Below are 144,179 nucleotides of genomic sequence, written 5' to 3'. Positions count from 1 at the left end.
AGACATCATAGCTGGAGTCCACGTATTCAAACTTTATCTCAGCTACATTCAACATATTTCCTTCCTGGAAAAGGTTATCACACAATGTACTCATCACAACCTGAAACTGTAGCCATAAACTGGAAAAATAGGAGAGATATGCATATAAAGTAATGGGGACTATGACTTAGAAACCAGAAAGAAATGACGAAGTCAATGTCAATAGCGTAACATAGTACCGATATTGGAGTACAATTCATGCAATTCCAAAAAAAGAAAAGATACTGGGGATTTAAGGAACTCGTAATGATTGTGTCTAATCTGAACACTCGAATTAAAGCAATCAAATACAGTAGGTTTATACTTTCTTTAATACCGTACTGTATTTTTTTCTTTTTGGATTTTCATGTGTGCCGTTTGTTTTCCAGCACTCTGTATTCCCTGTATTCATTTTCTCTTTCTCCTTATTTCCTTGACTAGTTTATTTTATTTTCTATTTTCTTTCATAGATGGCGTTCCTTTATACGCCATTTTCTGTCGAACTTACTTCTTGATATCTGGAGCGAGTTTATTAGTTTAGCGATTCGGCTTTTGGTTGGTGGGCCTTGCTTTCTTTTTTGTCATTGGTTTATTTCATTCAAATATTTTTCTGTTATGTCGCGGTTGCCCGTTGACCAGGAGCGAGGTTGAGCGAGCAAGTTGGGAGCAGTCAGCTATGGAGACGGGAACGAGTTAGTCGCCAGCAGTGAGTGATGGGTGCTCGAACTAGGAAGTTGTGATGCAGTCTGTGGGAAAGTCGATTACAGCTCCGTGTTTGCGTGTTCCCGGGTATAATGGCCTGGAGTTGTAACTTCGATATGGGCAGACGGGGTCTGGTCCAGGGAATTGGAGTTGGTTCGACTACTGCCTGACAGCAAGGGTTTCTGAGGCTCATCCGGAAACTGGCCTGCTAGTGGCCACATCTTGGACTCAGGAATTTGTGAGGTTTTTGTATTTATTAATATCGTTTTGAAAATTTAATTCTCTTTCCTTTCTGACATTTATCTTTCTAGAGAATTCCACTGGCATTCGCTAGTTTTTGCTTATAGCTACCTTATTGTGATTCTATTGGTTTACGTTTGTATTGAGTTTCATTCTGTCTCTGTTGATAGCAGAATTGAGGGTACTTATACTTTATATGAAATTTTGTGGAAGACTGTTATTTTAATTTGTTACTTGTAATGGCGGATGTCAGTGAAGTTGGTATTGCATTGGCAAGTCAGTTTCCGGGATGCTAGAAGTATGTTAGTTAATTGATTCTTCCGTTTTTGGTTATATTAGCCAGTTTATTAATTTAGTTTGAGCGCTCCATTTCTCTACTTTTTATTTATCAATATTCAAGAGATCTTTGTATTTTTATTATATTTATATGAGGCGCATATAAGTAAGTTTCCCTATTTAAAAAAAAAAAGAACACACACTTTCACAAAAACATTTATTGGCAACAGGTACAGCAATGTTTCAGCTATTTTTCAACATAGCCACCATCAGAATTGAGACACTTGTCGTATTGTGGGATCAACTTTTGTATCCCTCTGTCATAGAACTCTGACGCCTGTGAATGGAACCAGCGTGTGACAGACGTCTTCAGCTCTTCGTCGTTGCCAAAAGGCTCACCGGAGGACAGGAATTTCTTGAGGTGCAAGAATACGTGAAATTCGCTGGGATGAAGATCAGACTGTAAGGTGGATGATCAAACAACTCCCAGCCAAATTCTATCAAAACAGCTGCTGTGCGCCGAGCTGTATGTGGACGAGCATTGTCATGGAGGAGCACAACACCTGCAGTAAGCATTCCACGCCTCTTGTTTTGAATGGCACGTCGCAATTTTCGCAGTGTTTCACAGTAACGGTCAGCGTTCACTGTTTCACCTCTTGGAAGGAAGTCAATGAGCAGAATGCCCTTCCTGTCTCAGAACACCGTGCACATCACTTTCCGTACCGACAGCATCTGTTTGAATTTCGTCCTGACCGCAGATCCACTATGCCGCCAATGCATTGACTGCTGCTTGGTTTCCGGGGTGAAGTGCGAAATCCAAGTCTCATCGCCCATTACGATCCTGTCGAGGAACTCGTCGCCGTCATCGTGATACCGTTGCAGAAATATCAGTGCTGCTCTTAAACGTTGAATTTTGTGTTCGGGTGTCAGGTTTCTCGGCACCCACCTGGCACACACTTTTTTGAACAGCAGGTGCTTAGTGACAATCTCATGCAACAAGGATCGCGATATCTGCGGAAAATGGCTGCTCAGCTCCGTAATCGTGAAGCGACGCGACGGTTCTCCATGATGCACTGCCGCACCAGCTCAACACGATCATCATTGATGAGGGACGGTCGCCCACTGCGCTCTTCATCATGGACACTTTGACAACCTTCGGAAAACTGCCTACACCAGCGACGCACCATCTGCTTACTCATGATATTCGGCCCATAGACCTGACAGAGCTGCCGATGAATTTCAATTGGCGCAATGCTTTGTGCATTAAAGAACTTTATCAACGACCGAACCTTGGAGGCGGCGGGAGAAGGAATAAGAGCTTCCATTTTGGACCACTGCTGCCATGCTACTGGCACCAGGCGGGACCTGTCCGGCTGGCATATAAATATCTACAAAGAAGATATGTTTGTATAAAACTCCAGCAATTACTGTAAACATTATTAAACTCACAGCCAATCATAATATGCTAAAGTAAGAAACTACGTAAAGATAAATTTTTTTAGTCCTATAGAATTATCTGTTATGATTACCATTGGTTATTAATGAAGAAAAAAATTCGCTCTGGAAATCGAACCCACATCTCCAATTCTACGCACTGGGCGCTCTAGCCACTGAGCTACGCCGAGACTCAATCCTCCACACCACCAGATCGAATTCATAAGAGATAATTCTGTTGGACTAAAAAATTAATCTTTACGTAGATCATTCGTCCAACAGTGCGTCATAGATCTGTTACGCATGCCAATTGACACGACTAATTACATTTACTTTCAAGAGGAAAAAATCGGGAAACTTACTTTCTGGATGCGCCTCGTAGATATATACACACTTACATCTATTGTTGTTTCTTGATATAGTCTATATTTGTTATTACCTGGTTTTTGTCAATAAATTTTGTCAGGTAAATATTTAATTCTTAAGTGTTAATTTCATTATCCTCTCACCCAATGAGATGATCAACCTGACCGAAATGGTTTACGGTGGGGGGAGCCAGGAGGGCCCCGTGCCATATGTATTTATGTTTACGCTTGCAAACTGAATTGTCGGCCTGAGTGACGCAGTCGGTGTGCTTAAATGCGGCAGGTTCATGTCAATAGATTTACTGGCATGTAAATGAACTCCAGCAGGACAAAATTCCGGCACACTGGTGATGCTGATATAACCTCGGCAGTTGTGAGCGTCGTTAAATAAAAAATAATTTACAATTTTTACAAACTGAATTAATCTGCTTTATGTTCAACATTGAAAGCTACATACAGATTGTGGGATCTATGGACTACAATAAATGAAATGAAAAATACATAACCCATATAGGACTCATTCATTACTATTGTGTGGGAAAAATCAAGGAACAATAAAATAGAGAATAGCGCGATATGTACAGCAGAAAAAACGACGGGGCACGAAGTTCATCCTACACTTTCGTTTCCACGGTACCACAAATAATGTCGGAGTGAACCTTTCTTACTCAAAAGTTACAATGTCTCTCTCTTGTACCTCGAACTTAAACATTTCACGTGAAATAGTACATTATGCAACGAGCCTATAATGCTAGTAATTAAGACGCGAGTATGTTTGTTTATGAAACGAGCGCAAGCGAGTTTCATAATTTTCATACGAGCATCTTAATTACCATTATAGGCAAGTTTCATACCACTCTTTATGCTCGATCATATTTCTAACTTGAAATTATTCATGAGTATTCATGTTTTGGTTATCTAAGTGGGGAGCGGAACTGACCTGAATTGTGAGATGTGCACAGACGCGAAAATATTGATTTTTTCCGAGGCACGAATGTGATTGACCTTGATATAATCTAGAGAATAACATGAAGATTATTCTTGATATAACCTGGAAAATGATTTAGAATTGAAAAACGAGATGACAAATTTAATTTACTTGAATATTATTTACAATTAACGCTAATTATTATAGTAACAGAATATAACCTTCTGCGACAGTATTGGATTTCCAGCCTCCGTGACTTTTCGCTAATTGTCTTTCGATTGCATATCCGAGAATAATCGATACTTGCGGTTTCATAATGGTACAATGGTGATTTCTCATTGGCTGAACAACTGAATTATAACGAATAGGTGTACTTTAATGAGGTGCATTAAAGGGCTACTATCAGGTGTATAATTACTACATTTCAGCATGGTCGAGCATAAAAACTATATCTGTATAAATATAAATGACAAAATCAGCAGAGAAAAGGAAAATGCTGAAATTTCTTCATCTTATTATTTTTTTGTTCACTTTAGGGTGCGATCTGTTGGCATTTTTTGTGATTAAAGATCAATACACGACTTTTTGGTTCTCGCTCTTCAACCAAATGAAAGACAAAGTTTACAACCAGAAAACTGTAAAAGTCAATTTAGAGGTTTATCACTATTTATTCCCAAGGTATTCATATAATTATGAGGACGTGAGAAGTAACAACATGGTCTCATAATCCAGATATTCAGCACTCAGATCTATCACCTACTAAGTTAATAAGTATAAATTAAGAAGAATGTGTGACGTAAAACATCTGACGTAATGGCAAATAATAGATGATGTAGGTTTGACGTACTCTCTTCAATATAATGTCTACGAGAATTTCATTTACTGGATAATAATTCATGCATGTTGTTAGATTTTGTTGTTACGCATTCAAATACATACTTCTGACATAAATAACTACCGGTAATGGCAAATAACTTCAGACTCACCTCTGTTAATGGCCATCTCTGGTCTGTATCATCACTCGTTTCTAACGGTTCCTGCTTGATCACGTCCATGACAATTGTAAGCAGAGTGAAGAATATAAATATCTACAAAGAAGATATGTTTGTATAAAACTCCAGCAGTTACTGTAAACATTATTAAACTCACAGCCAATCATAATATGCTAAAGTAAGAAACTACGTAAAGATAAATTTTTTTAGTCCTATAGAATTATCTGTTATGATTACCATTGGTTATTAATGAAGAAAAAAATTCGCTCTGGAAATCGAACCCACATCTCCAATTCTACGCACTGGGCGCTCTAGCCACTGAGCTACGCCGAGACTCAATCCTCCACACCACCAGATCGAATTCATAAGAGATAATTCTGTTGGACTAAAAAATTAATCTTTACGTAGATCATTCGTCCAACAGTGCATATATACTGTGGAGTCCCGGCCATCAAGTCACTCAAATGACTGCGCTCCTTGTGTATTGACTGTTGACTCAATATTATTATGTCAATATACAGGATGTTTCAAAAATACGGGGCATAATTTCTGGTATGTATTTCCCACATGTAGACAATCAAAATAGTTCATTACAACATGTCTCCGGAAATGCTTCATTTCCGAGTTATGGCCTTCACAACATTGAAATTCACCAGAACGTTTTTCTTTCCGCAGGTCGTTGTCATTACAGAAGATGTTCAAAATGTCCACCTCCTGCTTGAATACGATGTCTCATTGACCTGCGAACACGATCCCAAACTCCAGGAGTATTGCGTATGTCCTCAGAACCTGCCACAATTCTATTCCAAAGGGATTCCAAATCAGGCACCGGAGACGAATAAACCAATGATTTTAAATGGGCTCTCCTGGTACAAACGACGAGCCAGCGCAGCATTGCCGTCCACCTTACCGTACATGAAGTGTATCTCTGTCAGCTCTTGATTTGAATACATGTCGCACAGTCTAACGCCTACACAACACTGAATGTAACCTTCGCCTCGGAATGAACTGTCAGAGTGCCCTCTTAATGTCTCCTTTGACGGCAACGACCTGCGGAAAGAAAAACGTTCCGATGAATTTCAATGTTGTAAGGCCATAACTCGGAAATAAAGCATTTCCGGACACATGTTGTAATGAACTATTTTGATTGTCTACATGTGGGAAATACATACCTGAAATTATGCCCCGTATTTTTTAAACATTCTGCATATATGTCGAACATGGAGTAAGGTCAATAACCGAAAATACCAAAGGAGAAAGACTCGATCCGGTGCTGTGGATTGAGCCTCGGCGCAGCTTAGTGGTTAGGGCCTCCAGTGCGTAAAACTGGGGACCCGGGTTCGATCCCCGGCGTTGGAGCGAATTTTTTTTGTCCATTAATAAAGTAAGAAAGATTAACTGCATACAGCAAGAATAGGAAAGTTGTTTAAAATAAGGAAAGTGAAAAGAGTCTGATAATTAGGTAAGGTATACTTAAGGTTCCGACTCATTTTCCAAATCTCTGTTTCACAAATCATTGTGTCTACTGTACGTACTAAGGAAACAGAATTGTAAACAAATAGACTATTACTCATAGCCAGAAAAGATGATAATGATGATGACTGTTTTTACAGTAATAATAATAATAATAATAATAATAATAATAATAATAATAATAATAATAATAATAATAATAATTCATAATTATGCATATTGCAATACACACAGGCACAGGCCTTTTTTTCTTTTTTTACAATTCTCCATAAAAGCTACACTGATGCTGCACGTTCTCCTAGCCCAGGAAGCATTTGGGCGATCGATCGGGAAAAGTGGATTCTTTACTAGATGTCACTTACACCTATTCCTCCAGAACTGTAATCTCTCTTACCTTTTTTTTCAACTCTCTTTGATCTTATATTCCTTTCTCTCTTTTTTCTTGTTTCTTTTCTGTGTGATGTCTTGTGATCAGAAGGTACTATTACATAGAACTTTTCGATAAATTTTTGACTTCAGGTAGACCTGAACCAGAAATCCTTGGATCTACAGTTTGAAATGTTGCTAGGGAGCTATCGTAAGATATGCTTGTAAGACTTCAAAAGATATTGGCAGGGCTATGTATTTTGACGTCGGCTGAAGAAGTGCTGAGAAAATGACTTAAGTACCTTGCGCTAGTTTCTCCTAACCAAAGGATGTTCAGAAGAAAAGACAAGGAACTTATGATTGCTGTGGCGGAGATGCAATGCTAGTAATTCGTCTTGGACCTCCAGACAACGTGAATGTGGAAATAGTAGATTGTGTAAATAATAACCACAGAAACACCATTTCATAGCGCTTTAGTAAAACTTGTGGCTTTGACTTGCATTTCCAAGTTTTGTGCCGAACATTTCGTCTCTAAGTTTTCTTCCGAAAAAATACGGTAACGGTATTACTCTTCATAAGTAATGTAGGCTAAATGCTGAACATCAAGTATGCCGTGATAGTCTCTGTTTTGCCTCTCTAAAATCTATGCTCATTGTTGAGTATTAAAATGACTCGATCTTTCATCATTAATGACATTTCCACAAACACAGGTCTTCCTTAAAGCCTTCAGGAAATCTATCGACATTGTGAGGAGGAAAACTTTACTTTTCACTGATGTTCACTGGACTAGGCTTGTTTTCTTATAATTATATCGTCCCTAAATCCATTTTATTTATAAACTTGTTTTTTTTTTTTTCACAAATATTTACGGTAATCTATGATTACTGAATCAACAGGTTTAGAAACGACTTGCGGTAAATGGATATAACGTTCCATAAACATCCTATATGGTGTAATTTTGTCATTGTTTTTAAATTACGGTTTAACGACGCTCGCAACGGCAGACCTTAAATCAACGTCGCCGGTATGCCGGAATTTTGTTCCGCAGTTCTTTTACAAGCCAGTAAATCTATTGACATGAGCCTCGAACCCGTAACCTCGAGCACAGAAGGCCAGCGCTATACCGACCGCGCTACCCAGGTCGACTTTTAATGCACTGTAGAGGTGTACCAGTAACTTGCTTACAGATTAATTAAATATAATAACATTACAATCACTTTTTATTATTATTGCAGTAGGTTTAATTTCCTGCAGAATAGATGCTTTTGTTCTTCTGTCAAGCCATATTACTTTTAGCATCCTCCTCCATGACCACTTATAAAAAGCATCAATTGTTCTCCTGTCTGCAATTTTTAGTGTCCAACTTTCTCACCCATACAATAATATTGGAAAGATCATCGCCTGGATTAGCTTCATTTTGGTTCTGATTGATATTTCTGAATCATTTACATAAATTTACTACATTTCTTCATTGCTACTTTCCCTAGAATTATTCATCTTTTTTATTTCTTCCGTGCAACTGCTTACTTTTGATATTCTTACGCCCACAAAATTAATTTTATCCGCCACTTTCAAATCTTCAGCATTATCTTTATCAATTTATCCTGTTCAGTAGCCATGAACGAAGTCTTCTGGATGTTTAGCTTGAGTCCTGCTTTGTTGCCCTTTCTTATTTCCTGCAACGAATGTGGTATCATCAGCGTATATATAAATTAATTAATTGGCAGGAAATTAAACCTAGTTGCTCTCTGGGCGCTATAGTCATAAAGTTCAAGCTGTCATATTTCGGACACATAGTGAGAATTATCAGTGATTGAGAAGTCTAACAACTCACTAAAACTGTTGGGAGTAGAACAATGAAACCCTTACAATTTATTTCTAACATTCTTATAAGTAATCTGATGGAAGGGTTTTCAAAAAAAGCAATATCTTATAATTCTATGAATTTTTTTTCTCATATATGTAAATTTTTTACCTCACTTTTTGCTAGATTTTTTCAAGAAATCTGCTTTAAAAACCATTATTTTTAAAGTCCCCCGTGTCAATTTATCCTACAATACCAACTAAATACACACAGAAAATTTGAAATAAATCTAACCACTAGACTGAAGGATGCATAGAACAGAGAAAAATTCTCTCCGGTACCGTGACTCAAACCCGGATTTTCAGCTCTACGTGCTCACACTGTATCCACTAAGCCACACCGGAATAAATGAATCTCCATTGTAAAAATTATGGGACCATGAATGACACGTGAGCAAAAAATTAATAAGAACCAGGAATTGTTACAAAGTAACGTAGCTAGAGATCTGAAAGCAGAGGAGAAATGATGAGATAAGACAGGGTTTGGTGACGTGTGACTTAAGCATGTGAAATGAACCAAACAGAATAAGATATGAAGATGTGTTGGAAAGAGAGAGTGAAGAAAGAATTATGCTGAAACTGATCAGGAAGAGACTGACTGAGAAGAAAGTGTCTACTGAAGGATGCACTGGAAGGAATGATGAACGGGAGAAGAGATCAGAGCAGAAGAAGATATCAGATGATAACTACATAAAGATATATAGATCATATGTGGAGACAGAGGAGAAGGCAGAAAATAGGAAAGATTGGAAATGCTGGGTTTGTAGTGAAAGAGCTGCCATTTGGCAGAACATTATGAATTTATGTATGTACGTATGTAGCTATGTATAGCATGATATCAAAAACAAATAAAATTTTAATTCGAAGTGAAACACTTTAAATATATATTCAATCATTTGATTTTAGTCGAATATAATTACAGTTCATAATGGAATGTTCATGTCCATAAAAACATTTTCTTCATGGGTCATTCCATGTCAATTCAGCCAAAAATCTTTCAAAATATCAGCTACCATGTCAGATCATCTTCAAATTCTGTTAACATGTTTGCTTAATTCAGTTATGAACATTTATTTACGTGCTGTACCATTTCTTTGTTATAGCTCCATGAAATTATAAAAGTGCATGTCAGAAGCAGAATGTATAAAGAAACTCCTTAATAAACATTTGAAAAATGTCTGTAGAAATTGAATATTAACTGCACATAGAGACATGATTCTTGCGTTGAAACGTTTGTTGGTTATGAAGATTTAGAAATTATTATTCATGTAAAGTTATAAATATTAGTGTTTTTTATATATGAGGCGTTCATTCCAATACCTACTAATAAATCCATTTTTTTTTTAAATTGAGTTTTCATTCTATCTAAATTCAGTATGAAGTATTGCATGCCCTAATGCAATAAACATGTTCCAAAACCTGCTAAAATATCAGTTTTAATTTACAATACACTTCCAGTTCCAATAACCACTTTGCTTCGAGAGATCTTGAATGCACGTTTTATTTCAATAAATACATTATACTGACATCAAAAAACTCATATTGTGAAAATCTCCAAAACAAAATAAAGTAAGAATAAAGGCTCCAGCCTTCATCCTTCACTTGTTAAGTCTACTTTTGTTTCACTTTGTACTCATTGATATGACATGAAATTCAGGAGGCTGTAGCTTACAAATGCAACCAAATAATCTGAAATTTTGCCAGAGTTCTATACTAGTACACAAAAATCTCATGACTAAATATCATATCGGTGACATGCCCAGGTTGAACTGACACAGCATGGGCCGCTGATAATTTATAAGTTCCAGATACCGTACATAATACTGCTCATGTTCGTCTCGTCAAAACTGCCGTTCATCACATAACACATAGTTAAACCATTTAAGTTTGCTGTATTTTGAGTCTGAAATGTGTTATAAAATGGAGTGGAGGGTTGATTTTAGATACATGAGGGCCTCTGAAGAGAGAAATAACAATACAATTATTGATAAATACAAAGTCAATGGAAATGAATATGAACAGGAACACAACCTATTATTCCGACTGGATACTATCAGTTTCAATAGTATAAATCGTTACAGCACAGGTCTAGAAAATGAGTGAATAGTACTACGTATTTAAGGTTCGAGTCTCCGACAATCTAATTTTTTAAATTACAAATTTTCCCATCATGTATCTCGAGATTTATGTGGCGATGTTTCTTACATTATATGTCCGAACTCTAAGAAACCCCTTCTCTCCCAATCAGTGCTCCTGTCTGCAAATAAAACGGTCTGTCTAGACATTATTCCTGAATATGACAGACCTGCAACAGCTCGGTCAATAAATCACTGCTCTGGTTCAAATACGTTATTGTGCACGAGAGTAGCCTATGATTGGAGTCCCGTGGACTGCATGCTGTGCAGGATGAGAGCAAGTGGTTTGTGGTCGAGGTACTAGTCCCTACTACTACAGGCTTTTTTATTTGTATTACCTTATTTATTTTATATACGTCCGGTTTTTTACGAAGTGAAATAACTATAATTTTTAAATAACTTTAAAGGGAAAAATTGCTCCGCGATCCGGTTTCGAACCCGGGACTTTTGGTTAAGTGCGCCAACGGTCTACCAATTAGTCACACAGTAGAATGTGCACTCAATGTTGGGTTCTTTGTAGTCTATCAAACCACTTAAGGTACGTGGATATAAAGGAAAGAATTGGCCCGGAGTTCGGTACAGTTACTGGATAGCTCAGTGGTAGAGCGTTAGCGCGCTTAGTCAAAGGTCCTGGGTTCAATACCCGGTCCCAGAACAATTTTTTCGTTTAAAACTATTTAAGTTATTTACAGGAAGCCAGATTTGCACAATTATTATTTTTGTTTATTCCGAACAAGTCTCGCCTATTAACAGAGCACAGCCGATGGGCAATAATATTTTTTACAACACAGATATAACGAAATTTATTAAGAAAGATCGGTCAATGTTACTTATGTCCCGCTCACTATAGAGACATAGGCCAATTTTACACATATTTAGTATAACTTGTTGCTTCTTTGACAGGTTAGGTTTGGTTAGTTTAGGTTTTTGTTATAGCCTACCTTGCATATACGATTATATCGCAACATTGGCAGTGATAAAAGTGAAATATTCGTTCAGTGGGCGTTGGATACTCTACATTCACCGAAACATCATTAAACATTTAAAATAAACTAATTAAAATGTAAAATAAAAATAATTTAAGTGCACAAGAAAACGAGCTCATAATCTGGCATGGAAAACAGGCGCACATACACTTCGTAAGGTTCATTATATTGTAGACGATTTTCAATAAATAAATATCAAAGCAATGTCTCCAACTGCAGCTAGTCGAAACGTGTGAACTGCACGGCAGAACTCTGTATTGCTAACGACCAAGAGTCGGCCCATTCCTTTTGATGCGAAGTGAACAAGGAAAATTTTTTATTTTTTTCAGAACTACACTAGAATTTAGAGAAATCACTTGATGAGTTCCTCCTGTATGGATAAGATTATCATATTTCTATTGAATTTCAAACAAAATTAAAATTACCATAAATATCGCACGTACTACTCGACATGGTGACGTAAATGAATTTTGAGAGTGCTTGAAGTGGAATACGTCTCACCACAGACATCGCATTTGAATGGCTTGTCCCCGGTATGATTGCGAATATGCCTTTTCATAGATGCGGACTGAGTGAAACTTTTTCCACAAACATCGCATTTGAAAGGCTTCTCCCCTGTGTGATATCGTACATGCCTCTTCAGAGACGAAGCCTCGGAGAAATCTTTACCACAAGTAATGCATTTGAATGCCTTTTCTCCTGTGTGGTGACGTTTATGTCGTTTAAGAGTATCAGGTACGAAAAAGCTCATTTCACAAACATCACACTTATGCAACTTCTCACCCGTGTGATTGTGTTTATGCCTTTTGAGGGACGCAGATTGTGAAAACCTCATATCACACACATCGCATCTAAATGGTTTTTCGCCTCTGTGTATGCGTGTGTGTCTTTTCAGGGAGGTCGAAATTGAGAAACACTTGCCACAGACTTCACATTTATAAGGTTTCTCGCCGGTGTGATGTCTTTGATGTATTTTCAGATTTCCAGACACTGAAAAACATCTTCCGCAACTATTGCATTTGAATGGTTTTTCGCCGGTATGTTGCCTTTCATGAATTGTGAGACTTTTCAAAGCTGGATAGCGCTTACCACAAATATCGCATTTAAATGGTTTTTCGCCTGAATGGGTAAGCATATGTCTTTTTAGAGAAGATGACTGTGTAAAAATTTTAGTACAGAGATTACATTTGAATGGTTTTTCCCCTGTATGCAAACGTATGTGGTTCACAAGATGTCCCGATTCTTTGAAACAATTGCCACAAACGTCGCATTTGAATGGCTTCTCGCCCGTATGTTTACGTATATGCCTTTGGAGTGCAGGTAGATGAGGGAAAGACGTACTACAGAAATCACATTTGAATGGTTTCTGAACTGCCTGCTGCCCTACATTGTGACTAAGGTTTCCCAGCTGTGAAAATGAATTCTGACAAAAATCACATCCGAATTCCTTACCCCCATTCAGTTCCTTTTCATCGGTTTTTACATTTCCAGATTCTGAGGAACATTTACCACAGGCATCGCATTTAAATGGCATTTTGGCTGTATGAGTGCGAATATGACGACTCAGACTTCCGGGGGTAGATAAAGATTTGCCACAAGTATTGCATTTGAATGAATTATCCTTCTTGTATACCCTAGATGTTATGGCCGAGGTGTTATTTTTTGAAAACATACTGTTAACAATCAACATGTTGCAATCATTTTCACTGACAATTTGCTCTGCACACATGTTTTCAGGGTTTAGAACAATATTTTCGCGGTCTTCAAACACCGTATCATGAGACTCACTCAAGACATCGGTGTGATTGGCATCTGCAATACTGAAATGAAAAGATTTCGTAAATAACAATAATCAATTATATTAAATTTGCAACTTTATCATAATAGATATAATTTTAATCAAAAGATAAAAATAGATTGATCTTTGAACGGCAATGGTTTATTATTATTGTTATTATAGAGCCCGGATGTTTAGGCATTTGTAACAGTTAAGATAGGCAGGCAAAAAAGGCAATAAAACGTAAACAAAAATAGCACAATAATCATTGGAAAAAGCATTTGACATTTTAAAATGTCATAATATATTTTAGCAATAAATTTAAATTATATCAACATAAGTCACATATTTACTTCGTAGGTGACACATGTTGACTTATAAAATACTTTTTTTTTCCTGATTAACTGTCTTTTCACAAATCTTGCATAACAAAACTGTTCCATAGGTTGAAAACACATGGGCACCAAATTCACTAACGTAAGCATGAAGTTTACTTTTCAATGGTTTACTGAATTTGGGCATTCTAGCTAACAGATCTTATACCTTCTGTCACCCGACAATAACTGACTGTTCCTCAGTCAAATTTCTTTCTCCTACAATAATAAACACGTGTAGCACAAAATTGTAACAGTAATATTTGAAAATACGAAAGTAAACAATTGGAAATGCTACATGACAACATCTATGAGAACGAGCTTAATATTTAAAATTATAAAGCTGATTGTTGGTGTCGTGAAGACATGACGATATTATATTTGTAACTGTGGATTGTCGATTATTATTCATATTACACCAACAGTACTAAAGCACGATTATTAGCAGATTAAGAACCGAAATAAATTACTTTTATTTACTATTGTTAGTAAAGTTAGTCATTGTTTCAAATCTTTAAATTTCATACACATTACATTACAATTAATTAGAAAATTGCAAATAAACAAGAAATATTGCTTTGAAAAGGCAAAATAAAAATTGGCCCTATCACTTTGATTTATTCAAAATCATATTTATATCTATGCAAATAATGATTTACTTCCACCCAGTAAAAAAGGCATTTTGCCAAACATCCAGGCTCTAGTTATTATGATCTGCTGATAAAAACAACACTTATGAACTACAGAGTGATCATTTTATCACCTCACTGCTGCCACTACAAGCCACTGCGGCCAGCTTTAGAATTAACTCGAACTACAATGATGGGCAAATACGAACGAGCTAGTCTTATCTGAAAGTCCGGTTCTAAAGATAACAACGCCTTGGTGTCTGCTGATGCAAGTACCGGTAATCTGTTACATATGCTTATGCTAGGGTGAAACCGTAAAATGATCTCTCTGTATAAGAGAGTAGACTCACACACTAAACACACCTCTGAGTTAAGTCTTCATCATTATCTGTCTTTTCTTCCAAATTCATCTCATCCTTGATCACGTTGACATGACACGATTGTTCCTGCAGAATAAGAATCAATATAGCCCTGACAGAGTACCTGCACAATGATTGCAAATTCCTGATATGAGAACTACATCAAATTTGAACGAAATATTGAAAGCTACAATAGTCCCGTCGCTCTAATTTCCGGCAGCCAATCGCAGGTCAGCTACATTTAAACGTGTGCGTCTTGTGATTCGCTGATGAAGACGTTATTCATTTCTTAAGGCTCGATAAATACTTAATATAATCGCCCGCCATTTTGGCTCTTTCGATGGCGTTCGCAGAAAGCACACGAAGACGTTATTTGCCGCTCAATTATTTGCTGAATTACAGTGCGTTTGATTTATTATCATAGGAGCTACGACATGATAATGTTTAACGGTGTGGCAAATAGATTCCTCGTATGGTAGCTCGGCAACGAAAGAACAAAAATGGCGAACGATACTGTCTATTTAGACTTTATAGAGCCTTCACTTCCTAAGACGTAAGAAAAGCGGAGGAGTCACGCCGGGAATAACAGCGTCGCGACTATAGTATGATTCTCAACTCGTGAATATGTATGTTAAAGCTATCATTTTTATTGATAAGAATTTCGTCCACATTAATACATATGTTGTTGTTTTCTAATGCCAGGCGTTTGACAATAAAGTCATTTGACCTCTTGCACTCCAATATTTTTCAAAGATATTATCATGACCAGCCACTGAAGCACAGATTTTGAGGTGTTCCGAATCCATTTCTTGGTTTGAGTTGCACAATGGGCAGTTAGGGGACTGATATATTCCAATTCTATGCAGATGTTTGGCCAAACAATCATGGCCTGTTGCCAATTTAAATGCAGCTACAGACGATTTTCGTGGTAAATCGGGAATTAACTGTGGATTATGATGCAGAGTTCCATTTTTTCCCTTGAGATTGTGTTAACAAATTTTGTTTGTTGAAGTCGAAGTATGTGACCATTCCTATGAATGGCGTGGCTCAGTCGGTTAAGGCACTTGCCCATCAGTCTGCAGTTGCGCTCGGGCGCGGGTTCGATCCCCGCTTGAGCTGATTACCTGGTTGGTTTTTTTCCGAGGTTTTCCCCAACCGTAAGGTGAATGCTAGGTAATCTATGGCGAATCCTCGTTCTCATCGCGCCAAATACCATCTCGCTATCACCAATCTCATCGACGCTAAATAACCTAGTAGTTGATACAGAATCGTTAAATAACCAACTAAAAAAAAACTGGTGCTTGAATTCAAGCAATCGCTCTAACGTTGACAACAGATCTGGTACTAAAAGACAAATAACGTAATGTACAGAAGTAATTACTGTTTATATTTCAGAGTTATATTTTTCATTTTTTAGATTTTAGTTTTATAGTTACTTTAACTTCGATTGCCTGTCTGGAGCGGTACATTATTTCGGACACATTAGATTGCCTCCAACTATTGGCCATCCCACTTCTTCAATGCCATCTAGTCCACCATTACAATTAGCAATCTTGTGAAACATTATCTGCATATTTTGTAGTGGAAATGGGAAAAATCCAACTTTTGCATTTTAAATAGCTAGATTCTTAGTTATTTTATGATCGAGGAAACCACTAGGACCATGATCACATTCCACAGTTCCCAGATTTGAACCTGGGAACTCTTGAATGCAAGTCCAATGTTTCACCACTCAGCCATCTTGCTGAGTAGATTAATAATGGGTAGTTTCCTAGAAAAGGTAACACAGATTAAATCCAAACTGAGCATTCCTAACACGAGAGAAAATTTACTTATAAGAGAAAATCCATTGGAATTATTGCAACCTACCTTCAGTTTGGAATTAACAGAGGAAATAAGTAAATCAGACACACCAAAAGAAATACAAAAACTTCTAGCACTGGAAACGATCAATACTAGATACCCTACAGAAGAATAGCTACACATATATACCGATGGATCCACCACAGAAAACCTTACTGGAGCTGGAGTTACATGTACACATTTTTCCTTTTATCATTCTGTTGGCAGAGAGACAACAAATTATGATGGTGAAATAGAGGCTATACACATTGCTCTCCGACAATTATTAAATCTTCCCTTGAATAAATATAACAAGACAGTAATTCTTTCAGATTCTAAAGCTGCAATTCAGGGAATATGTTCAAATGCTACAAAGAAGTCAACAAAAATAAGAGAATGCTACAAAATGTTAACACAACTCCAAAAAGTTAATAAGATTGTCCGTCTCCAATGGATTCCAGCACACTGTGGAGTCATGGGGAATGAAACCGCAGACACACTTGCCAAGAAAGGCACAACAATAAAACAAAAATCTAAATTTAATTTCTCATATTCCTCAATAAAACGCTTGATCACTACAAAATTTTCTCATTCATACCTACAAGAAATAGAATCAAATGCTAAAGACAAAAAATGGATTACACTACTTTCCAACCAAGATATAGTCCCCCAGAGACCAAGGAAAACAGCAGTTGCAGCCTTCAGACTATTGACAAATCATGACTGTCTAGCAAGTCATCTCTACAGAATAGGTATCTCAGCTTCACCCATATGTGTCCTGTGTAACGATCCAGCAGAAATGAATGAAGGCCACTTGAAGACCTGTGAAGCATTAAGATCAGAAGAAACTACAGTTCAAAAGTATTGGAAAGCACGACTGCTAATGGCTTCATTGCCAAATGCAAGGCACTAGACAACAACAACAACATTGCAAAGATCATGAACTACTGAGATTTATTAACTGGGAGCACATAGGTTGTTCAATATTTATCATTTCGTGTTTACACATCTTGTTAACCAATCCAAAATGTATTTCTGTGACTATAAAAAGGACTAGCTCTGCTCACTGTAAAGTTTAAAAGTCATATTGAGTTCAGATAAGTTTATGAATAATAATATCAGATAATTACTTTTTTTTATTTTCAGTCAATCACTTATCAGGTTAAGATGGCAGAAGTAGATTCTGTTACATCAATTACCACGGCGAATAGACAGAGAATTTCTTTCACATCCATTTTACTACAGTCTTCCAACATATTGAACTTGTAATGAATAAGCCTTAGCCTTCAGTTTTACATAATAATAATTTTTCAAACTATTTAATTTTACAACTCTGGCACATTGCCTTCCATTTTAATATCACTCAATAAAATAATTGTATTCCAATGGATACCATCCCATTGTGGAATCCTGGGAAACGAGAATGCGGGTGCTTTAGCAAAGAAGGGCAGCACTGCTACTTACAGACCTGTTACTAAATCTACGTATTACTCTGTGAAGAGATTTATTAAATCTACATACTTAGACTTGAACAAACAAAATTTGATAACACAATCTCAAGGGAAAAAATGGAACTCTTTGCATCAAAATCCACAGTTAATTCCTGATTTACCACGAAAATCGTCTGTAGCTGCATTTAGATTGGCAACAGGCCATGATTGTTTGGCCAAACACCTGCATAGAATTGGAATATATCAGTCCCCTAACTGCCCATTGTGCAACTCAAACCAAGAAATGGATTCGGAACACCTCAAAATCTGTGCTTCAGTGGCTGGCCATGATAATATCTTTGAAAAACAATGGAGTGCAAGAGGTCAAATGACTTTATTGTCAAACGCCTGGCATTAGAAAACAACAACAACAATATACTGTATAAATTATAACTACATTTACTGGAAGATTTTCTATCTGAATGTTATTTTCATACCATGTACGCCATTTAACCACTTTAAGAAAATTAAGCAAGGTTAAACTTTTTACTCGTGTTTTATCTTTATATTTTTCACCTACGTTCAAATGTACTTGTTTGTTAGTAAACTATCACCTGAAGATGACTTGAAAACTAAGTCGAAAATATTCGTGATGTATATTAATATTTGTAACTTTATGTAATAGAATCTACTTCTGCCATCTTAACATGGTAAGTGATTGACTGAAAATAAAAAACTAATTATCTGATATTATCACTGTAAAGTATTTAAAACATCTTGAAGAAGAAAGAAAGAGATTAATAACATATACAGACGTGGACAAATTATTAACAAAACTGACGATTTTTATGATAATTCTGTTTACAAAATTTGACTTTTCAATTTCGACTACCGTACAGTTGACAATTTTGCATATTTCTATCATTACAGCAGACAGAAATATACAAAAATGTCAACTGTAGTTTAAATTGAAGAGTTAAATTTTGTAAAAATATATAATAAAAATCTTCAATTTTGCTAATAATTTGTAAATTAGCAAAAATGTCAACTACAGTCTGAATTGAAGAGTCAAATTTTGTAAAAATATATAATAAAAATCTTCAATTTTGCTAATAATTTGTAAATTAGCAAAAATGTCAACTACAGTCTAAATTGAAGAGTCAAATTTCGTAAAAATATATAATAAAAATCTTCAATTTTGCTAATAATTTGTAAATTAGCAAAAATGTCAACTACAGTCTGAATTGAAGAGTCAAATTTTGTAAAAATATATAATAAAAATCTTCAGTTTTGCTAATAATTTGTAAATTAGCAAAAATGTCAACTACAGTCTAAATTGAAGAGTCAAATTTTGTAAAAATATATAATAAAAATCTTCAATTTTGCTAATAATTTGTAAATTAGCAAAAATGTCAACTACAGTCTAAATTGAAGAGTCAAATTTTTGTAAAAATATATAATAAAAATCTTCAATTTTGCTAATAATTTGTAAATTAGCAAAAATGTCAATTACAGTCTAAATTGAAGAGTCAAATTTTGTAAAAATATATATATATAATAAAAATCTTCAATTTTGCTAATAATTTGTAAATTAGCAAAAATGTCAACTACAGTTTAAATTGAAGAGTCAAATTTTGTAAAATATATAATAAAAATCTTCAGTTTTGCTAATAATTTGTAAATTAGCAAAAATGTCAACTACAGTCTAAATTGAAGAGTTAAATTTTGTAAAATATATAATAAAAATCTTCAGTTTTGCTAATAATTTGTAAATACGCGAAAATATCAAATGTAGTCCTAATTGAAGAGTTAAATTTTCTAAAAATATACAATATAAATCTTCAATTTTGCTAATAATTTGGAAATACGCAAAAATGTCAACTGTAGTCTAAATTGAAGAATCATATTTTGTAAAAATATATTAAAAAATCTTTAATTTTGCTAATAATTTGTCCACGCCTGTAGATGGGAGCAGAGTAAGAGGAACATAAGAAACTAGACAAACATTAGGAAATTGGTGAGCAAATAGTAAGTACAGCAGAAGGAGTGCGAGTTCGAACCTCAACAGCTGAATAATGGCACAGTATAATAAACCATCTCCACTTCACTCACCTCAGCTTCACACTTCCTTACAGGAAGCATAATTGACTCTGGAGGCTCTAGTTTGACCTCTGATATTAAATCATAGCTGGGGTCCAAATACTCCACTTTTATTCCAGTCACAGGCGGGTTCAGTACAGTCCCTTCCTGCAAAATGTACGGTTGTAATATACGATATCCATAATTTGTTCATGATAGTTATCATTCAGCATGTTTTGCTATTAGATCTATGCAAAAGATAGTAAATATCAATAACTTAAAAATAGTATACTTTGCATACTTTCACTCGGTAATGAGTTTTGGAATAATATTCTGGGGAAATTCTACAGATAGTAACAGTATATTTCTATTGCAAAAAAGAGTAATTAGAATAATGGTAGGTGCCAAATCTAGGGAATCGTGTAGGACTATTTTCAAAAAACTACAAATAATGCCCATGGCTTGTCAGTATATCTCTTCCTCGTATGTAATCGTGAAAACTTTGTAACTAATTCAACAGTTCATAGCATAAATACAAGTCAAAAAAATTACTTTCATACTCCATCGGCAAGTCTATCGTGCTATCAAAAAGGAGTGCGTTATATGGCAGTAAATTTTTTTAATAGCCTCCATATCGATATAAAAAATGAAACTCAAAAAATAAAATTATTTAGGGCCAAATTAAAGAAGTACCTAATTTCTCACGCCTTCTATTCTGTAGGTGAATTCACGACATTCAATAACACTTCATGAAATTGATACTAAAACTTTGTGTTGTGCTAGTAGACTATATTGTAAATTCCGTCTGTATATATTTCATCTAGACTGTGACTATAAATTAAGATTTTATAATAGTATTAAGTTTTTTGACTTGTTCCATATTCTAGCTGTAAGCATGTATGAATGCCATGGAATGTTAATAAATACAATACAATACAATACAATACAATCCGTTCATTTCTTGTATTAGTGCATACACTCAGATGACAACGAAGAAGACAATAGTAATAACAACAATAATAAATGATATAGCAGAATGTATTATTGAGAGGACAAGTAAACAACTGTTTCTGAGGCATAGACAATAATTAACAATTTACGAACTGATATATTGCACACTCTAAATACTTGAGAATACCTGGTAGGCCTAAATGTTATTATTGTTATTTTATCGATCTGTATGTGAGTATTGCCAAGCTTGTATTAAATTTTTACAGTTACTCATCTATTGGGTATTCATCTGTTTCGTGTCCTTTCTGAAAGCACACTACTGAATATTATCACAGTCTAGTATATACAGTCACGAAGCTTGAGTTTTGAGGGTGCTAGGAACAATAGACTGTGCAGGGACTATTTCGCATTGTTTGTAATGAGGCGATAGTAGTGATCCTAGTGGTTAGCAACTATCTATGGATGCATATTTATTACGTATTGAGCTTCGTGACTGTATATACTAGACTGTGATATTATTTTGTTTTAAATATATTCCAACTCTCCCATGGATTATAATAAACTCTTCCAAGTATGTTATGTATAAACGCGATTTCCAATGGGCTGTGCATTTTATTGGAGAGGCATATGGCATCAGCATTTTCAGGCAAATGAAATCGAATTTCCATTCCACAGAATACTTTCATTGTTTGTATCGAATTTCAACGTTACACGTCAAAATTAAGAATATGCAAGAATGTTTGGTGTTTACTCTCAATACTGATAGTTGTCTTTCAGTTTACCTCAAGTGACACAGACTTCTTCTCTCCAATATCTGTGTGATCACTTGTGTATGTGCCAAGAGGGTCAACATTGGGTTCCATCTTAATGACGTCCATCATAACTGAAAGATTAAAACCAAAGACATATTTATTACTGTAACGTTACTAGTTGTTCATAAATGTCTGCATACAGTGGGAGCAAAAGTTTGTCATACAATTTACTGAATTTTAAAAACTTATTTGCAACTAAATAATACAGAGTGTTCCAGCAATAGGTAGGCCTACCGATTAATTCTTTGGCCGCTTAGCGGCATGGTGCTTAAGCGACCGCCAGCAACCGGGCCTTAAACTCACGGTGCTTCACCGAATTAAAACTTACATGGACACTTACTAACCGTAACAGCTTGTTACGAATCCCTATAATAAGCCTCGGAATAGGACTGATTCTCTGGCACGACCACAGCAAAGGAATATAATATTAAAATGGATTTGAGGGAGGTGGGATATGATGATAGAGACTGGATTAATCTTGCACAGGATAGGGACCGATGGCGGGCTTATGTGAGGACGGCAATGAACCTTCGGGTTCCTTGAAAGCCATTTGTAAGTAAGTAATACGTTGTATTTAACATTAATTATTATCAATCTTCTTAATGTATCCAGCTGTTTGCTGACAACATAAAGTCCACTATAGTCCACTGTAGTCTATTCAGTTGTTGTTTTTCACGAGAAATGAGGGTATTTTGATCGGTGTTCATTATAGATGTCTGTTGCTAGTAGCCAGAGCTGGGGTGTAGTCAATATATACTGCAGGGCTGTGTCTTCTGCAACCGGTATTGATAAGTTTAATTTACTTCTTTTGTGGTTTATGGATGGACAGTATAGAAGAATGTGTTCCAGATCTTCATCATGATTATTACACCACAGACAAGTAGGATTATCAGAAATGTGAAATCTGTGTAGGTACAATTGAGTGACAATGTGACCTGTTCTGGCTCTTGTTAAAATGTTTGAACATGTCTGGGCAAGTTTTTGGGGAAAATTTTAGAACACGGACTGCACCTACCAAATTATGTCTTAAAATACTAAAAAGAGCAGATTTGTTTGCGTTCGTCGAATGCGCATCATTATATTTACGAAAAGGCACTTTTTAGTGCCAATAATCTATTTTGTGTGCACAAGGTTGGAATTTTGAAGTAAGATGGAACGGGTGCAGTCCGTGTTCTGGTAAAAGGTAAAGGTAAAGGTATCCCCGTAACATGCCATGAAGGCACTTGGGGGGCATGGAGGTAGAGCCCCATGCTTTCCATGACCTCGGCACTAGAATGAGGTGGTGTGGTCGGCACCACGCTCTGACCGCCTTTTACCCCCGGGAAAGACCCGGTACTCAATTTTATAGGAGGCTGAGTGAACCTCGGGGCCGTTCTGAAAGTTTGGCAACGAGAAAAAATCCTGTATCCAAAATATTTCAATCATTTTTGAGACGGTAACATATGGTGAAAATGGAAGTTTCGAAAAAATTGTCCAAAAGCAGTCATCAATCTCCATAATTACCGATTTATATAAACATTTGTGTGATATTTTATAATAATTATTACTTCAATATAGTCTTAATTGTGTAAAACATTAGGTCTATGTTACTATTGCGATTATACCTAAGAGACAAACCATTTCCGCAGGAAGAATATAAATGATAAAACTAGAACATGTAGAATAATATAAAAAGTTCTCTATACCTGTATCCAGACGTGAAATGGTAAACGTTTCATCAGCACAGCTTCGAAAGTGTTATAATGTGGGCTTTAATAAAAAGTATATTCACAGTGTGCATAATGCAAAAGAAACAGGAAGGCCGTGATATCATGCATTGTTTACTCGATTCTGAATGCTAAACGAATCTGTAATATCTCATTCATCTTAGTACAAAATTTAATGCAACTGGAACACCGTAATCTGCCGTCTTAGCTCTGTTGATACCATAGTTTCTTCCCATTTAAGTATTCCGTGATTCGAATCCCGCGGCAGGTTCTGAAAGCACAGAATAGCGATAGGAGAACTTATCCCCACTCTCGCCGCTATTTATCTTCCTTCGCAGGACTTGGTATAGAAAATAATACGTCCTTTGTCTTGTTGTGGGTGACCCTGTGCCGTGGTGACGACATGAACAGGGAGACCCTCAATGTATACTGCATACGATTGTACCAAAGGAAGGAAGACCGCGAAATCATTTATTAACCATCGCAATGTTAAAAGACGCGTTATATAATCTTTAAGTTTGGGAGCAATAGTTTTCTAGCGCAAGAAAATCATACAGGCTAGAGGTGCGTTTCCACTTAGCGGAATCGAAACGAAAAGTCTTCTGCCACTCACATCTAGTGGAATCGAACAGAACAGTAGCCTACTTTTGTGCTTTGTCATATAAAAGAGCATAATTCTACACAAGATTTATCTATTTATCTTCGTTCATATTGCATTGTGATTTTTGTATACGTACTATTTCAGCAATGAGTGGCCGGTTAGCTCAGTTGTTAGAGCAGCTGGCTACGGACGGGAAGGTCCGGGGTTCGATCCCGAGTGGTGATGGGATTTTTCTCGTTGCCAAACTTTCAGAACGGCCCCGAGGTTTACTCAGCCTCCTATAAAATTGAGTACCGGGTCTTTCCCGGGGGTAAAAGGCGGTCAGAGCGTGGTGCCGACCATATCACCTAATTCTAGTGCCGAGGTCATGGAAAGCATGAGGCTCTACCTCCATGTCCCCCCCCCCCTTCAAGTGCCTTCATGTCGTGAGACGGGAATACTTTTACCTTTCACTATTTCAGCAATAACTTTCAATAGTAAACAAATTAAGCCGGCAAGAATGAATGCAGTTTATTTGTTTTTTCACGAGGGCTTCACGAGAACTTAAGATCATACCCGAAACTAAAAATTCTATTCCGGCAGTGGAATTAATATTCTAGCTCATGAATTCTGTTCTGTTCGATTCGATTCGACGCGCCACTTTCTGCTATCTTCCATTTAAATACAATGTGGAGAGAAATTCTATTCGATTCGATTCCGCTAAGTGGGAGCGGGCCTTAACAAGAAATTCTGCGAAAAGAGTTACATGCCTAAAAGTGAAGTTTCAACATACCATTACCCATTTACAATACCTGACATGAAAATATTCAGATCCTATATGAAAATAAATCATGGTTTGTGCATGCTGTTATTAAATCTCGTTACGTATTTTATTCCCACAAAATATTATTGACAGATGTGTAACCATTAAAACCAACGCCAATTGAAAACTATCAATAAGACGCTCAACATCTGGAAGAATTATATGGATATATTGTAGAACCTACCGAAAAACTAGCATACGCTTGCGGAAATACAGAAAAAACAAAACATAAGAAATATTTACAGCAAAAGAAACTAATAAGCGGTGTTGTTTACGAACTCATGGCAAAGGTGTGGTTCTTTATAAAGAGTGTCCCTTTTGCAAACAGATGGTTGAAAACACAAAAAGGGCACTGCAGTGAGAAAAACTTTGGCCCATGTCCTGGGCTATTGTCCACGTGGTGAACTTCTGCGCAATACAAGACACCATGACATAAGAAGTAAAATTGCAGCCACTCTGTCTGATAAGAACTGCATTGCCTTGCTACTGATGGGAGCATGCAAAGAGCCGATATAATTGCTATTGACAAGATGAGTAGAAGAGGCTTCATCATAGACCTGACAGTGAGATTTAAAATTAGCTGTGGACCAGTCAGAAGCTGCTAATTTGGAGAAAAAACAATTATATGAACCGACGATACCATACTTGCAACAAAAATATAACATAGGCAATTTGTCCGTCGTTGGGTTGATGATTGGAAGGCGTGACACCATTCCAGGACAGTTTTAAATTTCAGTAAGAATTTCTCTATTTTTTTTTAACCTTGGGGATATGATGAAGTGAATTTTTATGGCAGGCAGAGTAACTATCTCATGCCCCCATGTTTCAAATTGCTTCCAGTGCACTTCATTAGAACCAGGTACCCAGCTTCGAACAAAGCAAATTTGTTTAGATGTAATCCTTTTTGCTTTGATAGATTGTATTGCAATATTAAACAACCACTATGAACTGAAGACCACATTATATAGTCGTATTATCATAATTTTTCTCATACTGTTATGTATTATCAAATTGAACATTTGTTACTATTACATATTGTATCAATAAACTTAAATTTGTATGGTATTTTCGTCATTTAGAAACTCTGCTATAGCAGAAAGAATATTAAAATTAAATTTACTCACAAGCAGATCTGACGTGACAGAAAATTTCGTAAAATTGGGATAAATCAGACTGAGAAATTCCAGAACTGATAGTACAGTTTTCATTCAACTAAAATAATACTTAGGATATGTTTCAATGAACTTTCATCACATTAAAATAATATAGGTATACAGTATCTGAATTCCGAGAGGGTCTCCAGTTATCATTCATCTGATTCATGAAGCGAAAAATCATGGTATGGTGCATACTAGATTACCCAGTTTTATGTCATGTTTATGGTTGCTGCGTAGTCTGAATAGGATCATTTCCAATTTGTCTTTCTCTACTCTTTCATTAAAATAAAACTGTCTTGTTTTCATACTAGGCATAAAAAAACTTTCCTCTGCCTCCACTGAAAAGCACTGCATATATTAAAATTAAATATGAGAAGATGTTCTTAAATTTTTATATTATTTTGTCGTCAGTTAATGAATCAATAATCCAAGTAACAAGTTGGGATTTTGCACACAATATTCAGAATTTCGTTCATTGAAACATTTAATCAGTTTTCACTAAATACTTTCATTAGGGATTTCAAAATCAAGTTGTCCAAAGAGGTTCACTGCACAACTATCTCGATTTTGTAAGGAGAAAGTCTTATGTGGCAATTGAGATGTTCACAGCATACACATATAAAACCACTCTCTAAAAATCTTAAATGTGAAATGCCTCACACAGCATATTGGGTACATCTACTGAGTCAGATGTAAAGGGTGATTATGGATTTGACCAACATGGCGCAGTGGAAACGAGCAGAAATAAAGCTAGGTTGAATATTAATATGTAATAAAACATGATTAAATGAAAAATACAATAAGTATCATTATAATATATACAATAAGGTACCGGTAACAGTAGTAAATGATTGAACAATATTAAGAAAATAAATATGAATGACAAAAAAAGTGTAATGGCCGATATGCAGAGAACTTTTCTAAAACTGTATTCAAATGTGCCACATACAAATTCAATATCAACTATTGGCTTATAATTAAAAAAAAAAACTGTGTATATGTCTGTACAGTATTACAACCCTTTTATTATCAAATAGGTAATCGAGAGGAGTGTTCTTATCAATTTCTCATACAAATTGTCTATACAGTAGCGCTAGACGAATCTCAAGCTACAGTACTCCGTATTTCTGTTCCAAATCTGGAACATTCCAAATAATAACTCAGTAGTCGGTTCAGAATATCTATCTTCCTTAATAGCGAACTTCCGAGTGAGTGTGACTGACAATTTAGCTGTCCAAGGAGACTATTTTCCCCTCCCCATACATTTATGCTGTTATGACGTAAGGATATGGTAGGAAGGCTGGTTGGAAAAGATGGGGTTGATGAACGTGGGTCGACCTCGCTGACTGAGCCAGCATACACGGCTCACAATATTGTTATGTTGCATTATTAAATGCAAATTAAGTATTGTTAAAGGATAGTTCTATTTACCACTGAATTTATAATCCAGTGTACTCTCAGAACTTCAAAGGTAGTGTTGCTGATTTGATTGGGCTACATTTGCGATATTCATCGCTTGGTTTTCTGACTAATATAGTTAAAAATTTATCTTCCATTTCAATTCACTGTGGAAAGTAAAACTCGGGAAATAAGATTTTTCAGTCAATCAAATTATTGAGAATAGTTAAGTTAGCGAACATATTATTAATGTCCTGCATCACAGCATCGCAGTCTAAAGTATCTTGCATAGAACTCGCATACGGGTTCAAGTCTTCATTGGGAATTTTCACATAGAAATTTCGAGATGTATGGGACAAATGTACATCCAGCATCATTAAGTTTGTGAAGCTACGATGCTATGATCAGTAGTGAAATCCGGTTTCAAAGACTATATATAATGGTTGGGGATAATCATGCTCATCACACATGATCGTTCACCTCTGCTGAGGCCAGAAGATGGCTGGTCGATCTTGGTCCTTCATGCTATGTCCCACCACAGATTTCATAATTAATCCAGTTTGCAATTTATGACAAGAGCTAAGAATGGGCACACTAAATTCATGCTGTGGTTCTACGTTGTGTATATTGTATCGTAACCTGGCACCTTTATTAAGTGGTCCTTGTTGACATTAAGTTTTTGTAAATAATATACATGATATATACAGAACTTTCAAATCACTAAGTTAGATGCCAGGATAAATGAAACACAATCATTCAGCTAAACTGACCTGAATGTAACAGATGCTAGGAAGGTATTGTGACGACAGGCCGAATAATCTCGGCACTTCAGGGAACTTCGTGCGCGTCCGGCAGAGGAGAGGGGGGGCGCGAGGAGGCGACACGCTGTTCCGCGGCAGAGAGGGTTAAGTAATGCGCCTGCGACTGAAGGAAGAAATCCAGAGAAGTCGAGAGGCGCCATCTTCTGGGCATCTGCAGATTGATCGCGAAATCGTACTTTCTGGAAATTATGGTTGGGTTATAAAGAGGAGACGCAAGTGAGCTGAGCAGTTGAAGTAGCAGTCGTTGCTAGTTTCGGACAGCAAGGCAGTCAGTCTTGTGTAGCAGTGAAGCCAGCTTCGAGACCGGAGTTCGACTTGAGTGTGTCCGTAACTGTGGGAGCGTCCTGGCCAGTGGACTGTCCCTGGAAGTCCTGAGTTTGACTGCAGTGGACCGCAGTTGTGGGACCTGAGTTCGAAGTTCAGTGGACTGTCTCTGAAGGTCTGGGGTTCGAGATACTGCGAACTCGAGTGACTGAGCTAGAAGAACTAGCCAAGGCAAACAAACTGTGAACTGAGAACTGACAGTTCTGAGTTGTAAATAGTGCTTTGTGAACATTAGTTAAGATTAGGAGTACATTGTTATTCTCAATAATCCAAGTAAATTGTCATTGTCGTCTATGGAGTGCAATAACGAATACTGTGTTGCTGTGTGGAGTGGAAATCCCACTGTTGACGGTAGTGTTTACATTCAATTATAGAAAGTGATTATTGTTAAAACAATAAAATTACATTATTGTTTTGTATAAAAGTTACAGTATCATTCAGTTATTTGTAATAATACACGGTCATGTACAATCCACAAATTTGCCTTATTTAAATGTGAAAGAAGGCATTTAAACAACGTAGTTTAAAATGTCACTTAAAATACTTAGTTTTACCTTCTACATAAAAATGTTTGAGATAAGGTTTACTTATCTCTTATCTAGTACATCTTACATACTACATATGAATTCATCCTCACCGATCACTAGAAGATTAATACATCAGTAAAAGGTTACATATTACTTACCAATCATTTCATTTACTTGTTTCTTTTTTCAATTTTTTTAGAGTGCCTCTGGAACTGTTCACTTGCTTAGAATCTCAAATCTATTTTTAAATACATCTATACTGTTTTCAGTATTGCAGACTGTAGGACATGAAAAGAAAAGCCATTTGATATGCTTTTAAAAATGTGTTTATACAATTTTCGTGTCCAGCCAGCAGCATAGCTCAGGCGGTAGCGCGTTTGCCTCCTAATCCGGAATTGCGCTCGAGCGTGGGTTCGATTCCCGCTTGGCCTGATTATCTGGTTGGGTTTTTCAGAGGTTTACTTCAACTGTAAGACAAATATCGGGTAATCTATGAAGAATCCTCGGTCTCATCTCGCTATCACCAATTCCATCGACGCTAAATAACCAAGTAAAATTCTTTGTGTTACACATTCGTTCCTGGAGGATATGGATGTTTAGTTTTTATATACTACAAATACATCAGAAAGTACTTTCTTCTGCGGAGATGTACCAAATCTTTGAGCTCAGTAGAATTCAAGTATTTCACACATATACAGATAAAACTGCACTGTGTTGTGTAAATGCACACACAGTGCAAGAAGTTAATCTCACTAAAGAAACAGAATATCTATGATTTTTCGCCAGTGTGAATACGCACGTGCCTCTTGAGATGTGTGGGATCTGAAAAGCTCCGATCACAAACGAGACACGAGAAAGGCTTCTCGCCTGTGTGATTGCGTATATGTCTCTTAATAGACGCAGATTGCGTAAATCTCACACCACACACGTTGCATTGGAATGGCTTTTCCCCTTTGTGTATTCGTGAATGTCTCTTCAAAGATGTCGATAAAGAGAAATTCTTACCGCACACATCACAGTTGTATGGCTTCTCGCCGGTATGAAGTCTAATATGAATTCTCAGATTACCAGACACTGCGAAACGTCTTCCACAAATGTCACACGTGTACGGCTTCTCCCCGGAGTGTTGTCTCTTATGGACTTTTAAATTCCGTGCCTCTGTGAAACATCTACCACAGACATCACACTTGAATGGTTTTTCGCCCGAGTGTGCTCGTAAATGTCTTTTTAAGGAATTTGATTGTGTGAATAGTTTGCTACACAAAGTACACTGGTATGGTTTTTCCCCTGTGTGCTTGCGAATATGTTTAACAAGTTTACCAGATTCTGAAAAAGCCATATCGCAATTATCACATTTGAAAGGTTTTTCCCCGGTGTGTGTGAACATATGCCTCCTAAGAGAGGTCGGGTGGGTAAAAGGTAAATAACACACATTACATATCAATTGTTTCTTTCCTGTTGCAGTCTCTAAGTGATTCTGATTCACCGACTGTGATAAATGCATATCACATTTCAGTTGACTCTCGAGAGTCACTACATTCCCACGGCTTTTGGGACTAGGCTGTTCCACCAGACATTTACAGACGTTGCGTTTGAATGAATTTTCAACTGTGTGAGCTTGGAAATCAATAACGTTTCCATTGAGGATTTTCTCTGAGCAGATGTCTGTGTTCTTGCCAGTAGTTCTCTGGTCATCAAGCACTGCTATGCAGGAATTTGAAGCCTGTGTGATGTTAACAGCATCTGCAACGCTAGAATCAAAACAAGGATCATTTTTGCAATATCAGAGCTTCGTAATAATAAAACATTGTGACTTTCTTTCATCAACTGCAGCAACCTCTACTTGTAAACATTTTTAAGAAACTAAGTGACCATTATGAATGTTGTAGAGGAAAATAATGAAAAATAATTTGAACATGTGTTTTATAGGCCATATTCTATTTTTAATATATATTAATGACTTTTTAAAAATTGACTTACAACAATACAATGGTGTTCACTATTCTTATGCAGATGACACAGTTTTACTTCTTGGTGGAAAAACCCGGTATGATGCATATAATAATTCAAATAATGGACTTAATTTAATAAAAAAAAAAATGGTTTGACATAAATTATCTTTCTATCAACGAAAATAAAACCATAATTATTCCATTCTCATTATCTGAAAAATGTAACAAACCTCCTACATAAATATTAAGTATTAGTGATTGTTGTCTTATACAGTGTAAATGTCCGATTATTAAAGAGTCCTCTGAAGTTAAGTATTTAGGCATAATTTTCGATAATCATTTAAAATGGAACCAACATATTAATAATCTTTGTAATAAATTACGTAAAATAGTATATTATTTTGTTTTATTGAGGAATTACTTGTCAATAAGTTTATTACACACAATATATTTAACTTTATTTCAATCGGTAATTATGTATGAAATTACAGGATGGGATAGCTCAATTAAATCCAATTTCAATTCACTTTATTTATTACAGAAGAAAATAATTAAAATATGTCTTCATAAACCTATTGATTTTCCATCTCAAAATTTGTTTTTAGACTTTAATGTACTTAACGTAAGACAAATTTATTATACTGTATTAATAAAATTCATGCATAAAAATCGAAATAATTTTGAATTGTATTCTCATAGTTATGAAACAAAAGGTATAAATTCCTTAAAATTGTTTGAACCAAAATGCAACACTGTTACAGTATTTAATCATAGTAGTAATTTAGGCCCAAGAATATATAACAAATTTATATTTAAATATCATAATCTTGTCAATTGTAATAGTTCTAGTATTAAATTTAAAAAGTTATGTATGGATTTTATAAAAACTGAAAAATTGTAAATTTATATTTATATACTATAATTGCATAGTAGACATAAGACAAATTGTATTGTATAATTATTAATTTCAATTCAGGAATCCGACCCTGTACACGAGTTCTCCTCTTTCAGGGGTGAGCTAGAGTTTTTATGTATATAAACTGTGTCCGGGACAAAATTTACCAATAAGAAAGTTTAATAACTCGCGGAATAATGGAGATAGGAAAATGAAATTTGCGGCAAATGAAAGAGGGACATTTTAAGTTTTATATGTGATGTTGGCAACATTTGGTCATTGTTGTTGACATAGCTGTAATTAAAATGGCGTTCACAGTGCAACAAAAAGTTCAATCCTGCTATTGGCTTGCCGAATTCAAGTATCCGAAGATAGTGGAGAGAAGATTTAGACAACAGTGGCCTGAGAAGCAACCACCAGGTAGGCACGCAATAACAACTTGGCACAGAAAGCTTCTTGAGAGAAAACACCACGCGGGAAGAAAGTGACAGAAGCGCAAGTCGACAGAATTCCAACAGAGCCCGTGTAAGTCTGTTCGCCGTGCCAACAGGGAACTTGCAATTCCAAAGTCAACTATCCACGATGTTCTGCACAAAGAGGTTACGTCTGCATGCATACAAGATTCAATTGGTTCAAAAGTTGAAACCAAACGACTTGCCTGCACGATATGATTTCGCTAGCGACATGCTGTTGAAAATTGATATTGAAAATGGATATCTGCAGAAGGTCGTGTTTAGTGATGAGTCCACCTTCCACGTCTGTGGGATCGTCAACAGGCATAATTGTCGCATCTGGGGATTAGAAAATCCGCATGTAGTGAGGGAATTGGAAAGAGACAGCCCTAAGATTAATGTTTGGTGCGGACTTACACATGAAACTGTGATTGGACCGTTCTTTTTTGTGGAAAACACTATCAATGGAAATGTGTATCTTGATATGCTGCAAAATTACGCCATCTCTCAAATTCCACAGGGATATGTTTTCCAACAAGACGGAGCTCCGCCTCATTACGCATTACATGTTACAGATCACTTGAATGAATGCTTTCCTCAGCGATGGATTGGTCGAGGTGGACCTACAGCATGGCCTCCCAGATCCCCAGACCTAACCCCACTGGACTTCTTTTTTTGGGGATACATAAAAGACACTGTGTACAAGACTGTAGTGGCAGATTTGGAGGATCTGCGTCGGAGAATTGTCGCTGCTTGTGCAACTGTCACTCCAGAGATGTTACGAAACACATGGCAAGAACTTGAATATCGCCTGGACATCTGTCGTGCTACAAGAGGTGCACACACAGAAGTTTATTAGTAGTCATTCGAAACTTTGGAAGTCCCTTTGTCAATTCCCGCAAACAGCATTTTCATCCATCAATTATTTGGTGAGTTATTAAACTTTCTTATTGGTAAATTTTGTCCCGGACACCCTGTATTATATTTTGTTACAATTATTAGCAAAATAATAAATAAATAAATATACATAAGAAAGGGCGTCAGTGAACATGGAATTTTGTTTTACAAGTATATTTGTATGTTCCAGATTATTAAAGGAATTTACTTGCAGTTTATAGATTACTAGTTACATCAAAGCGTAGTACAGTATCCATTTTCTGTACTGTTTGTTTTGACACGTACTGTATGAGGATGTCAGCCCAGAAATTCAACACATGTGAACTAGAAAGGTCACTTTATAACGAAATACGACTGACACTCTTGCAAATGTGACAAGATTGTTTATAATTCTGATTACAGTTTATAATGACACTGACCAACAAGACGGTAAATTTGTGGAATTTGGTTACTGAAAATCTACGAAACGATTTACAATAACATTGAAGTATTACATCTGTGAAATACAATTTTTTTAGATGTTGAAAGACAGAGTAAAATCGCATACCACACTCACCTGTCAGCTCCATCGTCCTCAGTATTTTCTTCCAGGCACAGCTCCGGCTTCACCATTATCACATGACGTGAGCCCTCCTGAGGAAGGCGATAAAGAATCCACATTACAGAGAGTTCTGACACAACAATTATTACGGACCAGGAAAAGGAGACTGACAGTCATTTAGATGCAAGATAATTGATAGCCGAACTCGACCAATACTTCGTGTCAAATTATGGAATGGGCTTTTCAATATTGTAGAAACAGAGCGTGATGCATCTGATAATACAATATATATGATATGATATATTTCGTCACAGCACTTCTTTACATGTAATGGTGGACCTCACATTTCTGTATCCGGTGCCACCATTAACATATTATTACAATAACACATTATTTGCAGTACACGTCTACACCAATACTCCCAATTGCACTATGTATCTTTTTTGTTATTTGGTCGAAACTCCCCTTCAGTATTTCTCCTACATTTGATTTGCTATTCTCTATTTGTTCCTTAATCCTAATATATCTAATATTCTATATTACTTTCACACCCCCTTTATCCTCTAACTACTATTCCCTAAACTATCAATTTCAAATTATCTCTATAAATTATCATATTGCTCAGCACCCATACATTTAATTATTTGTCCTATTTGTTCTTTGACCTTTTCTCCTATCTTTCTCTTGTATTCATTTACTGTTCCAACGTTCAAATGTTAGTACTAATTTTATGCTGTCAGTTGTTCACTTCTCTTAACCCTTTCTCACTATTTTCTCTCATTCCTATTTGCGCTCACTTTCACTTTCTCACTATTCTGCTTACACTTAATCCATTGTCACTATTCTCACATCCTATAAATAGCCTCCTTATATTTTATTCTACACGTCTGCTTATACACTTTCTCTCTCCCCTATACTTCTCGATCTTTTCCTGTTTCCCTTTATTTGCACTTTTTGATGACCTCCACATTTTTTTAAACGTATCAAATATCTCTGCTATATCCTTTATTTCTTCTTCTATTCCACTTTTATTTTTTCCCCCCACGCTATCTGATAATACAGACTGGGCATAGCTCATTTCATGGATTCGCAGCATTTTCCTGCCTGCAGTCAATCGTGAGTGATATTTCATTAGAGAGTATAGTAGTGTTGTGCAATGGCGAAATATTCTCTGCGTTCTCGTAAATTCATCTCGAAGACATACTGTACATCAAGTGCAGAATATTGTGTGGCAGAACAAGACAAGCATTTATATGTAAATTTCATGGTAGCCCATGACGTTTTCGTTTTCTTTTCCGGTCAAGCAGAGAATTTGCTTTATTAAATTTATCCACCAATTTTAATATTTTTTTTCGAGGGAAATTTACTTCTAAATACTGTCTTGTTCTGCCACACAACTTTCTACACTTGATATATGAATACATCTTCAAGATGAATATACAACGACACTGAATATCTCACTATTGCTCAACACTATTGTACTCTCTAATGAAATCTCTCTCATGACTGCAGAACGCAGTTCTACTACTTTGATGAAACCTCACTCACAGCTGACAGCAATTGGGAAGAGCATCACACTTTCATTAAAGGAAATGCCAGCAACTACATGAGGCTCAGACCGCAAAGCAGCTGAGCAATATATCGGATCTATTCAACCTGCCCGAATGTGAATAGAAGTGTATCTGATGCCTACCATCTGCACTTGCGTGATTCGAGTTCCGTATATTGCGGATAGATGGCAGGACTGTGATCCATTTTCAATTTGTACACTGAGCCATGCTGTACATGTGTAGTATCTTTGAGAAAAGTTATGGCGTGTACTAGGGTGAGTGTATGTATACCGTATTTACTCGAATATTTCATGCACTTTTTTCCCGCAATTTCGATCTATAAATTAAGGGTGGGTGAATTAAGCGAGGAATTTCACAAGCTGGTATTTTTAAGGGTAAAAATCACAAAACTACGCAGTTCCCTTACATATCCTAGTAACTTGTCTTCAAGATCAGGGAATTTTCCACTTTTTGGCCCACGAAATGCTTTCCTTGATGCATTTGTTTCTTGAAGAGCTTGTTTTTGTTTCCTCCAGTAGCGAATATTAAATTCTGGAACTGTGAATTCACGTCCAGCTGCTCTGTTGCCATGTGTTTCTGCATACGCAATAACTTTTAATTTGAAGGACGCAGTATGACTCGAATATCGGGATTTACCTTCATTGTTAAAACTTTTAACAGACGGCTTTTGACAGGTCTCCCTTTTTGAGTCTCAAACTCAACTGATGCGATCCAACACAAAGCTTTCAAACCACACCCATTCAAATGGTAGGGGGAGGTCAATACCCTATACCGGTATTTTTAAAGGACTTTCATAGACGAGAAGGGTGCGCCTGTAACAGGTAGCTGTCTGGTCCCAAATACCGCTATGTACTCTCTCGTTACGGCATTTAAGATACCGTACATTCAGGGCTCCTCAACATAACACACCTCATTACTTCAAGTTTCAGCATGTACTTGTTACAGTATTTCACGAATATTAAATGCGTGAAATATACGAGGAAATTAATTTATTAAATTATATAGTAAATAATTTGGGTGCGTGAAATATGCGATGGCGTGAATTACGCGAGTAAATACGGTAAGTGTAGTGTAAGGAATGGGTGAGGAAGGGAGAAGGGGAAACCCAGTGCCAGCACATAGCCTACTCCTATCGAATAGCACCAAGGGGGCTGCCATGCTTAACGTCCCCATCCACCGGACGAATCACTATTAATAGTGGCATATGCGCTGTGGAGAGATTTGTGATTTGGTGCATATTGGTGCACAATCTAGTGATTAGAAGTTGTGCACCACTCTCTCTCCTAGTCCTGAGGTAGAAATTTTACATGAAAATTTCTGACCCCGCTGGGAATAGAACCCAGGCCGGCTAGTCTGGAAGCAGATGTGCTGTCTCAGAGCTAACTCGGCGGATGCTAAGTGACTGGAAATGTAATGGTACTTTGGTCGCAGGAATTAGAGCTGGAACATCAGAATGTGTTTTGTCTTAGACTGTCGTCATTTCAGCTAACATCATTTGCTATTTTATATCAATGAATTCGATTAACGACAAATTTTTACTAAAATCCAATTTGCGGAATCGTGTACGAGAATGTTTCTTCTGGATGACTAACATAAGTGTTTTAGTAGCACTTCCAAATTTCATTGTCAAACATAAAACTATTATTCTCATTCCACTGAATAAAGCTCATTATTTTAGAGATCACATGAGCGAATATGAAAACTGTTTTATTTAATTGTTATTAGAGGTGAAAAACTCGCTCCAGTGCCGGGGATCGAACCCATCCTTCGTTCTACGTACCAAGCTCTCTAACCATTGAGCTATGCCGAAATTCAATCAACAGCATCAGATCGAATCCCTCCCCTCTAGTGTTTTTCCCTTTGTGGCTTTACATTATATGTCGAACATGTATCCAATGGAGGGGGGAAGGAACTGACCACCCTACCTCATTATTTCCTGACATAGTTGCCTCATAAGTGATGCCTTGTTGGGATCACTTGTGAGGTTCAGACTTGTCTTCGGACAGTTGACTAAACAACAACAGTATAATATTCACTACAAAAGCCATTTGCTAGAGTTTTTGGATTATGAGCAGAGAACGGAAGTTCAGGCATTATGAATAATTAACATAGGCATGATAAATACCTAAACTAAGCAGGCAAAAAGGCATTATAAATAGCTAAAATACAAAATAAAAGGCAATTACAAAAACCTTGCACTATACTCACAACCTTGCATTTTCAATAAAGGGATTTTGGCAGCAAGAAAAGCTTTACATAAGTCGAATGCAAATTGAGATTTTCGACTCGATGTTGCAATTACTGTTGGAAGCAAGGAAATCTTCTTCCCAGTAGCCTTGGAAAATGCATTTTTGTGTTTGGTTGTTCTGATATGTTGCGATATGAAATGTTTAGCAAGCTACAACAACGTGGCAATGAAAACTGAAAGAAAAATAACCGTTAAAAATAACGTTAGACCCGCACTCATTGTTGCCTTGTCAAATAAACACAAGCAATAATTAAAACGCTTACTGTTATACATTTCTGCACGGCAGCACTCATTGTTGCAAAGAGAATATGAACTGACTGAAAGACAATAATATACATTCGGTGAAGTCACTTTCATTGTAGCAGTTATAGAAATAAATTAAAATATACCTGTAGGCAATTTTAATAATGAATTAATAAATAATAGATAAATAATCAACTAAAGGCAAAAAAAAAAAACATTTAGTTTGTGAATTAGGCATTTATATTGAAAAAGGCAGAAAAGGGCAACATAAAACTGTGATGTTTCAATCACAAAGGTATAATTCGTACAGATTTACTTTCAAAATGAAGATAGATTTAACACATTTAAAAAGACATTCTGCCAAAGTTCCGGCCTCTGAATTTATGAGATATATTCTCCTAGCAACATTCGCGAAAGTAAATAATGTAGGACACCATCATTTGAGTTGGCTACTACAAATATTTTTCTTTTCCAACTTAGACGTTATATCACAGTTGATGTGGTATGATTACCTAAACAGAAAGAACTTCTAACAGAAAATATCAAAAAGGCTATCATGTCATCATTTAAACCCTGTGGAGGATGTTCCACATTTACTGAATGTGACTAATAGAACAAGAGCATAACATGATCAAAAGAATACACTTACCTCAGCTTCACACTTCACCACAGGAAATGTAGCTGACAAAGAAGGCTCTGATGTGGTCTCACAGTTGGGGTCCAGGCTCTCCTCTTTTATTCGAACCACATCCAGATTGGATGAATTCCCTTCCTGGAAATGTTACCAACACAATGCTAGAGTTCGCTAGACGTTGATTTGAGTTTTAAAGCGTGCTATGTGAAGTTGAAATATGATTTCAAAAGGTATATCCTAGCATTTATGTTTCAAGACGCTAAGTATTTTCAGGTGAAGAGATCACATTTGCCACACACAAGTGTTGCAGTACATAATAGAGAATAGAAATGATACCTGTCTTCGAACCTGTATTGAAGGTTTCTCTTCAAAATCTGTGTTATCACTTGATCCAGCCAGTGGGTCTATATCAGATTCCTTCTTGATCCAATCCATCGTATCTGAAGAACAGAATCACAAACTGATGTTTATTAGCAGCATGCCATCTGATTTACATAACAGCAAAGAGTTATTTATTGCTATGCTTCCTCATCAGTTTCAGCGACATTCCTCTGTAGCACATGAACAATCAAACAAATTATCCAAATCTGGCTCTCAGGTATAGCGCCCTTGAAATTATTCAATTAAAGAAGTTATGCAAATCTGGGTTTCAGGTACAACTCCCTTGAAATTATTCAATAAAAGAAACTGTGCAAATCAGGCTTTCAGATATAGCTCCCTTGAAATTATTCAATAAAAGAAACTGTGCAAATCAGGCTTTCAGATATAGCTCCCTTGAAATTATTCAATAAAAGAAACTGTGCAAATCAGGCTTTCAGATATAGCTCCCTTGAAATTATTCAATAAAAGAAACTGTGCAAATCAGGCTTTCAGATATAGCTCCCTTGAAATTATTCAATAAAAGAAACTGTGCAAATCAGGCTTTCAGATATAGCTCCCTTGAAATTATTCAATAAAAGAAACTGTGCAAATCAGGCTTTCAGATATAGCTCCCTTGAAATTATTCAGTAAAAGAAACTGTGCAAATCAGGCTTTCAGATATAGCGCCATTGAAATTATTCAATAAAAGAAACTGTGCAAATCAGGCCTTCAGATATAGCGCCATTGAAATTATTCAATAAAAGAAACTGTGCAAATCAGGCCTTCAGATATAGCTCCCTTGAAATTATTCAATAAAAGAAACTGTGCAAATCAGGCTTTCAGATATAGCGCCATTGAAATTATTCAATAAAAGAAACTGTGCAAATCAGGCCTTCAGATATAGCTCCCTTGAAATTATTCAGTAAAAGAAACTGTGCAAATCAGGCTTTCAGGTATAGCTCCCTTGAAATTATTCAATAAAAGAAACTGTGCAAATCAGGCCTTCAGATATAGCGCCATTGAAATTATTCAATAAAAGAAACTGTGCAAATCAGGCCTTCAGATATAGCGCCATTGAAATTATTCAATAAAAGAAACTGTGCAAATCAGGCTTTCAGATATAGCGCCATTGAAATTATTCAATAAAAGAAACTGTGCAAATCAGGCTTTCAGATATAGCTCCCTTGAAATTATTCAATAAAAGAAACTGTGCAAATCAGGCTTTCAGATATAGCTCCCTTGAAATTATTCAATAAAAGAAACTGTGCAAATCAGGCTTTCAGATATAGCTCCCTTGAAATTATTCAATAAAAGAAACTGTGCAAATCAGGCTTTCAGATATAGCTCCCTTGAAATTATTCAATAAAAGAAACTGTGCAAATCAGGCTTTCAGATATAGCTCCCTTGAAATTATTCAATAAAAGAAACTGTGCAAATCAGGCTTTCAGGTATAGCTCCCTTGAAATTATTCAATAAAAGAAACTGTGCAAATTAGGCTTTCAGATATAGCTCCCTTGAAATTATTCAATAAAAGAAACTGTGCAAATCAGGCTTTCAGATATAGCGCCATTGAAATTATTCAATAAAAGAAACTGTGCAAATCAGGCCTTCAGATATAGCTCCCTTGAAATTATTCAGTAAAAGAAACTGTGCAAATCAGGCTTTCAGATATAGCGCCATTGAAATTATTCAATAAAAGAAACTGTGCAAATCAGGCCTTCAGATATAGCGCCATTGAAATTATTCAATAAAAGAAACTGTGCAAATCAGGCCTTCAGATATAGCTCCCTTGAAATTATTCAATAAAAGAAACTGTGCAAATCAGGCTTTCAGATATAGCGCCATTGAAATTATTCAATAAAAGAAACTGTGCAAATCAGGCCTTCAGATATAGCTCCCTTGAAATTATTCAGTAAAAGAAACTGTGCAAATCAGGCTTTCAGGTATAGCTCCCTTGAAATTATTCAATAAAAGAAACTGTGCAAATCAGGCCTTCAGATATAGCGCCATTGAAATTATTCAATAAAAGAAACTGTGCAAATCAGGCCTTCAGATATAGCGCCATTGAAATTATTCAATAAAAGAAACTGTGCAAATCAGGCTTTCAGATATAGCGCCATTGAAATTATTCAATAAAAGAAACTGTGCAAATCAGGCCTTCAGATATAGCTCCCTTGAAATTATTCAGTAAAAGAAACTGTGCAAATCAGGCCTTCAGATATAGCGCCATTGAAATTATTCAATAAAAGAAACTGTGCAAATCAGGCCTTCAGATATAGCGCCATTGAAATTATTCAATAAAAGAAACTGTGCAAATCAGGCCTTCAGATATAGCGCCATTGAAATTATTCAATAAAAGAAACTGTGCAAATCAGGCTTTCAGATATAGCGCCATTGAAATTATTCAATAAAAGAAACTGTGCAAATCAGGCCTTCAGATATAGCTCCCTTGAAATTATTCAGTAAAAGAAACTGTGCAAATCAGGCTTTCAGATATAGCGCCATTGAAATTATTCAATAAAAGAAACTGTGCAAATCAGGCCTTCAGATATAGCTCCCTTGAAACTATTCAATAAAGGAAACTGTGCAAATCAGGCTTTCAGGTATAGCTCCCTCTGAAAAGAATTGAATAATTATTTATTGTTATGCACCATGATTAGTTTCAGCTACATCCCCATGCAGAGCACGAATAATCAAACAAATTATTTACTGTTGTCCCCCGGACCAGTTCCAGTTATTTCTTTTCAGCACATCACCGGATTCAACACTCAAAATACACTCGGAATATTACACTACCATCTCCGAATGGAAAAACGGCACTTTTCTAAAGAATTATCCATTTCGTGCCAAGACATGATCGTTATGCAGCAAAACAGTCTTCACCACGTGACGGTCTGTGCAGTGGGATAAACATATAGCATAAGGCACGAGAAAGAGACTAACGTGCTTTTCGAGTTCAGACCCTAATCCTCTTCGAAGTAGACCCCTTCTGAATTCACACTCACTCCAATAGCTAATGCACTGCTTCAAGAAATGTAGAAAGTCATTTCTGGAGACTGCTAGCAGGTTCGCCATCACAATCAATTTGATTGCTTCAATGACTTCGAATTTCAAATATTGGAAAGACATCCTTACCAGAACTACCTGTGAGCTAGTTTCTCCCAGAAAACCAAAAATTGCATTACACGTATTTAATGGGAATCTACCGCGCTTGGAGGAATGGGCTAAACAAGTGAATAGGCAGGCTACTTCCCTTCGTACTCAGATTATACACTTTCAACTGTTTCTTTAGTCTTACCAACATAACCTAGTGTGACATGACCAACTCCGCTGTGCAAAATACACGTACAGTACACACAAACAAACCTTACCTAATCGGTTATCGTGTTACATAAAGAGTCCATCGCTGTGGAGTCTGATGTGAAACGACCTTGCCCAGGTACAAATCTTGGTTGGAACAAGTTACCCAGATGGGGTTTTCTTTCCGGGGTCTTCCTCAACCAACTGAAGCAAAATTGTTGGGTACCATGACTCAGCGTTTGACTTCGGGGCTCATTTTGCCATCATTATTTCATATAAACCATCATCCATACCATAGCCCGGGTTAAAATCACGGTGCGCCGTGCTGTATTCGTATAAGAGCGCGACCGTTCGGCTACAAATATTCACAGAATAGGACAGCTAAGCACATTTAGCCTCAGGCTGCAATGTAAACCTTCGGGTCCCTACTACCGACCTAAAAGAATGAGAAAAAACAAGTTTTCTATAATAAGCATCTACGGCCCACACAACCAAAAATGGCCGACATTATCATCACATAATAATATAAAGCTATTATTATACATACGTGCCACTATCTGTGAAATGCCGAATGCCCTGCAACTAACAAAAAGCAAATATCCAAGTATTCGGGAACTTTATACAGCATCAAGAAGGCCGTGCATTTAAGTAAAGAATATTATTTCTTGCCCATTAGCTCTGCGGTGTATAACTTTCTTTATTCTCCTATAACTTCATCCCTTTTAGCCCGGAATATTTTCCTAAGCACCTTACTATAGAACAACCTTAATCTCTGTTCCACTCTCAGAGTGAGAGTCCAAGTTTCACAACCACACAGACCAACGGGTAGTATAACTGTTTTATAAATTTTAATTTCCATTATATTTTAAACCAGGCTAAATGATAAAACGTTCTCGACCGAATAATAGTATGCATTTCCCCCGCCTTTACTGCTGATTTTATTGTTTTATGACTAAAAAATCCTATTTCTAATTGGTGATTATTTTCTTCTCCACATTACAAGTAATCTCCTATTGCTGATTGTAGGGCTAGGATTTTGATGATCTATAAATCATGAAAAAATGTCTTAAAAACAATGAATTTATGACCTAAAAATCTTTCAAAAATTCCCTAAAAATTTATCTTATATTCTAAAATTGGCTTAGTAGGAAAAGAGATTTCCTACTACTTAATATTTAGACTAGTAATTAAATTAAATTCTAGTACCAACATTTAAGTTTATTTAATTTTACATAATTTTTTCTCAGTAGTACACTTTAATTAATTATTTAAACCGATGTACTTTCCATGTAGTCCACCACAAGGCCACTCTTATCCGGAATTAGCAGGAATAGAGGAGTCTATATTGAAGGGGTGGTTGGACTGATCCATTACATGGAGTGTACTACGTTAAAATGGCAATATTTGTGTAGAAAAACGATTAAAATATCATACAAAATAATGGGTATTAATGGACAAAATATGTAGAGAAAATATCAAAGGAAATAAACATTATTTTACATTAATAATGGAGATTTATGGCCAAAATTAAATTAAAATGCCTAAAAAAGACCGAATAAAACAAAAAATGCTCATGAGTTGAAACAGGCAAAAAATGCAAAAAAATGCCCTAACAAATATATCTTAAAACACTTAGTTTATCACATAACATATTTAATACTAAAGCAGCTATGTTTCTCGCTTACTAGAATAAAGATGCAATTTCATCAAAATCCTAGCCCTACTCATAACCTTATTCCTTTGCTGTGGTCAGTGCCATTCTGAGGCTTATATTGGAGTTCCGTAAGAAGTTTTTTTTTTACGATAATGGGTTGTTAGCTCTTCGCCCAACCCACAAGCTAAAGGACCCCTTCACCAGCTGTCCGTGAGTGCTTATTCAATATTTGCAGCTACCCTCCATATCTGGAGGCCGTATCTTCTATCCATAATCTGAGAACATGCCATGGTGATGAGGACTCACAATACATGGACTGTTACAAGCTAGTTTCTGTTAAATGTATTAATAAAACAAAATGCTTATTTTTCCAAATCTCTTCAGAGGAGGGGGCCTTCCACACTGCATAATATGCGACATTTCATTGAACACTAATCATGGCGAATGGGGAGGCAGCTCTGATATTTTTAGTGGAATAACAAAAATTTTCTTGAATTTCTGATTCTCCTCAACATATCGGACAACTTTTGTTTCAGAGATGTTTTTCTAAAGAAAGCTCGTACGAATTTACAACTTGTCTGAAAAATTGACCCCAAGACGAACCCCAACTACGACCTTGTCCGCCTGCGAACCCGGGCCACCTGCGTGACAGTCGGCTACTCTAGACAATGCAGCACCGCAGTGTTTTAATATGCCTATTGCTTGTGGACCACTGAAAGGAACTTTGGAAACAAAGTGATAATATTCCGATAACCATGTGCTTTCAAAGCCATGCGGGCAGCCATGGATTACAGGCAGATAAGGTCGCAGTACTGGAAGTCTATATTATTTTAAAACAAGCTTTAACTTCCCAGAAGTCGCATATTAACTAGTTTAGAAAATATCTAGGTGTCTATCCATAATACATACATATATGCAGGCACGTTATATAGTAGCGAAACGTGACACAATTTTTGGGTAAGTTGGTGTTCGGAAATAGTGATCTATGCCGTGCTCTACGTCGCTAAAATGTAAACGAAAAGCGGAAACTAAATTCTAAATCGATCTTGTTCCTCCTTCGAAAATGTTTGGGAAAGCTCAGCTTGCCCTGTCTACCCTGATGCTTCACCACTGGTTATATTTCCACTGGTTTGCATGAGGACATTTTTGTAGAACTCGACATGCAATTTCAATTTTTCATGCAAATGATCCACATCATAATAGGTAATTTCAAGCAGACAAAATTAACTTTCTCTAAGAAACAATGGCGATATTAGGTGCAGAAGATTTTAGGAAATATTCCAGTTTCTTTGCCTCAAGTTAATTGTAGTTAAATCGAGATGTTTGAGATGGGCAGGGCATGTAGCACATATGGGCGAAACCAGAAATGCATATAAAGTGTTAGTTGGGAGGTCGGAGGGAAAAAGACCTTTGGGGAGGCCGAGACGTAGATGGGAAGATAATATTAAAATGGATTTGAGGGGGTGGGATATGATGATAGAGAATGGATTAATCTAGCTCAGGATAGGGACCGATGGCGGGCTTATGTGAGGGCAGCAATGAATCTCCGGGTTCCATAAAGGCCAGTAAGTAAGTAAGTTAATTGTAGGTCTATATGTGCCAAAGAAGTTTTTAGCTAAGTTGAACTCCAGCATACAACAGTTCTTTGAAAATGAATTTTATTATGTTTTATAAGAAACATAAAATATATATAGCTTTACAGTTGTATGAACACTTTAAAAATGATGATAATTAAAATTGGTAAAAATCAGACATTTTTCGGAGGCTACCCCTCCATCCTCAGTGACATTACCACGACGCTGGTCCTTTAAGCCACATTACATCGCGGTCGAACACCTGAACCAGCGTCGTGGTAATAATAATGATTTATTTTAGCTGGCAGAGTTAAGGCCGTAAGGCCTTCTCTTCCACTCAACCAGCAAAAAGAGTATATACATATGCATGAACTTACAAAGAATTCAACAATTTGATTTAGATGAGAGCTATATGTATACAAGTGTTATTTACGAATTAAACAACAAAATACTATGAACTATTAATTAAACACTGAAATAAACTGTGTAGCAGAATTAAGCTAAAATACATAGAATGTTGTTAATATATTTCAAATAATATTAGATAATAGAAAGAGATTATTATGAGACAATTTTGAAAGTATAGCACAATCAGGATGATGTATAAAGAAAGAAGTAACAATGTAGTCAGTGATAGTTTAAATCAGTATGATTGGAGTGAAATGCTAATAAGGTTATCTTTTAAGCTGTTCTTAAAGGTGTTTATTGTCTTGCAGCCCCTAATACTTTGTGACAAGGAATTCCATTGACGCGAGTTGGATACTGTAAAAGATGATGAATAACAAGATGTTCTATGAAGAGGTATAGTTAGCGTGCCACATAAGTGATCTGGTATTTACGTCGTGGTTAGAGTATAGATAAGAGAAACGAGACGAAAGGTAATTTGGTGTTGAGGTGTGCAGAATTCCAAAGAGTAAAGACAAAGAGTGTAAAGTTCTACGTTCTTTAAATCGGAGCCACGAAAGACTTGTGAAGGACGGTGATATGTGGTCATATCGTCGGATGTTGCACACGTATCTGACGCACATATTCTGAGCTCGCTGTAACTTGATTGACAATTCAGAACTTAGATCACTTAACAAAACGTCACAATAATCGAAGTGGTAATGCCACTGAGGATGGAGGGGCAGCCTCCGAAACATGTCTGATTTTGACTAATTTTAATTATCATCATTTTTAAAGTGTTCATACAACTGTAAAGATATATATATTATATGTTTCTTACCTAACCAATGAATACTGTTTAATTGACCTTACATGTGTGATTTTGATTATGTTTTGTTTGGAAGTTTTCTCTAGATCCTTTTTCTATAGTAACCACATAAATAATGATCTGCATCAACTGCAAATATGGAAACCATGGGCGGAGTTATGGAGGGGGGGCTGGGGAGCACTGCCCCCCAAACTTGTCTGAACACTTTTTTTTTTATCTATTAACGTTAGAAAATCTTGAATTCAAAAGATTTTTCTTGGTTTTTTTTTTAGGATTAAGTTTCTGTGCTTAAATTGAGAATTAATGTATTCAGATCATGTGTCTGGACTATAATATTTATTTTAAATTCCTGAATGTTTAAGAATTTCTATACCTCATTGAGGAATGGAAGCATTGCAATGTTTCTCTTGTAACAACCTGTACTAATATGTTACAAGTCTGCAGGTGTTCACATCACCTCTTGGGGAAATATGAATAGCATACCGGTACTGCAAAATAATGCAGAAAAAAAGAAAAGTGATCCCAGTATAATGTGTAAACTTAAGGACGAGAGATTAAATAAAATAATTAGAATTTACATTTCATATGGTATGTTCAGGAAGTTAAGCTTCAGATAAAAAAGTTACTGTTAGCACTGTTACGTAGTGTTATTGAAGTATACATGTGTTTCTGTATGAGAGAGAAAAATTGGGGGATTGTTTTAAGTTATGCCCTATTATAATTTGTAATAGACCTACTGTTCAAGCCCTATACAATTCGGTCCGAAACACCGCGGATTTGGATGTAACACTGTAAGAAATAAGCCCTCCCCCCAAAAATACCTTTATTAAATTATCATATTCCAATATACTGTACCAGTGTCAAGCTATAACGGGGGAAGAAGGTAAATAATGTCCCCCATATCCTTGTTATATCGGGATTGTATGGTTTTGCTTCTCACCCCCCCCCCCTCCTACCAAGGAAACTGTTCTACTATAAAGTCATCAATGTTAACGAAAATACTATGTTACAGATTAACCTTTGAGATATTTTAATAAACATATATTAATTGACAATAGCATTATGGCTGGGCAAAACCTCGGAAAAAATACCTAACAGAGTATTCAGCCCAAGATGGAATCGAACCCACGCCCGAGCGCAACTCCGAATTATCAGGCAAAGCAAGTCCCATTGAGACAAGCCAGTGGCTGATATAGTGCTTGACAAATTTATTTGTACCCAGATAGGCACGCATCCATATAGGAGCAGCAGCAAAAGAAAAGAAAGGGCAGAAATTACAACATATGACAATAAAATATCCCAAATCATATTGAAGAGAAACGCACCATTTTCGAGAAAAAAAAATATATCCCAACATCTCAGAAAATGTGGTATGGGGGAGGGAGAAAAAGAATAAAATTTTCTCTCTACCTTCAACACACACACACTTTTGTATACGCTCATTCTTCCATTCTTTTTTCCTCTTTCTCCTCACCCCTGTACTTTGTTTCTAATATCCAATTTTATATCTATGTTACATACATTTTCTTTAACACAAAACTTCATTTACCTTGCCGGTGGCGAGACTCGAACCACCATCCTATACCTCTATGTGCAAATACAGGCTGCAGCTCATCGAGATCCGAACATGCTTGCCTCCACAATCACAGATCTCAACTCACTGCACTTCTTTCAATGCAGGCACAAAGTCTTCGATGTATTTGTGTTCTGTGAATAATGAAGAAACTCTCCGTCAATGGATTCTGCAAGGCACTCAGACAATAAGAACGGTTCCAGGAATTAAGGAACATGTTTGGATTTGGATAATACTAGTTGCGGCATATATTCAGGGAGATGGACATTTTGAGCAGTTCATCTACGGCAATGTAAACAGAATGCATCATAATAATTCGAATTAACACAAGTACTGGAGTGCACTAAAGCTGCATCTACACGATTGAATTTTCCATGTGCATACAAATGTAATGCGGGAAGAATATTGAAAGAATCAAGTTTAAAACGCACGTTCAATTAAGATGCAACGGAAGGATTTGCATGAAGGAAATGTAACTAAATAACTAAATAAGATGTAGAAAAAAGAAAAAAATAATATGATGAAAGAGTAATGGAATGGAGAAAAACTCTCTCCGGCACTGGGATTTGAACCCGGGTCTTCAGCTCTACGTGCTGATGCTTTATTCACTAAGTCACACCGGATATCCATCCCGGTGTCGGACAGAATCGTCTCAGTTTAAGTTCCAACTCTTGGGTGCCGGAGAGAGTTTTTCTTCATTCCATTACTCTTTCATCATATGATGACGCAGAATATCTGCATGGAAATATCATATGTACTTCGGTACATTAAAATAATATATATGATATGCGTAAATCACTTCGTGATTTAAGACGGCGCTTATTCCGTCGGATCCTGGCCAACTAGTCACTCATAACAAGTGCACCTCAGCACATGTGTGGACTTCAGTCCTACGTTCATAGACATCTATGACGTAATGCAGAGGGCGGCCACCAGAGGGAACCCAAGAGTAGGAACTTAAACGGAGACGATTCTGTACAACACCGGGATTGGTATCAGAATATCTGCATGGAAATATCATATGTACTTCGGTACATTAATATATAGAAAAAAATAATGTTGTCATTTAAAAATGTTGTCGATGATGTCACACTGTGTACAATAATCGCTGAAAATTATTTCTTTTTTTCTAAAATTTCCTTTCATACTATTAAATTCGACGTATTCGAGCATTTAAAAAATAAGTTAATTTTAATTTTATTTGCATTATTCCTTACTTATGAAAAATCCTGTATATTAATTAATATTAAATATCAATCTTACATTCATTGCTAGGATGCGTAAAGTTGAAAGAAGTTGGATCGTGTAGATGCAGCTTATGATGATACTTGCAAGTCCTATTCATAAACCAAGCATTTCCAGATCAATATTGATAAACCAATAATAATACCTGAAGTTTTTGACCACTTTTTTTCTTTACACACTGTACAGAATATCTTAAAATGTACAGCGAATCTTCGTTATCGAAGTGAGAGTACACAAAACTAATACAATATCCTAAACACAAATTGTTTTTCACTACTGAATGTTAAATCCCCAAATACATCTTTTCCTTGATATTTACTCTGTTGCTAAACTCATGCAGTATCATGTTCAACAATTTTAAGTCATTCCAATTCACTGGCCCTGAACTGAGTCGTCGCAATTTGGTTTCTATGGCAAATTAAGGAAATATATTCTTAATCCAAGAAATTGCAACACATTTAGAACAGAATGAAATCTATTCAAAATGTATTTTCTCAAGAAGTAGGCTACTTCGAAATATGTATTTTGTAATGCCTTTCATGCAAAGAACTAGGATTATCAAAACATGAACCATAAATTTCTCATTCCACCGACTCCCCCAAAGTATGCATCCGTACGTGTTTTCGGAGATTTTGTGACAATGAAAAGCAAAGCCCACAAGTATCACACTTATACGGTTTCTCGCCAGTATGAATACGTTTGTGTTCTTTAACGGAATTCTTTCTCGTGAAAGTTTTATCACATATATCGCACTTGAAAGGTCTCTCCCCTGTATGTGTCTGCAAGTGTCGCTTAAGTGTTTTTATGTTTAACATTCCTCTACCACAAATTTTGCACTTGAAAGATTTTTCATTTGCGTGAGTATCCAAATGTACCTTCAGACTCTCTATACTGTCTGACACCAACTCACAAACGTTACATTTCAACAGCCATTCGCTGCTGTGTGTGCGCATGTGTATCTTGTACCTTCGCCTTAGGGAGAAGCACCTCCCACATTCCTCACACTTGAATGGTTTCTCACCGGTGTGTAACCGTTTGTGTTCCTCCATTGAGGCTCTCCTGTTGAACCCATTCCCACAAACATCGCACCTGTAAGGTTTATCGCCTGTATGCGTGCGCAAATGTGATTTTAGTGTGTCCAGAGTTGCCAATTCTTTGCCACAAATGTTACACTTATTTCGCTTCTCACAGCCATACGCCTCCATATGGATTTTAAGATTAGTTAAAGTAGCAAACCGATTATGACAAATTTTGCATTTTATTACTTCTTCGCCGGTGTGAGAGCGGACGTGAGCTCTCAGGTGCTTTGGAAACGCGTAACACTTCCCACAAATGTCACACTTGAACTGTTTCTCGCTAGCATGACTGTACATGTGGTATTTTATATAGCCTCTCGTCGCAAAAACCTTGTGACAAATCTCGCATCTCACAGGAGTATCTCCTACGTGCGAACGTCTGTGTTTTCTTAGAGTTGACAAGGCTGCGAAAACTCTGCCGCAAGTTTCGCAGGGAAATGAAGTCTTACCAGACTCTCCAACCATTACCGAAATCCGACTCTCTTTCTTCTTAGGATTGTGAGTACGTAAATGTTTGTTACGCGTACTTATCGTTGCAAAGGGCCGCTCACAAATATTGCACGTGAAGGGTTTTTCGCCGGTGTGAGTGCGCAAGTGGTTCTTGAGAGAATCAGGATATGCAAAAAATTTGTTACAAATATTGCAACTGTACGGCTTATCTGTTTTATGAGTCATCGAATGCATTTTGAGACTGTACGATGTCATCAGCTCCTTATCGCAGATTTCGCACTTGTACGGTTTTTCCCCCGTGTGAGTAAGAAAGTGTCTTTTCAAATGTTGTTTTCGCTTAAAACTTCTTTTGCAAATGTCGCAATGAACAATGCACGTGCGGTCACCCTTCTTTCGATGTGAAGATGAATCAGCAGTCTGCTGACTGGTAGTCGACTCTTGCAGCTCCATGCTGTAACATTGCAATGAATCCTTACTTCATAAATCACTGTCGCGAAGGATACAGAGAACTAGTCAAGATCCGAGAGGAAGATTGCCACTTTTTTAGATATACAGAGGAAAATGTTTGAGTGGCTTGCATCTTATTTCTTAGAAGAAAGTAATTAAACATCTTAAGACCTTTATCGACAAACAGAATATGGACTTTTCCTCAGAATGTGAGTGGTCCTTGCTATCGAACTGTTGTTAAAAAATGTTGATGTTATATTCACAGCCATATGCAAATCAAGAATGAATATCTTTCTTATTACTTGCACTATTTGTAAATGAACTCATGCTGAATAAAATTCATTAAATTATTACTCAAAATAAATAAATTATCATTATAATTTCTTAAATGAAAATGGAGGTTATATAAACCTTATTGGCACTATTGATTGTTTAAAAAAAATCGTGTCCAACATTAAATGATCAGTGTTTATAATTTCACTGTTGTAAAAATCATGGTTCACTATAAGTAATTTCCACAGTTGCATAGGAAATAGATACTAGATGTTATCCAGTTTTCACTTACAAGCACTAACAAAAGATTCACACAAAATTAAAAAAAAAAAAAGAATTAGTACTTGTAATATGATCTAGCAGTTATTACTAGTACTAGTATTTCATATTATAATATTTTCATTGTAAGAATAATCCTACAGTAAACACTGACACGTGACTGAAATGAGGTTTGATTGACTGCAGGGCGACGCTTAAATAACCTCGGCAGTTGCGAGCGTCGTTAAATAAAACATAACATTTCAACATTTTACCGCAGCTTGGCACCAGAGATTCTCAGTTGTACAGCTGTCCACTGTTGTACATTCTGTTTCATATTAAATATTTTCTGTTGCTCGTCAAGGTAGGCCTAACCTCACTACTATGCATTGGTTTGCTTAGGAAACTATTCCTTTATAATTAATTAACTAGATTCAACACATTTAACTTATTATATACATTCAACACTATTTCTTTCTCTCCGCTTTTGAGAGGGTTTCCATTCTTATGTTTAGTAACCACACACACTGAGAATGCAAAAGCCATACTATCACGTGCCTACATCAACAACGAGCTCAATTGGCACAAGCATATTACAAGAACAGATTACCTTGGTATTACTTAGTATTCATCCGCTTTCAAAGTAAATAACAAAATATAAAAGTAGCTTTTCTTTTACATAGCATTTTATATATGAGTGAAGTTATGTTTCATTGTATTCAATAACAAGAATTCAATTTTTTATTTTCAAATAATACAAAGTTATGGTTTCCAAATACGGAACTATATTTTCCTGCGTCGTGTGAGTGTTTTGACTGGGAGCCAATCACTGGTATGACAGCCACATGCTTGTGTTGACATGATTTTTCTTACAGCGACAAAATTATAGTAGAATCTACTTTATTTTTATTCATACCACCCATTAGTGTGGTTCCGTGATACTATGAGTATATCGTGACTAACGAGAAAGACGTGAGTAAATGTAGTGACGTCACTTCAGTTTTCCTTACATTACAATTCAATTACTAAAATATACGATATCAGTTATAATATTAACGCTTTTCTTTGGAGGTATACAAAATCTTAAGGCAAAGCTATCAACATTATTAGGGTAGCAGCATGTTAAAGCTCCCACCTAAGGAGACAACTGCCACTGAGTAGCAGTAGGGACATGAGTTTTTAGTGCTCTGGCTGCCTTTGCCCCAAGAAAATGAACCTTAGTACTCATCTCAGTTAGAGAGACTGTGAACCAAAGGGCCAGACGAACTAGGTCATTGCAGAAATTACATGTCCCCATTGGGAATCGAGTTGGGGGAGTATAACATTTACAGAATTTAAAAGGAAAAATTTTTTGAATATTTTCTGTCAATATTGATAAGAAAATGTCTGATTGGTTGGAAATTTTTACCAGTGTCAAACAAGGATGCCTTCTTTCACCCTTCTTATTCAATATTTTTATGAATGCAATAGTACGGGAATTTAGAAACTCAAGACATGGTCATATTATAAATCGAAATTTGTGTCTGGACGTACTGAATTTGCTGATGAATTGGTTTTGCTAGCCATTTCAGAAGATGATTTACGACGCTCAGTCTATAATTTAAAATTAATAGTTGATAAATATCGCATGCAAATATCTACGAAAAAAAAAATAATGGCATTCTGTAGCATAAAACCTGTATGAAGCAAAATTTGTATAAATGGTAACATTTTAAAATGAGTTAATGAATTCAATTATCTTGGTTTGAAGCTTTCCTTTCTACCTCATCTAGATAACTCACAAAAACATTTTTAAATTCAATAAATCTGCAGGAGTTATTAACAGTCTAGCGAAAACTTTAGTTCAGAAACATAGCCGCACTCATCTCAGAAAACCTTAGCAAGACCTGTCCTCTGTTATGGCAGTGAAGCTTGGACCTTACGAAAAAAACATGATACGCTAAATAGGATCATAAAAGAAATGAAGACATCCTACAAGAAGTGGGAAATGGAACCTGTATTGCAGTATATACATCAATATTAAGACAACTGGCTTCACCATGTCAAGCGTATGCCTAGAACAAGGATTCAAGTGATCTTGAACTACAGACCAACAGGGAAAAGATCACTGGGTCGCCCTGTGAAGACATGGCGGGAAAACTTCTGTAGAACGGAACAGTCCTCTAGGACTATCACCTGTTAGGAAGATGATGATGATGATGACGACAAATGACTACAAAAACGTTCGATATTCTGCTGACTAAAACTAAAGACAAAATACACCAACAGGATACTAATTATTATTACAGAACATGCATATCACTAGTCGTTACTCTGATGTAAGTAAAAACCCAAAATATTAATTTGTTGTTATACATTTTATTAATAAATAAATAGGTGTACAAATTATTTTTGCAACCATTTTTTAACAGAAAAATGGACTCTTAAGATTAATGCCTGCATTTTTGTCATAATTAATCTTAGTCTTATTTAATTTTGTAATATAAGCTGTTTATATTTGAGTCGTTCAGAGCAGAAGTGGTGTAAGTCAAAATTAGGTAACGAGGCTTAAAGTAAACATTCTGTAAAATACAGCGCAAAGTAGCAATTAATATTCAGTTTATTTAAACTATTAGCAGTCAGTGGATAGCAAGAAGGCCATACAATTGCTACTTTGCGCTGTATTTTACAGAATTTTTACTTTAAGCCTCATTACCTAATTTTGACTTATACCACTTTTGCTCTGAACGACTCATTTGTACATTACCTTAATATACTTAATATGTAGGCCTGTACTTTTACTTTTAAGTTTACAAGAACAATCACGGACACAAGCTTTGACCTTTTGAGGAGTGAGATAGTTATTATAAATTACCAGTATATAATTTTAAACTTTTGTAAAAGAGGTCAATAACATTATTATTATTATTATTATTATTGTAGTTATTATTATTATTATTATTACTGTAGTTATTATTATTATTATTATTATTATTATTATTATTATTATTATTTACAAAATAATGAAGAACATCGTAGTCTACTGTGAATAAATTAAGAATTAATTGACCAATGAAAAATAGGTTTTCTCAATGTCAAATATAACAGAACAAGTTTACTTTTACAAAACAATGAGTTCAATCAATGTACACATAAAACTGAAGTTTAAAATACTATTTGAAATTGTGCACATTTGAGTTAATATTTCTGGTGCCACATATGACCGCTCATCCAATCATGTAGACGTGGACTGTGTCACGTTGTAGATTGTGGATAAAACTGCAAAGACCGAAGCTGTGGATGAGGCAGCAAAATGTCGTTTTGCCAGGATTGCAAGTGTGCTAGATGCTGTGGAATATCGCTTTGCAAGGATTCCAGTTCATTTAAAATTAAATCTTGAATCCTGCATCTCAGTTTCAGTTTGCGGATTAAAGGAATATGAGCCATATAAGGCAAAAGACTCTCGAAGAAGTGGTAGTCGTCATTGCATTCTTTCTCACTCTCTTTTTGGAGAATTTCAATCTTCCTTTTTTCTATCTCCAAGAGTTGTTCGTTCCTTTTGGAGGTGCTGGATCTTGTGGAACGAGTTTTCTTCCTTTGTGGTAGTGCAGTCATAGCCGAATGTGAATGTAATGATAATGGTGAAGACTGAACTTTTCCCTTGCACGACATTGTAGCCTCATGTGCAGTTGAACAAGTGTCACTATCTGCTAGTAAACTTGAATCCCTATGTAAAAGGGCAGTTGTATTCTTCAAGAACTTCAGTTGATCAAATAAGCGCCATGTGCTGGTAGTTATTTCATAAGCACCATCACCACTGTGTGGTTTGCCAACTTTCCTGCATTCTTTTAAAAAGATCAGGCTCGTAAATTCTTCCACCTTCTTTTCATATATTTTACTGAAACAAAAAAGTAATATAAATTAATTAATAAATAAAAGCAGAAACTTGCTTATCCAAAATTTCCGTTAATCAGATCAATAAAACACAAAAAAAAAAAAAAAAGATGAGAAAAACGTAACACAGATTTTAGCCAATTTCGTCAGACTACTAAAAAATAATGAGGAAAAAAAAATTCCTAAAATTTGTAAAATCCGACAAAGTTCAAGCCCAAATTTGTTGGGATTAACGAAATACTACTGCAAATAAATAGGTCTCTTTTTTTCATTTTCGCCTGGGCCGCTCAACAGTTTCTGAGATAGTGGGAAGACGAATGTAATATTCTATGGGATACATTGAAACCTGTATATATGCAGTACCTATCCATAACTGAGAAATGGTTCGAAAATGCTGTCAACTTTTTGACAAGTGGAATCTTCCTAATTGCATTGGGGAAATTGTTGGTAAATGTTTCAGAGTAACATATCATTCCATTAGTGGATATTTGTGTTACATCTATAAATAAGATGTTTTCGATTTTATTATAAGTTGTAGTACATGTTAAGTGCAGAATTATTTCCGTTGACATTGGTACAGAAAGGCGACCTATGCAATTCTACAAATTTTTATAAGTTCTCATTTGTTTCGAATGTTACAATCAAATTGCCTCAAAAGTCCTATTAGGAAGAGAAATTCCTGATACAGATACCGAAACCCCATTTGTACTAGTTAGTGATGACGGTTATTAATTATTGAATTACTTAATGAGACCTTGCGGACAAAGAAAGCCACTGGTGTAGCTCAGTCGGCAGAGATGCTAGACTTCTGATCTGAAGCTGCATTCGCAGACTAGAGGGAGAATGTTGGGTTTGCACTGAAAGACATGTCGTTGAGCAGAAAACCATGAATTAATAATATGTAGAGCGTCTATAGTAAAAAATATTGTAAGGAATAAAAATAAATAATGATTAGTTTTGTACTTTGTACACAGTACTTACCGTTTTTGTTTAATTCCTGCGCTACATCTTCCCATATTTATTCATTACCACAGCATTTTTGTACACCCCTTTGAAACGATTCAAAAAGCGTCTCTCTTTTGAAAACAGCTTCATCTATATTATTATTAATTATTATTGCTAACACACAACAATGATTAAACTATACTGTTTTCGCTGTAAGAAAAATCCTAACGTAAACATAAGCACTTTGCTGTCATACCCGTGATTGGCTCCCAGTCGAAACACTCACATGACACAGGAAAATATAGTTCGTATTTGGAAACCACAATCTTGTATTATTTGAAAATAAAAAATTAAATTCTAGTTGTTAAATACGATGAAACATATAACTTCACTCATATGTAAAACGCTATGTAAAAGAAAAGCTACTTTTATATTTTGTTATGTACTATGAACGCGGATGAATACCAACAGTAATACCGAGGTAGTCTGTTCTTGTAACAAGCTGGCGTCACTCGAGCTCGTAGTTGTTCACGTAGGCACGTGGTACTGAAGTATAATTTCTGCATCCTCGGTGTGTGTGGTTATTAAACATAAGAGTAGAAACTCTCTCAAAAGCGGAGAAAAACAAATAGTCTTAAATGTATATAATAAGTTAAGTGAGTTTTAATTACAGTAATTATAAAGTAAATGTTTCCTAAGTAAACGAATGCATAGTAGTGAGGTTAGGCCTGCTTGACGAGTAACGGGAAATGTTTAACATGAAACAGAATGTACAACAGTAGGTGGGAACACGTACTGAGAATCTATGGCGCCAAACAGCGGCCAATGAAGCCTCACTTCAGTCACGTGCTATTGTTTACATTAGGATTTTTCTTACAGCGAAAAGATTATAGTATGTGAAAAAAACACAGGTATTTGATGGCTCTCCAGAGAAAACAGACAAATTCATTCGCTTGGATAGTTCCTAGACAACACACTAGGCTACAGGCCACATGATGTGACTGGTCCTGATTATTCTTAACTGTTAGTTTACTTGGATTATGTATCCAAGTGACCATCTAGCCACGAGGTGATAAGCAAGCCTCTTATGGAATTACACTTACCTGTCAGACAAGACTTCATCTTCGTCTACTGCTTCTCTCAGCTGTTCATTTCCCGATTCCACAACGCAGGGCTCTTCCTGATAAAGGAGTAGAAAAGATAGAGCAATATTTAGAAAAATATATATGGAAACAGTATATACAGTTACTCCCAAAATTTTCGTATGAATATGATGACTAGAGCTCGGAAATTGAAGACCTAAAAGTTAGTATTGCAACGTAGTATAGTTCAAGCTAAGAAAACGTTCACTCTATCTCAGGTAGAATCCTCGTTATCACTAGGTACTTTGTTACTTTGTGTGTTAGAATATGTAAGGTAAGCGTTTCATTTAGATTTCTAGGAATTCAAAGAGTCTTTGCTCAACACATTGTATTTCAAATGAAAAGAATTGTTTCTTGTGTAAGACGTGCCACAGATTTTGTTACCTGTGGGGAGGGTACTGTAATCTTCCTTTTATTTACGTTTTTTGTCGAAAAATTGTGAACAGATTTCGGAGTCAATGTTCACCAGGCGTAACAAAGTAGCTAGTGATAACGAGAATTCTACCTGTGATAGAGGGAATGTTTACTTAGCTTGAATTATACTACATTGAAATACTAACTTGTAGGTCTTCAACTTCCGAGCCCTAATGTTGACCCATATCTGATACTAATGCATCCAATTTTTTTACAACACTTCATGGATAAATGGTGTTCCAAATGTAACATAATATGTAAAAGACGAAGAAGAACAACTAGAATTATCAACACAAAGCATTTGAGCAGTACACGACATGCCCAGTTATGACCAAATTTATTTTATTCTCAAGGTGTTTTAAATGACTTATGAACCCAGGGAGTACCTTGTAAAGAATGAAATGGTTTCTGTTGCCTTCTATGGTGTTGTCTTGTCAGCTAAGCGTCAAATCAGACCCGTTGGATGTCCTAACTTACTGAAACTTGAACTCCCCATGAATGTCGATATATTGGCAGTAACACTACAGGTTTTTTTATTTGGTTATTTAACGACGCTGTATCAACTACTAGGTTATTTAGCATAGATGGGATTGGTTACAGCGAAATGGTATTTGGCGAGATGAGGTTGACGATTCGTCATAGATCACCTGACATGTGCCTTACAGTTGGGGAAAACCTCGGAAAAAACCAACCAGGTAATCAGCCCAAGAGGGAATCGAACCCACGCCCGAGCGCAGCTCCGGATGAGCAGGAAAGCATCTCAGCTGACTGAGCTACGCCGGTTGCTGCTATGTATTTGATATAAAATGTTATGGTTTATTTAACGACGCTCGCAACTGCAGATGTTATATCAACGTCGCCGGATGTGCCAGAATTTTGTCCCACAGGAGTTCTTTTACATGCCAGTAAATCTACTGTCATGAGCCTGTCGCATTTAAGCACACTTATATGCCATCAACCTGGGCCGAGATCAAAACCGCAACCGCGGGCACAAAAGACCAGTGCTATATCAACTGTACCAGACGATTTGATATATATCACGTCCCAAGCCTATCCCAACCATGATTACTGGATGTTCCATTATGTCACAAGTTAATTTTCGGTCAAGACTAATACCACAATAGTGGCTCAGTTCTCGTTTGAGTTATTCAGCTTCTACAGCGTCGAAAAAATATATTAAGTGGGTTGATAGCACTACAGGGCCGCAAAACAACAAACAGCAGTGCAACAGAAGTTCTATTGAGTCACCATGGGTGAATAGCTGAATTGCACTCACCTTTGGAAACGAAACTGGCACTGGCGTATCCTCACATTTCACCTCCCAGGTGACAGCATAGCTGGGGTCCGTGCTCTCACCTGTTGTGCAAGGCACTTGCAGATTGAGAATATTCCCCTCCTGAAGGACAGAAATATAATTCATTATTGTCCATTACAAGTCCATGTGACATGTTGCAGGCTGTACTATGACTAGTGCTTGCAGCATAGTCTACAAACTGAAATGGGAAAGAAGAACGCAGTTTATCTTTCATTTGACTGTTAGCCCTTTATTCCCTTTCTGTAGTAACTACAAACTAATACCATATTGTATCACAAATCAAAATGATAAGAATGTTGTATAGTGTAATATACATTGTGTTAATTGAGTATGGAATACTGCTAATCGCTCTTTATATATTCATTTTACAGAAGAAATAATGAAACAATTGTCTTTAGAGACAATTAATATTAGGTACCCTCCACAAAACTGGCTTCATTTATATACCGACAGATCCTTGATCTCCAGAGAACAAGGTGCCGGTGCAGGTGTTACGTGCTGTCTCTTCTCACTTTGTAGACCTCTTGGATATGGAACAACAAGTTTTGATGGAGAAATCATTGCAATAAGTGAATGTCTCAGGAATCTTCTATGCCACATCAATAAATTTAGGAATGCAGTTATATTGTCAGACTCCAAAGCAGCTATTCTATCAATCGTCTCTAAACACACACCTTCATCTCAAACAGCAGAAATAATTAAAATGCTCTCTCAATTAATATCACTCAATAAAAGAATTGTATTCCAATGGATACCATCCCATTCTGGAATCTTGGGAAACGAGAATGTGGATGCTTTAGCAAAGAAGGGCAGCACTGCTACTTACAAACCTGTTACTAAATCTACGTATTACTCTGTGAAGAGATTTATTAAATCTACATACTTAGACTTCAACAAACAAAATTTGATAACACAATCTCAAGGGAAAAAATGGAACTCTCTGCATCATAATCCACAGTTAATTCCCGATTTACCACGAAAATCGTCTGTAGCTGCATTTAGATTGGCAACAGGCCATGACTGTTTGGCCAAACATCTGCATAGAATTGGAATATATCAGTCCCCTAACTGCCTATTGTGCAACTCAAACCAAGAAATGGATTCGGAACACCTCAAAATCTGTGCTTCAGTGGCTGGCCATGATAATATCTTTGAAAAATATTGGAGTGCAAGAGGTCAAATGACTATTGTCAAACGCCTGGCATTAGAAAACAACAACAATATACAGTATGTTAATTAAGTATAGAATGTCGCTAATAACTATATATATTCATTTTATGAAAAAATACCAAAAAATAAAGTTGTTGGAGATATCTAACTAAAACTTATGGCTGTGGTCTCATAAAAGTATTGATTCATGTACAGAGTATGACAAAAAAAATTAATACTTTTTTAAATGGCACCCTATATTAAATTTGACATATTTGAAATCTCCATTCAATTTTACACACAAACAGAAGTTTGACTCAGCACAAATGATGAATACTCTTCTTTCAAATGCTTTGATAATGTAACACAAAATAAATGTGTGTATTCATATGGAGCACAAGATTCTAACTGAGGCTGCGCATATTAAATGTTTTATTTAAGGCTTTATTATGTATACATGGTATGACTATTCACGTTATGAAGGTTACTTAGGATATTCATTTCATGGGAAACTGATCTGTAATGTGTGTGTTACATGCATGGAGGAAATTTTCTTGGTCATTGATTGAGTATCCACACAGTAATGATGAAAATAAAATTCGTCTCTTAAAAAAAATAAGTCACAATTAAAATATAAGAGATCTCACAAACAAACTGTACAGCCATACGTGGGAAACAAAGTAATGCGAGTCTAGTGCTATAAAGTTGGTAATACAAGATGTCAGCCAGCGTCTAATGTTCAAAGCTGACCGAACTGCAAAGGTGAGCCATGAGAGGGTATGCAAGAGTCTTGTGATTGACTATGATGTAATCTATTGGCAGCTGTCGTTAGGTCACTACCAATTACTTCAAACTGGTATGCTATTCAACTGTGTATATGAGGAATTTAGTTCTTGAAATATCGTTTGGCCATTGTTTTATTCAATTGAACTATGGCAACACATTGTTACGGCAAATGCTTTCTGAATACATATTAGCCTGTTATCTACAAACAAGTCAATGCTTTGCTTTTGCGTTCACAACTGCACTTTCCAGGCTTGCGATCACGTTAGTTGGTAACAGTACTCACCTCAGCTTCACACTTCACTGCAGAAGATTCAACTGCCATTGAAGTATTCTCAATCTTCACCTCCGATGTGAAGTCATACCTAAGCTCCATAAAATCTCCTTTCATCTCTGTCATGTACGGACTGAAGAAATTCCCTTCCTGAAGAACACAAAGAGGATGTAAATTCGTAATTTATTTTGCTCAATAAAATTTAGAGATGTACAATTAAAAAATTATATTACCCAGTTACGTACTTTGAAGACAGAATCAGAAACCACCACTAATAATCACAAATAAAGACTCCTAAGACTTTTTATTTTTTTTATTTTAGGTTATTTTACGACGCTTTATCAACATCTTAGATTATCTAGCGTCTGAATGAGATGAAGGTGATAATGCCAGTGAAATGAGTCCGGGGTCCAACACCGAAAGTTACCCAGCATTTGCTCATATTGGGTTGAGGGAAAATCCCGGATAAAACCTCAACCAGGTAACTTGCCCCGACTGAGAATCGAACCCGGGCCACCTGGTTTCGCGGCTAGACGCGCTAATCGTTACTCTACACGACGACTCCTAAGAAAATATGCTTTCCGACAAGAACCTATGTAGCAGTCAAAATCGAATTGCAATATCAAACGAGAAGCTAACATCATATTTTAGATACGAAACAACTCAGAACGCAAATTTCAACGAATCTTGGTAATATCATGAGAACCACAAAATATATGATGAAGCAGTGGGATATGACGATTTTTATAGCCCTGTTGTGGGACACTCAGGACGAATTGAAAGGAAAAACATATCCTGGAAGTAATCTAGTATAATGCAATTTATTACTAATGTCTGGTTACTTTTTAAAAACTACATTTCGTAAGTGGCCTCCACGGCAACGAATACATTCCTGCAATCTGCTATGAAAGTTCTGCATAACTCGCTCCAACAAAACAGGTGGATGGCGCTAATTTCGTTCCTTATGTTTTGTTTGAGCTGAATGATGGAGCGAGGCTTGTTGCGATACACCATACTTTCGAGATAACTCCATAGGAAGTAATCAGTGGCAGTTAGGTCAGGAGATCTTGGCGGCCAGGCAATGTCTCCAAATCGTGAAATTATTCGTCCTGGAAACTTGTTTCTCAGACAGTCACATTGAACCATGAGCAGTGTGCGCTGATTACTTCCTTTGGGGTTATATCATAAGTAGGGTGTATCGCAACAAGCATCGCACCATCATCCAGCTGAAGCAAAACATAAGGAACGAAATTAGTGCCATCAAACAAAAATTACGGGGATGCCGGACACTAGGCCAAAAAAGGAGACTATCCCGTTAGCTTATGTTCATTACTGATAAGCAGGGAAAGGATTTATATGTAAATACATATTTACTTATAAAGCTAATATAATTTATATTTTGCATTATCTTTATGTTTCACAATGTGTAGGGTTGAAAAATCCTACTTTTATTTTCCATATTTTTCCATATTTTAGAGTTTAGTACATATTTTCGTTAATTTCCATATATTTTCCATATTTCATATAAAACAGTCCATATTATATTAGGTTTAACAATAAAACAAAACAAAATTCCATTAACTTTTAAAAATACATTTCAACAATAGAGATTTAAACACATGTTCAGTAATCCCTTTAACATCAGAGTTATTTGAAAATTAGCAGTCCTATCAACAATGGGAAAGTAAGTTACAAAACTGTATCAATTTAATTTAAAATTTTTAACAGACTTCAGTTGTGCAGCTCAACAGTTAAATGCCAGTCAGAGTACACATAGGTTCAGTTTTGTAAATCATACTATAAAGACGGTAAATATGCCAAAAGTACGTCATTCAGTCAATTTAAAATCAAAACTAACAAGTTACATTTCAGAATTTAAAGAAGATGGTTTATCAACTGACAATAAAATATTATTTTGTAATTTGTGTCAGTGTGCAGTATCATCTACACAAAAGTTCCTGGTGCAACAACACATTACAATTAGTAAACATCAGGCCAACAAACAACTAAATTCCAAGCAGAGACAATTGTTTTTAACACAACCAACAACATCGAATGTAAGATCTGAGTTTAACATCGACCTGTGCCGTTCTCTCATCTCTGCTGATATTCCTCTCTACAAACTAAAGAATAAGGTCTTCAGGGAATTCCTTGAAAAATATACTCAACATACAATCCCGGATGAGTCAACACTTAGGAAGACGTATGCTCCATCCATCTACGATGAGACAATACAGAAGATAAGAGATGAAATTAAAGATAATTCAATTTGGGTTTCCATTGATGAGACTCCCGACAAAGAAGGTAGACTTGTTGGTAATGTAGTTATCGGTTTGTTAAGTGAACAATATTCTGAACGAATTCTTTTACATTGTGATGTTCTAGAAAAGTGCAATAACAAAACTATAGTTAAACTGTTCAACGAAGCTATGGGTATCCTGTGGCCAAAGGGTATTATGTACGATAATGTGTTATTCTTTATTAGCGATGCTGCCCCTTATATGGTCAAAGCTGGACAAGCATTATCTGTTGTATATCCTAAATTGACTCATTTTACTTGTGTGGCGCATGCATTTCATCGTGTGGCAGAAGTGGTCAGAGACAATTTCCCTAAAGTAGATTTGTTGATTTCATCAGTGAAAAAAGTATTTCTCAAAGCTCCCAGTAGAGTTAACGTGTTGAAAGAAATGTACCCTGAAATTCCATTGCCACCAAAGCCAATTTTAACTAGATGGGGTACATGGCTAGAAGCAGTTGAATATTATGCCGAACATATAGACTCTATTAACAATGTTCTCCTTGCATTGGACTCTGAAGATGCAGTCTCAATTGATACTGCGAAAACAGTTACCTGTGACATAAGTGTGAAGAATGACTTAGCTCACATTCAGCATACATTTTCATGCATCATAAAAACGCTCAAAAGTCTCCAAAATAGGCACCTTTCACTATCTGAAAGTTTTGAAATTATAAATAGTACTGTGGAACAACTGAATCGTGGTAGAGGTAAAGTTGCAGATGCAGTAAGAGCTAAGGTGGACACTGTACTTTCAAAAAACCCTGGATATGAAGAACTACAAAAGGTTGTTGCTGTGATGAGTGGTGAATCAACAGTGAAGATTAACTTGGACTTATCCCCAGCAGACATTGTGAAATTGAATTATGTACCAGTTACTTCTTGTGACGTCGAACGCTCTTTTAGTCAGTATAAATCTATCCTCAGAGACAATAGAAGAAGATTCACTTTTCAGCACTTGAAAGAAATGTTTGTAACCTATTGTTATGGTAACAGACAATAAAAATTGTGTTTTGTTGAAACTACATTGGAAGATAAGGTACGTCCATTATATTTTTTGTTTAGTTTGATTAAAATGTACCAATATTTAACGTACATAGTCATTTTTTTATAATTTTAAGTCCATATTTAATTCCATATTTTGGTAAAAATCCATATTTAATTCCATATTTTGGTAAAAATAACTACATATATATTTACATATTTCATATATTTTTAGTCCATATAAATCCGTTCCCTGCTGATAAGCAAGGAATTGTTTAAATTAAATTTGATGGCATCTATGTGACAACATTTTCTTCACTTGTTTGTGGCGCGTGGTGCCATAGAGGAAAGTGATTAATTCAATTTCTATTGAATGAGCCATCTCGGTAGTAGTTAAAAAAAATTGTTGTTACAGAGGTGTCAAAAGCAAGAGCTTTCGTAGGCCTAATACCAGGATTTGTCTAGACTATAGAATTGTTTAATATCATGGTAATTAGGTAAGGTTAAGTATTAGATTGCATTTGGTCTATTTCTGCATATTGTTGGAGGGCGAAACCCTCACAATTTATTCTGTAAATAGGTCGGCCATTCTAAGCTACACTGGTCGCCCTCTACGCGTTGCCGTGTCCTAGATTAATAATATTCAGCTATGTATACTAGATTTCTGGCAAAACAAATATAAAGACTTGATATTTACCTCTGCCAATGGTTTTTCTTGCTTTTCCACGTAGTCACTTGTTTGTGTAGTTGATAGGCCGAACTCGTATTCTTTCTTGATCAGATCCATAACTACTAGAAAGATCAGTAGGCCAGTATAGTATGTAATTATATGAAGCAGGTGGCAACGTTCAGCAGCACAGATAGTATTATGTTTCTTCTAACTTGGAAAGAGGGTTAGGTTGGGTTAGTTTCTCACGACCCTCTTTGCAAGAATTTTATTTTGTGCGCAACTATTACATGAGTCACCATCGCTACTCCCTTCTTCTCTACGATAATTCAAGATTGTAAACTTATATTATTTTCTCGATACACAACTATTCATAACTTTCGGGAATACTGCAAACAGCAACAATAGTAGGGCTAATGGGTTTACCTGTAATTCGAGATTTAATCCTCAACTATATTTTTATTTCCCTGACGCAAGTCACACTTCGGCATGTACAATACACACTAAATTCTATACCGTATGTGTACCAAGGATGTTTATATTTCGTACTGTCACATATTTATATGGTCGTTTTGCGGACGTCTCCTCGTAAATATCGTCTAATAGGAATACGTAAATGAATCAAAGAAGCCGTGTTTCTACACTATAGGTACTGGTTCAAAGAAATCAATAACAGAAATAGAATCTGAACATACCTATTAATTCTCTGAAGGCACACTTATGCGATATTATTATATAGGTAAACTATTGGCTTTGAAAGAAATGATACAGTTGCAATAAGGTGTTGCGCTGCAAGTTTGAAGGTTGCGGGTTCGATTTCCGATGAAGTCTGGGCTTCTATTGTTTGACAATATAATATGACCCTGAGGTTTATTCAGCCTTTAACAGAAATAAGTACAACGGCGAGGGGTGCAAGCATGATGAACTCACGTTGCTACTGCTAATAATTCTCTGCAAAGGTGGAAGCCTACCTAATGGGCCTCCATGATGTATACCTGGTAAATATATTGGCTTACGGACAAAATAGTAAACCCCGCTTTAGAAGTGTACTACTAAGGCTGGCAGCATATTGGTACACGTCAGATCACGGTCGCCCATAGGAATTGTGTCCTCTCCAACATACACATTTCACAAGTTCCACTCCTGTCGCCAATATTTTAATAAATGTTTAAATTCAATAACTTAAATGCAGAACTAAGATCGACTAAGGAAGTTTTAATACAATGCCCCATATTGATGGAAATAACCCTCTAACAGTAACCTACTTCTTAAAACTTATTGAAAATAATCTCTGATTTAATATCATTCCTCTTTCAAGCAAAAGGAACCTTTTGTAACTATTCTGTACCTTACTCTTTTAAAACAAATGTAAAAAAAAAAAAGGGCAGTCTCCTCTGGCCCTCATCAGATGCTCTGTCTTGACCAGGATGTTTTGTCTCAGACCATCAGATATGACACTGTTTTCAAACGTTGCCATGAGGCTGCAGCACCGTGCCCTGTTAGTCACCCAAATGTTTTCGAACAAAACAATGAGGTCACCTTCCCAGGCAGATATGAGCAGACATTTCATTCTGCGCATGCGTGAAGTCTGTTGTCTGTTTACTCAACCAGATTTGCTCAATGTCCACTGTGGTATAATACATTGTAATTAGGAATATTTTGAAAGTGAATTAAAATGGATGTAGACGCAGATGCAGCAGATAGATTGCTCCTTACATGCATGCTAAGTCTACAGCCCCTTATACTAATATAAGCCTAGTGGATGAGCTGTGGCAATGCATTGACAAATTCAAGCACAATTCTTTTTTGGTTCAGAGGATGTTTTTTTTTTTTATTTTAGTGAGTTATTTTACGACGCTTTATCAACATGTTAGGCTATTCAGAAGATGAACCGAAAGCTTTTATTTATGATCTTTTCTTATTCTAAGCATATAAAATAATAAAAAATTTGGGGTGATTTTCTTGCCTGCCATCACACCACAGTTGAGAGTAGAAGCATGAGATAGCCAACTATGGTACATACAGTATGTCATAACTAAGTTCTGTTCAGGCCATCTGAGACAGTCCTAGGCAAACCAAAGCTTGTCTGGTACCAAATGGTACAAGATGAGATTGCCGTATCCCAGACTGTGTGCGATACATATATTGCTATGTGGTTAACTACTGGCAAATGCACTACCCAAGGCTTCTGTTATGGCCACCAAGTTGGATGCAAAAGAGCCTCTTGGACAGTCACTCATTACTTACTGGCTTTTAAGGAACCCGGAGGTTCATTGCCGCCCTCACATAAGCCCGCTATTGGTCCCTATCTTGAGCAAAATTAATCCAGTCTCTACCATCATATCCCACCTCCCTCAAATCCATTTTAATATTATCTTCCCATCTATGTCTCGGCCTCCCCAAAGGTCTTTTTCCCTCTGGCCTCCCAACTAACAATCTATATGCATTTCTGGATTCGCCCATATGTGCTACATGTCCTGCCCATCTCAAACGTCTGGATTTTATGTTCCTAATTATGTCAGGTGAAGTATACCACATTATTCCCATTAATTGATATCACATTAAAAATTGCTACATAGGTCTCTATCCATCTTAAAAAATGTTCAAAATATTGAGCAGGTAAAATCCTTATTAGTAAATGCAATTTCTCCCTTGTGACAGTGAATTGCTCTAGATAATTATGTCTCCCTGCAGTTGATTCAGAAAATGGAAATTTGAGCTGTACAGTTTATCTTCAATAATCCTCCAAAAGTAAAAATCAAATCGACGTATTGTGGCCGTAAGTAAAGTTGCAACATTTTACAGCTCCACAACATATATTTTTAAATCCCTTTCATCCGTTCCTCAAATCCCTCAGCTAATGGGAACTGAATATGTAGTACCTATTATATAAAACACGTTTATGCAATTAACGTCCTTCCTAGTAAATAAAAAGAATCAAAATGAGCACTAGTAGATAGACTAAAGGACTAAAGGATGTTATTGGAAACAAATATTTGCAGAAAATTACAAAGATTTAAAATATTCTCAAAGTTATCGCCCAAGGATTCTATTGATAAAAATCATCCATTTACACTTCATTCATTCAATAAACAGACAATATCTATCAAGTACTGCTGTAATTACAAAAAACAACAGATGTTGAAAATGTCAGTAATAAGACATAGTGAAATGCCGCAAATAATACATCTTAATCTAAATCGAATTTGCACAAGATTGATATAATACTGCAAAACGAAATATAGTACATATGAATCCCACTTCACTGTTTTCTGCATGCATAATTGTGGTTTCTTATAAATCAAAGTAATACCTTTACAAGCCATTCAGTGATGTTATGAACTTAGAACATTCCGTGCCACCGGCGTAGCTCAGTCTGCTGAGGTGCTTTTCTTCCAAATCGGAGTTGCGCTCGGTCGCGGGTTCGATTCCCACTTGGGCTGGTTACCCGATTGGGTTTCACAGAGGTTTATCCCAACCGTAAGGCCAATATCAGGTAATCTATGGTGAAGTCTCGGCTTCATCTCGCAATCACGAATCTCATCGAAGCTAAATAACGGAGTAGTTGATATAGTGTCGTAAATTAACCAAATAAAATAACCATTCCCAATCACACAACGATTTTATGGCCAACGTTTTATTTTTGTTCGTTATATGGAGGCGACAGAATTGGTGATATGATGGAATTTAGCGACATGAAGCCGCATAGTAGCCGCGTAATTACCCACGTTCGTGTTATATAGCATGCGAAAACCTCGGAAGAATCCCAATTAAGTAATTAGCATAAGAGGGAATCGAACTCACCCCTCATGAACAGACCATATTAACTATACAAGTGGCTCGAATGAAGTTCTGCCTGTCACATTATTACTCTCCTAGCGTCTTACTGATGAAATCAAAGTCAGAATTATGCCGCTTATCAATCTTGTCACTTCCATGATTTCCACGAGATTATAAATTTATTTCCAATTGTAAGAAATTTAATTTACAAGCATCGCGAGTAATACAAACGATCAGTATTGGCGTTTATACTTGAGAGTCTGGATTACCTGTCTCACTAAAGAAATTTCCACATATTTGTAAGAAATATTACATATCAATAAAAAAAAAGTTACGAAGTATACTTATATCACAATCACTGTTTCTCATCGGTTTCCCGTTTGTGTCGACGTCGATGGATTTTCAAACCGCCACCTTGGGAGAAACATTTGCCACAAATCTCACATTTGTATGGTTTCTCCCCAGTATGTTGACGAATATGAATGATACGATCGGCTGAACGAGCGAAACATTTGCCACAGTAGCTGCACTCAAAAGGTTTTTCACCAGTATGGTGACGAATATGTCTCCTCAAACTTCCGGATTTCGAAAAACTCTTACCACAAGTATCACAAGTGAAAGGTTTTTCACCGGTATGTTGTCGTACATGTACTTTTAGACTACCCGATTGAGAAAAACACTTGCCGCACTGTTCGCACTTAAATGGCTTTTCACCAGTGTGCTGACGGACATGTCTTTTCAAACTTCCAGATTCAGAGAAATTCTTCAGACAGATGTCGCATTTAAATGGTTTTTCACCTGTATGTTGCCGTTCATGGATTTTTAATCTTCCCGAAACTGAATAACATTTATTACAAATTTTACATTTGAAAGGCTTCTCACCGGTGTGCTGGCGTGTATGTTTCTTCAGTTTCCCTGATTCTGAAAAACATTTACTGCAGAACTTGCATTTGAACGGTTTGTCGCCCGTGTGTTTCCGTATATGAATCGTGAGTTTTCCGGAGTCTGAGAAACACAAACCACAGACATCACATTTGAATGGCTTCTCGCCTGTGTGTTGACGTATATGCTTTACGAGGTCTCCCGATTGAGTGAAACACATTGTGCAGATATCGCACTTGAACGGTTTTTCTCCTGTGTGGGTACGTAGGTGTCTTTTCAGACTTTGTATGTAAAGAAAAGTCTTCCCACAAATATTGCATTTTATTAAACTCTCACCTTCGTCGGTGCAATACTCCGCCTTCAGTTTACCGTTTCTTGTGAAAAATTTCTCTGAAATTCGTTTGTCTAAACTCCATGTGCCCGAAGGGTTCTTTGAACAAACTAAATTGTCAATATGTAGGCCAATGGTGATGAGATTCTGCTGTGCCTCATCGTTGAAATGCGATGATCTTGTATTCAAAACTCCATTCTCTTGGCTAACTGCAACACTGTCATAAAAGTATGCTTCAATCTAGAATTATAACATTACTAGAAAAGTCATTTTTAATTACAGTATTGTTACCTTACGTAAGTTCTATAGTTTTCAGTAACATATATATATCCGTTACTCATTAAATTACAGAAATGAAGATCTAATAAATATATTCTTTCTCTGCGTCTACTTACTTAAAGCCCCAAAAGGTTTCACTTTCATATCATCAGTATAGCATTATGTGTTGCATTAAGTACAATATTATTTCATTTTTAATGGTAATAATGTCATCAAACATTCTTAAGTTTTGTAGTTCTTAATGTCCAATGCACAGCTGTACTCGGAAAACTACAGACCAGAGAATCAAAAAATTACACAAATGACGATCGACATATTGGCATTATAATGAGAAAGAATCTGAACCATCTGAACTCTACGTCAGCAATGCTGTAGGTCATGGCCTTCGTGTAATAGTCTATTGTTTATTGTAGTGTGTGTTTTGTTTTATTCTGAAATGCAATTAATTATTCTCAAAACTGACAAAAGATGGATTTTGAAAAATAGGAAAATTATGTAGGAAAATTGACATTTCACTGAAAACTACTATTTTTCTGAAAAACTTTGGGTTCCAAGCTTCAAAATAAGGGGTAATTTATTAAAATCCGTTCAGCCGTTTTCCCGTAATTTCCATTACCAGTTCAAATTATATATATAGATATTCAGATCATACATGTACATTGCTATATACATCTTAGACACTGTCATCAACATAATGCTATCAAGAAGAATTTGGCAAGACGCGAGCACTGAATCAAAAGCAAGCTTCTACCTTTGTAACCAGGGCCAGATTTAGATATCGTGTCGCCCGAAGGAAATGCTAAAATTTGCTATCCTCCAGCTCCCAGAAATAATTTATAAGCAGTTATTATACAGGTCATGATTAGTTTAAATTAATTATAAAACAAATTTTGCAATTCAGTAAACAAATTACTGGAATCTAAGTACGTGAATCTTACTTATGAATAAAAAAGATTTCCTTCGTGCTTTCCTCACAGAGAGAGCATTGATGATGTCATCAAATTCGATCTGACAAAGTGCATCAGACTCGATGCAGAGAAACATAATATTCAAACTTATTCATTGTTGAAACAAAACTGATTTGTAAAAGGCAGGCTGTGGTTAATTTTTAAGCATTAGTTTTATTGGTGGAATAATTCGACGGCTGAGAACCAGACTGTTTTAATAACAGTGTTTCCATGTCCTTGTCTGTATATATGAATTGAACAAAATTGGAAATATTACTCCCCGTAAGCTTGCCATGTCCAGCTTTGAAAGCCAGAAACTTAAAATGGGTCTCCTAAAAAAATAGTGAAATGGTCTTGAAACAGTTTGGTTCTCAGCCAATTATTAGGAATATTTTTTACTACGATAGGAAGTAGAAAGTAAATTGAAAAATGAACTCTTAAGTCTTTACAGAATAAATTTTTCATATCGAATTATATAGAGCACAAGCTGGAAAGTGATTAAATAGTATTGTTGACGATATATATTGGAAATGTAACTGAGAGTTGTGGTTACTATTCATAGCAATAAATAATAAACACACGTCCAATTTGATTTTCAACAATGTATTCTTGTTCATACAAGCAGTCAAATTTAAGCACTTTCATAGTATAATAACGTGATACCGGTATTATAATAATTATGCAACTGTACACTTTCCTTTTACTATCGCCACGACCACGATAGTCCTATAACAAAACAATATCCACATCCACAAGGTGTTCAAGAACAAACATCAGAAAAGATTTACCGACAAGTATTTTAAAAACAAATTTCAGAGTATAATGAAATTAAAAAAAAAAAAAAAAACCCGGAAGAGAGAGAGAGAGAGAGAAAATGCAGCCCCCCCTGCAAATTGCCGCCCTTGGCAACTGCCTAGGTTGCCTAGGCCTAAATCCAGCACTGATTGTAACTCATCAATGTATGGCAGCACCAGTACACGACAGGTGCTGACATCTTACGTAGTCTCTCCAGAACGAAAACAGTCAGTAGGAAATCGTTATAGTCAATGGTTGTTGAGTTATACTGAGGAGAATGGGGCCCTGTCCAGGAGTCTGTGCACTACGATTTAAGCAATGTGCTGTTATCGAGTTCTTGACTGTTGAAAGTGTCTCTTCAATTGAAATTCACCGAAGAATGCTAGTTGTGTATGGTGACTATGTTGATGTAAGCACTGAGCATCGGTGAGCTAACAAGTGTAAAGTTGGCAAGGGGGAACATCTGGCTTGTGTGACAATCAACGACTTGAACGCCCTGTGACAGCAACCGGTGAGCCTCTGAAGGAACAAGTTGACACACTGATTCATAATGATCACCGTATCACTCAAAGACAAATTTCTGGCATAATCGGCATTTCACAAGAGCATGCAAGTCACATCACTGCTTCGTTTGGATATCGGGAGAATTGTGCGAGATAGATACCCTGGATACAGACACTTTAAATTAAAGTGCAGAGACTTGAAATCTGTCAGAAAATTTTGTTGTGATACGAGAATGAAGTTGACGAGTTTCTGTACACAACTGTGAACGGAATGAGATGTGTGTACACCATTACGAACCAGAGATGAAAAAACAGTCGATGGACTTTCGGCACCATGGAAAAAGAAGTTCAGGTCACAGTTCTTCAGCAGCAAAAGTGACAGCATCAGTTTTCTGTGACAAAGATAGTGTTACCCACATTGATTTCCTTTGAAAGGGAACAACAATCAACTCAGCATGGTACACCACATCGCTCTGAGTTGTAAAACGGAGATTGAGGAGGTTCGAAAAGAAAAGGGAAATGTTGTTCTGCAGCAAGACAATGCCAGGCCACACACATGACGCTCCGCTATAAAAGAATTTGAGAGGTTGAACCTCATGTTAATACGGTAACCACCATACAGTCCAGATTTGGCACCCTCTGATTTCTATTTTTTCCCTAAGTTTAAAGAAGATCTCCGGGCATAGCATTTTGCATCTAATGAAATTGAATGGGCTGTGAGAGGATGGTTGCGGAAACAGATGGTGGCCTTCTTCTGTGGCAGCTCCACAAAACTTGTACATTGTTGGCAGAAGTGTATTCAGCTGTTTGGTGACTATATTGAAAACTGAATGTATGTAAATAAAGGCCACATTCCTAGGATTATTTCTCCGTTTGATTCACAGCCAAACAAAGTTACGACGGTGGCAGCAGTACTGGCACCTTCGTACAAAACAATTAATAATTCACGACTAATTAATTTTCTGCCAATGCAATTATATACCCTGTATTATTAGCCAGTAATTACAAAATTACTTTTCTCAAGCAGGAGTTACAATAAACATGCTTGTGATTGCCATATGTCAACAGCAGTAATTATACAGACGGAACTAGAGCAATCATATTCTACTCACCTCTCAGCCAAGACTTCATTTTCTTCTTTTGTAATGTCTAGTTTTAAGTCCTCGGTAAATGTGTCCAACTCACACGACTCTTCCAACTAAAAAATTAATACAGACTTCGTTGAACTGAGCACAAAAATAACCATATCTACAAAATATCTTCAAGGGCACATATTTACTGGAAAATAATAATATTAAATATGGTTTATTTAACGACGCTCGCAAATGCAGAGGTTATATCAGCGTCGCTGGTGTGCCGGAATTTTGTCCCACAGGAGTTCTTTTACATGCCAGTAAATCTACTGACATGAGCCTGTCGCATTTAAACACACTTAAAAGCCATCGACCTCGGCCAGGATCGAACCCGCAACCTCATTCATTCATTCATTCATTTTATTCCATAGATCTTACATGAGCAATGAAGCTTTAAGATGTGGAACAAGTCAAAATTTTACAATATTACAATTACAATTTTTACAAATTTTTATAGTTTTACAATTTTTACAATTTTGTGCAATTTTTTACAATATTTTGGCGAGACGTAGTGAGATGAGGTGAGGTCCGAGGATTCGCCAAAATATTACCCGGCATTTGCCTTTTGGTTGGGGAAAACGTCGGAAAAACCCAACCAGGTAATCAAATGAAAGGGGGGTAATAAAATCAAAGGGGTTGATGCCGAGAACTCGCCATAGACCATCCAGCTTCAGTCCCACGGCTGTGGAAAACCTCGGAAGAAACTAAAGACCAAAGGGGAATCCAACCTCGAGCATAGAAGGCCAGCCCTATACCAACTACGTTACCGACGGCGACTATTTGTTGGAATGATAATAAACGATAGTGCCAACAACACTAGATTAGTGTTGCTTTCATAAAAAATATTAAGTGTTCACACTGGAACAACGAGAAACTTACTAGTGATTACATATATACCAGGAAATACCAGTGCCAGATTAACTCCAGTAACAAATGTAGCATTGCTATGAGATCCGCGATAAACAAGCTGAAATTTTAAAAAAGTTGATTCTTGTAAGCTGTCTGGTCAAAATGGCATCACAGCATATTCTGATAATCTGACACTGCTGATGTTTACAAGTCGAGAGAACGGCATGCTAAATGGTACTACTGTACCATATTGTAGGTTCAATGCCCACTTGGGCTGATTACCAGTTTAGGTTTTTTTCCGAGATTATCCCCATAAGACGAATGTCAGGTAATCTATAGCGAATCCTCGGTCTCCTCTCGTAAAATACATCTCGTTATCAGCAATCCCATCGACGCTAAATAACCTCGTAGTTGATACAGCGTCGTTAAACAACCAAGTAAAAGAATACCCAAACTACCAACAAATTCTACCTACCTTCGCTTCAGATTTACATGTAGCTGGCGTCTGAGACTTTAGGTTGACCTCTGATGATGTTTCATAGCTGGGGTCTACACACTCCACCTTTATCCAGGCCGAGTGTGGGTTCAGTAAGCCGCCTTCCTGCAGAACAAAGAGACATCCTGAAATATTCTTGACTGACTCTGAAGTACAGAATTTTGATATTTCTAAAAAAGTATATATATATGTGAACTTTTTTAGGGAAGGGAAATAATTTATTAATTTGAAATTAAATCTTGCAAGATATATATAATTAATTATGTACTTGAAATAAATATTTGTGCTCTTCTTTACTTGTCCGATGAGTACAACGATATATGGAGTCAAAGAAGGCTTTTATATTTACATTATTTCTGCTTGATTATTTTATGTTTAATATATCATTTACGAGGTTGTATTGAAAAGTTTTGCCTCTTAATTTTTTATTCGAAAATGGCTATAGTTATTTGAGTAAAACAAGAAGTGCTAACTTCCTACAACTTTATTGCGGATCTCCATATAACTATTTCTCCACATAGTCGTCCTGGTGATCAATACATCTCTCCCAACAGGAGACCAATTTATTGAACCCGTCACTGTAGAATATTTCACTTTTACGACAGAATCACAACCTCACTTCTGTCTGCACTCCAATGTCAGAATCAAGGAACAGTTCTCTCAGGTACAATAACTCCTTTCATTAATAACATATCGCAAAGGACAATAGATACCGATAAATGTTTTTTTTTAATTTACCTCTGATAAAGGTTTGTTTTCCCGCACATCTGTATCACAACTTTCTTCTACGGCCAACGGGTCCACCACAGGCTCCTTCTTGACAGTCTCCATCATCTGTTTGCAGACGTAAACCGCTCAGAATTCCGAATTCAACGTTCGTACATTATACTGACACATTTAACAATATTTCAAAAGCTATGTCAAAATATTTGTTTACAATAAATAATAACAAACAAATTTTTTCTCAGTTTCCATTCTAATCACACACACAACAATTTATGTGAATACGGAGCTGAGAGTGTGAGGATGTCAAGGGTCGTGTAAACTTTAGTATAAAAAGGCATTAGTATTGAATCACTAATGAAGAATTCTTAAAAAAATTGAATTAAAAATATAATTGAATTGAATTGAATTGAAAGAGGAGAATTTGGAGGACAAATTTAAAAGGTACACAAAACGCATCCTTGCAAGGGTTTCGGGGATGTAAGAAACTAAATATGTGAGCTCCAAGCCTGTTGGCCACTAGTCTCGCTCAGGGTTACGCTGCTCCACTGAAGGATTTCTAGAAAATTTTGAAAGGGAAAAAACCTAAAATGGACGTAACCTTTTACGTACCACATACGCGAGGGGACGGAAATGTGATCAAAGTGATCATGGGACGGGACGAGGAAGAAATGGCTGGTGCAAATCTGCACATTGAAAGGAACTGTGTCATTTCGCAGTGTAGAAGGAGTCGAGAAGACTCTGTCGTCTGTTGTTCGATGACAAGGCAGGTGAAGACCTCTAAGAGAGACGCTGTGAATTCTGAATCTGCAAATTGAAAGGTTCCCTGTCCTTTCGCATTGCGACTAAATGAGTGATTTCGCAAATTAAATATGCAATTTATGGGTTCTGAACTAGGGAATTACGTCGTTTGTAAGAAAAGGGGGAATGGGGAAGGGCATTTAGGTACGTGGTCCATTTCTCTTAGGGCTCATCCCGACATTTGTCTTAGCGCCTTAGGAAAACCACGGAATACCTTAGGCAGGATGAGTTGTCTCAATATAAGAGACTGGCCAATTTGGCTTTTAGGTAGGGGGGGAGGATCGAAATTTTAAAAAATATAAAAAATGTAGGTATTATTTATTTGAAAAACCAGACACAAGCGAAAATTAAAGCCAGGCGAATTAAATAGATTGGACATGTCAACAGACCTATGGCTGGCAGAGTGAATAAAACTGTGACCAAAGGAATGGCAACAGGAAGAAGACTAATAAATCTAACATTATGAATCTCCGATAGTTTGGAAAGTGATTTCAACATTTCTAACATGGCTGCAAAAGGGTATCTGTCGGATACAGGGGGGAGAGCCATTAATCCTTCCCATTGAAGGCTTTAAGGAACCAACCTGGACAAATACCCAATGTCCCATCCCTACCTTTCCGTGGTGCAGCTGTAAGTAAACATAATTTTACGAGCTGAACTAAAGGGAGGGTCTACTTATCCATTAGCACTGGTCAGCTTGATGAGTTAAAGACTGAATTTGGTATAATTCTCCTCTATCCAATACCTAATTCCCTCTTTACCCTTTCCTATCCAGTCCTCTGACTGAACTCTTACTTTCTTCGACCCCGACGGCATTAGATCATTCGAGGCCTAGGGGTTCATTTCTCTTTCCTTCCTCCTCTTTCTACTTTTCTGTTCCTAGTGCTGACCTGCTATGGCACTAAAATCGTCCTCCAGTGGCTTAAGGAGGGAAAGCTGGTGATCAACAAGATCTCCCAGCTAGGTGCAATGGACCCGTCGACCAACAGCAGGTGTGGTCCTCCAGACATTCTGGGGGTTGTGTGTGTGAATGAAGTAGCCACCAAAACGTTAAAATATGGTGTTCACTTAAATCGGCCACAACTTGCCATTTAACCACTCCAGTACTTTATTGTCAAACGCCGGGCATTAGAAAACAACAACAACAACATTTCTAACGTGAACAACTGAAATATTGTTTAAATAGACAAAACTGTGTAATTCTGTGACGTCAGTGTCAAGAAGCTTGCGTAGGTTATAACTGCTTTACAATGATAACTGAATCACTAAGGGCTAACTTAAGCTCTAACATACAATAATCCAATCTCGCCAAACATGATGTACCTATGACGTTATACCAGCCATGTCTTGCAACAAGTGACTCTATGACCACAAATATAATATAATAGAGTAAGGTTGTAGCCATGCTTGCATGCAAATTTGGGACTGCGAATGGCCATAGGTTAAATGCCCATTTTGTGTGATTATTTATCGAATGAAGTATTTTCCAGGTTTTTCTTAATTGTAAGACGAATGACAGGTAATAACATGGCGAATCCTCGACATAATCTCGCTAGATACTATCTCCCATTACTTATTCTATAGAATAAGGTGCTGAGGTGCACTCGTTTGAGTGACTAGTTGGCCGGGATCCGACGGAATAAGCGCCGTCTTAAATCACGAAGTGATTTACGCATATCATATATATTATTTTAATGTACCGAAGTAAATATGATATTTCCATGCAGATATTCTGCATCATCATACGATGAAAGAGTAATGGAACAGAGAAAAATTCTCTCCGGCACCGGGATTTGAACCCGGGTTTTCAGCTCTACGTGCTGATGCTTTATCCACTAAGCCACACCGGATACCCATCCCGGTGTCGGACAGAATCGTTTCAGTTTAAGTTACACTTTCATTGTATGATGACGCAGAACTTCTGCATGGAAATGTCATATGTACTTCGGTACATTAAATAATATATATATATGATATGCGTAAATCACTTCGTGATTTAAGACGGCGCTTATTCCGTCGGATCCCGGCCAACTAGTCACTCATAACGAGTGCACCTCAGCACTTCAGACCTACGTTCATAGACATCTATGACGTAGTGCAGAGGGCGGCCACTAGAGGGAACCCAAGAGTTGGAACTTAAACTGAGACGATTCTGTCCGACACCGGGATGGGTATCCAGTGTGGATTAGTGGATAAAGCATCAGCACGTAAAGCTGAAACCCGGGTTCAAATCCCGGTGCCGGAGAGAATTTTTCTCTGTTCCATTACTCTTTCATCGTATATCTAGTAGCTGATACACTGTCTTTTAATAGTTTCACTACATTACGCGCCATATACTTTTCGATCTTGACATACAACGAGAAATATATGTAAGCTCTACACACAGTGAATCAATGTTCTGGCTCAAGTATCATCATGAAGTTATTCTTGAACTTATTTCGCCATGATTTTCACTATAATGTAAAATAATAATTTAAATTTGATTAAAGAGCGTTAGTACATATATTCACCTGAGATTTGGCGACATTCATTGCTAAAAGTATGGGCACTATTTTGGTCAAATAATATACACTTTACGACCATAAAAGGAACGCTGACATCCGAACAGAATTGAATATCACCGTCATTACGGATACTATAGAATCTTTTTTTTTATTATTTTATTAGGTTATTTTACGACACTGTATCAACATCTAAGGTTATTTAGCGTCTGAATGAGATGAAGGTGATGATGACTGTGAAATGAGTCCGGGGTCCAGCACCGAAAGTTACCCAGCATTTGCTCACATTGGGTTGAGGGGAAACCCCGGAAAAAACCTCAACCAGGTAACTTGCCCCGACAGGGATTCCAACCCGGGCCACCTGGTTTTACAGCCAGACGCGTTGACTGTTACTACACAGGTGTGGACCTATAGAATCTTACCGCAACAACTGGTATGGACATGTATTAAGAATACCCAACAATAAGTTACCCAAGAGACTATTGGACTATACACCTCACGGAAAACGAGACCTCGGAAGACCAAGGAAGAGATGGAAAGATCAACTTTCTTCTGGAAGCGGAACAGGCCAGGAGGCCTAATCCAAGACTGTTATTGATGATGATGATGATGATGATGATGATGATGATATTTATATACCTAATGACACAAGATATGCTTTTAATCAAACATACACACCACACAAAAAATACACATTATTCACAAAAAACACACTAAAAACGCAAAAAAAAAAAAAAACACACACACACACACACACAAAATATCTTTGGGAATGATGTAAAAACATGCAAAATAAATAGTGATAAATAGGCTATGTTCAAATAGGCCTACCTCTGGCAAAGGCTTCTTCTCTTCTACAACTACGTCATCACTTGCATGTGGAGCCAGTGGGTCGATCCCAGGTTCTGTCTTGATCACATCCATCACAATTCCAAGGACAGAGGTAGAAGGTGACAACTGTTTGCAGAATAGTCATTCATTAATATAATATTTTGAAATCAGTAAGTGTTATGTGTAATAATGAAAGATCATATATCCTGAATTATCAATATAAAATTATATGCATTCACAATAATATTTGTAAATTGTTCTCTGAGGTAAAGTAGTATCCATTACGGTCGAATATGATCAATTGTGGGCTGCTTCCCACCAGCTAACAAAATAAAGTCATTGGTTGGAGTTGAGCATTTTGCTTGTGCAAGATTTAACTTATTTGTTCTGTAGATAAACATGAATGAACACAAAAGTCCAGTGAAGACCATTTGTAAAGAAACAATGCATACATCCTTTATTGCTTTGTAGAACAGCTGTACAGTTCTAGGTTATTCTATGGAAAGCATTAGGTGCCGGAAAGTAAAACCAGTGCTTAGAACGAGTTTTTAGGCTTTCACGGTGACTGTGACTAGAATTAGGTTTTTGGGTAATCCGCATTGTCCTGAAACTTGACATTTCCAATGTTCCACCTCTCTGGTCTTACCCTGATGACGGAACCAGTATGTAGTTCCAAAACGTTGCAAATTTCAAGTTCCAGGACATGGTGGATTACCGAAAAGCCTAATTCTAATCACGTAGTGGTTCCCAAACTTTCTGAAGGCGCGAATCACTTTTGCGCGAGATTTCTGTTTGCGACCCCATCCACTACCGTAAAAGTTCTTGACCCCATTAAAAAATACAAATCCCTGTAACACTGCAAACAACTATAATTTTATTCAACTGCGTCATCCTCGCAACGTAACTCAAACACGCAGCTGCTTGTCATCTTAACATGTCTCATTCCCAACAACTCTGTCCTCATCCCACCTAAAAATTACATTATTTTTCCATAAATATTAATTAGTTTTTTTTTTTTCAGCTGCTTCATATATCGGATTTCCATTTCGTGTTTAGAAAAACAGCACGTCTCCTATGAAGTCTTGAGAAATGTGCAAGTAACAGATTGTGTTTTCAGGCTGGAAACTAATTAACTTTGCGTTCCAAGCGTCATAAATTGGTTCTTTGACCTGCAGCCAAGAAAATGGGATTCAGTCATGTTGATTTGTTTAAATACGGAGTCACCTGGTATGAAGTATATATGCCCATCCCTTTATACATGACAGATGTGGTATAATTAGATTTTTTCACACAAATACCATATCAGAAACTATCCCACCTTATTAACACAGTGCAGGAATCACTAATCTGCATCTAAAGTCAGTCAAACATATTTTACTTTTCCACATGCCTTTTACTGTCAATGAGTATCTTAGTTTAGCACTCCAAATTTAGCTTACAGTAGTTAGTATCTCCTTTTGTGTTTACTGCTCTTCTTTTCTATCTGATTCATGTCTGGGGTGAGACTGCCCAAGAGGATAAGGAAACCAAGAACCTTGTACAAGTAATGGTCTGAAGAAAACTGTGGAGAATTCACTTAATTACTGAATGTATTGATTGTCTATTATTTGTATATTATTGTAGACATCTTGTATGTCGGAAAAACATGTATGTAACTGCATATTTATTATGTATTCACTCTGACGATGCCATGAAATCATTGTATTTCCTAAGGCTAATAAATATCTATCTATCTATCTATCTATCTATCTATCTATCTATCTATCTATCTATCTATCTATCTATCTATCTACAAATCATAATGAATACCATATTTCAACCAACCTAATGTAAGTTAAGAGAATACAACAAATGATGAACCTATGAATGGAGATTCAGTTCTAATACTTCGACGATTTACTATTCTATTGATGTAATACAAGTCACACGCACTTCTGATCAGTACCACTGTTCTAACCGTTTATAAACTCTATAAATCAATCATCCAAAGTGTAATTTTCAACTTTCTCATTATTATTAAACTTTCAGTACATTTATATTGAATCATGTATGCCGTGGAGGAGTTTGCCAATTTAACGCCATTATTTATTTCATCTATTCAACAATATAGTTATTATGAAGTAGAAAACAGTGATAATAATAGAAGTAATACATATAATAGAATCGTATAATGGTAATTTAAACTTAATCAGTTATAATTTTGCAATACTATTCCCCAAATTGAAATAGGTAACTATTAACAAACAAATATAACATGAAACTCTGGGTAAACAAAACAAAAGCATTAACAGTATCAAAGAAAACTTAGAAATAGATGGTAAACAATATAGAGCAGGTAATGAAATCCAATTAACTAGATACAGATTACTAACACAACACAATAATTTTACTGATGAGGTAATATGGCTATATCAAGCCAGCATTGCTAACAGAATTGGAGGTTAAGTTAATAATGGTATGAAATAATTTAAGAAAGGAGAGCAAAACTAGGATATACGGATCAGTTGAAGACCTACCCTATTTATTATCATCAAAATAATTATGGAGTTTCTTGAAAGCTACAATATGTTAGTTACTTCTCTCAAGAGTGTGGTTCTATCCTGAAATATGTTAATATTGCTCTGTTTATTATAGGAGGAACAGATTCTAAGAAGTGGAGAGTACTTATAATAACATGTCCTAGCATAGTTTATATTAAATGTTTTACTGGTCCTACAGTTCTCTCTTGGTACATGTATTGTTATCTTAGACAGTAGATGACTAACTTTCAACATTAAAAAAGAGACAAACGAGGTGAGTAAGAAATACTATTTTCATTCGTCCATAAGGAATTGTAACCAAATTATTTAAAAAACAGAAATTTAATAAATCTTTAACACTTTCGATTTTGTTAATAACGGCCTATTTCATTTGATACGGGTTCCATATAATACAATATTCAAGTTTAGATCTAACTAATGAAAAAAAAATAATGAATAAAATTTTTAAACCATCTTGGGAAGAGAATTTTGGGGTGTGTCTAAAGATAAATCCTAGAAACTTAAAAGAATGAGATACAAGATCAAGTATATGTCTAAAAAAAAAAATCATATTAATCGAAATAGGATAATCAGGAAGAACATTCGGCAATGCATTCGCTCGTAATCGTGGGCCTTATAAGTACGTGGCATTCACTTAATCAATGGTAAAATGTTCATTGCAATGACGGTATTACCTGTAGTTGTCCAGTCCTTTCTCTTTACAGTTTTCCCCCCACAATTCCTTACGCTTCTGGGTTTTAGAAAACCTTTAAAAGTAAAATGTACGTCATGAACCACGAAGGAGAGTATTACGTCATGAAAAACATAGATTAAATATAGTACCAGTACTTACTTGTCTATTAAAGCCGACTTTCCTTTTTGCTATTCCTGTCACTTTTGTTCTTGCGCCCGTAAACACAGCAGATAGGCCTACCTATAATTATGTTCCTGGTTTATGTTAAAACAATCCAGTTCATATGCCACGACTAATCTGTATCTGTGACGGCATAACAGATGTTCTTTATAAATGTAGGTATATAAAGACAAGTGTTGTGCTGCATCGATTCCCGATGAAGTTATGGACTTGTACTGTTGATCTAATCCTTCGGCATGGGGCATTCAAATCAAAATGGAAGTATTTAATATGCTATAGCACCATATTTATTTATTTATTATTTCGTTCTGTACGCAAATCATGGTGGATTAGTTGCAGTCCAGTTCTTAATCCACCATCACCGACTATAAAATGATTACAACTTAATGAGTATGGAAGCATATCAGTAAATCATACATTTCTGTTTGACATTTCTTTAGATTAAAATATATTATTATTATTATTATTATTATTATTATTATTATTATTATTAATTCTTCCTTTACTAATATAATATAATTATTTTTCTAACAAATTTATACATTGACCCATCATCAAGCAATGAAAATTATGAACCCTTATTATATTCGAAACCATCCTAAATTTCCACAATGGCCCAAAGGTTCAATCAGCATATCAAATTGAGTACCAAGTCTTTCCCGGGGATAAAAACGCAATTTGAGCGTGATGCCGACCACACCACCTCATTCTGGTGCATGGGGTTCTATCTCCATTCCCTGCAAGCGCCTTCATGGCATATATAGGGAGATAACTTTACCTTTCATTCTATTTACACGAAAGACAGAATACACATATTCAAATACTACAGGGAAAAATAGATCAAAATATAAAAAAAACACAAAAACATACCTGTGAATTCTGTATTTCAATCCTAACATTACTCATAAGGCACACAAATATTTTACAATTATTGTTATGAAGTGTTAATGCAATTCATGTGAAGGTTCGGGTCATTCCTTTAACACAGACAAGAGATGGATTTCTATCTTATGTATGAGTGTATAAGCCATTATAGAAATCACAGTATGAATAACCACACTCATTTACGTTCTGATTTGTACGAACTCATATCAGATGAGCACACTGATACTGCATATTATGATAGCCTAAAAAACTAGGTACCACAATTGAGGAGTAGCTGCAGTAAGGGCCCATGCTCCAATATGCCGTTCTGAGATATACAGCGTGATTCATTTTTACGTGTAAATACTTTTGTGTGTATATTGTAGAGGTGAAACTAAGACTAAAACGTTCTATACAACTTTTTCTCTAAACCTTAAATTCCAGAGTTCTAGTAGATGGCACCTACGTCATAGTAACTGCATAGGCATCACTGTTCTCCCACACATTTGGTGTGGTATTGTGGGGAATCAGTTACTCCAACCTGGAGTTCTACCTCTGCGTTTGACTGGGGAAACCTACCGCGCATTCTTGGAACGCGAATTGCATGGTCTGCTACATGATATCCCTCTTGCAACGGAAGTGAACTTATGGTTTATGCACGATGGTCTCCTGCGCATTACTGCCGCAACGTAAGGGCGTATCTCAATGCTGCGTATCCAGGTCAATGGATAGGTCGCGCAGGGCCAACTCCATGGCCAGCCAGATCACCGGACATGAACCCTCTGGACTTCTACCTTTGGGGACGCCTGAAGTCGTTAGTGTATGCCTCTGCTGTACCTAACGTACAAGTACTACAACAGTGAATTGAACATGCGTGTGGAATTGTTCGTAATGAGATGAACGGGCTGTGTAACGTTCAGAGATCACTAAGGCGGCGAGCACAGTTATGTCTTCAAGTTGAGGGGCAGCACTTTGAACATGCATTACACTAAGAATTGTGCAAATGTGTAAAGTCTAGAAGAAATTGCTTTACATTCTTTACTGTCTTTGGTTTTAGTTCACAAAACGTGCATAAGTGGACTGCCGAGGATATGGGTTTAGTGACTTTGGTTGTTTTTGTAATGAAGTCCAAATGCACTGTAGGAAAGTGATGATTAGTTTACATTTGGTGTGTTATCCTTTCTTTGTTTAGGAGAGCAAGATCCACGCAAAATCGAGTTAACTCTGGAATTAAAGGTTTTGAGAAAAAGTTGTATAGAACGTTTTAGTCTTAGTTTCACCTCTGCATTACACACACAAAGTATTTACACGTAATAATGAATCACCCTGTATGGAGTTGAAATTTTTAAAAACAGTCCAGGGCCTATAAAATATATTGAAATAAACAGGTTTATCAGCATTACTGTTCAACATTTCTCAACGAAACTTTGTGACTATAACAAAGAAACTACGGAGAATCGATTTATGCATTCTCCGGAAAAAGGGCCTATGGGTCTATGGGCTCTTATTGCAGCTACGTCCTCAATTAATGTCTTTTCACAGCTGATGTTCCAAGATTCCCCACATATCACTCATTTCTCATATATGGCCTATGGAACTACAATCACCGCGCATCAATATCTGACTGATGCTGCTTATATGGATTCTTAGATTATATCCTAGATCATATATATATATAACAGATAACTCATCGCTATGTTAAAATCGGTAGCACTTTGAAGAGAACAACCGCCAGGATCGCCGCCCATCCCCCGTAAACGAACACGAGATGGCAGTACAGTCGCTAATGCAATTCAAATGGGAATTATGACGTGACTCCTTATGTAACAACTAAATGGCAGCATAGTAAACCTGACAAAAGTTGTTAACGTCAAAGCCTATAATGCCGACCTGTTACATGTATGATTTAGGAATATATGTATGTTCGGGGGAACATTTTTCACATCTGAAAAGTTTCTCCCGAACGTGCTGGCGTTTATCAATTAACACGTCAGAGAAATTGCATTTAAACAGCATCCCTATCAACGTGCTGGCGTTGATGTCTTTTCAGTCTTGCAGATTTCCAGAAACTTTTACCACATTCGCCGCATGGAAATGGTTTTTCACCAGCGTGATGACGTTTATGCATATTCAAACTTCCTGATCGTGCAAAACATTCTCCACATTCATTACATTTAAACGGTTTCTCGCCAGTGTGCTGGCGGACATGTCTTTTCAAACGTCCAGATTCTGGAAAACTTTCACCACAGATGTCGCATTTAAAAGGTTTCTCCCCTGTATGCAGACGTTCATGGATTCTCAAACTTCCCGACTGAGTGAAACACTTAGAACACACAATGCATTGGAAAGGCTTCTCGCCTGTGTGTTGACGTAAATGATTCGTCAGTTTTCCAGATTCTACAAAGCATTTACCGCATAATTTGCAGTTGTATGGTTTTTCACCTGTGTGAATTCGTAAATGCCTCTTCAGACTTTGTGCGTAAGCAAACTTTTTCCCACAAGTGTTACATTTCTTTAAATTGTCGTCTTTCTCAATAGAACTTTGACCAATGGTTTCTTCCTGCGTCAATTCACAATGCTGGGATGACTCCTCACTCGAAAGATTATCTTCATGTTTATGTGGAACGCTGTGATTAGAAACAAGAAAGCTATTATCTAGAATCAGAACATTGCAATATACATTACATTATATTATCCAGAAAAGAAACACACACTTATTGGTAATATACACTTTCCAATGAATAAATTTTCTTCTGATACAATTTACACAGTAGAACTCCTTTATAACGGAAAGTAAAATTGTCGCCTATGAAGAACGGTCTGCTGTTTAGAAATAGTTTAGGGTGATGCTAGCTTTCTCCTGGCTAGCAACCAGCTGAAAGGACTCTAAAATATGCTTTCAAGTCTCAAAACAAGAATCACAGGACTGAGCGAACATATGAAACAATCAAAGGTAAAGGTATCCCTGTAACATGCCATGAAGGCACTTGGGGGGCATGGAGGTAGAGCCCCATGTTTTCCATGACCTCGGCACTAGAATGAGGTGGTGTGGTCGGCACCACGCTCTGACCGCCTTTTACCCCCGAGAAAGACCCGGTACTCAGTTTTATAGGAGGCTGAGTGAACCTTGGGGCCATTCTGAAAGTTTGGCAACGAGAAAAAAATCCTGTCACCACCTGGGATCGAACCCCGGACCTTCCAGTCCGTAGCCAGCTGCTCTACCAACTGAGCTACTATGAAACAATCAAGGTTATTACAAATTTTAGTAGACGACAATGTTCCACAATATTCGTAACATACATAACCAAAATAAAACAGCAATTAAACAAGATGGTAAGCTGTCATCTTGGACACCCATCAATACTGGTGTAAGACAAGGATGTGGATTATCACCCATTCTCTTTATTATTTATATGAACCGAATAATTAAAGAGTGGAAGCAAATTCGCCATGGATTTTTTTTTATTTTAGTAGGTTATTTTATGACGCTTTATCAACAGCTTAGGTTATTTAACGTCTGAATGAGATGAAGTTGATAATTCTGGTGAAATGAGTCTGGGGTCCAACACCGAAAATTACCCAGCATTTGCTCATCTTGGGTTGAGGGAAAACCCCGGAAAAAACCTTAACCAGGTAACTTGCCCCGACCGGGAATCGAACCTGGGCCACGAGGTTTCGCGGCCAGACGCGCTGACCGTTATTCCACAGGTGTGGACCTTGCCATGGATATATACAAATTAACAGACACCTTAAATTGGATTCAATTCTCTTTGCAGATGATTTGGTATTATTAGCACTTTCAGAAGACGACCTCCAAAGGTCAATATATAATTTGCAGCAAGTAAGAGCCATACAATATGGAAATTTCAACAGATAAAACAAAAATTATGGCATTCTGTGGGAAATACCCAATACAAAGTAAAATTTGTCTCGATAATAAAATAGTAGAAAGATGTAATAGTTTCCCATATTTAGGTTACAATCTTTCCATTTTTGAAGAATTGGACATATCACAGAAAATTAATAAATACAAAAGAGCTATGGGCATTATAAATAGTGTGATGAAACCAACCTTGGTTCAGAAACACACCCGCATACGTCTCTACAACACAATGGCACGACCGATGGCAGCGAAGCATGGACACTGAGGAAAGCAGATAAAAGCAGAATAATGGCTTGTGAAATGTGATTCATGCGAAGAACAGCGGGCTATACTAAATGGGATCTGAAAAGAAATTGTGAAATTTTAAAGGAACTAAAAACTCAACCAGTTTTAGATTACATTGTTCAATATCAGTCTAATTGGAAACATCGTTTGAAAAGATTGAGCAATAGCAGACTCCCAAAGGCAATTTATAATTATGTACCACATGGCCAAAAATCTGTGGGTCGTCCTGCTAAGAGATGCCGTGAAAATTTTATGTTAGACCGTAACAAGCCTTGTGGCCTAACACTTGTCAGACAGAAGAAGAAGAAGCTAAATACAATATAACAAAAATAGTACAGTACACGTACATTATTAACTTGTGCAAGTAACAAGTTTAACAAGTAAAAATCTGCATGGTATTAATTTATTGTACAGTATTATTTCTCAATATCAATATGGAATCCATAGCAATTGTAAATTCTTTCAAGTACCTAGGCATAACACTACAGTCCACTGCATCATCCTTTAGAGTTCACTTTAGAGAAGGAACAGACGCAATAAGAAACTTCTATGATATTAAAGAACCCACCAAAGAACCTGCTACACGTGAGGAACTGAAACAGTCAATATCGGATGTCGTTGAAAACATCCCTAGGAATGTGCTTACTAATGCCGTTTATAGCATAGAAGAAAGAATATTTGTTATTGAACAACAAGGTGGTGGTCATATGTAATTGTTTCGTGTTTTAATAAAAATCCCATTTCTTTACGAACAAAATGGTGTTTTTATTTTTGTGGAATCTAAAAATTTGACAAACTTTATTACCATTTCAAAATGGGAACTTACTTTTGAATAAAACCTTACATATAATTACGGAAGTGTATTTAATTCATTTGGCCTATTTATTTTATATTATTAAGAGTCAGTGAATTGAAGTAGGCTATTAGATTTTGTCTGTTACGTTCCACATGATGTTACATTACAAAAGAAAACTCTGTTTCATTGTCTTACACAGGTTTTTGTCTGATCATATCTGTAGAGATGAAAGCAGTACATCAGAAACTGTTTGGTAACAGCTCTGTTTAGTCTATATTTCTTTCAAGTTTAATATACTTGCTGTGCAGTTAACAGTACAGCGACTAAGGTAATTAAGTCCAATCTGTGTTGACGACACTCACCTTTCAGTCAAGACGTCATGTTCCTCTTTTGTTACATCTAGCTTCAGATCTTCGTTAAATATGTCCAAATCACATGCCCCGTCCTGTTAAAAATTAAACATATCATACAGAAATAATATTCTACCAATGAAGAAGAGTCCACACCTGTGGAGTAAAGGTTAGCGCATCTAGAGCAAGTTACCTGGTTGAGGTTTTTTTCCGGGGATTTCCCTCAACCCAATATGAGCAAATGCTGGGTAACTTTTGGTGTTGGACCCCGGAGTCATTTCACCAGCATTATCACCTTCATTTCACTCAGACGCTAAATAACCTAAGATGTTGATAAAGCGTCGTAAAATAACCTACTACAAAGTGTCGAAGCAGAAGATGACTGGGTCTCTCAAATGTAAAATATTTGAGAGTCCATAAAAATCCAAATTTTTATTTTCAGATTGTTTCAACACTCCATGTAATATTTTATGTAAATTTCTATTTTAAGATCAAGATATCTTTGTATGAACATTCATATTCTCCATAATAATGTGATCAACACTTGTACATAGAAATATTATAGCAACGGCATTAGTTGCAAGGAAAGTCACTTCAATCACGTGTGACTTAGGCTCATGTGACGAAGCTTCGCAAATGGAGATTCTACTTTATCTCCGACAATCCTGACAAACTGTATTGTTTTCAAGCATGCCATGCCCAAGATATTACTTGGATAATTTCGAATGGAAGAATGTAAAAAGACATAACCTCCTACAATACTAAATAAAGGGAATGACATCATTACATATTATGGACAATTCCATTTAGCCCAGTCCACAGTCGTGTGTGGTGAGATCAGTCACTCTTAGACTAAGTGCATGTTGAGACGCAGGAAAAGATTGCACGCAGGATAAGAACACAGTGACAGCGCATTCTGCAGAGTGAATCACGCACTACCTATCGCCATTTTGAGGGCTGGACGTTGTACATATTTTACACTTTCACTTAAACTTGCATAATATGGAAGAACTGTTGCTAGATTAAGGTTTCAGACAAGGAGATACTAATTTTCTTGTCACTACAAAAACGAAATCCATCGAAAGCGCTTAAAAGGAGTGGAGAATTCGCTTTAACTCATGACTTTACCGATAGCAACTTTACAGATTACTTTCGGTTTCCAATGATTCGTATCATATAAAATCTTTCGTTGGCAAACAGTTTCAGTGAGTTTTTCAGTCACGTGCAGTGGCGGCTCGTGGGTATTGAATTAAGGGGGACTGCATACAAAAATAAACCAAGCAACTTACTTTATTTAAAGATTAGTTCCATGCGCCTTATCTTGTAAGTTGTGTTTAAATGAGACAGGCTCATGTTAGTAGATTTACTGGCATTTAAAAGAATCCTGCGGACAAAATTCCAGGCGACGCTGATATAACCCCTGCTGTTACGAGTGTCGTTAAATAAATCATAATTTAATTTTTTATATGCAGATTTGAACCTTAGAAATATCTAACTAGCGATGTTGTAGTTGGTTGTATAATATATATATATATATATATATATATATATATATATATATATATATATACATGATACATCAATAAATGAAAAAAACAACTGAGCCAGAAATTGAATTCAGGATATTCAAGAGTACGCACCAGAGCGCTTGCCTCAATTATTGTGATGTTGTTAGATGTTTTAGATTCCATTATGGTTTGAAAACATTCTAGCAATGGCTCCTTCTTCTCATGAACAGCATTTACTGTTCTTATTTTAAATCCATCTTGTTGCCCCAGCTGATGTAATTGTCTTTGAAACACATTAATCTAATACAACCTGTATGGAGATCGAGAGAAGAAAGCAGGGATACTGGATAAATTAGCAAAAAATATGCGGGCCTTTGTATTTTGTTTAGCGGCTCTTTCCATTATGAGATTCAACTGATGGGCATTTAATTTCACATTTCTCCTGAATTGCTAAGGTACTGAACTGAATAGACTGTAAATATTGTACAGAATTAAACATTGTTGCACTTGTTATACTCACAACATTAAAGAAAATGTATTTAAAACTGCGCGCTACTGACAAACTGCTGCAAATTTTGCAGCGCCTGGAAACTCTGGATTCACGGCAAGGGGCAGCAGGGAGGAGGGGTAAAACTAACGCGCAAAGCATCCAAGACGAGACTGGCAGCTCCAGGGGAGGAAGTGGCTTCACCCTATAGTCCTTGTCTCTGGTTTCGCTCTGGCAGCACCAGGGGAGGAAATGACTTCACTAACGATTGAGTGCATGTCATTGAGAGCGAAATATTTAAAAAAAATTCGAGCTGCTAAATAGAGACTGTATAATAAATGTTTTTCACAACATAAAACGAGACAAGAGCCACAAATGTGTGGAGGTGCTGCACCTCCGCAGCCCCTCTTTGAAAGCCACCCCTGGTCACGTGGGAATTGTGATACTGCGAGCAAAGGAATCTGTGTTCGAACACTGCATATAGCAGGAGGGAGTGGGTTAGTTGTGCTTCGCTCTCCTTTGCAACGTAACCAGCGCAAATGTATTCAAACCTTACAATTGCAGAAACCTGCATTGCCTTCATCTCAACAAACATTTAGCCTCCCAGTTCGTGTGATATTAAACACACTTAACCAGTCACATCAATGCAGTTTCCATATTAAACATATCAGATATAGCTTCAGGCAATGAAACATTTATCCTCCATTTTTTAACAGATTTCGTATGTAATTTAATGTATCATTGGCTATCAGGATATTGCAACTAGAGTACCGGTAGTTCAGATCTTTAATTATGATGAAAATAATTTTCAAAATGTTGCAAAAATATGTGGAAAACTTGTGGCAATTAGATACCGGTAAATGACAAATGCATTGATAAATCGACTGCCCGGCCACTATCAACTTGGCGTCCTTGAGTGAAAAATACTGCAGAGCCAGAGAATGATTTCGTTGACAGAAATTCAGCATTAGCAAACAACAACATTTCTAAATCGAACTTCAGGAATGCAAAACTGTCGTATGTATGGGTACCTAAGCAATATAAGAAGAAATGCTTTACCAGTAATTATTCTTCTTCCAAAGCAGAATATTAGATATGGATTCCTTCCTTAGTGTCTTCCGAATTAGGTACTGCAAGGTATTTCGCAACTGAAACCCGATGGAAAGATTTTGTAAGAAGCTGACCTTTGTGAATGAGTAGCCAAGTTAGCAATTAATTTGATATAAACCAAGAAACAAATAATTAATTGCGCACCAAGAGAACGATAGGTGAAATTTTATTACTGTACTGCCAGTATAGGAAATTAAAAACAAACACTGAAAATACCTTAGTTTTGTAGTGTGGAGTAGTAGAAACTCGATGTGATCACTGGGACAGCTGTGGTAACACCCAACCCGCCCTAAATATGTCCCTTACTTATATAGGAAAATCGTTGTACTTGAAGGAAGAAGGCGGCCATATTCCGTCGTTGTGACGTTGAGGTGGAGTGGGAGAATGATTGCAGTGTCGCCAACTGTGGTAACCATTCATATTATCTTACACACCTAACAAAACCTAACCTAACGTGCTACACACCTATTGTAACATTCCTAACGTTTAGCACACCTGTTGTAATATTCCTCACAGTTTCATTTCGTTTGCCGATATTGCCTATAGCCTGGAACTGAAGAGTCATCTAGCGAAGTGAAGTGAAACTGCGATTCTGTTAATTACGTTTCCTAAGTTGTTTCTGTGTTATCTGCAGAATTATCGTGTCATTGTAGTGATAATTGCAATAATATTGTACAATAAAAATTGAAATGTGTCGTGCCTGAGATAAAAGTGTTCTAAATTGATTTCCAGCGTCACAATCCCAGTGATAAACGTGTGAATATTCGTTAGGAGTCCGTTGGAAATGGCAGTAGAGTAATAAAATTTTACCGAATGATAAGATACATGATAAAACGCAATTCACCTCAGCTTCATTTTTCACTACAGGAACTTTATCTTCTGTAACAGATTCTTCACGTTTCACCTCCGATGTGAAATCATAGTTGGCGTCCATGCATTCCTCTTTCATCCGCGCACATTGCGGATTTAATAAATTTCCTTCCTGCAGAACATAGAGAAATTGCAAAATGATTATCGGTTATAAAATTTTTAATGAGTTAAAGGGACTGGATCAACGTCCCATTCCACACGCATACGGACTACTTAAATATAAAAAAACATATACTGATAAAACGCTTTTTAATTTACCTGTAACGAAGGTTTTCCCTCTTGCACATCTGTGCCACAACTTTCTCCACAAGCCAGCGGGTCTACGTCTGGCTCATTTTTGATAACATTCATCCCAACTACACAATTACTCAGAACGGATATGTACTGTGTATATTTAAAGAATTGTTGATCTGTGATCGGCCTGTTCAGAATTTCGTATTTTCATCGGCTATTTATCTTAGCTGTTGTTAATAACAATATTAATAAGACATCGATTTTGTTTACATTCTAGTCTTTAATGTAGAATCATTATCCTTTTTTTTTCATATGCACAAAATGTGTTAAAAGACTAGGCTATAATATTACAAACTGATATGGAAATACCCTACTGTATGACGTATAATGTGTCATAAATAGTATACCAAATTTTAAATTTTATCTAAAGATGTGAAATAGAGATTTACTTACAACATTATTTTCTTAAGGACTGACCCAACTTCATAACCTGATACAACCAAATCTCACCTAACCTAAAAGACTCAAACCGTGAATCGTAGCCTATATAGTAGCCTACAGTTATGGCCAATAACGTCTTGGTAAAGAAAAATGATTTAAGTTAACAACAAATATTTTCTAACTACTATTAGACACTGAGTCGTAGCATACATTACCAGACGTCCTGGATTTCCCAGGTTCTCGATTTTAATGGAGTGTCCTTTGTCCTCGACTGAGTTGTATTTGTCCCGCAATGTAGAAAATGTGACATCGGCACTGCACCTCAGTATGAGACAGGAGCGACTGCGTCTGTATGACTTAGGATACGGAAGCGAGCAGTATCTCATTCAGCAGTTAAAAAACAATGTGGATTAAAGCATCATTTATCTGCGAGTTAAATTGCAGGATTATGGGAGTTGCATTGAAAATTTGGAACCTGTCCAAGAAATTCGGAGCAAAATACCATTGCGAACCGAGGGTACAGGGATTTAGAAAAGACGACATGTCGGAAACTGAACGAAAACAAGAGTACAGGACCCATTTGAAGATCGTGTGCCAGAGTACTATAATGGAAACAGCCCTACCGTGGATATATGTACCTAATTTTGATGTTAAGTGATATTCAGATGTTTCGGCAATTCAGATTTTTGTAGTTAATATTGTCGGCCATTTTCGCCCGCCCCAGCTCACGCATCAAGTCTAAATGGTTTGCGTAGTCTTAAGAAGCGACATGTGCCCTCTATCCAATTGTAAATAAATCATTAACGTCTCTTAATAGCTCCCATCCAGTAAGCATTTCAAATTTACACTCTTTGGAACATCGAAATTCTGTATATGCCTCTTAAACCACACTCAGGGAAAGATGTAGTCCCACATAAAGAAAATATCAACGTAGTCTTATGCTTGTTCAGAATAAAAAATTAAACATACACCATTTAACATAAAGAATCTTAGTAAGCAATAACAAATAAGGATGTAAAACCACAATTTGTAGAAAATACGAATTATAATTTCAGTCATTTTTTTATAGCCAGAATAATACACGATTATACTTCTCTTTAATCGCTTAAACATAAATTTATTTTTGTTGTAGAAGAAACTATAACTTTTAACAAAGTGTGCTTTAAAAAATGTTAATCTTCTCCCTGTCCTCTCAACTATATACCTAGAATCAAATAAAGCAAGACTAGCATGAGAATATTATTCAAACGATATGTTTGGAGAAAGATGTTTGTAACTACAGCAACTTTTTATACAGGCTTTTTTTCTCTAGAATTAAAGACTAATTATGTTTATTATTAATTTGATTTCATTTAATAATGGGATAGGAAGATTTTCTATTCTAATATCATTAAAAGTATAGATGATGATTATTATGCTTATATGCGCGGCCAATACTACAGTTGGTACAGCAACTGCTACAGGTCCTGGATAAAATTCTGTGGTGACGAAATTTTCACGTTTCCTAAATTTCCAGGAGAGCCCAAGGTTCACAGAGCCTCCCATCAAATTGAGTACTGGATCTTTCCCAGCTTAAACGCAACTGCAGAATGGTGCCGACCACACAGCCCCATTCTAGTAGCGAAAGCATGAAGTGAACACGTGTGAAGTAACAGCTAGCGCGTCTGGCCGCGAAACCATTTCGTCTGGGTTCGATTCCCGGTCGGGACAAGTTACCTGGTTGAGGCTGTTCCGGGGTTTTCCCTCAAACCAATATAAGCAAATGCTGGGTAACTTTCGATGCTGGATCCGGGATTCATTTCACCGGCATTATCACGTTCACCTCATTCAGACGCTAAATAACCTAAGATGTTGATAAAGCGTCGTAAAAAGAAAGCATGGACTTCTATCTCTATGCCCTCCAAATACATTCATGGCTTATATGAGCCGTTCAGAGCAGAAGTAGTGTAAGTCAAAATTGGGTAATAGGGTTTAAAGTAAAAATTCTGTAAAATACAGCGCAAAGTAGCAATTAATATGTCCCTCGTGCTATCCACTGACTACTAATGCTTTAAATACAATGAATATTAATTGCTACTTTGCGCTGTATTTTATAGAATGTTTACTTTAATCCTCATTATCCATTTTTCACTTACACCACTTTTGCTCTGAACGGTTCATTACTTATACGAAGTTCACACCTGTGGAGTAACAGTCAGCGCGTCTGGCCGCGAAACCAGATGGAACGGGTTCGAATCCCGGTCAGAGCAAGTTACCTGGTTGAGGTTTTTTCCGGGATTTTCCCTCAACCCAATGTGAGCAAATGCTGGGTAACTTTCGGTGCTGGACCCCGGACTCATTTCACCGTCATCATCACCTTCATTTCATTCAGACGCTAAATAACCTAGATGTTGATACAGCGTCGTAAAATAACCCAATAAAATAAAATAAAAATAAATACTTATACGAAACAGGTGATGTTCAGATATATTCAAATACTACACAAAAAAATATCAAATCTAAAACAAATTTCTGATATCTGTACTTCACTCTCTTTTGTATGAACATAACATTGTTCATAATGCATACAAATATTTTAACAGCTAAAAATTTAAAAACCGTTATGAACTATTAATGCTGTTCATCTGAAGCTTCAGGGATGTGGATCATTATTTTAACACAGACAAGAGATGGAGTTCTGTTTTGTGTGGCAATTTATACCTGGCCCTGGAACAATTTTTCCCTTGAAATTATTCAAATCCGCTTTACAGGGAGCTTCACCTAAAAGACTAGATTTGCATAATTTATAATCCATTTTACCAATACACTGCTACAGAAATCAAAGCGAGAACAATGGCACACATTAGTTCTCGCTATTAAGACAGTATCCAAAAAGTACAATTAATATTCATGACCCTATGCTACAATTCCACAGCTGATATTCCGACATTAACTTCTGTATCAGTAGCAATACAACATGTGACTGGTCTGGTAATCATACTTCGGGAGAAAATATTTTCCACGTAGTTCGCATGTGGTTTCTACCGAATGTGCTGCCGTATATGAATTAACCGATGACGGCTCATCAGAATATTTGTCACAGACACTACATGTGAATTGCTTCACGCTGTGTGCTGACGTTCATGTTTTTTCAGACTTACATTTTTCGAAAAACGTTTACCACAATCGCCGCATGTGAATGGTTTCTCACCAGTGTGGTGACGTTTATGTCTATTCAAACTCCCTGAACGTGAAAAACATTGTCCGCATTCGACGCATTTATAAGGTTTCTCACCAGTGTGTTGTCGTTCATGTCTTTTCAAACGTCCAGATTCTGGAAAATTTTCACCACAGATATCGCATTTAAAAGGTTTCTCCCCTGTGTGCTGACGTTTATGGATTTTTAGGCTTCCAGACTGAGTGAAACACTTAGAACACACATTGCATTTGAAAGGCTTCTCGCCTGTGTGGTGGCGTAAATGATTTTTCAGTTTCCCTGATTCTGAGAAACATTTATTGCACAATTTGCATTTATATGGTTTTTCACCTGTGTGAGTCCGCAAATGCCTCTTCAGACTTCGTGCATAACCAAACTTTTTCCCACAAGTTTTACATTTCATTAAACTGTCGTCTTTCTTAGTGCAATATTTCTCCTTGAGTTTCTCTTTTTTTGTAAACAGTCTGTCAGAAATTTGACCCTCAAAAGCGGTTTCGCTCGCAGGCTTGTCTAAACAGACAATGTTGCTAGTACTTTGACTAATGATGCTTTCTTCCTGCGTTAATACACTGTGCTTGGATGAGTCTTCATTCGAAAGATCACTGTTATGATGAAGAGGTCCACTGTGATTAGAAAAAGGAAAGCTATAATCTAAAATTAGAACATTCTCGGACACATTGCAATATACATTACATTATATTATACAGGAAGGAAACAAACATCCATTAGTAATGTGCACTTCTCAATGAAAAAATTATCTTATTGTACAATTGACACAGTTAAAAACTCCTTTATAACGGACACCTCTGGGAAAAGTAAAACTGTCAACTATTAAGAACGGTCTGCTATTCAGAAATAGCAAAGGGTGAAATGTTATGTTTTATTTAACGATGCTCGTAACTGCAGAGGTTATATCAGCGTCGCCGGATGTGCCGGAATTTTGTCCCGCAGGAGTTCTTCTATATGCCAGTAAATCTACTGACATGAGCCTGTCGCATTTAAGCACACTTAAATGCCATCGACCTGTCCCGGGATCGAACCCGCAACCTTGGGCATAGAAGGCCAGCGATATACCAACTCGCCAACCAGGTCGACGCTAAGGGTGGTGCTACGCTATAATAAAAATAATACTGTACATGTTCAGTATTAATTTATGCAAAAAAAACCCTTTTTGTAATAAAATCTGCATAATATTCGTTTATTGTATATAGTATTACATATCACGAGTCGACCAGGTTGGCGAGTTGGTATAGCACTGGCCTTCTATGCCCAAGTCTGCGGGTTCGATCCTGGGCCAGGTCGATGGCATTTATGTGTGCTTAAATACGACAGGCTCATGTCAGTAGATTTACTGGCATGTAAAAGAACTCCTGCGGGACAAAATTCCGTCACACCAGCAACGCTGATATAACCTCTGCAGTTGCGAGCGTCGTTAAATGAAACATGACATTTCAACATATCACGTGATATTGATAAGCACTTTATTTTAAGAACATATATTGTTGCTGCTGCTGTGAGAATGCGAAAATCATTCAAATGCTAAATTGTCAATTTTGAAGCAAGGTGTGTTCTTAAAAGAGTGCTTAGCAGAAAGATTTCCATTTCCAGTCCATTATTGAAAGACAGCGTCCCTTTCTTGTTTTTGTTTTTTTGCAAGGCAATGAATGGTCTGTATTTGCCCAACAGTAAACCACACAGCTATGTTTCGAACACTAACTTTGTCTTTTTTCAGAAACATTATCTCAACTTTTTCATTAAAGTTAATCATTTGCGTTTCTGTGACATTTTAACACACGACACGAACTTCACAAGAAACATATACAATATTCGCTTTTAAGAAGAAATACAGTAACTTACTTAGATAACTAACACGCAACAAAGGGTGACAATAGACAATTCTGTACATTACTGATTTGAATCCCAGAAATTGCAAATTTTCTTTTCACACTGCCAATTATTCAAAAGGTTTTTTAATTTGCGATGAGGACATGATTTTTAGTGTCCGCATCTTTTATTGAGAATGCCCGTTATGAAGAAGTAACATCTACACTCTACGCCATGTATTTCTGTCAAGGTCTTGAAAACTGTCTGTTATTTAGGGTCTCCAATATTCAGAGCAGTCTGTTACAAGACGTTTTAGTGTACACATATATTAAGCTAAATATCCTATCACTGAACTGTTCAAAATGATGATGAGTGGCTAAGACGATGACGATTATGATAACAATGATAATTCATGTAATCCACATGTTTTAATCAGTGCTTATGAAAGAAATAATCTTTATCCCTAACAAAGTTTAGCAAAGAGTTGCAAATTTATGCCCTATTAACTTAATAATAAATTAATTCTACACTGTGTACATCAGAACTAAACTATCTTAAGAATCTGAGATATGAGGCATGCAGCATAAAGAAATTAAGACTGTACAAAACCCAGTACTCAAGACTTAGTTCGGGATATATGCCAAAACAACACTCATCAACTCAACAGAAATTGAATTATGTATTGAAACTCTGAACTCCTATATCTAGACAAGCATTTGCTGCACAAGCAAATTGGACATCATCAGAGTCACTGCTAGGTAAAAGATACTCAATGGAGAACGAACCAACAGAACAATTCTCATCAAATACGAAGCACAGGATACTTAAAAGTTAAGAAACCAGTCAGTAGAAGATAGTCTCACTAATCCAGTCTTGGTAAACAGGAAACTCCATGTACAATGTGGACGCTGTGAATTCGTATGTAGGCCTAGCTGGACACATGTGAAGTTGTCTAATCTATAGTGGAGCAAAAGACTGGATTGGAATCCTCAATCATGAATTCACTCACAAAAACGTTGAAAAAGGTTAGCAATATATAAAGTTGGAGTTTGTCAGAATGAGCTCGAGTGGACACTCTTAACTGGAATACGACAGCAACAGTTCAGAGAGCGTTACAGAAGTCTCTCAAAATGTATATTGTTACCGGTATTTATTGTAATAGAGGTCCGTTCTTCCTCTGCTCTAAATCAATTACATGCTCTCAACAACGACACTCTATAACAGATGGCTTTATGGTTTGAATCTAATGATTTCTTGCTTAATCAAGAAAAAACTATCAACATAACTTTCAGCCTAAATTATCTAATAAATAAGGACAACAGACTCAACTACACAAAATTTCTGGGATTTTTTATAGACTCTAGTTTAACATGGGATAAGCACATCGAATACATATGCACAAAGCTATCAAGAGTTTTATATTTGTTGAAGAAATTAACGACTTGCGTTTCTCAAAATTATTTAAGATGTGCCTACTTTTCTTTCTTTCAGTCGATAATCCGATATGCCCTAATTTTCTGGGGAAATGGAACCAAAATTGGAAGCGTCTTGATTTTACAAAAGAAAGCCATTAGAATTTAATGTAAATCAAACTATCTGGAACACTGTCGGCCACTTTTCAGGGGCAATCACGGATTTTAACAATTATAAATTTGTATGTATGTATGTATGTATATATATATATATATATATATATGATCTAGTACTTTACATTCGACAAAATATCGACAATTACTCATTAGTGGCCAATATACATGATCATGAAATTAGAAATAGTGAACAAATTAATATTCCATATTGTAGATTACACAAGAGCAACACAAACTTTTTAATTATGGGGATGAAATTATATAATAAGCTCCCAAGTCTGTATTATAAATTACCAATCAATAGCTTCAAAACTAGATTTTACAATTGGTTATTAAATAATCCTTTTTATTCTGTTGCTGAGTTTTTCAACACAAATTTGTATGAAATTGTATTTTAATAAATAAGTTTAATTGCAATTTAGTTAGTTTTCTTTAATTTAAAAGTTTCAAATTATTTCATGTTTTAATTGTATTATTTAAATTTTACTGTTTCTTTTTTCAGTGGTCCACACCTGTGGAGTAACGGTCAACGCGTCTGGCCGCGAAACCAGGTGGCCCGGGTTCGAATCCCGGTCGGGGCAAGTTACCTGGTTGAGGTTTTTTCCGGGGTTTTCCCTCAACCCAATAGGAGCAAATGCTGGGTAACTTTCGGTGCTGGACCCCGGACTCATTTCACCGGCATTATCACCTTCATATCCTTCAGACGCTAAATAACCTAGATGTTGATACAGTGTCGTAAAATAACCCAATAAAATAAAATAAATTTTTTCAGTGTTTTATAAAATTTATTTAAACGTTTTTCAATGTATTCTGACGAACCCTAAAACTGTATGTCTAATGGCCAAATAAATTGAATTGAATTGAATGACTAGATTTATTATATATGGAAGCGTACTTAATTTATGTGGCCTATTTATTTTGTATTATTAAGAATCAGTGAATTAGAGTTTAAATTTTGTCTGTTACGCTCCACATTTAAAGTTCAGCTATACATTGTTAAATTTATTACAAAAGTAAACTTAACAGTAGGGAAGCAAGCATCAGAAACTGTTTGCTAATAGCTCTGTTTATATTTCTTTCAAGTTTAAATATACTTGCACCACAGTTAACAGTAGAGTGAGGAAAGTAATTAAGTCCAATCTGTGTTGACGACACTCACCTCTCAGTCAAGACGTCATGTTCCTCTTTTGTTACATCTAGCTTCAGATCCTCGTTAAATATGTCCAGCTCACATGCCCCGTTCTGTGAAAAATTAAACATACCATACAGAAATAATATTCTATCAAAGCAGAAGATGACTGAGTCTCTCAAATGTAAAATATTTGAAAGCCCATAAAAATCCAAATTTATATATGCAGATTGTTTCAACCCTCCATGTAATATTTTATGTAAATTTCTATTTTAAGAGTCCACACCTGTGGAGTAACGGTCAGCGCGTCTGGCCGCGAAACCAGGTGGCCCGGGTCCGATTCCCGGTAGGGGTAAGTTATCTGGTTAAGGTTTTTTCCGGGGTTTTCCCTCAACCCAATATGAGCAAATGCTAAGTAACTTTCGGTGCTGGACCCTTGACTCATTTCACCGGCATTATCACCTTCATTTCATTCAGATGCTAAATAACCAAAGATGTTGATAAAGCTTCGTAAAATAACATACTTTTAATGTTAGAATTTAATTAAATACCTTACTCTATGCCGATGATCAAGTCATAATTTCCAATTCAGAGAATAATTTACAAAGAGGATTATATACATTAAATAAAATCCCGATTTACCACGAAAATCGTCTGTAGCTGCATTTAGATTGCAACAGGCCATGATTGTTTGGCCAAACACCTGCATAGAATTGGAATATATCAGTCCCCTAACTCCCATTGTGCAACTCAAACTAAAAAATGGATTCGGAGCACCTCAAAATCTGTGCTTCAGTGGTTGGTCATGATAATATCTTTGAAAAATATTGGAGTGCAAGAGGTCAAATGACTTTATTGTCAAACGCCTGGCATTAGAAAACAACAACAACATTAAATAAAATATTAAAAGATTTTGGGATGGAAATTTCAGCACAAAAATCAAGAGTAATTGCAATTTTAGGACAAGACCCAGTCAGAAGTAAGATAATACACAATAACCAATGCCTCGAACAAGTACAAAATTTCAATTATCTGGGTTGTGAAATATCTTATCAAAATGAAAAAGATGTGAACAAGAAAATTAGCAAATTTACACAAATTCTAGGAATAATAAACAATACATTAAAAGCTAAATTAGTACAAAAATCTATAAAAATAAAAATATATAATACACTAGCATTAACCTCCCTTTTATACGGAAGCGAGATTTGGACATTAAAGAAAAAAGACATGAACAGAATCAAAGCAACGGAAATCAAATTTTTCAGGAGGACAGCAGGATATACTCTTTTAGACCGAAAAAGGAATGAAGAAATTTTAGAACAATTAGAAGTAGAGTCAGTAGAAGAAAAAATCAGCAGATACAAAATCAATTGGCTAGATCATGTAAGAAGAATGGAAAAATCAAGAATCCCAAAAATTATGATGCAGTATAAACCCAGAGGACATCGTCGACCAAGAAGACCTTTTAGAAGACTGCTAGATGGGGCCGAAACAGGTCTGCAGAGGCCTAATTCGTGGATTTTTATTTTATTAGGTTATTTTACGACGCTGTATCAACATCTAGGTTATTTAGCATCTGAATGAAATGAAGGTGATAATGCCGGTGAAATGAGTCCGGGTCCAGCACCGAAAGTTACCCAGCATTTGCTCATATTGGGTTGAGGGAAAACCCCGGAAAAAACCTCAACCAGGTAACTTGCCCCGACCGGGATTCAAACCCGGGCCACCTGGTTTCGCAGCCAGATGCACTGACCATTACTCCACAGGTGTGGACTATTCGTGGATGATGATGATGATGATGATGATGATGATGATGATGATGACGAAAATAACCTACTAAAATAAAATCTTTTTTAAGATCAAGATATCGCTATATGAACACTCATATTCTTCATAATAATGTGATAAGCGAGGAATGTCACTGTACAATCAAATGTTACTTGGCCTAGCTTCAGAAAGGTGTGAAAATTGAGTGTCTACATTATCTCCGACGACCCTGACAAACTGTATTGCTTTCAAGCATGCCACATGTAAAAAGTTACTTAGTAAAGATAATTTGGAATGGAAAAAATATTAAAGAGATAACCTACAACAATACTAAATAAAGGGAAAGACTTCCTTACATTTAACTCTGTCCAAAATGCTTTGTTGTGAAATCAGTCACTCTTAGACTGAGTGCATGTTGAGTCGCAGGCGATGTCAGACAAGATAGTGCAGGATAAGAACGCAATGTGAGCGTAGTTTGCACAGTAAGTGGGGTTGCATTCCTAAAACCAACTTCACGAATGCAGATATATTATAGAGTGTAACTTAATGACTTTTTCAAAATTTGGCGGACGTAGAGGGTGATATGGTGAAGATTTCTTATCAGGAAATGAGAATTGGAGTATCTACAGCATTGTGATGATGAACTTTCTACGCATTCAGTAGTCTGGAATGGAATTCACGGGAGGTGAGCACTATGGCCCAGCACTGCGACCTGTTACGATCTATTGCACTAATCCTCAAATCATTGCAATAAGTGAAAGTCTCAGGAATCTTCTATGCCACATCAATAAATTTAAGAATGCAGTTATATTGTCAGACTCCAAAGCAGCTATTCTATCAATAGTCTCTAAACATACACCTTCATCTCAAACAGCAGAAATAACTAAAATGCTCTCTCAATTAATATCACTCAATAAAAGAATTGTATTCCAATGGATACCATCCCATTGTGGAATCCTGGGAAACGAGAATGCGGATGCTTTAGCAAAGAAGGGCAGCACTGCTACTTACAGACCTGTTACTAAATCTACGTATTACTCTGCGAAAAGATTTATTAAATCTACATACTTAGACTTCAACAAACAAAATTTGATAACACAATCTCAAGGGAAAAAATGGAACTATCTGCATCACAATCCACAGTTAATTCCCGATTTACCACGAAAATCATCTGTAGCTGCATTTAGATTGACAACAGGCCATGATTGTTTGGCCAAACACCTGCATAGAATTGGAATATATCAGTCCCCTAACTGCCCATTGTGCAACTCAAACCAAGAAATGGATTCGGAACACCTCAAAATCTGTGCTTCATTGGCTGACCATGATAATATCTTTGAAAAATATTGGAGTGCAAGAGGTCAAAATGACTTTATTGTCAAACGCCTGGCATTAGAAAACAACAACAACAGTCTTCAAAATAGGCTGACTACAGTAAGGTTTGCTGCATACCCAGATTTCGAGCAAGCAACCCCCTCTCGTCACTAAGTCTGCTCCCTCCGTGCGTCGAGGCAATGCTATGACGAAATGATGTAGATGTCTAATATGGAGAATAAACGGGAGAACCCCGAGTAAAACTCCAATCAGCGACCTCATCCACCACAAGTGTTACTAAGGATCTTTCAATGAAAAATCCCACACCTGACCGGGACTCGAACCCGGGACACATCCAGTAGGCTAGTATGTGATAGCAGCACGATGGTCCTCCATCGCACTTCGATCACCTGGCCCACGTATCTTCAGGCACAGAATAATTGGAAGGGGATGCCCAGTCCCTTGACCTCATCCCCTGACTTTTTCCTTTGGGGTTATGTGAAGGTTATTGTGTATGCAACATCGGTAGAAACAGTAAATGAGCTTGTTGAGAGCATCTTTACAGCAGTCGGCAGTGGCATAGCCAGCGGGCGAGCCAGGTAGGCCCAGGCCCACCCAAAAAATATGCGAATATTTGCGTTTTTTTAATGGAAAATACTCAACATTAAAACTAAATCATGGATCCAGAGCAATAGTTACAGTCTATAGCATTAAGATAAGAAGTAAAAATTGCGTTAATTTCTTCAAGAGCCAAATTAACTGTGTTGGACTGGGCATAAAAAATTGTTTGGCAGTGATAAAAAGAAGGAAGCCATGGAGGCTACTGAATTGTTACATCAGCTAGAAACACTTGACACCTTATTTTATTTGGTATGTTTAGACGATATTCTTGCTCTTGCAAATTCATTATCGGAAGCACCTCAGTCTCCAAAAATGGATATTAGGAAATGTTCGCCCTTCATTAAGGTAATGATATAAAACTTTCCAAACCTCTGAAACGAAGAAAAATTCGACAATCATATCAAGCACAAGGCTTTGTAATCTAGCAATTCTATCCATCGACAGAGAGAGAGAAAAGTTGGGATTTGTTGAAGGACCCATCATCAGCGATCGACAGATTCGTTGCTAGGAAATCTCGACAGCTCCAGTTCAGCTTATGAAGCGTTTGTATAGGTATGCCTTGCATGATTGTGTATCATAATTTTGCATGTTATTATATAAGACTTCCGAGAATGAGTTTCAAGAGAATTGACGGCAATGTCAGGAGAGGGGTCAGGTACTTTCTAAACCCTGTATATCTGGCCCACCTAAAATAATTAATCTGGCTACCCCACTGGCCGTTGGTACAGTACCATAAGAGAGGAACGTGGAATCTTCCAGTGAGTGAGACAAAACATGGTTTGTCCTTACTTGCTATGTAACGAAGTTGACAGTCATCACATTGAACATTTATTGTAGGCCTAAATGTAAAGTCAATAAAGTTCCTCAAACTATTGTAATGCTTTATTTAGCCTACGGAATGCGTACAAAGTTCGCCATCACAATAACAGAAAAGCAACATCTTACAGTGCTATAGATTCTACAGTACGATTCCCATTTCCGGTAATGGGTTTTTCTTGATGAAAATTTTTCACTGTATCACCCACTACGTCCCTCCCAATTTTGGAAAAGTCATTCAGTTACTCCCTATAGAGAAGTAATATATGAAGAAATGTTTCACGAATATTTATTCTTATTCCAAAGCACAATATTAGCTATGAATTCGTTTCTTATTGTCTCCAAATTGGGTATGGTATTTCGAAACAGAAATCCGACGAATAGATTGTAACAAGCTCACCTTTGTTAGTGAGTAGGCAACTCAGCAGTTAAGTTAATTGGATATAAACCAAGGACCAAATAATCAATTGCGCGCCAAGAATATTTAACAATTTTTGAACAACCAAATCATTCCAAACTAAACAGAGAATGAATATTTAATGAAAAGAATCCGTACTCAGTAAGAGAACGATAAGATCCATGATAATTCATTCAATTCACCTCAGCTTCATTTTTCACTACAGGAAATTTATCTTCTGTAACAGATTCTTCACGTTTCACCTCCGATGTGAAATCATAGCTGCCGTCCATGCATTCCTGTTTTATCCACGCACATTGCGGATTAAACAAATTTCCTTCCTGCAAAACATAGAGAAATTGCAAAATGATTATCGGTTTTACGTTTTTAATGAGTTAAAGAATCTGGATCAGCGTCCAATGCAGCACACATGCGTACCACTCAGGCATAAATATGGAAAACAAACACATTGATAAATGCTTTTTTATTTACCTGTAACGAAGGCTTTCTCTCTTGTGCATCTGTGCCAGAATTTCCTCCACAAGCCAGCGGGTCTACGTCGGGCTCATTTTTGATCACATTCATCGTAACTGCACAGATATACTCAGATATTGATATAGCCTACCTATATATAAGTTATATATGTTTAAAGAATTGTTCTTTAATGATATGCCATGCTTGGAATTTCGTATTCACTTAGGCTATTTACCAAAACAGTTAACTTAGCTGTTGTTAATAATAAAAAAAATCGCTATTGACTGAATTTATATTCTTGTCTTTAATGCAGACTTAAGCCTATTATGCTTATTTCACATACACAGAATGTGTTAAAGGGACTATTATCAAAATATCCGAAAGACACATTTATGAACAACGTTATTTTCTTAAGTACTGACATAAGAGGTCAGGTATTGACCCAATCATAACCTGCTATACCGTAACGAAATCTCACCTAACCTAAAAGACTAGTACCGTATAAATTATAATAGCCTACGGTTGTAACCAAGTCCCGAATGATGTAAGAACAATATTTTCTTAAATATTGTTTAACTTTCCGAGACATTGCATACATTAACATAGGGTACTATTTCGTGACGGAGAAAAGAACCAAAACACTTACGGTTCCGGTATTAAGCTCTACACAATGTTTCGTCAATATATATATTTATTTATAATTCCATTATGACTACGTAATAATTTAATGAACTCACCAACTAAGAATATATATCAAGAAATGAGAGACTATAATATATCAAGTACATATCTAATTACAACGTGTGATTTGAGGCCCAATGCTAATTCAATTACCCATCACCATAATTAAGGAAGCCAATATCCGAGCATAGACTATCTGGATTGTCTTCAATCATATCTTTCTTCTAGGAACATGTGACACTCAACAACCCCTCTAAATACCGCAGTTTCTTTTATAGAAGAATTGTAAGCAAAGCGTGACGAGCACAGCATCCATTAACAGCGTTAGGAGTGGCTGCGTGAAACACATTCTATTACAGCGGTCTCTAGAAAAATTCGTAGAAGTAATGTTCCAGTGTTTGAAAAGTTGTAGCATTGTTAATGGTAGGGAAATCTGGTTTTTTGTCATTTAATTATCCCCAAAACTAGCCCAAACTAACCTTGTCACAGTCTCACCTCCTACCATTTTGGTCCAGAGATAATTCTCATATTTAATTATACGAACCTCAATTATTCCCTTGGTCCAGGGAAAATATTCGTAGAAGGAAATATGTAGACCTATGATGAAAATTACCAGCACTGCATTATTAGCATCTCATTGGATAAGATAACAGACGACTTTCTCATGCGTCGCAGCTTTTATGGCTGTATGGTGTAACAAAACGAAGAATAACGCACTTTAGTTTTTTTGGGGTTATTTTACTACGTTGTATCAAAATCTAGGTTTCGTTTTTTATATTATTATTATTATTATTATTATTATTATTATTATTATTATTATTAGTTGGTTATTTAACGACGCTGTATCAAATACGAGGCTTTAGCTTTCTTCTGTACTACGAAAAATATAATTAAGAATCCACAATATGACTCATGTCATTTCTTGCACTCACTTCCTGTCACCTTCTATACACCCTCCACTCCAGCATATTCAATTTAGAGAGATACTAACATACCTCAATAGTAGTTCACCTTACTTCTAACCTGCATAGACTAGATTTGATTGTCTTTGTTTAGCATGTTTACACCTTACATGTTTCTTCGTTTTTTATTACTTTTGGTTTCCTCGGGCAAAATCCATTTTCTTAGGTTAGCTTATATTTTTTTTTAGATTCAATTTTCCAGTGTTAGTTTTAGTTTGTTCTGCTTAGGTTCGGTTTCCTAAAATTTCTTTCAATTCCGAGATTCTATTTTATGTAACATTATATAACATCAAGGATAAACAGGTATACTACTATTAAGTCTATACACGATTCTTGCGTTTTATATATATATATATATATATATATATATATATATATATATATATATATATATATATATATACAGAATGCTTTTTTTTTTCTGACCAAATGCACCAGAATGGCGTTCCACCACAATTTTTTGTTGTAGATCTCATCATGAAACCTAGATGTGTATCAATAATTAATTTTTTAACTTAATTTCGTTTTGTACTCTGCCTAGGCCTTGAAAGTGTTAAAGTTTGATGAAAAAGAAGTTAAAGCGACAAAATTCCTGTGCACTGGACAGTAATCATCTCTCCAACTACTTTATGTTCTACACAGAATTCACCACCTTTTTCTCCAGTACACACACAGTAAAAATAACATACTAACAAAAGAATAAGAATAATATTTATTCAAGGATATGGAGGGGGAAATATAAATATAAATACGATAAACTGAACACGCAAATATTGAATTTCTTCCTTTACTCCTCTCCAAAATTACACAATAAAATTATTCAGCAATAGCAGACAACCTTATTTATCGAAACTGTTGGAGATAGTTATATTCGTCTATACCAGAGTAATAACAAGATTTCATAAGGAAAAAAGCTACAAGAAGAAACATACTTGTGTATACATCTTACCACAAAGCTATGGCAATTAATACAACATGCAAATGAAACTAACTCGCAGGGATACATTAAATACCGCTCGCAATATTACGACAATGTAACTGATAAAAACATTTTAACTTCATTTTTGCATCACAATCTATAAAGTTATATTAACCTCAGTTCTACAGAAATGTATTAGGATACACTTCATCGTCCCCAGGAAACAAGCTTCCGTTCTAATATGAGATAGTTTTCCTCCTTAAATATCCGTAGCATTCACAATTTTATTGATGATCCTGTACACACCTCGTTCACAACTGATGGCTACACGCGAGCCTCACGTGCATTACTGAAAATCGGAGTTCAGCGAAATTGCACAATTAAAATCTGGATCATTTCGAATTTGTTCCGAAACTTCTTGTACATGTGAATCTCAAATATTTGTGATTTTTTAACATCTGTCATAGGAATTCTGATAATGTAGAGCTGCATCTCCACGGTTAAATTTTCCATGCATATACACATGCAATCTGGGAAGAATATTCAAAGAATAAAGTTTAAAACGCGTGTTCAAGTAAAGGTACGGTCACACATCGCTACTTTTGCAGCGCAACTTTTGTACTGCAGCTGCAAAAGTTGCGTGTCGTGTTCACACGTAAGCCAAAAGTAGCGCGTTGCACGCTACTTTTCGTGCTGTGCAACCTGAGTGCAGCAAAAGTTGCAACTGGAGGTTGGGAGTCTGTTCACACACAAGGCGCTACTTTTGCAGCCGCAGTCATGCTGCAGGTTCCCATCTCCATTTTGTGGTTATGTTCGCATTATTAAGAAACTCATGCGAAAACTTGCTTTCTATTATTTGCTTTTCTGTCGTATCTACTATTCAAAAATTGACATTTTTACTATAAAGCTTTTAAAAACGCCTATATACTTCAATGATAACCAACAGCATATTCACGTAATCAATGTTGGCAACCCTCCTATTTGAAACTACGCTACGGAAAATTTAGAAAATGAATTATATCGTCAGAAATTATGCTCAGATTGTGTTGTGTATTTAATAACTGTTACAAATAATTTATTTTCATCACATTTAACATTAAAATATATCCAAACAATAAACGTTCATTGGCACATTTGGGTGGTAACACTGGTTGCAACCGCAGCAAAAGTCTCAACAAAACCGATGTAAAAAATGCTGCGGCTGCAACCCTGAGAATCCTGTTCACACGTCGCTACTTCTAAGCTGCGCGCAGAATGGAAAAGTAGCGGGCAGCAGGTTCGGCAGCCGCTACTTTTCGGGTTGCACCATTGTTCACACGTCGCAGTTTTTTGTACTGCAGCGCTGCAAAAGTAGCGACGTGTGACCGTACCTTTACATGCGTGAAGATTTTGTGTCTACATAGTACACCGTTTTGAACGTTACCTTGACTATGTGTATATATATTAATTAATATAACATCAATCTTGCATGCATTGCTTGAATGCTTAAAGTTGAAAGGAAAGTTGAACCGTATAGATGACCTTAATATACACATAGAGTATGACTGCGATTTCTGAGAAACTTGACGAATTCTACACAAGTATCACTACCAATACTAAATTAAGCGACATTCACGAGTCCGTATGTCATATATGAAATTCAAAATTCCAATTCAAAAGAAGTTTGCAATCTGATTAACAGTCCCCATTTCTGAGAATGGGCTTTCTTACCAAAACATGTTTCACACTGAGACATAAAATGACACCTGAAACTCATTCGTGACGCAATGATTCTTACAGCACAGAAATAAACTTGAACTAAGTGTTCCTGCGTGCTGACTTTGAATTTTATAATGCCCAATGATGGAAATGAATTACCCCACACTTTATCTTGCCAAAAATTGTGTAACTTTCAATTTGTTCCACGTGTTAATGCTTCGATGATGTAAGATGTATGGGAATACAATTTTTAAAAATTCAATTGCTTGTATGTTGTTGTTCGTGTCTTCTAAGATGCGACCATCGCGAGAAACATTTTCCACAAGCTTTGCATTTGAAAGGCTTCTCTCCGGTATGCATCCGTTCATGACTTTTCAGGTTGTCGGACTTCGAGAAACAGCTACCACAAACATTGCATTTATAAGGTCTCTCACCCGTGTGCTGCCTCTCATGAGTTTTTAAATTTCCTGACTGTGAGAAAGTTTTACCGCAGAAGTTACATATGAATGGTTTCTCTCCTGTGTGCTGGCGTTCGTGAATTTTCAGCACGCCAGCTTGCGAAAATCTTTTCCCGCAGGTATCACATTTGAACGGCCTTTCGCCCGTGTGCTGCCGTTTATGAACTTTGAGATTTCCCGAACGTGAGAAGAAATTACCGCATATGTCGCACTTGAAGGGAGTCTCGCCGGTGTGCTGGCGTTCGTGATTTTTTAGATGTTCCAATTCTGAGAAGCACTTTTCACAAGCTTCGCATTTGAATAGTTTTTCACCTGCGTGCATGCGCTCGTGGTTCATCAGATGTTCCAACTTGGGGAAACGATACCCACAAACATTGCATTTAAATGGTTTTTCGCCAGAGTGCTGACGTTCATGAATTTTCAGCCATTCCCAACTCGAGAAGCATTTACCACAAGACTCACATTTGTACAGTTTTTGCCCTGTGTGAGTTTGAACATGCCTCTTGAGATGATGCAAGTGTATAAAAGACCTCCCACAAACATCACACTTCACTGCACTGTCGTCTTTTTTCGTGTGATGTTGTCCCTCCAAGCTGTCTTTTTGAACACACTCTTTATTGTGAAGTTGACAGTCAATATTCCTTCCACTGTCAACGTTATGAGAGGGGCCATCATTTTTGGAATTCTGCTTACAGGTGCATTGTAGTGTTTCTTCACTCGATAATCCGATGTGTGTGTCAGAAATGCTATGATGAAAATATCAAATGAGTGTGTGTAACACTTGAAGTTGTAAGAGCATGTCATATATTGTTTCAAAAACAACTTTCAATAATGCATCAATTTCTAATACACATAAGATTTCCGTTCAGAATTTAATATAGACTATGTTTCTCAAAAATTTGAGTTACCAATCATTTGCTGAGAACTACTATCTCATAAATATATATTGATCATTTTCTTAATTAATAGCAGTGTATATCTCCAATAAATGATTTCTTAGCATCGCCACAGATACACTTGATTGTACTTGTCACTATCTCTCTAACTAGAGAGTTCTTGAAATTTATATTTTCCCCACCATTCATAAAATATTTTGATATGATACCTCTTGCACAAAAGGGGAGATCTATAACTGAAACTTGATTAATATATTTCAGTATTATTTTTATTTATCCTGGTAATAATGAACAGCTTGACTCGTAGACATTTTGTTTTTCAGCATTAACTTCCCATGATTGTATGAGAAGATTCGAAGAGAACGGCAGTTACGTAGACCTTCGGCCCTCCCCCCCCCTACTACCAATAATGCATAGCACAATGTCAATACGGCGGTTGCTGTCCTCTGTGATACATCGAACTTTTCTGTTGATTTTCGAGTTCATTTTTTTTCTGGTTACTATATGCTTATTTAAGTTGTGTTAAATCTCGCTAGTGGTTTTATATTTTATTTTATCCGTCTTAGTATTTATTTTATCATTGTAAATATTTTTGCTTTATTACTATTATTATTATTATTATTATTATTATTATTATTATCTTTCATAAGCAATATCAGTCTTCGTATTCCAGCTAATGATTTAAGATTTCATAAATTGTTTTATAATAAGAATCCTAAATCTCTCTCTCCGGTCTGCAGATGCATTAAATATGCTAATTTGCATGGATTCAACTTGGATCCATTTAATGTGTAGTATTTCTTTGAGTTTTTAACTCACTGATCTAATTTTAATAATTATTTGTCCATTTTTTTTTTCCTTGCATTTGGTCAATTGATTAATGTAGACTATTCCATTATTTCAATTATCTTATTGTACTAATTTTATAATTTTATAATTTTTATTTGATCTATGATTGATGTAGACTATTATATTGTTTGTATTTCATCTCACTGCCATTTTCTATCATTCATTCTCATCATCATTTGTTGTTTTGTTCTGTTTTGTATCGTGCTAAACTTTAATTGGCCTTGTGCTGTTGTTTTGCACGTTAATATTCTAAATAAATAAATAAATAAAATAAATTATTACTATTATTATTATTAATGAATTAATTTGTATTACCATCTTTGTATCTCTCTGTCATGGATATTCTATTATTATTATTATTATTATTATCATTATTATCATTATTATTGTTATTATTATTATTATTGTTATTATTATTTCTAACATCAACTTTATTATTGATCTCTTTAAAATTTATGTAGACTACTGGACTGTACCCGAGCACGAGCATATGCTCATTTCGGGTATATATTCATATATATATATATATATATACTTTCAAATGTAAATTGTGAATAAATTTGAATTTGAATGTTTGATAAAGTTCCACATTCAAAGGTGTCCATTATCACGGATTTTTCGTAATTATTACGAATTTTCTTCCACTATTATGACACGAAGGCCAAAAGGAAAAATTATAAAAATCAAAATTAACACTGCAAAAAAAAAAATTCTATTTCTTCTAAAAAGAGGAGAAAAATATGTTAAGAACTAATTTATTATACAGCAGGAGTTGTAGATGGTATTAATCATCACTTGAATATTTCTGTGGCCAGGAGAAAAAAAGTCTTAAGTCAATTTTTTGTGAAAATTATATTTTTATATATTCTGAAAGCAGAAACAATTCTCTACAATCTGGTAAAACGGTTAAAGTCAAATAAGACTCCTGACTGGATTTATAGAACGTTACCAAATGTCCTAAGTACTTTTTGAATCGAGCACACACAGAATTAAGGACTTAAGAATATTTAATACTTTATTCCTTACAAACATCACATGTTTACTTTCCATGCTTCCCTATTAAAAAGGTCTAACTTGTATTTTAGCTATTTTAGCACATACTGATGCCCTTTCCTTTTAAAACTTTAAGCACCAGGTAAACAGTCCTATAATTGTTTAAGACCCATTTTGCATTCCTAATAATTTACATTTCTCATTTATTTTGACATGAAAAAGGTCTTATGTTTAATAGTTCCTTCTGCTCAGTTCAGGTTCTAGTCTTAAAAGGGCTTAAGTGCGGCTATTTTTGGAAATAATCAAGAAAATTGTTAAATGAGCAACATTACTTATTTTAGAATAAATATAAACAAATAATATCCAAGAAAAACCTCTTCATTAAAAAAAAATCTATAATTGACAGCAATTTCAATATTTCTACTGTTCTCCTGGAAAGTATAAAAGTTTTACTTAAGACCTTTCCTCCCGGCCACAGATTTTATACAAAGAATACCAGGCTTGGTTCATGAAGGTGAACTGTTTTATAAATTCTAACTTTCAGCCTTTTTTGAGAGCAGCCCTACTTTCGACAATTCATTAAATAGGTCAAAGGGAAGATTTGCACTTACCTCTCACTCAGGGATTCGTCATTCTCTTGCCTTGCTTCCACATTCGAGTCCTTCACAGTGTATACGTCACATAACGCCTCCTAAAAGCATTCATAAAAGAGAGAATAATTGATACAGGGTTATAGCAAATTTAGACAAAAAAAAGCACACAAACCTCTATATACAATATAAGACTCAAAAACTACATTAACAATTTCTGTGTGAATGGTGGTACCTCCCTATATAATGGGGTATTTACTGATCCCATTAAACTGCATTCTACAGTGAGTCTTCGCCATCATGTTCGCGATGATTGACTGGCTACGTGCCTGGTTGGAGGCCATGCTTCTGCCGCTAAGATGACATGTGTGCTGATGCACCTAGTCAAGGCTATTCCCATTCATATCAACACTACGACGTCTATAAATAAAACAGTTTATCTGTAACCTGGCCTCTGGCAGCATTCGTTTAGCTGAGATGGAGAACAGATAGTTTCGTCATGGTAAAGATTATTCATTAAGGGAACGTATTTACATATATAACACGTACATAAAGAGTCGTGGCTGGTCATGATAGCATCTTTGAAAAATATTGGATTGCAAGAGGTCAAATGACTTTATTGTCAAACGCCTGGCATTAGAAAACAACAACATAAAGAGTAGAAAATTGTGTGCTTCAACGAGGCGAAATTAAAACGTAAATTTCTTGGCAGGCCGTACCCTCTAGAAAAACAATATTAAGGTTATTTAATAGATTCAATGAAACAGGTTTTGTAAATGACAGAAAAAGATGACAAAAACGCCGTGTTCTTAGGAGGAAAAACTAGATGAAATTGGTGTGGTATTAGAGTGTAGCGCACGCAAGTCTCTGAGACGTTTAGCACAGTAGACAGGGATCGAACCCAGGTCCTTGGTTCTACGTATCAAGCGTTCTTATCAGCTAAGCCGAAGTTCAATCTCTATCCTCCAGTGTTTTTCCCTTTGTGGCCTGACTCTAAGTTCAACATGTATATTGACATTTTTATATTGTCAACTGCCATTATACAAGGAGCGCACTCAGTTGAGTGACTTGGTGGCCGGGATTCCACAGTAATATGTACTGTTCCTCGAAGAATCTATGTAAGGATTAATTTTTTTTCGGTCCTACAGAATACGTCTGTTATCTAACAATTAATATTAGAGGAGAAAAATTTACTCCGGTGCCGGAGATCGAACCCGAGTCCTTGGTTCTACGTACCAAGTGCTCTAACCACTGAGCTACGCCGAAGTTCAATTTACAGCACCGGATCGAATACCTCTCCTTCAGTGTTTTTCCCTTTGTGGCCTGACATACAATTATCGAAACTAAAACCATACAGAATTCCATCATGTCATGAATTACAGTCCCAAAATTACAATCGCAGGCTTAATTTTTGTAATTAGGTGTTAGAAAAAGTAAATAATGAAGAACTTCATCCCCGATAGATTTTTTATGAGGCTTGATTTCATCTGCATAGCCACTCGGCATCACAGAATGACAGATATTGATCATCGGAGAACCAGATACTGAGCATGAAGCTCCATTGTAAGTTTTAACGAATTAAGTTCCGCAAGCACGTCCGCGGCCTCCTATCGGGCACGTGGTCAGCATGACGCTGAAGACGCACTGTAATAGTAGTAGTACTGCAGTGATAGCACTTTACTTAATGAAGCTACTCAACACACCTCAGCTTCACACTTGGCCACAGGAAGCGTTGCTGGCATGGGAGACACCTCAGCCTTCACCTCTGATGTCTGTTCATAGCTGGGGTCCACATACTCCTCCTTTATCCAAGCCGTGTGTGGAGTCAATAAATTCCCTTGCCTCTGAACAAACACACAACATAATATCGCAATATATTATTATTTGTTAGAAGTTGATTCGTGTTATAACCTAAACTCTGAACATATAGCTAATTCGTTATCTCGTGAAACCGAATGCATTCGTACCCAGTAGCTAATAGTAAGAATCTTATGGTTCAATTCAATTCAATTCAATTTATTTGGCCATTAGACATACAGTTTTAGGCTTCGTCAGAATACATTGAAAAACATATAAATACATTTTAAAAAACACTAATAAAAGAAACAGTAAAATTTAAATAATACAATGAAAACATGAAATAATTTGAAACTTTTAAATTAAAGAAAACTAACTAAATTGCAACTAACTTATTTATTAAAATACAATTTCATACAAATTTGTGTTGAAAACCTCAGCAACAGAATAAAAAGGATTATTTAATAACCAATTGTAAAATCTAGTTTTGAAGCTATTGATTGGTAATTTATAATATTGACTGGGGAGCTTATTATATAATTTCATCCCCATAATTAAAAAGTTTGTGTTGCTCTTGTGTAATCTACAATATGGAATATTAATTTGTTCACTATTTCTAATTTCATGATCATGTATATTGGCCACTAATGAGTAATTGTCGATATTTTGTCGAGTGTAAAGTACTAGATCATATATATATATATATATATATATATACATACATACACAAATTTATGATTGTTAAAATCCGTTATTGTCTGAAAAGTGGCCGACAATGTTCCAGATAGTTTGATTTACATAAAATTCTAATGGCTTTCTTTTGTGAAATCAAGACGCTTCCAATTTTGGTTCCATTTCCCCAGAAACTTAGGGCATATCGGATTATCGATTGAAAGAAAGAAAAGTAGGCACATCTTAAATGATTTTGAGAAACGCAAGTCGTTAATTTCTTTAACAAATATATAACTCTTGATAGCTTTATGCATATGTATTCGATGTGCTTATCCCATGTTAAACTGGAGTCTATAAAAAGTCCTAGACATTTTGTGTAGTTGAGTCTGTTGTCCTTATTTATTAGATAATTTAGGCTGAAAGTTATGTTGATAGTTTTTTCTTGATTAAGCAAGAAACCATTAGATTCAAACCATAAAGCCATCTGTGATAGAGTGTCGTTGTTGAGAGCATGTAATTGATTTAGAGCAGAGGAAGAACATAGGAAAGTAGTGTCATCTGCATACATAATTGTTATTGCTTCAATGAATTCTGGAAGGTCATTTATTCCTATTAAGAATAATAGAGAACCAATAGAGGAGTGGCGGGGTAAGGGAGTTAGCTAGTTGCAAGCCAAAGCGTAACAATAAATGTAAGCATCTGTCCACTTTTTCCTTCCACTCACTCACAGGTAGGTTTCACGAGATACCGCACGGCCTATACCTATCAACAGTAGCAGCACAAATGAAACCTAAAAAAATCGTTTAATAATGAACAGACTGGACAGCATGACAGTACAATGAGAACTAACGAATAGAACCAACGACTTCCTTTTAAATTTCAAAATTACTGTTTCATACTCCGGTTTCTTATATACACTGAGCAACATTTTTTTCCGCCAGGCAGTTGTTTATTATGAAAATTAAAGCAGTTTACAGAAACCTCCCTCACATACACTTTCAACATCTCGTGGCGTCTGAAATATCCATTTCTGACCACTGGTTCCTGATGTCAAAATGCTCAGTATGGAGAGAGTCCTCTCTCATTTGCATAATTTTGACCCTGAAGGTTGGAGACTCCCTGTAAATATATATTTTTTTATAAATCATATGCCCAGGTCTTCAGGGTTGTCAGAAACACAATACTATACATACAATAATCAGACATTACAATAAGTAATGAGTGAAGATTATGCGAACAGAAAACAAGAATGTGGAGTTCAGACAAATTATACACATATACAGACACGAAATAAATATAAGGGAGACTATAATGTATGTACGATAAACATGGTTTTCCATGATTGCCACAAACTGTTTAATGGTTGGAGTGACTAATTCTGGAATAATGTCACGCATTCCAAAACTTTTAAAAATTGTAACAACAATTGTACCCCTCACTCCGATCATGAATAACTTAAGGTACGGTCACACGTCGCTACATTTGCTGCGCAACTTTTGTACTGCAGCTGCAAAAGTTGCATGTCGTGTTCACACGTAAGCCAAAAGTAGCGTGCTGCACGCTACTTTTCGTGCTGCGCAACCCGAGTGCTGTAAAAGTTGCAACTGGAGGTTGCGAGTCTGTTCACACACAAGGCGCTACTTTTGCAGCCGCAGTCATGCTGCAGGTTTCCATCTGTCTGTTGACTTCTCAATATACATTTTATGGTAATGTTCGCATTATTAAGAAATTCATGTGAAAGCTTACTTATCTATTATTTGCTTTTCTGTCGTATCTAGTATTCAGAAATTGACATTATTTTTACTATAAAGCTTTTAAAAACGCCTATATACTTCAATGATAACCAACAGCATATTCACGTAATCAATGTTGGCAACCCTCCTGTTTGGAACTATGCTACGGAAAATTTAAAAAATGAATTATATCGTCAGCAATTATGCTCAGACTGTGTTGTGTATTTAATAACTGTTACAAATAATTTATTTTCATCACATCTAACATTAAAATATATCCAAACAATAAAAGTATCATTGGCACATTTGGGTGGCAACACTGGTTGTAACCACAGCAAAAGTTTCAACAAAACCGATATCAAAAATGCTGTAGCTGCAACCCTGAGAACCCTGTTCACACATCGCTACTTTTAAGTTGCGTGCAGCATGAAAAAGTAGCGGGCAGCAGGTTCGGCAGCCGCTACTTTTCGGGTTGCACCGTTGTTCACACATCGCAGTACGAGAGTTGTGCAGTTTTTTGTACTGCAGCACTGCAAAAGTAGCGACGTGTGACCGTACCTTTACTCTATTCATATCTATACCCTAAATCCCAATTCTATTCTCATTAGAGCAATAACATCACAATCCCATTACCTTGACCTGACCTGTTACATACCTGACGCATTGTGGAAGAATACATACAAGTTTCATACAGAAAATAAATCTTAATGAACACCTACAAATTTACCTCTGACAAAGGCTTTTTCTCTTCTGAATCTGTGACATCAGTTGCATCAGTTCCTTCTAAGGCCAATGGGTCGGCCTCTGGCTCCATCTTGATCACATCCATCGCAGCTGAGTGGGAAGGGTCAGAAACCCACACCTGTTTGTAAAATACCATGTGTAGAGAACTGCTTATTTAGTTTTGGTACAAAATAGTTTAATATTCTTACAGAGAGAGAGGGAAAGGAGGGGGAGAGGGAAGAGAGGAGAGGGAGGGAGGGAGGGAGGGGGAGAGAGATTCTCGAAGTGGAGGAGGCTGCCTCAATTCCTAAGGCAAAATCTATACTTAACAGTGACAACATCTATGGCTCCCTTGCTTTCCTCAAAGCACATTTCAGTGACCTTCCAAAATATATTGAGTGCTTGGACTCTTCATCACTACAACTGAAAGATGCAATTGGTGTCATTGACTCGCTTCTACAGAAACAAGTACCAGGACCCATGGGTGAAGCAGTCACATTAAAACTGAAGAAAGTATTGCAGAGGAATCCAGGGTTTGAAAAAATTAAAAATGTGTGCTTCATTCTCCAGGGGGAAAGCTTTAATTGTCAGTTACTGTGGGTACCTGCTGCAGTGGCAGCGATGAAATTTGCACTTATGATGTCATGTGCTGTCAAAAGAACCATTTCGTCCTTCAAATGTATTTTAAGAGACACTAGAAAAAACTTCTCAGTCGAGAATCTTGAAAAGAATTTGGTCATATATTGCAACCAGGAACGGTACCAGTAAATAATGTTCTTTTGTTTGTTTGTTTGCTTGTTTGTTACTTTCTAAAACAGTTCTTATCAACTTTGAACACATTTAATTCAAAAGTTTTGTGTGCTGTACCTTTTGTCTATTAAAAATTGATATGTATGTAGTTATATCAAGGCAAATTATATTATATAAAATGTTAATTGTTACAATAATTTATTCAAACTATAAATAATGTTGAAGGGGAAAGAGCAAAAATTTCGAAAATTATTAATTTCTATAAATAGTTTGGTTTTTCAAAAGGTCAGTTTCGTGGTCCATGTTCCCTTAATAACTGTATAGCCTATTTATTTTTTAAGAATAACTGTAAGGATACATTTTTAACGGCCTGGCAGCTTTTGCGACCCCTTTCACAGGTTGGACATAAAACCTAAAAAATCTATTTCACCTATTCCAAAAACCTAAAATGGTCTTTTTAAAAACTTAAAAATCCGGTCAGACACCAATGGGATCAGGCATTGCACTCTTTGATTGTTGGCGGTGTAGGAATATTCACTTAATCCTAAGCATTTAGCAAGTGAACTAGAGAACATAGGAGTAAAATCTAGAATCCGTGTAACTACTTGAGCGATTATTGCAACAGTCTGGCCTGCAGTTGAGAATAACAGTTATCCCATGTACAAAAGAATAGGTTAGCTTGTCTTAGCTTAGCTCCTATTTCAGTGACAAGGATAGAGGGTTTAGTAAGGAGATATTATCCTTTGTGTAAACGATTAGGTTCGCTTGCCTTACCTTGGTCCCTAGTTCAGTGACAAAATTAGTGTTCAGTAAGTCAATAGCTATCTCTTGTACTACAGATTATTACTTGGATTATCTTGACTTAGCTTAACCCTAGTCAGTAAAATTTTGACTCGTTCCACATCTTAAAGCTTCAATGCTAATCTAAGCAGATCATTCAATGTTACTTATGTCCCACCCACTATAGAGACATAGGCCAATTTTACACATATTTAGTATAACTTGTTGCTTCTTTGACAGGTTAGGTTTGGTTAGTTTAGGTTTTTGTTATAGCCTACCTTCCATATACGATTATAGCGCAACATTGGCAGTGATAAAAGTGAAATATTCGTTCAGTGGGCATTGGATACTCTACATTCACCGTAAGATCTATAGAATATAATAAGTGAAATGAAATTAAAATAATAGCCTACTGTCCCCTTCTAGTTCTTGTTCTATATTTAGGGCCGAATTCATAGTCAACACTTATCGTAAGGAAACCCTTAAGCAGTTGCTTGTAATAATTTCCAATTCATAAATCCCATTGAAGTGAACACTTATTCAAATAAGGTAGCTTGTCAGCTTACTCAAGTGTTTCCTCATATGCATTATAATCAGGTGATTCAATATACAATAGATGATGATTATGATTTAATTTAATTTATTGAGTTCTGTAATTAAAATAAAAATGAGTTTCGGCAAGCTAAAGATATATCAGAGATACGGAAAACCCTTTAGAGATGTATAATGATCAACAATTTAAGAGGAGATACCGTTTTGACAAGAACACTGTTGTGAATATTCTGGTGTCTCTCATTTCGATTCACAATACAACCATGAGGCTTACCGATTTCGCCACTGCTGAAAGTACTGCTTGCTTTGAGATTTTATGATACAGCAGCGTTTCAGGTAGATTTAAGTGGCATTTTTTTGGAAAAGTATTCACGTCCCAACAAAATGTTATTTGCATTTTTGTTTGTATTCTACCCAAGGAATAAGCTGTTAAAATTTGCGTAATTATATCATTTCCACTTTGTTTAGCATAAAAATAACTGAAAAATAAATTAAAATGATTTGCTTACAGGAATATTTCTGGAGTTTGCATTAAACTCAACTGCAATTTTGTTCCATGTCAATTTCTTCTTTTGGAGAGAATAATTATCATCATTTGTTTTTACTTTCGACGATATCTCCATATTTCATAACTAGTTATCTTAGCTCACTTCTTTCTTTTCTGTAAAATGCTTTCTGGATATCTTGTATAATTTTTAGCTCTATAATATATTTTTCTTGTGTATGACAATAATGCCGACTTAATTTGAAGGCGCTGGAAAACAATTGAATGTAGGAAAGCGCTCACGTCTAGCCATGTTGCCATATTTCTTTCGATGTCAAGGGAATGCTCAGGGCATATGAATGAGTAGCGTCTCTGCAATACGATCTGAAATAAGTGCTAAGGAAATGCTCATTACTTAAGTGTTTCCTCATTTTATAAGTAACGACTATGAATTCGACCCTAAACCAATAACAGCCTGACTGACTTCAATATTTTACGTCATCTGTGACGTAATATATGGCAGTTGATATGAAATATGGAATATAATTTCAACTGAATCTGGGACTTTATGTAGGACTAATACCGTTTCGGAGTATCGACAGTTCGCAGGTTCGAATTCTATCTTGAGCTGTAGTAAGTGTATTCTCAAAGTAATAAGATTCTTTGTAATACAGAATGTTCACAGTTGATAGCAATGACACAAGGCAGAAAGGCAACAAAATAAGGAAGAGATTTGGAGGGGAGGACGAAAGAGAGAAATATTGACAAAGATGGAAGATATTTATGTTCTAACCAGCTTCAAATTTATTTTGTCAAAGCGTTCGCGCAACAACGGCACAAGTAGCGTTATACGTATTCTAGTGAACAGAAAATGTCGCGTTGTGTTCTAGACGTTTACCGAAGATCGGTTAGAAAATGCTTTTTTCCTTGCCCTGCATTCTCGCACTCGTTCCAGTCTACTCTTTCTAGGTTTTTTCTCAATTTTCGGCGGTTCATTTGCACGTTTTCTTTCACGCCATGCTCTCGTTCGTTCAGCCCCTGATTTTGGCATACTTCATAGCAAAAGCTTCTCAACAATGTAACGTCATTCACTGGTTTTGATTGTATAATGTCGCAACACTATACGGAAGACGCACTGGCTGCCAGTAGCCCCACTATCACTGATTAATGCATTAATTTGTGTAAATTGGTGAAAACCGCAAACATCGACAACATTGCAACGTACAGAAATCCGTAACAAGACGTAAAGCCCTCTTACGACATCCATCATAGAATTTTGTTTCATAGTCTTCGTATCGTATCCTGCCTAAAGTTTCACTTAAATATCTTCCTCTTAAGCAAAAATTACACAAAGCAATATGACCAACTATTTAGCGTGAACTGAAATTCTTAAACATCTATACCCGTAATACAAAATTAATTACTCGTATACCACCATCAACAATACAGAATGAACTGCAATTCAATACTGAACTGAAGCTAAAATAGTAGCTCCTATCACATTAACACTTCGATGAAACGAATGCAAATACAAGGTTATTGTACATGTCAGAATATGGAGTCCGGTATTAAGGTACCCGTGATATTTCTCTCCTTAATTCCGTCGAGGCCAAGTTCGGGGCACGGCCGTAGCCACTGCCATCGTGATCTAATACAGGCCACAGTTTCTCTATACTGTGTACAGGCCGTAAGGCAGACCACGTGACTCGCTTAACAGCTGATCGCGAAGGGCGGTCTTTCAACCATATGAATTAGTTGCAGTACATGAAAAATTACATATATTTCTCTGAAATGCAGTGTAATCGCGTCAGTAAAATTTTAAACTGATTGTGAGACACATGAGACACAATTCACTTGCAACGTAAGGTATAATATTATTTTTGGTGTGAAAATTACGTTGTTGCAGGCAAAGTTCGTACCGGTATGTGTAATACCTGCCTTTATTTCGATTAAATATTGCGCCCTTATGTGGTTAAGTGAATTTTTGGTGTTATAAACAGTAAATATGTGTAATAATATACACGTGAAAGTGAAACATTGACTGGGATGTAAAGTAAATTATGATCAGGCCTAAGTGCAGCGTTACTGATGTTACTCTTGTCTAATCCATTATTGTTAGTTTACCGTATTTGTTTTATTAAATTTAAATTATTGCGCCCTTCTTATGTGTGAATAATCTAAATTATAAATAATATGAAGGAACGATCAGTTCAAAATTCATCAAGGAAATATACAGGATACAAAAGGACTTAACTGTGAAATCCATTCGATTTCTAACGAGGAAGCATGTCGAACCCAGTTCCTTTGAGAAAATGAACGTTCTTTATGCTGTACAGACATTTTCACCGGAAGTTACAAGCACTTTGGACTGTATGAAGGATAATCATTTACGTCTGACTTCTCGGGTAAATTTTTCAGAAGCAGGACCAATAATACGTTTCATGAAAAATGTGCACAAATTTTTCACTGTACACGACATAAGCGAAAAAAAACACAACATCTACGACGAAGCAATCCAGATAGTATGATGTTCTATTCTGCAGCTGACGACCGTCTCCGGTGGTTGAAAGAAGATTTTTGTGACTATATTAATGAGCTACAAACTGAATCTCAAAAACCCGTAATTTGAAAGGGTTGACAAAAGAAACTCATGGCGCCCTAATTTTAACAGCTGAATCGACAGCTTCTTGCATCGTTCATCTTCTACAGAATAGCTTTGTCTATGTATTGACATGGCTTTTTCTGGCGATCCAGTGGAAGAAATGTTCAGTGCTATAAGAATGGGTGGAGGATGGAATGACATGACAGACTCAAGGACAGCTCAAAATGCAATAAAAATAATTTTAAAATCTGGCCTTTTGATTTCGGCACCAGATGCTAATATCACAGTCTACTATATACAGTCGCAAAGCTTGAGGTGTTTTTTTGCAAATCTCGTGATAAAGCGCTCCAAGCGGTTAGCAACTAGAAACAATAGACTGTCCATGGTCGACTTTGGACTGTGTCGTATTTCTATCGAGTGCTAGCTCGTTGCGTATTTCACATTGATGCTTGTGAAATGTTCGTTATTGGTTATAATGAAAATGTTAATGGCTAAAATATAATAATTGGAATAATACTATGGGAAAGGAGGAGACGTTTGTAGTGCTATAAATTGTAGCAACAGTAAGAGAAAGAGGCCAGAGTTATCCTTTTTCCGATTTCCGAAAGATTCAGAAAGGTTCCTGGGTTTCCACAAGAATGCTGTGCAGAAACAAAACTGTTAATTTGAAGTTCTTTGTGACTGTTATAATACATTATATCCTTAAATTTCACAATGAAATGTTTCAGTCTAACCGAAAGGACATTAGATACCGGTTAAAGTTCTGTCACTTAGGCTGCTAAATTTCCAGAGAAATAAAGGTTAGGTCTACTTTTTTTTCAGAGGATATATTTTTAATTGTAGCTATTAATTTTGTTATTATTTTTATGTGTTATTTTACTAAAGACGTAGAAAAATTAAGTTTGTTTTAATGCAATCTATTGATCACGTTTTATTTTCAATTCTGGTGGGATTATTATTGCTTAGGCCTACTTTTTTCTTCAAAGGATATGTTTTTAATTATAGCTGTTAATTTTGTTATTTTTATTTGTTGCTTTACTAGAGACGTAGAAAAAGTCTGGTACAATAAAATTTATTGATCACGTTTTATTTCTAATTCTGGTGTGATTATTATTGCTTAACCTCATCCCACTTAATAACTACGTAAGCCTACACTACAAGTACCGGTACACGTAAGTTACTCCATTAATTCATATTTCCATTATTATTGTTCTAAAGAGAAATACAAATTAATATTTATTGGTTTCATAATTAATTATCGCTATAATCTTGAATGTGTGAAGCTATTATAGTAAATTTCAGTTCGTTTTGCATAAACAAAAATTAAGCTTATATTAACATATTTCTTGCAGGTATCTTCGAGTTTATGGTGGAATTTAATATACTTCATTATAATAATAAATTAACTTTATGCATTTAATATTTCAATAATGGAAGGAAGGTGTTAATTTTTCCAAAAGAACACGACAACGAAAGTGTAACATATTTTGTCGGCTGCTAGGAGAGAGAGAGCTGCGATGATAGGCGATAGTAGCGATCCTAGTGGTGGGCAACTACCCATGTTTGCATTTTTACTACATATTGAACTTCGCGACTGTATATAGTAGACTGTGCTAATATCGCTCATGAGTAGAGATCAGAGATGAATGGAAAGGGATTGTCTCGTGAAGAAAATAGCTGTGATATATCTTCAGACTACTGTTATTCTTCCCCAGCATATCTCTGTTTTGCTCGAAAGCATTTCCGAGCCTTGTATGCCTGTCTCCATCAATGTGAAAACAGCATCCCAAGCATTGGTCTGCGGACCTTGTGCGTGTGATAGAGGAAAAAACATCATGCAGTTCCTGCGTAAACATTGTATCGATCCCGCCAACAGCAGCGCCTTTGATGGGACTTATTCATAAATTAGATAAAGGAGGTCTTCGATACCCAAAACCAGATTTTGTGAGCTTAATTATAACCTTGTAGAAGTTCGTTGAAGGTGAATTACCTTACTGCATGGTCTGCACACTTACTTCAGACAATAACAAATTACGTTCTTCCATCTCTGTAAAACTTTCGAGGAATATCACTTTTGTTCACATCGTATAAAATTTTGTCGAATATCCTTTTGAGAAGATTAACTCCGTATGTAGATGAAATTATTGGGGATCATCAGTGTGGTTTTAGGCGTAACAGATCGACTATTGAACAGATTTTTTTGTATTCGACAGATATTGAGAAAAAATGGGAGTATAAGGATACAGTACATCAGTTATTCATAGATTTCAAAAAGACGTATGACTCGGTTAAGAGAGAAGTTTTATATGATATTCTTATTGAATTTGGTATTCCCAAGAAACTAGTTCGATTAATTAAAATGTGTCTTAGTGAAACTTACAGCAGTGTCCGTATAGGCCAGTTTCTATCTGATGCTTTTCCAATTCACTGCGGGCTAAAGCAGGGAGATGCATTGTCACCTCTACTTTTTAACTTTGCTCTAGAATATGCCATTAGGAAAGTTCAGGATAACAGAGAGGGTCTGGAATTGAACGAGTTACATCAGCTTCTTGTCTATGCGGATGACGTGAATATGTTAGGGGAAAATCCACAAACGATTAGGGAAGACACGGGAATTCTACTTGAAGCAAGTAAAGCGATAGGGTTGGAAGTAAATCCCGAAAAGACAAAGTATATGATTATGTCTCGTGAGCAGAATATTGTACGAAATGGAAATATAAAAATTGGAGATTTATCCTTCGAAGAGGTGGAAAAATTAAAATATAGTAACAAATATAAATGACACTCAGGTGGAAATTAAACGCAGAATAAATATGGGACATGCCTGTTATTATTCGGTTGAGAAGCTTTTGTCATCCAGTCTGCTGTCAAAAAATCTTAAAGTTAGAATTTATAAAACAGTTATATTACCGGTTGTTCTATATGGTTGTAAAGCTTGGACTCTCACTTTGAGAGAGGAACAGAGATTAAGGGTGTTTGAGAATAAGGTTCTTAGGAAAATATTTGGGGCTAAGAGGGATGAAGTTACAGGAGAATGGAGAAAGTTACACAACACAGAGCTGCACGCATTGTATTCTTCACCTGACATAATTAGGAACATTAAACGCAGACGTTTGAGATGGGCAGGGCATGTAGCACGTATGGGCGAATCCAGAAATGCTTATAGAGTGTTAGTTGGGAGGCCAGAGGGAAAAAAACCTTTGGGGAGGCCGAGACGTAGATGGGAAGATAATATTAAAATGGATTTGAGGGAGGTAGGATATGATGGTAGAGACTGGATTAATCTTGCTCAGGATAGGGATCAATGGCGGGCTTATGTGAGGGCGGCAATGAACCTCTGGGTTCCTTAAAAGCCAATAAGTAAGTAAGGCGTGCTGGCATTTCAGTTGTCTTGTGAACGACTTAGAAATCAGTGGAGTTACGTTATTTAAAACGTCACGGAGAGCTAGTACGCTTGCAAGTTGACGGCTTTCATGTGTCGTTCGAGGCATCAGTGGCGTATTAATAATCGAGGCGTTGTAGAGATCTCTGTAGGTAAACAACGTGCATCCGTAACAAATAAAACCTTTAACAGTTGAACTATGCAGCACTTAAATTATACTTCTGTGACGCTCACAGAGGATTGCTGCTGGAATTGAACTTTTAATGATGTATGTATCATTTATTTACACAGTATGGAGAACGTGAAAAAGTGAACTCCAAAGTTGTCAAGGTTACTCATTTAGTCAAATCAAGGCAAGTTGTTGTGAATGTAACAGCCATTACTCAATGGTATTTTTAACTGGCTTTTTAACAACGCTATATAATAATAATAATAATAATAATAATAATAATAATAATAATAATAATAATAATAATAATAATAATAATCATATTAAGTTCATTTTAACTGGCAGAGTTAATGTCATTCGGCCTTCTCTTCTAATCAACCAGTATCAACTACCAAGTTATGTAGCGTCGATGGAATTTAAGTGATGCGTAGCATAAGCCTCGTCATTAACCGATTTTCACTTTGCGTAGAGGAAAACCTTGGAAAAAAAAAAAACTGCTAATCAGTCCAAACGGAAATCAAACCCATGACCGAATGCAGCCTACGATGAGCAGGCAAAAGTTCTAACGCCTGAGTTACGCCAGTGGCGGTGATTCAAATTAATGAGTGCTAAGAAACAAGTGATTGAATTGTGCTGTACTGGAAACCCAGTTCAGTGCTCACATTTTAGCGCCTTATGACAATCAGTGGTGACCTGAAGCAAAATTCGGTAAGCCACAGCTGTAAAAAGTTCCTTCGCTTAATGTAACGCTTACCAAATTTCTCAAGTATCCAATCCAGAGTAAGTTTCCAGTGTTGTACAGTTCTTTTCTGCAGCACTGGATAATTTCCCAATACAAATTCTAAATCTGCAAAACTGTCCCGTTTAGCCAAGGAAGGATGCAGACAGCTACCGTGCTAATTTCTGTGAACACATATGAGCCTTGCATCCTTCCTCGTTACACCCGCCCGCCACGATGAGGCACGGGACAATGGGCGGAGGCCTGAAACAAAAGAAAACAAAGTTACTAGCACGAGGAGAAAGCATAATATCACAGTCAACAGATCGGAAAAGAACTCGCCTCATTTCTTGAATACACTTCGTGTTTCTTCTTTTTTTCACCAAGATAAACTTCAAAATTAAGAAAGAACACAAGTAAAAGTACAAAATACGTCAACATCCAAATAAGCTAATTAAGAACTCTGCTTGGTATGATGGATTCACGTGCGCATTGTAAGAATTTCTTTGGCGCCCCTTTTTACAGTAAGAGACCTAGAAATAGAATGAATGGTTCAGTATATCAGTAATATTTCCACACTATAAACATGCAGACTCGTTAAAAAAACCGGAACAATTCAAATCGGAGAACAAGTAAACTCGCTTAAGCGACGTAATTTCCAAAGTTACACAAATGTACGATCGTAGATCGGTTCAACACTTCTCCAGCATTAATTCTACACTATAAAAATTCACCACATTAAAATATAAACGTTTGAATGAAGAGAGGTACTATTCAAATCGAAGTTCAAGTAAACTCATCGGCATTGTTCTAGCAATAAGTACTGCAGAGTTACGGCGAATAAAATGTCGGCTAATATTTTTCCCGAAAATCAGAAAGTGTTCGCGATTGTAATTTTGATTCTATCGTGAAATAAGTAATGCAAGGGGGAATACAGGGCTGCATCCCATTCCTCGGTATAGCCGTTATTTCCGGAATTAGAGACTAAAATATTTTAGGTACCTAAAAATTGGGGCTAGAAAAAAGTGTGACGGATTTGCTGGATTTTTGCGGTGATTACTGGGAAACATGCTGGGATGCTACAGTTAAAAGAGCGGGCCTCTGAGCCGCTTCGTTCTTCTTGTATAGAAAAAAGTCTGTCTTAGAATGTGAAAATGATCATTCTCTGAAATTTTGTATGCGTCTCCCGTAAAAACGCAAGAGGATAGAAAGTTGCCTTTTTATACTGGAGATAGAGTTCGATGAGCTGTATTCATCCCTAGTTCTTATATGTAACAGATATGTCGGAGTTATAGGTTTTGAGGTAACAACTTTTGTCAGGTTTACGTCGCTGCCATCTAGTTGTTACTTAAGGAGTCACGTCATAATGCCCATTTGAATTGCATTAGCGACTGTGCTGCCTTCTCGTGTTCGTTTACGGTGGACGGGTGGCGATCCTGGCGGTTGTTCTCTTCAAAGTGTTAATGGTTTTCTTCAAAGCGCTTCCGATTTTAACATAGCGAGGAGTTATCTGTTACATATATGATCTAGGATTCAACGCATTCATCGGCATAGTTCTAACAATACGTAGTGTGGAGTTATGGAGAATAGAATGTCGGCGGAATAGTGGTTTAAACCTTTCCCCTTTTTTTTGTCGAAAATCAGAAAGTGTTCGCGATTGCCATTTCGATGCTATCGTGTAAGAAGTAGGCCCTAAATAAAGGGGTAATAAAGGGCAGCATCCCGATCCTCGGTATGGCCACTATTTCCGGGATTAGAGACTCAAATATTTCATGTACCGTTACCCAAAAATTGGGGCTAGAAAAAAATGCGACGGATTTGCTGCATTTTTGCGGTGATTACTAGGGAATATACGGGGATTATACAGTTAAAAGGACGGGCCCCTGAGACGTTTCGTTCTCCTTGTGTAGAAAAAAAGTTAGTTTTGGAAGGTCAAAATGACCGTTTTATGAAATTTTGCCGGCCTCTCCCGTCCAAACGCTCGGGGATAGAGAGTTGTCTTTTATACTGAAAATAGAGTTCGGCGAGCTCTATTCAACCCTAGATCATATATGAAAGAGATTTGAAGGGTACACGGGAATAACGATCAAGGTCCATTTTAGAAAGTTTCGAGAATAACGAATTTTAAAGTTTAAGCACTTAATACTTTGTTATGTGTGCATTTAATAGAAATTGACGTAGTGGAATGTCAAGAACGATTATTTCTTATTATTAGCTAGACCACATGATAGTACTTCCTTTCCAGTATAAGAGAGCATTATTAACTTAATTTCTATTTTTGGTGGACCTTGATCGTTTTTCCCGTGTACCCTTCATTTGTCGGAGTGATCCTGGCGGTTGTTCTCTTCAAAGTGCTGGGGTTTGTTCTCTCGAACGTAGCGAGGAGTTATCTGTTACTTGTATCATCTACGATTCAACGCACTCATCGACATTGTTCCAACTATGCGTACTGCGGAGTTATGGCGAATAGTATGTCGGCGGAATAGTGGTTGAAACCTTTCCCCTTTTCTTCTCGAAAATCAGAAAGTGTTCGCAAATGCCATCGTGTAGAAGTAAGTCAAGGGGTAATGCAGAGCCGCATCCCGTTCCTCGGTATGGCCACTATTTCCGGAATTAAAGACTCAAATATTTTATGTACCGATACCCAAAAATTTGGGGTTACAAAAAAGTGCGACGGATTTGCTAGATTTTTGCGGATGTTACTGGGGAAAATGAGGGGATGCTACAGTTAAAAGGGCGGGCATCTGAAACGCTTCGTTCTCCTTGTGTAGAAAAAAGTAGTTTTGGAAGATCAAAATGACCATTTTCTGAAAATTTGCCGCCCTTTCCCGTCCAAACGCGCGGGGATAGAGAGTTGTCTTTTATACTGAAGATAGAGATCGACGAGCTGTATTCAACGCACTCATCGGCATTGTTCTACCTAAGTTATACGAACTGCGGAGTTATGGGGAATAGAATGTCGGCGGAATTTTTTTCTCGAAAATCACAAAGTGTTCGCTATTGCTACTTTGACGGTATCGTGTAAGGAGTAAGACAAGGGGGAATGCAGGGCCGCATCCCATTCCTCGGTATGGCCGTTATCTCCGAAATTAAAGACTCAAATATTTTAGGGACCGAAAAATTAGTGATAGAAAAAAGTGCGGCGGATTTGCTGGATTATTGCAGTGATTACTAGGGAAGATGCGGGGATTACAACAGATAAAAGGGCGGGTTTCTGAGCCGCTTAGTTCTCCTTGTGTAGAAAAAACCAGTTTCGGAATTTCAAAATTACCATTTTTTTTTTATTTGCCGGCCTCTCCCGTCCAAATGCGTGGCGACAGACAGTTGTCTTTTATACTGAAGACAGAGTTCGGCGAGCTGTATTCAACCCACTCATCGGCCTTGTTCTAGCTATAGGTACCGCGGAGTTATGGCGGCTAGAATGTCGGCGGAATGGTGATTTACCCTCCAATTTTTTTCTCGAAAATCATAAAGTGTTCGTGATTGCCATTATCCAAGAGGGAATACAGGGCCACATCCCGTTAATCATTATGGCCATTATTTCTGGAATTAGAGATTGAAATGATTTAGTTACCGGTACCCAAAAATTGGGGCTAGAAAAAAGTGCGACGGATTTGATGGACTTTTCCGGTGATTACTGGGGAAAATGCGGGAATGCTACTGTTAAAAGAGTGGGCCTCTGAGCTGCTTCGTTCATCTTGTGTAATAAAAATTCAGTTTTTGAAGGTGAAAATGACCATTTCTTTTTTCAATTTTGCCGGCATCTCCCGTCCAAACGCGAGTGGATAGAGAGTTGTCTTTTATACTGAAAATAGAGTTCGATGAGCTCTGTTCAACCCTAGATCATATATGTAAGAGATTTGAAGGATACACGGGAATTACGATCAAGGTCCTGTTTAGAAAGTTTCGAGAAAAACGAATTTTAAAGTTTAAGCACTTAATACTTTTGTTGTGCCTGTTTTACTTCTGATCATTACTTTTATCAAGGTATTTCTGACACCAGTTTATTATTGTTTACGTCAGGATATTTCAGGATGGTAATGGTCGAACTATTATCTTAACTAGGTACTGCGTATTCAAGAACTGGATCGTAGGTTGGATCAGCCTCGAAGTATATAAACTTAATCAAATCAAATAAGTCACTTCACTGGTTATACTATAATATATTGTAAACTTTCTTATATACATGAGTTATACATTTAGCTATGTTATGAAAAGTTGCAGAATGTTTAACAGGTCTATTAAGTTATGTATGCTTCTTGTTACTTTACTTTACTTTATTTTACTTTACTTAAGCAATAAAAGAGAATCTTGGATATACCTACTTGGTATACCTACTCGGTTACACGAGTTGAAATGAAAACAAAATATTGTAAACTTTCTTATATACATGAGTTATACATTTAGCTATGTTATGAAAAGTTGCAGAATGTTTAACAGGTCTATTAAGTTATGTATGCTTCTTGTTACTTTACTTTACTTTATTTTACTTTACTTAAGCAATAAAAGAGAATCTTGGATATACCTACTTGGTATACCTACTCGGTTACACGAGTTGAAATGAAAACAAAATGGAAAATAAATCATTGATTATATTTGAATGCAATTGATTAAACAGTGAAATAATATGGAAACTTCAGTGCGTAAACTTGGTTACGTAAAGATTAATTAGTCGAACAAACTTCGTTACACAATGCAGAATCATTTAAAGTTTTTATCTATCAAGGCGTTTGTTGACTCAGGTGCCATTCGGCCTGGATTCCCGAATACTGATAATATTGTCCATCGAAATATCTCGTGAGGTAGTACCATTCAAAAACCTCGGAAAAATCCATTATGTCTTAAATAAATGCGATCAAAATATAACTTCAAAGTATGCACAGTTCATTGAATTTCAAGCACTGATATTTCCTTATTATATTCTATGTGGTATATTACTCTGACATTAGTAACATTTAGTAAATCTCTCTCGACATTAGTAGCAATTTAGTATATCTCTCTCGACACTAGTAGCAATTGGTATATGATGAAATGTTATAATTACAGTACATGAGATGAAAGTAGTGTTGACGATGGCGGACGCCATGGTCCTGGCTTCGACTGGTTGACTTACATGCTTCTCACCGTCTTCTGACTTGCGGTCATAAAAACTGACTGATCTGTTCGAAGTGAACACTCGAAAGAGGAAGGGCCCGACTGAGCCTTTGGTATTTATGAGTTCGGTCGCGTCATGACGCTATCCCGGCCGCGTGAGAAAAGGATGAGTACTACTGAGATGAAGTGTATTTCGTATACGCCAGTCTTACTCTCAATGCAAACGCTGGGTTTGCGTTAATTTAGCATACAGAAAATCATGGGATTCTCTGCGAACAGCCGGTCTTACATATGAGTTCCAAAGCAAGAGAGGACTATGGAACAATCTAATCTCGCACGCGTCGTAGCGCGTGGAGGATAAAGCTGTGAGAAATGTTGACTCCGCGTTCTCCTCGAGATTGCGAGCCCACATGTTTGCGACTTATATGCAACGTGTAGAGTTTGTGAAGGACTTTTGCATACATTGTGCCGTTCGTAAAACTTACTATGAAGTGCATGACAGTTGCTATGTTTGACCACCGTAATTTATCCCTTAAATTAGCGGGGCATAACAATGCTCTCCCCAATGATAAAGACGATGCTACAGAAGAGCACGTGCTTTTCCACTTCCTTACTAGAATCCACTGTGGAGCAATTGTTTAGAGTGTGTAAAAATCATTCTTCCACTCATAGCGTGTGAACGTTACGTTGCGACAGTGGCCAACATTCATTCAATACAGTTAAACTGGGTGGCTCCACGGTTCGATACTAGTCGGTTGGGCTCATATGTAGTCTGTTAGGAGGTTAACTAGGAGTGTTAGATTTTAGTTTGACTGTACTGTCGCGTGAAACGTAACTTCATCATTCAGTAGTAAACATGCTTCGCTTGGAGAGTTCTGAAATTTATTTTTATATCAATCTCGCAATTGCTACTAAGTCATTTGAGTGTGCTTAACCTATTATTACATGATAAAGTGACATCAATTCTTTTCTATGCTACAAATTCAATTGTTTCTTCTTGTCTTCCTCGGGTGCTGCGACGCTGAGGAGTAACTCTAGTAGGACGTTCTGACGAAGTTATGGTTTCTGTCGATGCTATCAGTGTAGTCGTTGAGGGTTGGGTGTCGACTTTCCTCAGGACTCCTGGGTTGGTGCGTTGGAGGCACACAGTCAAATACGGCTTCTTCCTGCAGCACTGGATCATCTGTATAATAAAAAATAACCCGATTAGAGTGTCTAGAACTATAATAATTATGAGACTCATTGAATGATTGTCTTGCTCGCCAAATTTATTTACTGAATTGGTTACTTCCTTTAACTTATCTTTCATTATATGCATGGTTATGCCATCAGTATGGAAGTCTTTTAATGTAGGTAAAGTTCCTTTGATTTGATCTAAAGTAATTTCTGGGGCGAGACCATCTAGACTGAATAAGTTATTATTTACTTCTGGTATTACTATATCAATTTTATACGATGCATGAATATTTCCCGTATTGTGGGGAAACAGTTTAAAATTTTGTGAGTAAAAGTAACAATTTGCGGAGGCTTCTAGAATTCCTGTGTTGTGGATCAACACAGCTTGAGTAATGGCTCTGGAGTTGTTGATATACATACAACTTTTTGAGAGCTTTGTTACAGTAGGCACACTGTAGATCCAAAAGTTTCTCTGTGGTAGTCGATACCAAATGGGTGAGCGCTGGTGTCCAATGATGCGTCGATCACAGGTCTCCAGGGCTGACGTAGATTGTCCTAGGAATAGAGCTGCTAGGCAGTGTGGCTGGGTAGCTGAAAATACTACAAAATCTGCGGGGCATAGGGTGTAGGAATCGCTGTGGCAATTATAAACGTCTCGTTCTTCTAACAGAGCTTAATAAAGTCGATTAGATGTAATAGCAAAATAAGGATAATCGGGAATAATCACATTTGAGACAATTTCAGATAATTTACTTGTTCCGTTTATATAGGGCAGTTCCTTTACACGATATAATTCGAAATATCTGTCAGGAGATTTCAGAGGTATATCAATAAAAATTCTGAGTTTATTTTCCGAAGCTAATGCATGAACTTAAGCGATCGAATAGTACATAAAAACGGTGCTAGTTTCAACAAAAGAAAGTAAAGAAACACTATCTGGTAATTTCAAAGCAATTCGGCTTAATAAGTCAGCAAAAAGATGTGGGGGTACTAGGTACGAACTCAATTCTCCTGTTGCGGTGAAGTCTATCGCTCCTCTGAACTGCATTACTTGGTGTTCTAGCTCGCTCAATGTGTCGGTGATGAATTGAAGATTAGTGAGTGCGTTTAAAACATCGTTAAGAAGTGTGGTGGCATTTAGGACTCCATTTATAGATTCAGTGATTCTAACTTGAATAGACATTGTTTGATTAATGTATTTTGTAGGTTCGTTCTTTGAGTCCCCAGTTAAAGACAGAGGCTACCGCACGCTGAGCGGTTGTCTTTTGAAGTAAGACGGTCCCCCCAACCTTTTCTGCCCACTCGGGGGATGGGGTAATCTCTGATTCCGCTTTCTGCGGTAGACATAAATGTTGCCAATTCTCCCCTGAATGCTAACGCTAACTGCATTCTTTCTTAACATGTTCAAACAATTCACAAGTGTTTTTGTTCGCTGTTTGAAAGTCTTCTGTAATTATTATTATTATTATTATTATTATTATTATTATTATTATTATTATTATTATTATTATTATTATTATTATTATTGATATAAGTATTAAACTATATTAGTTTGAAGAAGTTGGCCGTACAATGGTTCTATAACGGATCTTTATACACACAGTAACTCAAAACTAACCATTCATTAATTCGTGATTGAATGAATGAAAGTACAATTTGTTGTATAAAGGCCCGCTCCCACTTAGCGGAATCGAACCGAATCGAAACGAAAAGTCTGCTGCCGCTCACATCTAGTGGAATCTAGCCGAACAGTACTTTTATGTTTTGTGTTTTGTCATACAAGAGAATAATTCTACACAAGATTTATTAATTTTTCTTCGTTTATATTACATTGTGATTTTTGTATACATAGGCCTACTATTTCAACAATAACTTTCAATAGTAAACAAATTAAGCCGCCAATAATGGATGCGGTTCATTTGTTTCTTCACGAAGGCTTGACGAGAACATACGATCATACCCGAAACAAGAAATTCTATTCCGGCAGTGGAATAAATATTCTAGCTCATGAATTCTATTCTGATCGATTCGCTTCGATTCGATTCGACGCGCCGCTTTCTGCTATCTTCCATTTAAATACATGGTGAAGAGAAATTCTGTTCGATTGGATTCCGCTAGACATAAATATACGATTGTTTCATACCCACGCCACGTGGCGAAGTCAATGTAAAATGTGACAACTGCGCGCCTAGAAATTTCCGCACGCGTCCCTTAATGACCGGGGTGGACCGTGAGGCTAAGTTCTTCTAGCAACAAAAGAGACCGACTGGGGATCCTTTGAAAAATCCTACTATATATTCCTTCAAGTCTTGTCTATTTTCGTGTACTTGCTCATCTAGTCGTTGTATGTTAACTGGGTTTCGACTAAGTCTACTGTGTCGTGTTGGGCTTTATTTAAATTTCGTAGCTGGCCATCAATTCTTTCCATATCATCGGAATCCATTGATCCACATAAAAATTTAAGTGTATGTCCTCCAAGATTAACTAATCCTCGTTTCTTTCTAGTTCCTGTTTCACTGTAGAACAATTCCTTATTAATTTCGTCTACTTTATTCGCTAGTCTCTGCGCAGCGTCCTAGGCTCTATCTATTGCTTTTACTAAGGCGTTAAGAGGTTTGGTAGTTATCCTAGGAAAAATAGAAGTAAACATAAATTTCGGGGTGTTAACAAAATCTTTTATGTGCCTAATTTCTGTTTCAATGTCAGCCAGTACCTGTTTGTACTCTTCTATCTCGAAGTCCATAACTATCGTCCACTTGTCACCTGAGACAAGAATGTCCTTCTCTTTTAGGGGAATTGGACATTATCGCATGCAAAGTAATGATAAAAATAGCCTATATTCAAGCAGTCATAAATGTAATACTATTTATTACAGCTCTTTCATTTTTTTAGTGATATATGTATACATATTAAGCTTTAAAATGAAAAAAAGAATGGTTAATCTAGTGTAAATCCTACCCTTAAATTAATTGTTACATTTAAACATATTTTTTATATAAATTCACTACAAATCTGTGAATAGGTACACTCTATTCACTTATCATAGCACACATTGAATTAAAATTTTGGCCACTTACTGCTAATAGATACTAAAACATACCCTACTAAAATTATTAAAATATCTGTAATACTATGGGCATAGGGCTTATACTAATCTTCAATTTTTTTAAATTTATTCACGGTGATGGTTTCTGTAAGTCCTATGCCCATAATATTACAGATATAAGAGTAATTTTAGTAGGGTATGTTTTAGTATCTATTAGCAGTAAGTGGTCAAATTTTCAATTCAATATGTGCTATAATAAGTGAATAGAGTGTACCTAATCACAGACATATAGTGAATTTATAAAAAAAAATTGTGCTTAATTAAAAAAAATTATTTTAAGGATAAAGGTTTACTCTAGAGTATCCATTCTTTTTCATTTTGAAGCTTAATATGCATAGACACATAGCTAACAAAAATGAAAGACCTCTGATAAATAGTATTATATTTATGACTGCTTGAAGATAGGCTATTTTTACCATTATTTTTCATGCGATAATGACTAACTCCCCTTTAGGAATACTAGTCCCTTAGTTATTCATAGATTTCAAAAAGGCATATGACTCGGTTAAGAGAGAAGTTTTATATGATATTCTTATTGAATTTGGTATTCCCAAGAAACTAGTTCGATTAATTAAAATGTGTCTCAGTGAAACATACAGCAGAGTTCGTATAGGTCAGTTTCTGTCAGATGCGTTTCCAATTCACTGCGGGCTAAAGCAAGGAGATGCACTATCACCTTTACTTTTTAACTTTGCTCTAGAGTATGCCATTAGGAAAGTCCAGGATAACAGAGAGGGCTTGGAATTGAACGGGTTACATCAGCTGCTTGTCTATGCGGATGACGTGAATATGTTAGGAGAAAATCCACAAACGATTAGGGAAAACACGGGAATTTTACTGGAAGCAAGTAAAGAGATAGGTTTGGAAGTAAATCCCGAAAAGACAAAGTATATGATTATGTCTCGTGACCAGAATATTGTACGAAATGGAAATATAAAAATTGGAAATTTATCTTTTGAAGAGGTGGAGAAGTTCAAATATCTTGGAGCAACAGTAACAAATATAAATGATATTCGGGAGGAAATTAAACACAGAATAAATATGGGAAATGCCCGTTATTATTCGGTTGAGAAGCTTTTATCATCCAGTCTGCTGTCAAAAAATCTGAACGTTAGAATTTATAAAACAGTTATATTACCGGTTGTTCTTTATGGTTGTGAAACTTGGACTCTCACTTTGAGAGAGGAACATAGGTTAAGGGTGTTTGAGAATAAGGTGCTTAGGAAAATATTTGGGGCTAAGAGGGATGAAGTTACAGGAGAATGGAGAAAGTTACACAACACAGAACTGCACGCATTGTATTCTTCACTTGACATAATTAGGAACATTAAATCCAGACGTTTGAGATGGGCAGAACATGTAGCACGTATGGGCGAATCCAGAAATGCATAGAGAGTGTTAGTTGGGAGGCCGGCGGGAAAAATACCTTTGGGAAGGCCGAGACGTAGATGGGAGGATATTATTAAAAATGGATTTGAGGGAGGTGGGATATGATGATAGAGACTGGATTACTCTTGCTCAGGATAGGGACCAATGGCGGGCTTATGTGAGGGCGGCAATGAACCTCCGGGTTCCTTAAAAGCCAGTAAGTAAGTCCCTTATCTAGTGTAACCTCACCGAGGTTTCTCTTCAATCGAATGCACGTATTCTTTTGATGAAAAAGAAATAGTGTATTAATATTATTGTAATTAATTTTTATAATCACTAAATCAGACATGCTTTGCAGACTTAGCATTTACGAGCGAAACTAACCTAACAACCCATGTTGGAAGTTTGTGTCGACTGCTATAGAGAATGGGTGTACCGGGGTTCTCTTAAACCGAATGCATGTATTCGTTTGATGAAGAAAAAGGAATAGTGTATTAATATTACTGTAATTAATTTTTATAATCACGAAATCAGACTTATGCTTTACAGACTTAGTAAAGGTAAAAAGGTAAAGGTATCCCCGTAACATGCCATGAAGGCACTTGGGGGGCGTGGAGGTAGAGCCCCATGCCCCTCAAGTGCCTTCATGGCATGTTACGGGGATACCTTTACAGACTTAGTAGCTTCATTAACTCGGTCGTGAACTAACTTGACCCACTTGGTAATAAAACTTCACTTTTGTTCGCCGTTATAATCTAATTATATACTATAAACGAAGAGCCTATCAAATATTATATGGTTAAGAGCATTCCACTGTTTCTCTAAACAAAATCGAGACGTCTATACGAAATACTGGCAAAAGGAAGAGAATGATAATTTGCTTTAAGAAGCAAGTTGCATTATTAAATCGAAGCAAATGTATCAACCTATAAGAGTAATTATTATAGAGTAGCATTTTTATTGGACTAGTAGCAAAATAAGGTCAAACTGTTATCTTCCTTTTTTTTATCATTATTGTTTGTTTAACCTTCCAGAGTACCTATTAAATACCATACTGCAATTTGAAGAGCTGTCAATTTAAATAACCTGTATATATGTGATTTATCGACGACAGTTTTGTAATTTTTGCTAAAAATACGTGCCTAGCGATTCTGTATTACGAAACAAACAAGAAAGTGTGAGTCCTCCAGGAAATTAGGGACATATGGAATTCTTATTATCATAAGATCTTCTATAACGTAATAGCTATTTTGCAATGTTTTGGTAGCAACAAGATGGCGTCAGATCCATCAAACCGGCTTCACTCCGTCCAATGGTATTAAGATGCTAGTGTCTACTCTATGTATTCTGTGTTCGTTGTTGCGCATAGTCTTGGGGAATACTAGCCTAGGATTGCTTCCTTTTGGTTGGTAGAATAGAATTCCGTTTTCATCCAGTCGGAATGTCTCGGGATCAGCTAACCACTTATAATACCCAGGCTCAGTCAGCTGATGACTTCGTACAGAGTCTGAGTCGGGGTCCTGTGGTATGGATGAAATAAGATACGCGCGAGACAGGGCGTCAGCATTCTGATGCTTTTTGCCTGGCTTGTATTGGACAGTGAATTTAAACTCTGCTAGTCGAAGACTCCATCTGAGAAGTCTCGAACTCCGGTCTTTCAGACTAAGTAACCATCTCAACGCTGAGTGATCAGTTACTGCTACAAACTCATGGCCGTATAGGTAACAACGGAAATACTTTGCTGCCCATACGAGTGCCAGTAATTCTCGCTAGGTTACGGAGTAATTCCTTTCCGCTTGATTCAACACTCGGGAGGCGTAAGCGATCGGATGTTCTACATCTCCTACTTTCTGTGATAACACAGCACCGACTGCGACGCCCGAGGCATCGGTGGCAAGGATGAACGGGTACTTAAAATCGGGAAATTTTAAGATTGGTTCGTCGCACAAAGCGTCTCGCAGGGTGTCGAACGCCTGTTGTTGCTCATCTGTCCATTCAAACTTTACATCCTTTTTTATTAAATTTGTGAGGGGTTTAGCTATCTCAGCAAAATTACAAATATGGCGCCTATAATAACCTGCCAGTCCTAAAAAGGATCTGATATGGCGAGGCGTTTTAGGTCGGGGGTAGTTTTTGATTGCTTCCACCAGTGGCGTAGCGTCAATGTAAGCTAAAAAGCTTCGCTTCCCCAGTTAATAATAATTTCATAATAAACCTGCAGTTTATGAAGAAAATTATTTATTAGTTTTAATAGAATTTATATTTACGCATTAAATATTGTGATGCGGCAGCTCAGGATGATTTGTGATGCAGCAGTAAACAAGAAGCCTGCACTCACCAGCTTCCAAGCAGACCGGTTTCTTCTGTGTAATCCACCCCGCAGATTTTCCATCCCTTCCTAAGCTACCCTAGTCGCAAGGCTCGCAAAGAAGCTAGCTTTAACATTTAAAATAAGTAGTTTCCGAGTTATCCCTTTTCGTCTAGTTGTGTTCAGTTGAAGTGTTAGTGTGCATTGTGGCTGATATAATAAATAATGAGCGAAATAAGTTCCTGACACTAATTTATACTTGAATTTTTTTAGGACAATTGTATTATCAAAACTGACTTACGAACAAAAGTGTGATTTAAAAAACAAATGACCGACTCCCTTGCTGTCAATGAAGGACACAACCAAAAGACAGACGCATACTTACGTAATGATACTAATATTGTGATTTCTCTAAGTATGACAGGGAGTGAGCTAATGTTATACGTATACAT

The 144,179-nt window shown here is 36.5% G+C and overlaps 5 protein-coding genes across 29 annotated transcripts in view; all 5 read right to left on the bottom strand.

The window, feature by feature from the left end:
* LOC138698619 (zinc finger protein 665-like) overlaps positions 1-24,351 on the bottom strand; it is a 38,308-nt gene extending 13,957 nt beyond the window's left edge. Inside the window, exons 1-5 of one of the 6 annotated variants that reach the window (XM_069824680.1) lie at positions 23,717-23,840; positions 22,002-22,102; positions 20,302-20,436; positions 4,950-5,051; positions 1-64 (exon numbers count right to left, since the gene is read on the bottom strand). The exon at positions 1-64 is cut by the window's left edge and continues 65 nt beyond it. In XM_069824680.1, coding sequence (XP_069680781.1) covers positions 1-64; positions 4,950-5,051; positions 20,302-20,436; positions 22,002-22,100 — 400 coding nt within the window. In that variant the 5' untranslated portion in view covers positions 22,101-22,102; positions 23,717-23,840. Of the gene's footprint in view, positions 65-4,949; positions 5,052-6,822; positions 7,581-8,712; positions 13,599-14,908; positions 15,005-20,301; positions 20,437-22,001; positions 22,103-23,716 lie in introns of those variants that run through there. The other 5 variants (XM_069824679.1, XM_069824683.1, XM_069824684.1 and 2 more) reach the window with 5 other exon arrangements.
* Positions 24,352-27,176: 2,825 nt separating this feature from the next.
* Positions 27,177-48,533, bottom strand: LOC138698618 (gastrula zinc finger protein XlCGF57.1-like). Its single transcript, XM_069824678.1, has 5 exons — positions 48,451-48,533; positions 39,137-39,240; positions 38,816-38,938; positions 34,120-34,196; positions 27,177-31,118 (listed from the first exon to the last, which is right to left on the bottom strand). The coding sequence occupies exons 2-5, from the start codon at positions 39,233-39,235 to the stop codon at positions 30,137-30,139; spliced, it is 1,281 nt and encodes a 426-aa protein (XP_069680779.1). The 5' UTR covers positions 39,236-39,240; positions 48,451-48,533; the 3' UTR covers positions 27,177-30,136.
* A 1,298-nt stretch (positions 48,534-49,831) lies between these two features.
* On the bottom strand, positions 49,832-67,333 carry LOC138698616 (zinc finger protein 431-like). Of its 2 annotated transcripts, none has more exons than XM_069824676.1 (5): positions 66,096-67,333; positions 62,131-62,268; positions 59,874-59,993; positions 58,145-58,221; positions 49,832-51,696 (listed from the first exon to the last, which is right to left on the bottom strand). In XM_069824676.1, the coding sequence occupies exons 1-5, from the start codon at positions 66,183-66,185 to the stop codon at positions 50,301-50,303; spliced, it is 1,821 nt and encodes a 606-aa protein (XP_069680777.1). In that variant the 5' UTR covers positions 66,186-67,333; the 3' UTR covers positions 49,832-50,300. The 2 variants fall into 2 exon arrangements, with proteins under 2 accessions (XP_069680777.1, XP_069680778.1); XM_069824677.1 differs by lacking the exon at positions 49,832-51,696 and adding an exon at positions 54,573-56,100 and having other exon boundaries at positions 66,096-67,061.
* A 1,772-nt stretch (positions 67,334-69,105) lies between these two features.
* Positions 69,106-109,309, bottom strand: LOC138698620 (gastrula zinc finger protein XlCGF17.1-like). 11 transcript variants are annotated; one of them, XM_069824686.1, is made up of 12 exons: positions 109,005-109,303; positions 108,286-108,383; positions 107,997-108,134; positions 102,906-102,988; positions 94,437-94,574; positions 93,542-93,630; positions 90,500-90,582; positions 80,917-81,042; positions 76,799-76,894; positions 76,040-76,165; positions 74,695-74,780; positions 69,106-71,275 (listed from the first exon to the last, which is right to left on the bottom strand). In XM_069824686.1, exons 8-12 carry the CDS (start codon positions 81,007-81,009, stop codon positions 70,201-70,203), a joined length of 1,476 nt encoding a protein of 491 aa, XP_069680787.1. In that variant the 5' UTR covers positions 81,010-81,042; positions 90,500-90,582; positions 93,542-93,630; positions 94,437-94,574; positions 102,906-102,988; positions 107,997-108,134; positions 108,286-108,383; positions 109,005-109,303; the 3' UTR covers positions 69,106-70,200. The 11 variants fall into 11 exon arrangements, with proteins under 11 accessions (XP_069680787.1, XP_069680786.1, XP_069680788.1 ...); XM_069824685.1 differs by lacking the exon at positions 93,542-93,630; XM_069824687.1 differs by lacking the exon at positions 93,542-93,630 and having other exon boundaries at positions 109,102-109,303.
* Positions 109,310-110,657: 1,348 nt separating this feature from the next.
* LOC138698623 (zinc finger protein OZF-like) lies at positions 110,658-125,423 on the bottom strand. Of its 9 annotated transcripts, none has more exons than XM_069824705.1 (5): positions 125,350-125,423; positions 121,243-121,377; positions 118,017-118,157; positions 116,335-116,414; positions 110,658-113,731 (listed from the first exon to the last, which is right to left on the bottom strand). In XM_069824705.1, exons 2-5 carry the CDS (start codon positions 121,342-121,344, stop codon positions 112,786-112,788), a joined length of 1,269 nt encoding a protein of 422 aa, XP_069680806.1. In that variant the 5' UTR covers positions 121,345-121,377; positions 125,350-125,423; the 3' UTR covers positions 110,658-112,785. The 9 variants fall into 9 exon arrangements, with proteins under 9 accessions (XP_069680806.1, XP_069680805.1, XP_069680800.1 ...); XM_069824704.1 differs by having other exon boundaries at positions 125,279-125,364; XM_069824699.1 differs by having other exon boundaries at positions 125,237-125,356.
* Positions 125,424-144,179: the final 18,756 nt, after the last annotated feature.

Source organism: Periplaneta americana, chromosome 4 (assembly GCF_040183065.1).
Source record: "Periplaneta americana isolate PAMFEO1 chromosome 4, P.americana_PAMFEO1_priV1, whole genome shotgun sequence".
NCBI classification, from domain to species: domain Eukaryota; kingdom Metazoa; phylum Arthropoda; class Insecta; order Blattodea; family Blattidae; genus Periplaneta; species Periplaneta americana.
The sequence above is the reverse complement of the archived record's forward strand: the minus strand, read 5'-3'. Positions and strand labels throughout refer to the sequence as shown.

Coding starts and splice junctions, on each gene's coding strand:
- LOC138698618 (XM_069824678.1), bottom strand. CDS start 39,235: ATGGATTGGATCAAGAAGGAATCTGATATAGACCCACTGGCTGGATCA. Junction 38,939..39,136: donor CAATACAGGTTCGAAGACAG/GTATCATTTCTA, acceptor TAACATTTCCAG/GAAGGGAATTCATCCAATCT. Junction 31,119..34,119: donor GAGGACGATGGAGCTGACAG/GTGAGTGTGGTA, acceptor TTTTGATTCTAG/CGTTGCAGATGCTGTTAACA.
- LOC138698616 (XM_069824676.1), bottom strand. CDS start 66,185: ATGGATCTGATCAAGAAAGAATACGAGTTCGGCCTATCAACTACACAA. Junction 59,994..62,130: donor CAGTGAAGTGTGAAGCTGAG/GTGAGTACTGTT, acceptor TCTGTCCTTCAG/GAGGGGAATATTCTCAATCT. Junction 51,697..58,144: donor GATGAAGTCTTGTCTGACAG/GTAAGTGTAATT, acceptor GCAATGTTACAG/CATGGAGCTGCAAGAGTCGA.
- LOC138698620 (XM_069824686.1), bottom strand. CDS start 81,009: ATGGATGTGATCAAGACAGAACCTGGGATCGACCCACTGGCTCCACAT. Junction 76,895..80,916: donor AGAAGAAGCCTTTGCCAGAG/GTAGGCCTATTT, acceptor GTCTGCAAACAG/ATGATGGAGACTGTCAAGAA. Junction 71,276..74,694: donor AATGAAGTCTTGGCTGAGAG/GTGAGTAGAATA, acceptor CTTTTATGACAG/TGTTGCAGTTAGCCAAGAGA.
- LOC138698623 (XM_069824696.1), bottom strand. CDS start 124,855: ATGCCAAAATCAGGGGCTGAACGAACGAGAGCATGGCGTGAAAGAAAA. Junction 118,158..121,242: donor AGAAAAAGCCTTTGTCAGAG/GTAAATTTGTAG, acceptor GTGTTTGTTCAG/AGGCAAGGGAATTTATTGAC. Junction 116,415..118,016: donor TGGCCAAGTGTGAAGCTGAG/GTGTGTTGAGTA, acceptor GAATGCTTTTAG/GAGGCGTTATGTGACGTATA.